Genomic DNA, 144,179 nt, shown 5'->3' with positions numbered 1-144,179 from the left:
TATAAGAAAAAAACAAAAATAAAAAATTGTTGCATGATGGTAATTGTATCCTAATGTGTGGGCCAGTTGGAAGAGATGAAAGATGATGGACTTCATCCACCGGATGCCCTGGCTTTCTTTTTAGTTTTCCAATTTTCTGTCCCTCATTCTTGTATATGCAAATCATAGATGACCTAGTGGTATGGCAGAAGAAGAGGGATAAAGGAGATGAGAGAAAAAAGAAAAAGGTGTAACTAAATCCCTTAAATAAAAACACTAATAATGGTTTAAGAGTCTTTTAAGGGGAGTATATATAATTTGTGAAGAAAATCCAGTTAATTTAGGTAAATAGCAAACTTTAGTTAAAACGGGTAAATAAATTTATATTATAGTATGTATTATGTATAGGAGAAAATCCCATGGAGAAGAATTGCTTAGGAGCCAACACCAGATGGCTATTTGGGATCCAGGTTGATAAATAAGTGTTACTTATACCAATAGGAGTATGCAAATTGTTGAATCTAGAATTTTTTTTCTTCTCGTCAACCTTGTGAGTTTCTAACTTTCTATATCTTTTCATATCCCTTCTTTTACTCTTTTATTGAATCTTCCATTCCATTGTAACTCAGCCTTGAGTTAGTGAATCTAATCTACCAGTTTATTACTGTTTAAAGTGATGAAAAGCTCTAAAAGCTACTATATAGAGAGAGATATTAGAACATTGTTATATTGTCTTTGGACCTTACTGAGGTGATAATGATTATTTTATCATGGATAATAATCCGAGTTATGAATTGATTAGCATCAAAGTTAAGGTTGGGATTTGGACATGTAGGTTTGCAGAATGGGGAAGACCAAGATTTTGTGTTTCTTGGTTGAAGCTTAGAAATAGGACCGTTCAAAAACGGAACTGATGCTTATTGGCTTATTGGTATCGGATTATCAGTGTAATGGATGGTGAACGGATTGAGATTTTATAATTAACGGCTTAACGGTTTGGGGGCAGATTACTCAATTTTCTTATCGGGTAAACCGTTAACCCGTTAAAAATTTTTATATTTATACTTTTTCCCATATGTATACAAACATGTTACTACATTGTTGCATAAGTAGTTGTACATAGAATGATAGAACTAACTGTAGCTAATGACAGTCGTCTCTAGCTTCTCATGAATTATGAGACATGAATTGAATTCCTCTCTCGGCCATTTACTTAAGTGGGGTTTGTTTCATTACTTCACTTACAATTAGAGTTTGAAGTTTGTCTATAAGTGGGGTTTTATAAGTGGGGTTTTCTAATTATTTTGTGGATACCAATGCTAATGGTATTGATTGTTCAAAAATTAACAGAGACAGTTTGAACTATGTATTTGGTCGTTTCGTATTGATTGTTCAAAATATTTCTATATGATTTAGCCGATAAACCGCATGATAACCACCCGATAATCGTTAATTTAATACCAATTCGCTTGTTATCTTATTGGATGGCTAACAGATTACTATATTTATAATTCATTAAGCGTAATTATCCGCCCGATAACTACCCCTACTTAGAAAGAGGTTTAAATGAATTTATAGAGTTAGAGCTCATGAGTGGTTTTTACCATTTTGTTATAATTTGATAGGTACTTGAAGTTAGCTCTTGGCAGGAAACAACCATTAGAGGTCAGTTTTAATGACCCAATCGGTCATTTTAACTTTTAGAAACCCGTTTCCTAAAATAAAACTTTTCGGATATGCTTTTATTAATTTATGACTCGCGGGGATGGTTGGTTCGGGATTTGGAAGTGTTTGGGTTAAAATCGAAACACTTGGTTCCTTAAGTTGGCTTTAAATGGCCAAATTTTTAAGAAAATGACCCCAGAATCGGGATTTGACGGCTTCAATAGGTTCATATGATGATTTTGGACTTGGGCGTATGTCCGAATCGGGCCTTGGATAATCCGGGAGTGTTTTGATGCTTAATAGTAAAAATCAACTATTTGAAGGTTTAAAATTCTTTAAAATTGGTTTGGAGTAGGTTTTTGAGTAATTGAAGTCCGTTTGGTATTCCGAGTTTGGGAATAGTTCCGTATAGTGATTTAAGACTTGCACATAAAATTTCGTGTCATTCCGAGTAGTGTAAGTATATTTCGACGCATTGGAAGTAAATTGAACAACTTGAAATTCTTAAGTTTGAATCAATTTGGTTTAAGGTATGATTCTTAGATTTGATATTGTTTTATGCGTTCCGAGAGTTCGAGCGAATCCGTTTTATGATTTTTAAACCTGTTGGTATGTTCGGGCGGGGCCCCGGGGGTCCCTAGTGTTAACCGGACGAGGCTCAGACCAATTTTGAAAAATTGAGCAAGGACTGAAGCTCCCAGATACTGTCATAATCGCACCTGCGCTTGGACAGCTGCAGGTGCGAGCCACCAATCGCAGGTGCAAACGAGAGAAACCTGCCCAGCCATCGCAGATGCGAAGCATTTGGCGCACCTGCGAACGCGCAGGTGCGATGGCCTTGTGCGCAGAAGCGGAATAATGCGCAGGTGCGAAGGGATGGGCGCACATGCGCTTGCGCAGAAGCGAGCAGCTCGTCCGTAGGTGCGGAGCCAGTCCAAGAGGAAAAATCTCGCACATGCGAGGCTTTTCCGCAGGTGCGAAAGCCGCATGTGCGAATACCTTCTGCAGGTGCGAAACATCTGCCTGGGCAGAACCTTAAAATGGACGAAACTCAGTCCATTTTTGTTCATTTTTCCTCCATGTTTGTACGATTTCAGAGCTCTTTGTGAGGAATTTTCAACTAACAACTTGGAGATAAGTTAATTCTACACTCTTTGAGTTAAATACATAGATTATGGGTAGATTATAACTAGTAAATCTTAGAAATCAAGGGTTTATGTGAAAACCCTAGATTTTTATAAAAATGAGATTTTAACCACAAAAATGGTTATGGAATTGGATAGAAATTATATATTTGAGTTCTTGAGATTATGAGTAATGTTTTCATCTAAAAAATTTCGAAATCCGGGCACGTGGGCCTGGGGTAAATTTTAGAAATTTTACCATTTTGGATAGGATAATTTAGTTAATAGATGAATTTCGAATTACTAAAAATATATTAATTATTTTGTATAATATTTGGATAGTTTCGGATTTTTCGGCGTCGAATCGAGAATTTTACGCGACGCAATAATCGAAAAGTGGACTTTGAGATAAGGTAAGTCTCTTGTCTAATCTTGTGAGGGGAAAATTACCCATAGGGATTAAATTAATTAATTGTTTCTAATTACGGAGTCTACGTACGCACGAGGTGACGAGAATCCGTGCGTAGCTACTACTAATGCTAAAGTCCGGATAGTTTAGGACTCAAAGCATGAATTATTGTATAAATTGTATTCTTTATTAATTAAATTATTTGATGTATACATTGTGAATTGTTATGAAAGGTAGTAAAAGATAAAATTTTCATATGCTTAAATTTTTGTTTAAATTAATTAATTGTTGAAATAAATTGTTTATCCTCTCGAATAAATCTTGTAATAAATACTCTCATTCCGGAGGTACATAAGAAAATTTTCTCCTTTTCTTGTGGATCGGGTCGAACGCCTCGGCTGGATAGATGCATCTATGGATCATGTCGCACGTCCCTCGGCAGTATACACGACACTCTGGATCGGGTCGTACGTCATCGGCAGAAATCGTGCTTAATAATAATAATAAATACACGATACTTTGATAGTTTGTTACGGCTTGTGAAGCTAATTGATAAATTAAAAATTATTGGACTTGAAGGAATTTAATTAATACATTGAAAATGTGTTGCATTTGGAAGAATTTAATTATTTCTGCTGATTTAGGAAAATTATTGTTAATTCTTTAAGACATGCTGAATTAAATAAATTCTATTTCATCCTATTTATTATTTTGGACCCTTAGTAAGTGTCAAAGTCGACTATCTCGTCTCTACCACTTTGAGATTAGGCTTGATACTTACTGGGTACACGTTGTTTACGTACTCATACTACACTTGCTGCACTTTTTGTGCAGGATCTGAGATAGGTACTTGTGGACGACCTATCATCGCACATCCTCATTATCCAGAGGCATAGTGGTGAGCTGCCTTTCTGACCCATTCTGCAACTACCAGTGACTCTCCCTGTATTTTTTATTCTGTCTATTTTCATTCAGACAGTATTTTGGAGTTCTGTATAATCTACTAGATGCTCATACACTTGTGACACCAGGTCTTGGCACACACATTGGTAGAATTTGATATTTTATTATTTTTCTTGGATTTAAAAGTTTAGTCAATATATATTAAATTTACTAGTTGGCTTGCCTAACTGTAGTGTTGGGCGTCTTCACGACCTTTACGTGAAATTGGGTCGTGACATTAGTGGTTGTGGATGTTAACATATACTATGCTTTGTGAGAGAGTAATTTTCATGGGTGGTCATCCAATTTTGTGTTTATTATGTAAAAGTTATTTTTTTATTTTTGTTACGTAAAAATCATTCAATTTTATGTTCATTAATCAAAAGTCACTTTTCTTTCTTTTGTTACACAAATATTATTTTACTTTGCTCTACTTATCAAAAAAAATCACATTGGCCAGATTTTATAATGGTTTTACTTGAAAAGTTTATTATGCCCTTTACATTATAAATTCTCTCATTTATGTACATATATATATATATATATATATATATATATATATATATATATATATATATATATATATATATATATATATAATTTATATTTTTACCTAGGTATTTTACTTATAATTAAAATAACTTTATATTATTTTATTTATTATTTTTATAATATATCCATACATTTAATTTTTCCATGGCACTCAATTTGTTTAATCATAATCAAACATGAACATATTTTAAATTAAAAATAATAAAAATATTTATTTATTAATATTTATTTGAAATAATAAAAATAAATTTATTTAACAAATGATAGTTTTTTTATAGTTAATAAGAATTTTAGAAAAATTTTCAAAGATATTTATGTTTAATATTAAGTTTTATAAAGTTTTATCTATTAATATTAGTTATTTGAAAGTATTAATTTGATGTGTCATTGTGCGAAAGGTAAATATTTTAATTATTGGATTAGGGTATGGCTTGACTAATAAATCAGTGAGCTTCGATTTTATAATATTCATTAAAAATCTTTCATTAAGCATGGTTAAGAACGTGGACTTGAGATTTGTTCACGGTAATGTTATCGACAAATTTAGTAATGCTACTTATATATCTTGAAAATTAATGTTAAGAAAAAAATAAATGTACGAATATATTATAAAAATAATAAATAAAATAATATTAAGTTATTTTAATTATAAGTAAAATACTTGGTTAAAAGTATATTATATAGCATATAATATGAAAGGTGTTGCATAAATGGAAGGTTTATAATGTCAAGGGCATAATAGACTTTTCAGGTGAAAGGTTTGTAAAATCTAGTCAAAGTGACTATTGTGATAACTAGAGCATAGTAAAATAATTTTTGCGTAACAAAAAAAAAAGTGACTTTTGGGTAATGAACACAAAATTGAATGACTTTTACGTAACAAAAGAAAGAAAAATAATTTTTAAATGAACACAAAGTTGAATGACCGCCAATAAAATTTACTCCTTTGTGAGGAGAAGCTATTTTATCTTCTGAAAATAACTTATCATTTTATTCAAAAGCACTTATTTTTATTTTAAAAACTTGGTCAAACACATCAACTATCTAAAATACGTAATTTTTTTATTAAAAAAATACTTTTAGCCTCCCAAAAGCTTAGCCAAACAAGCTAAGACACATCAAATAAAACGGAGAGAGTAAGAGTTGAGACTTTCAGTTCGAGTTCCGAGGTTTGAAATTGTTTACAGGCCAATAATTTCAGCCTTATTGCTCTGTCCGTCTAAAACTTCATCCCATTTTTTTTCAAATGATACTCACAATTAGCAATAGTGGCGGATCCAGAATTTTGCACAAACGGGTTCATTAAACATGACATCAATATAACAAGTTTGCTCAACTATACTTTTCCTTTTCTTATTCGTGACAACAAAAGAAAGTCATCAATTTAAAGTTGATGTTTTAGCTTTAGCAGTTGAGCCATACAAACATACCTAATAACTGTCAAAACTAAAGAGCAGAGTGTTGTTATGTAGACTCGAACTCTGAACCATCTAGAGCACTTGAACCCGCTTGACCACTACGCCACAAAGTTGTCAAGCGGATTCATTATTATTTAAATAATTATTTCTATTTCAAATGATAATTACGTGTATACGCAGTATATTTTCCAACGAAACGGGTTCATTTGAATCCTCTTTGATACACGTGGGTCCGCCCCCTGATTAGCAACTGGAGAGTAGAGAGGGAGAGAGGAACAAGTTACAGGGGGGAATTAAAACAAAAATGGAGGGATGGGGGAGAGAGGGGAGAAAAGGGGAAAAAGCCAAGCAGTTGAGTGAAAAGTATAGGTGCGTTGTGGAATCTGGTCTCTGTTACTCTTCTCAGTTTAGAGAAGATAACCCTTAGCATAGCCAAACTTACACCTAATGACATGACCAAAAATTGTTGAGATACAATGGAGTAGTCCAATCTTTTCTTGGGTCAAAAATTGCATTGGAAGATTTAAGTTGTAGACCTACTAATATCATGCTGAGTTTCGCAAAAACAATCATACTAGTAAACTGACTATTCACAAATGGAAGAAAGAAACTTTGAATTGGCAAGGAAAACTGCAGTAGGTTTCTTGTGGTTTCACGCCTACATAAAACATATTCCTTGTACGTTTAAAACTGTTTTGTAGCCAATATTTGCTGACCAGGTAAACTTTTTATTTAGTTTACCCGTAAAACGGTACAGTTAAATTTATACGTAATTTCAATTCGATCCTGAAATAATAAAATAATTGAAGAAATACAAAATATTTAGCCTTGAAGTGAAGATAAAATCGCAGAAACAGTAATTCCGGGAGTAGAGCTTCCCGGAACAACAGTGATGAAATCAAGGAACAAGAAAATAAAATTATATAAAGCTTTTAATCGATTATAGCATAAGTCTGCCAGAAAAGTCGTATCATTTACAATGATAACAAAGCTCACTATTTATAGTTGCACCTAGGGAACAAGGTCCTAGGATCATGCCCTTCTTTAATATCAATTATGAGGGCCATTGAAGAAGGTGTAACGGTAAGCATAAATGACAAATTTTCTGTAAAGGGCAGCGCACTAAATGATCTGGAATATTCTTTATTAAATGCTACCGGGCAGGGGGTATTTATTGCATCTTTACGAGTGTCATTCTTTCCGGTGACTAACGGGACAATTGCCTTCGATTCTAACTATCTCCCGCCTTAGGTTCCACGTGTCACTCTCTCAAACGGGTACATAGCATAGCATATTTTACCTTATACAGATAGTCCCCCTGCTTTCAGGTGACATAACTTTGTGTTACCGAAAAATTGGTAGAAACATTCTTTTTGGCCGGAATTACTATGATTCCTTCTGAAAAGCTTCTACCAGTTAATTAGACGCATGTCTCTCCAATTTAATGCCCCGAACACGCGTCATCCCACGATTCATCATAACTCTTGCCGATTATCGAGGTAATCATGGCCACGAATTTCGCCGCCTAACCCTTTACTCATACGCATCAACCTTCTTCATTCATACTCCATAACTCTCCAAACTCTCTAAAACTCTATTTATTCAACTTGTATCTTATTCTTTAACCTTTATTTAACTCTCTTCAAATGAAAAGGCTTTTCCATCTTCCATAACATATAATGGCTTCTTCAAAGAATACTAGTTCCTTAAAAACAAGAACAAAGCCGAGGACGCTGCTCATCCAACAGTGAACATCATCATCCCTAGAAGTCTTGTTACAACAAAAGACTTCGAAGAGAAATTTCCTTCAGTTAGCCCTCGTACGTGGGCCGTTAGCAGGTACCCTTCTTACATTCGTCCTTCTAGCATTCCTGCTATGAATGAATACTGTCATTGCCAGGATTTAGATATTATCGCTCCCAACCTGGCGGAGCGGGTAACCTTACCCAAGAAGGGTTTTACGTACTTCTATACGTATCCTTTCACTTTGGGGATATTTTCTCTGAGTCGAGAGCTTGACTCCGTCATTTAGGAGTTTTACCTCCGCTATCAAGTGTGTCTGGCACAGGTGAGTCCCTATGAGTAGAAGACGATTGCTTGCCTTCGGCGCATGTTCTAGGAAACGGGAGAGGAGATAACTTTAGCTCATGTGATAAACCTTTATTCCCCCAAGATCTTCCGTGGGGGGTGATCAACTTCAGCAAGCAAGGCCACCATGCGTTGCTGTCGATGATGATAATGACTGTGGATGGATGGAACAGTTTGTTTCAGTTACCACTAGTGACATCATCCCGGGCTCTACTTCTTCCTTCCCAGGATTGTGGAACCGTAATCGTGAGTATATAATCTGGTTTTTTCCTTGTTAAAGATCCTTTCCTCGTCTTTATTAACTTTTCTTCTTTCTCCTGCCTCAGAGGCTCGGTGGGTTCCTCCTAGGGTTGAGGGCCTAAACCAATGGGTTCAGAAGATTTTTGGCGTTACCACGCCCGAAACCCGCTCATGGAAAGAGGTGTCCCTGAAATACGAGTGTAAAGCCAAAAGTCATGGTAAGTTTAACTCATTATGTCCTTACCTTTTCTTATGAGAAAATTATCTGACTCCTTCCTTTTGTTGAATATTGGTCTACCCCAAGGCTCAGTTGTTGTCCCCGAGGAAGACATTTTGGTTGATCCTGCTGATGCGGCGAGACTACTGCAGTAAGTTTTTTCACAGACAGGCATTCCAGGCCTGCTTCCTGTGCAAGTTCTTCTTCTCGGAGTCCCCCGCTAGAGAACAAGCAACCAAAAAGAAGGCGTTCCTCTGCAGCCGGGGGAAAAAATTAAAGGGCGAAAAATGTTGCCCCCGGGTCATCTCTGGAAGTCGTAGTTATGAGCCCTCCGCCCGGGCTGGCCAAAGATACTGTGATGATTGACGACGATGGAGAAGCTAGTGAGAAAGGAGCTTCTCTACATAGAAGACGACGACCTTTCTCAACTCAACAGATCGCTCAATCTGTTGAGTTAGTTACACCAACCGAGGATGATGTCTCGGCGCTCTAGGGGTAGTATGAAATTGTGGAAAATGCCAACTCCCCCTTCCGGATCACAGTCGATGCGCTAGGTATTTTGGGACTGAGTACCGAGTCCCTATCTTCATTGGTTGACGAGCAACCGACAATCAACATTGCGTTTGTCGCAGCTTCTTCTCGCTATTCAACACTATCAGCTTTATCTCCATCTTCACCAACACCAGCAACTGCTACATCATCTCTACCTTCATCAACTCTTCCACCAGCAACTGCTAAATCATCTCCACCGGTCGCATCTGTTCGAGAAGAAGGCATCCTTCTCCCCCAGTCCCCGGTTCATGGGAATATGGGGAAAAACTATGCTCCCCCCCCCCCTGAAGATACACAAAGAAGGAGGAGCGTTACTCTCTCGGTCTCCACCAGATGCAATTTTCTATCCCGGTCGGTGGAGCATGCTAACTACCTGAAGCATTTGGCTTCAAAGAAAGAATGGGAAAAGATACAGGCTCTCGAGAGAGAGTTCTTGTTGAACAATGCTATGCACAACGACACAACGGTACATTATTTACTTCCTTTATTATTTATTCTGCTTTTGCCTGAAAATATCCTATGTTTGTCTTTCTTGCTTTGTAGTCCAACTTTCTTACTTTCGAGGGTCTCCAAAGGTTGATTCGGGAAAAGGAAGAACTTACCTCCGTACGGGATCAACTTTTGTCTGAGCAGGAGCAGACTACCGCCCGCCTTTCAGAATTGGAGGCCAAAGTTGTTGAGGCCGCTGAGGGTTAATTTGACTAAGCCAGGGCCAAATGGGTTGAAGTCCATACTTCGTTCTTGCTGCAACCGGCAGCGAGGCTGCCTTCGCTGAAAGATTGACCAACTTAGAGGCAGTCGTGAACTCCAAAACTGAAAAGCTTGTTGCTGCAGGGTTGAAACATGCCCAGATGGAGGAGAAGTATAGGAAAACTATCGAGCATAATAGGCTCTTTAGCTCAACTGTTTGTGACCTTGATGTTAGCCTTAGATCTATTAGATCCGCCTAGGAAAACCTTTATACCGAAGTAACCCAACTCAAAGAAGAACTTAAGCGCCGAGTGGCTTCCCTCGTTGGTGAGAAAACTTACGTTATGTACAGCATGAGGAGATAAACCTTTGGAATAGGCTAAAGTGAGTATCATTGACTTTGATGCCAAAATCGCTACAGCTCGTGAGCTTGAGTTAGCTGCTAAGGTGGTCTCCAAGCGGGTATCATTGACGTTATGTACAGCATAATACTTCTGATTCTTTTGGTTCTGAAACTTCGGGAACTGAAGAGGAAGCGGAAGGTGAAGATGTTGAAGGCCAAACTGATGAGGGCCAAAATATTGAGCCATCGATGGATAAACCCAATTCCCCTGGGGCGCGGACACTTCTCTTTCTCCAGGTTCCGGAGATAAAGCAGTTTAGCTTTTCTTTTCTTTTTCCAACTTTTGCATATGTGCTACTTTGGCACGTTATTATAAATAAAGATATCGTTTTTCTCAAGTATTGTTTGAGTCTTTGTTTCGTTTGAACATTTACGCAAGTTTCAATCTTTGCATTATCTTTTTCTTTTTGCTTAAAAGTTTTGCGCAATTTTTACTGTTTGCATCTTATTATGTAGAGCCTTGGGTGTATTTTCCCCGAAAGCATTTGGATTTGGACACAAATCCTTCCGAAATCAAGCTTTAATCATGAGGGTTTGTATAAGAGAGGGCCCTCGTATATTTAATGCTCTTGAAGAGGACGTCTCATGTTCATTACGGCACTAGCATTTGAAGTATTTGTTAAACTTTCAAATGATAAAATCAATTCATCTATCAGACAAGAAACAAGATGGAAAATAAAAGGACATTACTTTATTCTTTTCGTTTTCAAAAAGTGCATAAGCTTTTGTTATGCTAAAAAGAAATTGCCATTTCTTGTGGCTAGTTCGTACAACTTGTTTCTATAGGGCTGGCCGCGCAGTCCCCGGTCCTGATGACATAACTATGTTCTCGATGTTTGTGCTTCAATCGATGTGGCAGTCATTATTGTTGCATTCTCATATCATCCCCCCCCCTCCCCCAGTGTTCAAATGCGAAGAATGCTAATTGGAACAGGTAATCTTGCACATTCGAGGATCCCACTAATGAATTGCTAGACAATCATCTGCTCGGTAACAAACTTTGCTTTCCCTTAGGAATTTATGCTATCGAGCAAAAGACTATCTAACCAACTTCTAGTAGTTTACACTTGTGAACGGTTGGGTAACCTTTGCTTGATAGCAAACTTTACTATCCCTGTGGGAATTTTTCTATTGAGCCAAAGATTATCTAACCACCCCAGAGTGGTTTTTCGCTTGTGTGCCTTGCTATTAAAGGTCTTATTGTTGTCGTTGAAACTTTCTTCGTAGTATGATTTTCGTTGCTGACTCGTTAAAAACCTTGCCAGAAAAAACCCAATTAGGACAAAAACTGGATCAAGGGAAAAAGAGTGCAGCACATACTTTCAGTACATGCGATGTTTGTTAGCAACAATATCTCTTGAGGTGTGCCACATTCCAGTTGCTTGACAACTTTTCTCCATCCTGATTCTCCAACTCGTATGAACCTTTCCCGGTGACAGTTGAAACCCGGTAGGGGGCTTCCCAGGTTGGACCTAGCTTCCCTGCATTGTGTTCCCAGGTGTTTTGAGTTACTTTTCTTAGAACCAAGTCTCCCACTTTAAAATAACGGAGGTTGTCTCTTCGATTGTAATATCTTTCCATTCTCTCCTTATGGGCTACCATTCTTATGTGTGCCAAGTCCCTGCGTTCATCGAGTAACTCTAAGTTGACCAACATCACTTCGTTGTTCGTCTCTTCCCTTGCCTGGAAATATCTTAAGGTAGGCTCTCCTACTTTCACCGGAATTAAGTCTTCTGCTTCGTATACAAGGGAAAAAAGGGTTTCCCCCGTGCTCGATTTGGTCGTCGTTCGATATGCCTATAACACTCCAGGTAGTTCCTCAGGTCATTTACCTTTAGCCGCTTCCAACCCTTTCTTGATGTTTTGTATAATCACTTTGTGCGTTGATTCCGCTTGACTATTTGCGCTCGGATGATAGGGTGAAGATGTGATTATCTTTATTTTCAAATCTTCAAGGAACTTTATGATCTTTGCGCCAATTAGTTGTGGCACATTATCGCATGCTATCTCTTTCGTAATTCCGAACCTGCAGATTATGGTTTCCCACAAGAAATCCACCACTTCGTATTCACCGATCTTCTGATAAGGGCCTATTTCAACCCATTTAGAAAAATAGTTAGTCAAACTCAAAAGAAACCTTACCGGGGGCCTGCGGCAGCAGTTCGACGATGTTCATTCCCCACTTCATGAACGGCCACTGAGACAGAACTGAGTGTAGTGGTTCTACTGGTTGATGTACCAGCGGTGCATAGAGTTGGCACTTATCGCATCTTTGCACAAAAGCTTTGGCGTCTCGTTACATTCGGGGCCAGTAATAAAGAATCTATGCCCAAATGGTTTCCCCATATAGCTTCGTGGACTTCTCGCATAACATAATTAGCTTCGGATCCCCCAAACATTGGGCCAGCGGGCCTTGGAAAGTTTTCATGTATAGTTGGCCTCCTATGAAGCTATACTGTGTTCCTTGAGCGCGCCGTGCCCGAGATGCCTTGGAATCTTTGGGCAATTTCCCATGCTCGAGATAGTTGATGATCGCATTCCTCCAGTCCTAGACCAAATTAGTCGTGTTTACCTTATAGTAGCTATCCGCATCCAGGACCGAGTGTATAAGTTGCACTACCATCCCGGAATCTGATACCTTCATTTCCGTTGATGAACCGAGGTTAGCCAGTGCATCTGCTTCTGCATTTTCTTCCCTCGGGATATGAGTAATCGACCATTCCAAAAATCGAGCCAACAGAGCCTAGACCTTTACTACGTATTGTTGCATGCTCTCCTCATTGGTTTCAAAGATCCTATAGACCTTATTTACCACTAGCTGGGAATTGGACTTGATTTCTATGACCTCATAATCTAGTCCCTGGGCCAGTTAGAGTCCTAAAAACAAGGTCTCATACTCTGCTTCATTGTTAGTTAAAGGGACCATTCGGATGGCTTGCCTTAGGGTTTCTATCGAAGGCGTGATTAATACTATGGCAAGCTCGAACCCTTTTACGTTGGAAGTTTCATTCGTAAATAAGGTCCAAACTCCCAATGTCGATTCTGACACCATTACTGCCTCTTTGGTTGCTAGAGGCAGCAATCCCGGACTGAAATCGGTCACAAAGTCGGCCAAAACTAGTGATTTAATCACAGTCCTTGGTTTGTATTCTATATTGAATTCACTCATTTTGACAACCCATTTGGCCAATCTACCCGAGAGTTCGGGTTTGTGAAGTATGTTCTGGAGGGGAAAGGTGGTCACCACAGCTATCGGGTGACATTGGAAGTAAGGCCTCAGCTTCCGAGCGGCGACTACAAGAGCTAAGGCCAGTTTTTCCAAATGCGAGTAGCCGCTTTCTGCTCCCGTTAAAATTTTACTAACGTAATAAATGGGAGATTGCGTACCTTCATCCTCACGGGCTAAAACTGCACTTACCGCTACTTCCGAGACTACGAGGTAGACCAACAATGTTTCACTTCCTTCGATTTTGAAAGTAATGGAGGGCTTGACAAGTACCTTGATAAGTGGGGATTTTGACTACTTATTAACGCCTTTTAGCTCTAGTTTTAATCTAAAAGCATTGAATTATGTTCCAGAAACTAATAAAATTATGCAAAATTGCAGGAATGCTGGAAGTTGGTCTCCCGAGATGAAATTCAACTAAAAAAAGAGTAGTCCAAAGCACAAGGCAATACAGGCCGCGGAAACACAAATGTGCGATCCACAGAAGGAATTCTGCGGTAGTAGAATAAATTGCGGACCACAGAATTCCATCTGTGGCCAAAAATAAATAGGAAAAATCAAGCAGACATTTACGCAAAGTGCGGATCGCACATGAATTGATGCCCTATTAATTTGATCTTGGGCGGGGTATCAATTTGATCTTGGGGCAAGTATCAATTTGATTCCCTATTCGGTTTTCAAGACCTTGGGAATTGGGCAACCAAGACCCACATCTATGATATTGAAAATGGCCGATCTTACCATGAAGAGACCTTTGGGAGTGATTGAAGATGTCTTGGTTCGTGTTGATAAATTTATTCTGTCGGCGAATTTTGTCATTCTAGATTGTGAAGTTGATTTTGAGGTTCCGATTATTCTTAGAATACCTTTCCTTACTACAAGGAAGGCTCTTTGTGATGTTGAAGCCGGAGAACTCATTTTCTAGGTGGGTGATGAAAAAGTGGTATTCCATATGTGTAAATCCATGCGACAACCGAATAGTAACGAGGTGTGCTATTTTGTGGACTTGGTGACAGATATTACTGTTGATAATACAAGTGCCACAATCAATGTTGGTGATATGTTAGAAGCCGTCTTGCTCAACTTTGATGATGACGAGATGGAAGGCTTCATGGAATGTGTGAACTCTCTACTAGGAATGGGTCGTACAATTATGCACCCCGGAAACTATCTTTGGATATTGAAAATAGGACAACTCCTCTTACAAAGGCTTCCATTGAAGAGCCTCCTACCTTGGAGTTAAAGCCATTGCCTCCACATCTTCGGTATGAATATATTGGCCCTTGTTCTATTTTATCGGTTATTCTTTCCTTTTGTTTGACTAACGTGCAGGTAGATTCTACATTGGCGGTGCTACATAAGGGGAAGAAGGCTATTGGGTGGACATTGGTGGATATTCAGGGAATAAGCCCCGCATTTTGCATGCATAAGATCAACTTGGAGGAAGGCGCCAAACCATCTATTGAACATCAAAGGAGATTTAATGAGGCTATGCAAAAAGTTGTTAAAGAGGAGATTATCAAGTGGTTGGATGCTGGGGTTGTCTACCCTATTTACGATTGTTCATGGACTTCTCCAGTTCAATGTGTCCCGAAGAAGGGGGCATGAAGGTGGTCACCAATGACAAGAATGAGTTGATTCCTATAAGAACGATGACCGGTTGGAGAGTGTGTATGGACTATCGCAAGCTTAACAAAGTCACAAGGAAGGATCATTTCGCACTTTCTTTCTTAGATCAAATGCTTGATAGATTAGCCGGGCGTGCTTTCTCTTGCTTTCTTGATGGATATTCGGGCAACAACCAAACCATTATTGCTCCGGAGGACTAAGAGAAAATAAATTTTACATGTCCCTATGGTACTTTCTCCTTCAAGCGGATGCCATTTGGTTTGTGCAATGCACAGGCGACTTTTCAAAGGTGTATGATGGCTATCTTTACAGACATGGTGGAGGACTACCTTGAAGTTTTCATGAATGACTTCACAGTGGTTGGAGATTCTTTTTATGATTTTCTTGCAAATTTAGATGAAGTGTTAGCAAGATGTGAAGAAACGAATTTGGTGCTCAATTGGGATAAGTGTCATTTCATGGTCGAGGAAGGCATTGTCCTTGGCCACAAAATATCAAAGAATGGAATTGAAGTTGACAAGGAAAAGATTGAGGTGATTTCTAAACTTCTACCTCGAACTTCGGTGAAGGGTATGCGGAGTTTCTTAGGCTACATGGGGTTTTACCGGCGTTTCATCAAAGATTTCTCTAAGGTGGTAAACCCGTTGTGCAAGCTTCTTGACAAAGATGCTAAGTTTAAATTCAATGATGAGTGCATGATAGCCTTTGAATTGTTAAAGTTCAAGTTGACAATTACCCCATCATCACCGCTCCAAATTGGAGTGTCCCTTTTGAACTCATGTGTGATGCAAGTGATGTAGTGGTTGGGGCTGTTTTGGGGCAACATGCCAACAAGGTTTCTTATCTAGTCTACTATGCTAGTAAAACCATGAATGGTGCTCAAGTAAAATATACCATTACTGATAAAGAGCTCCTTGCCATTGTGTTTTCAATTGAGAAGTTTCGCCCGTACTTGATGGGTGCAAAAGTTATTATCCACACGGATCATGCAGCACTTCGTTATCTTATGAGCAAGAAAGATTCCAAAGCTCGATTGATGAGATGGGTGCTTTTGTAGCAAGAGTTTGATATTGACATCCAAGATAGAAAAGGGAGTAAAAATCAAGTGGCGGACCACTTGTCTCGTTTGGACGAGGAGGGGAGGCCGCATGATGGCCTTGAAATCAATCACTCCCTCCCCAATGAGAAACTCTTGGCTATTTCACTGAAAGAGGTGCCATGGTTCGCGAATCAAGCAAATTTCCTTGTGTGTGGAATCATCCCAGATGAATTCTCTTCAAACCAAAGGAAGAAGCTCAAATGGGATTGCCAAGATTATTATTGGGATGAACCATACCTTTTCCAAATTTGTACGGATGGGGTGATTAGAAGATGTGTACCGGAAGAAGAGCGAGGTGAAATTCTTGGGGCTTGTCATTCTTCGCCATATGGTGGTCATCATGGTGGAGCGAGAACGGCAACCAAAGTGATTATTTGTGATTTCTATTAGCCTACTCTTTACAATGATGCAAGTGACTTAGTAAAAAGATGCGATGAATATCAAAGGGCCGGTGGAATCTCAAAGAAAAATTAAATGCCCCTCACCACCATTTTAGAGATTGATATTTTCAATGTGTGGGGTAATGACTTCATGGGTCCTTTGGTGAGTTCTTGTGTAAACACCTATATCTTGGTCGCGGTAGATTATGTGTCTAAATGGGTAGAGGTTGTTGCTATACCCAACAATGAAGCGACAAGTGTGGTAGCGCTCTTGAAGAAGAATATATTCACAAGATTTGGTACTCCGCGGGCTATTATAAGCGATGGGGGGTCACATTTTTGAAACAAGGCTTTCGACACTTGACTTATCAAGTATGTTTTTACTCATAAAGTCACAACTCTCTATCATCCACAAGCTAGTGGTCAAGTGGAAGTCTCCAACCGGGAGATAAAGAGTATTTTGTCCAAAACAATGAATGCTAATCGGACGGATTGGTCCAAGAATCTTGATGATGCATTATGGGTTTATCGTACGGCTTAAAAACACCTATCGGAATGTCGCCATACCGGTTGGTATTCAGAAACGCTTGTCATCATTCGGTGGAACTTGAGTACAAGGCTATGTATGCTCTAAAGAAATTGAATCTTGATTGGAATGTAGCCGCTAACTTGAGGGTTGCACATTTGAATGAATTGGATGAATTCTAGTACCATGCCTACACAAGTTCGTCCTTGTACAAAGAAAAGATGAAATATCTTCATGACAAATACATTTGGAACAAAGAGTTCAAGATGGGAGATCTCGTATTGTTGTATAACTCAAGGTTGAGGATGTTTCCCGGAAAGCTAAAGTCTAAATGGAGTGGTCCCTTTGAAATTGTGGGTGTAACACCTTTTGGTGCATTGGACTTGAAGAACAAAACAATGAAGTATTCCGAGTCAATGGTCACCGGTTGAAGCACTATTTGGTAAAAGTTGGAGATAGCCACGTCGTGGCGGTCATTCATCTCAATTGATGGTATTTTATGTCGTGTCGTGACATCAAATCAGGAGCTTCTTGGAAGGCAACCCATATTTCTTTTCCTTTCGTCTGTTTTTATTTTGTAGTTAGGTTTATTTTTGTGCTAACTTAATTTGGAATGTGCTACAGGGCTGAGTGTGACTTACAGGAATGGTAGACAAAAATGAGGCTAAGTATTGAAAGAAGTGCGGGACGCAGTTGATTTGAGCGGACCGCAGAATTTGGAGTGTTGTAGAAAAAGAGCATTGCGGTCGCATAATAACCTTGCGGACCACACAATTGGAGGATTCAAAATTGCCAAATCTCTGAAGTTGGTTTGTTAGAAAAATGGTCAATCTGCAATCGCAACAGGATATCTGCGGCCGCAACAAGGAATCTGCGGCCGCACACAAAATTCTGCAGACCTCAGACAAGATACAATTTAAACTCACCAGGTAATAGAGTGCGGACCGCAACTAAAATTGTGCAGCCGCACTCGCTCCTCCTTCCCTTAGAAAATCACCGGTATAAATAGAGGGCTAGGGCAACTGTTACAATTTTTCCTCTCTGTGCACAAAAACTTGCATGATATTGAAATTTCTTGGTGAATTATCTGCCCGCATGCCCAACAATTGTGATCACTCATCCCTTGTACTCATTCACATCTGGTATGCTTAAATTTCTTGTTAGAATTTTCATTTTTTTTTAAGTTTAATTTGTAGCTTTTTAATTATTTTTAGGCCATTTATCAATAGAATTAAATTCTGCATTCATATGGGGGTAAATCTATAGTGGGTTAACTAGTACATGTTCTATGGGGATTGGGTCAACATATTTTCATGCCTTTATGATGTTACCATATCAAAAATTGCTCAAAAATTGCAAACACTAGATTGAAATACTGGACTGTTCATAGTGTTTTGAATTCTGCAGCCACATTTGAAATTGTGTGATCCGCAAAAGTTGATTATAGGGCAGCTTTAGTAAAGAATGGGTCTGCAGCCGCAAAACAATTATGAGGACCGCAGAATTTCCATTGCGGCCGCAGAACAGCCCTTTCACTGTCTTCAGAGAGTCTATATTTGTGATTCAAATATGCGGCTGCAGGTCAAATTGTGCGGACCGCAGAAATCATGTTGCGGTCGTACATCAGCCAATTTTCTGTCATCAGAGAGTTTGCATATTTTAGGTTTCTGAGATATGACCGCAAGTGAAATTGTGTGGACCGCACTTCACTTTTGCGACCGCAAAGCTAAATTGTGCGGCCCGTAAAGGCTTCATTTGCGGTCGTAGTAAAATTGTGCGGACCGCAGATCTTTACCATGCAAGCATAATGTGCTTGTGACCCTCACTATATTCTCTGGTGTATTCTTGCATATTTCCTATGTATGCCTTAACATCGAATTGAAACTAACAACCGCCTTTGCTTGATACAGATAATGGTTCGATCTAGAGGCAGAAGCGACACTTCCAAAGGGAGGGGTGAACCTTCTCGGGGATGATGCAAGAGAGTTTTACCTACTGCCAACAGCAGGAAATCAAAAAAAGACAACAACCGGTAGAGGGAAAGGTGCAGATCTCTCCGAGATGAGTTCATACGTCCCATCTAGGGACGTATCAGAGGGCAACTCAGCCTCTATTTAGGAACAACCGATAGCACCGTCCATGACGTCAGGGAGATTTCAACTTAGGGACAAGTCATCCTCATCCCACAGTACTTCTGAGGGATCGAAAAGTGCTATTCAGGCTTTTGAGCCTTCAGCAGCACCAGCCCCTATGGCACAGGATACACCCATTTAGGACATACTCGATGATGGTAGAGGGGGAGATACCCCAACTTCTGGGATTGAAAGAAGAAAGAGGTTTAGGAGGACCGATTCGTTAGCCTAGCACCTTTCACTAGTTTTCGCACATGGTGGTCGGCTATGTCGCTAACACTTGAGTGATAGTTCTTACTGACAGATTTAGAGAGGTACAACTCGGCCGTGCTGAGCCACTTTAAAGAATGCAAAGGGTGGATGTGGTTTACCCAGAGTGTGGTGGATGCTAAGGAATACCTTGTCCGGGAATTATATGCCAATGTTGCGCATATCAATAACGGGACAAAGGTGACAAAAGTGAGAAACCTCAAAGTGCGATTTGATCAGCACACACTGAACACATACTTGGGCTTTGATGATGTCGAGCCAAAAGAATACTTGGAAAATTGTGCACTTGGGGATGCAGTTCGTCCTTGGTTAGCAGATATTCTAGCTGCACCAGGACCACCACCACCATCGATCACCGCTGGGGTTCCTGTCCACCGGAGCAAACTGAGCTTCGAAGCAAAAGTGTGGCAATCATTTGTCTGCAGCACACCGGACCCGAGTCAAAATGAGACTCACTTGTCGATTCCTCAGTCAGTCTTAGTTGCCTCTATTATGGCTGGGTACCCTATGAAAGTGGGTGTCGTGATGTCGGCCAACATCTCAGTGATCGCCCGACAGGATGACTCTTTCTACCTATACCCTAACACCATTATAGAGTATCTTACAGATGCAGGGGTGGAACCAAGGGATTTTGATACAAAGGTGAGGCTGAAGAATCCTTTCTCTTGGTACTCACTTATGGATACGAACAACCCAAATAGAAACGGTCAGTCATCTTCCACCACAGGCCAGTCTGATGAGCCAGTTGTGGTAGTTGCGGAGGCAGTTGATGTTCCATCCTCTTCGGCCGAGCCTTCCTCTGGTGCCGCAGTTGTGCCTCCACCATCATCCACAACCCCTTCTCCAGCTCTTGCCACAGTTTCCACTTTGGCTTTGAAGCTGGTGCCCATGCCTACTGCTCCACTTTCTGCGATGCGAGTCTCCCAGACATTGGCGAGCCTCAACAACTGGATGCAGACAACAACTGCAAAGCTGTCTAACTTATCCAGTATTGTTGCAGCACAGTCTATTTTTCAGGCACCTCAGTTTCCCCTGACAGTTGAGCAAACATTGAAGAAGATCCTAGAAAACTAGAACACCATCATGGCTACCTTGGTACAGCACGGGTCAGTGATTGAATAGCTGGGAAAAGAAGTAAAGAAGATGAGAAAGTCCCAGGCCAGCAAGAAGTCAGCGGACAAGCTCCGGAGATAGGTTCCAAGCTTGTTGCAGCCGAAGATATCCCCTTTGACATGTTGATCGGCCCACACCCTTCAGACCCAGATCCTGCAGCACCATCAGCACCGGTGGAACTAGCTAGCCAGTCTGATGAGCCAGACTCTGCTGCCAACACTGCTGAGGTAGTGTGCGAGATGTTCCCCAATCTAGCCACTCCCAGAGCTAAGGATGATGAGATTCAGTTAGATGAGCTTGAGGACGGTGGCATTGTTGGGGACACAGAGATGTCCAGGAGCCATAGGGAGTTTTCTTCACTCTTTCCCCTCTTTTACTCTTATTTTGTTAAGCATTGGGGACAATACTTATCTTTATTCAGGGGAGGTGGAGTTTATGTTGATCATATTTGTTACATTCTAAGACATTTGGCGTGTAATAACTTAATATTATTTTCTTTTTCGTTCTTATTCAGTATATATTCTCTCTCTTTTCTAATTATGTGTATTCGGTAGTTTTTTATTTATTAGCTTCTTTATTTTTGTTCCTTTGTTAGTTCTTAGTTTGAGTTAGTATCTTCTTCTTATGTCCTAGTAGATAATAAGGCTTTTTTTCTTAAGGCCACTGTTCTTTCCAAAGGTAGTTGTTGTGTGAACCGGGTGACTCGTCCCAACAATGGATGGCGTGATAACATTCTTAAGGGAATGAGTCCGTTTTTTGTGCTTAGGTAATAATAGTAGTAGTAATGAATAAAAAGACATAATTAAGTCATGCTCAAAGAGCCAAACATGCTTCAATTGGTACCAACACACTTAACTACGTGCTTATAGTTAGAAACAAGGTTTTTGAAAGAAATAGCTCTAGTTAGCGACTTTGTGACTCTTGTGTTGACTTTGGAAATCATCGAGTGGTTTAATTAAACCATAGTGATTTTTAATCTTGAATGTGGTCGTTGTGGGCCCTTGACTCTATCAACTTTAACAATCTATTTGCATGAGGGGTGAGATGCTTTGTTGCTAGTCCAAGTACCCAGGTGAAAGGTCTAGAACTTGCCCCGAATGTATTTTAAGGCGAAATCTTAAGTTTTGCTTGGATTGAGAAGTGATTGTGGGCTTTCTTTGGCCCGTTTGAGTTTTATATTGCCTACCAATGTTGTTATCCCTAGCTAACCCCTTTAAACCTCGAGCCTTTCTCATTTAACAACCATGTTAAAAGCCTTTACCCGTTTTGTCGTGACCCTCTCTTGACACCCGAGCTTTTCTTAACACTCTTGTGAAACAAATGGATAAAAACATAAGTTTGGGGGAGATACGAGGAACTTGAAAAAGGTATCAAAGCACAAAAAGAGAAAAGAAATGATCAGAAGGAAAGGCAAGAAAAGAAAAATGCAAAAATAAAAGTGAATAAGTGGAAGAGTTGAAGGGATTCAAAGAGAGGTAACGATCCAAAACATGGAGAAATCAAAGAGGGAGAAAATGAATGTAATGATCAAGAAAGAGTGATGCTAAGACTCTCTAGTTCCCCAAGGAAATGAAAGTGCCTCAAAGAATTGGCAAAGTGTGAGCCGAGAAAATGAAAAATGGAGTGCTTAAGGAAAGGTGTAACCACTCACCCATACTGTATCCAACCCTAATCCAAAAGCCTTCATTACATCCCTAAAGAATTCCTACTTGATTTCAAGACGAGTGAGCTTACATTAGTGGCGATCTACATGAGGGGCAAGCCTATGGTACTTGAAGCCGTACTTGCGACATTCTCTTGAGAGAGATGAGTGAACCTTTCATAAATCTTTGGACTGAGTGCTCAAATTTTGAAGTAGCTAGGACAATGGAAAGTAGAGGAGTAAGAGTTTGGAGTCCACCATGACTTACATGATAGAGCAAGAGTCTTTGATGAGTAAAGTCAATTCTTGAAGCTCAAATGTCACATTATAACTGTATGTGCATGAATGTTAACTTGTCGCCTTGTTGATAACACATGAGTAGTGTGGGTAATTATTGGTCCCAACTAATGTGCGGATGGCTCACCTTTGACTCGCTGAAATAACCCTTAACTTTTGGAGGTGGGAACTAATTTATTTTCTTGAGTACAAGCAAAGACTTAAGTTTGGGGAGTTGATAAGTGGGGATTTTGACTGCTTATTAACGCCTTTTAGCTTTAGTTTTAGTCTAAAAGCACTGAATTGTGTTCCCGAAACTAATGAAATTATGCAAGATTACAAGAATGCTGAAAGTTGGTCTCCCGAGATGAAATCCGACTAAAAAGGGTATAGTCCAAAGCACAAGACAATACAGGTTGAGGAACTACAAATGTGCGATCCACAAAAGAAATTGCGAACCGCAGAATTTCATTTGTGGCCGCAAACAAAGAGGAAAAATCTAGCAAGCATTTATGCAAAGTGCGGACCGCACATGAATTGTGCGGCCGCAAAGCTAGGCTAAGAGTCGAAGATCAGAGAGTATACAAAAAGATCAAATCCAGGAGCCTCTATGAAGTGCGGAACGCACAAGAATTGTGCGGCCGCAGTCCTAAATCTACAGACCACAGAAGAGTGCCTTGCGACCGCAGTTCTAAATCTGCGGACCGCAGAAGAGTTATCTTGCGGTCGCAGTTCAGAAATGTGCGGCCGCAGAACACCAGCTCCCGCCAGATGAAGAAATCTGCGGACCGCACATGGAATTGCGCGGCCGCAGAACCTCCCAAGAGGCATTTTTGTCCGAGATTTTCAGCCTTGTATAAATAAACGAGTTTTACAAAATTAGGTCAAGTTTGAACCTATGAAGTTGCTATAGCCATTTTTATTTACTATTTTAGGAAGTTTTACTTTGTTTTGGTGTATTTATAATAGATTTAATCATTTTAAGCTTCCATTATGAGTTTAATTAGTTTTGTTTCCTTATTTTCTTCAAACCCCATTATGAGTAGCTAGACTTTTACTTGAGTTGTGGCCCAACCCTAGTGTGTAAACCTTATGGGTATCTAATTTAGTATTTTTTTATGATTGGGTGTTGATTATTTAGCTTAGTTCATGCTTCAATTTTAGAATTAATGGTTGCAAATATCGATCCATGCCTATTTGGCTTAGTCTCTACTTGAGAAAGAGAGACCTGGTATTGTATAACTTAGCTAACAAGGAATTGGGTCAATTGAAAGATTGATTAACCAAATTAAAGGGTTCAACCTAGAGATAGTAATAACCCGACTTGAGCTTTTATCAACTGTTTTGGGTGATACCCATTTGGTCTTGAGAAAGCCAAAGTGGGCAAAACCACTCTCTGATGGAGAGATATCAAGTGGGTAATTTAGAGTTGATAGCTATAATACACTCAAATCAACAGAACAAGCATTAAAGTCTTTATCCCATTAGGCAAACACATAGGTCATGGTCACATCCCTATGCTTTTTATCCATTTGGAAAAACCCTTAAAAATAATTATCTCTAGTTTTCTTTATTTTGCAATCATTAGAGTAACATTAGAAATAGAAAACAAATCTTTGTTGTGGAAGTTCAATCTAGATAATCCAATTGTGGAAATTGAAATATATACCCCTAACTCTCATCTTAGCTCCGTATGGATTCGACCCCGACTCTTAGTTGGGTTTCTGTTATTACATACGACCGCTTCATATATCTATTGAGGTGTGATATGGGCGTGATCATACCTTTTCAAATCTCTTAAAGCTTGCTGGCATTCCAACGTTCATTCAAAATTGTTCTTCTTTTTTAGTAGCGCGAAGAAATTTTGGCATATTTCTGATGACCGGGAAATGAACCTGCTCAAAGCGGCCAATCTCCCTGTGAGCCTTTGAACTTCTTTCACACTCAACAGCTGGTCCAGGATATCCTCGATGGATTTGATCTTATCGGGATTTATCTCAATCCCTCTTTGTGATACCAGGAACCCTAAGAATTTTCCAGAGCTGACCCCGAATGCGCACTTCTCGGGGTTAAACTTCATGTTATGCTTCCTTAGGATGTCAAACGTTTCTTGCAAATGTTTAAGATGATCACCTGCGCTTAAAGACTTAACGAGCATATCGTCTATATAAACTTCCATAGTTTTTCCTATCTATTTTTCAAACATCTTGTTTACGAGGCGCTGGTAAGTGGCTCCGGCGTTCTTCAACCCGAAGGGCATGATATTATAGCAATATGTGCCCAAATTTATTATGAACAAAGTCTTTTCCTGATCCTTCAGGTTCATTTTAATTTGGTTGTCCCCAGAGTAAGCATCAAGGAAACTGATTAACTCGTTCTCGATCATCGCATCAATCATCTAATCGATATTTGGCAGTGGAAACGTGTAACGACCCGACTTGTCATTTTAAGAAATTAAGCCCCGCCTGGTGGCATAAGGCCCTGAGCAGCTTTTTATTATGTGTATTGACTTACGTGCATGGTTGAATTCAGTTACCGAATGATTTGGAGTGATTTGGGACACTTTGTCCCCAAAACGGAAGCTTAAGTCTTAGGATTTTTACCGTAGTCGGAACTGTGTGAAGACGACACCGGAATAGAATTTTAATGATGTCAATAGCTCCGTATGGTAATTATGGACTTAGGAGCGTGCCCAGAAAATTATTTGGAGGTCCGTAGAGGAAATGGCGAAAGATCAATTTTTGGGAAGTTTGACCGAGGGTTGACTTTTTGATATCGGGACCGAAATCCGATTCTGAAAATTGCAATAGTTTCGTTATGTCAATTATGACTTGTGTGCAAAATTTAAATTCATTCCAGATTAATTTGATGCGTTTTGGCACAAGATATAGAATTTGAAATTTCAAAGTTCATTAGGATTGAATTGGGGTATGATTCGTGGCTTTGATGTTGTTTGATGTGATTTGAGGCCTCGAGCAGGTTCGTGTTATGTATTGGGACTGGTTGGTACGATTGGATGGGGTCCCAGGGGCCTCGGGTTTGATTCGGGGTGGTTCTGGACCCAGTTTGGGTGTTTTGATTTTGCTGGTTGCTAGTTCTGGTGTTGTTCTTCACGTTCGCGAAGAAAGATTTTGCTGTTAGGACTTTGTTCTTCTCGCGTTCGCGAAGAAAGAAATTTGTTTGTTCGTCGTCTCACTTTAGAGGCTCATATCTCACAATCTATAAAGAATTTGGAGATTATCCAAAAATGAAAGTTGTAGCCCTTTATGTCTAGTATTCAGAAAAATAACCCATTTGGCATTTGGAATAGTGTACAAAAAGTTGTGGTGGATACACTATAGGCTGTCCGGGAAGAGTTTGGAAATATTTATTGCACAGGGCTAACTTTGGAAGCTTATATCTCATAATCTATAAGAAATTGGGAGATGAGCAACACATAAAAGTTATAGTCCTTGGAGAATAGTTTCCAGAAACTCAAACCATTCATCATTTGGAGTTTTGTACAAAACGTTATGACCATTATACTATAGGCTGTCTGAGAAGAGTTTGAAAATGACTTTTAAAGAATTTGTTCATCGCGAACGCGAAAAACAAATCCCTGGGCAGCAGAATAAAGTCCAAATTTGTGTCATTCTTCCATTTTTGGACCAAGGAAGCTCGAGTAAGGCGATTTTTCGAGAGTTTTTCAAGGAAAATATTGAGGTAAGAATTGCTAACTTGATTTTGGTTAAATTACATGAATCTATTGTTGTTTTGATCACTAAATTAGTGAATTGGGTTGAAAATTTTAGAAAACCCTCTTGGTTTTAATTTAAGATTTAGAGGTCGATTTGTTATTGGAATTCGATAAAATTGGTATGGTTGAACTCGTATCGGAATGGGTGTTCGAATTTCATGAAAATTATGTCGGGTTCTGAGAGCCGTGTCCCCCGTTGACTTTTGTTGACTTTTTAGAATAAAATTTTAAGTCGATGTATTATTATTATCCGAAATTATTTTCGATGAATTTTAATGAAGTTATACAATTAATTTGGATAGATTTGAGTTATCCGAAGGTCAATTCAAGCAAGAAGGCTATTTTGGAATATCGACCTAACTTCAAAAAGGTAAGTATATTGCTTAACCTCGAGTGGGGTAATTACCCCTTAGGCATCGAGTCTTATGTGTCATTTGTGAAATGTGAAAAGCCATGTACGCGAGGTGACGAGTACGTACTCGGCTTATTTGTGTAAATTTTATTGAGTTAAAGTCCTAAGCATATTGTGTGGTAAATTGGGTAATTGTTGGTATATATTTAATCATCTAATTGTCGTTCCTAAATCCTTGTTGTTGTTGAATCTGTTGTTATATGACAATTTGATGTGATTGTTACTTGATTATTTATGTAATTCTGTGAATTTGTTAGTTTGATAATTATTGGAATTTAATTTCATTATGGTTTTTCCTCTGCAAATAATTAATTAAATGAGCTTAAGAAGAGGTGTTTATATAATTATTGAAAATTTGAATTTAATGAAGACTTTACTTTATGTTGAATAATTTCTATCTCTATTGATTATTTTTGGGTATTGTACACATTGTGTGGAGCTTTTGGCTATTTGTTGTGAAATTAATTTACTTGGTTGTAGCTTTGGAATTTGGTTGTGGCCATTGGGAAAATTGTGATATGAATTGATTTTGTTATGTTGCTGGGATAATTTCCCGTGTAAATTGTTGTGTTGTGTGAATTGTTATTTTGGGGAGATAAGGGTGGCATTTCACCATTGATAATATATGGTTATAAGGGTGGCATTTCACTGTTGTGTTTGTTGGAATATTGTCTGGGCGGAGCGATAAGAGTAGCTATAGGAGCGATAAGGGTGGCTATTGATATTGTCTGGGCGGAGCGATAAGGGTAGATATAGGAGTGATAAGGGTGGCAATAGGAGCGATAAGGGTGGCTATTGTCAGGGATGATATATGATGATGTAGGGTTGTTGTGTTGATAATTTTCATGTGATGTTGTGATTTTCTTGTGTTTACTTTTATACCTTGTGCAATTTGTCTTCTTGTAGGTAAATTGATAACAATCTGATTTATGTTGAAACTGAGAGCATGTGGCTATTGCCAGGCGGTTTATAAAATAAAATATGGGCACGAGGTGTCGTGAGTAAATAATGAGGATATTTGGCACGTGAATTGTCCGTGCAGTTGTGATATGAAATGAGGGCACGAGGTGCCGGGGAAATATGATGATTTAATTATGGGCACGAGGTGCCGTGGAAATATGAAAAAGGGCTGAGACCCGTATTTTTATGATTATGAAATGAGGTGTCACATGGTGACTTTTTAATTGAAAGAATTATATTCAAAATATTTATTTGGAAGGATATTTACTTAGAAAGTATTATATGAAAGAATTGTATTTGAAAGATATTTATTTGAGGAAATTATATTTGAAAAGATTTATTGAAAGAATTATATTTGAAAAATAATTATTTGAGAAAATTATATTTGAAAGAGAGTTATTTGGAAGAATTATATGTGAAAGACACTTATTTGAAGGACTTAATTTAATTGGGTGTAATTGTGTTTACTAATTATTGAGTGATATTAATGGTATTCTTGTTATCTGTTGTGCATATCACTAGTTGTTTTATCCTGCCCTTATTATTATTTGTTTCCTATTATTTTGTATATTATATTGCACAAGTTATTAGACTAGTGAGTGTCTTGACTGTACCTCGTCTCTACTCCATTGAGGTTAGTCTTGATACTTACTGGGTACCGACCGTGGTGTACTCATACTACACTTCTGCATATTTTTGTGTAGAGCCAGGTATTGGAGACATCGGACTTGAGAAGAGTTAAAGCGGGATTGTAAGGATTCAAGGTAGAGCTGCTTGGTCGTCGCAATCCCTTGGAGTCTTTTCATTTCATTGTACTGTTAATTTTAATCAAACAGTATTGTATATTTGGTCCTCTTGATTATTCCATGTATTCAGTTAGAGTTCGTGACTCAGTACTACCAGTCTTAGGAGGTTGTACATTCATATTTGTTCCGCTGTTAGTTTTGGTTACTTATTTAATTAAAAAACTATGGCTCCAAAAATATAATTGAAATCGGCTTACCTAGTCTTAGAGACTAGGTGCCATCACGACGCCTGTGGTGGGATTTTGGGTCGTGACAAGTTGGTATCAGAGCTTTAGGTTCATAGGTTCTACGAGTCACGAACGAGTTTAGTAGAGTCTTGCGGATCAGTACGGAGACGTCTGTACTTATCTTCAAGAGGCTACAGAACTGTTAGAAAATTTTTATTTCTTTCATTCCTGTCGCGCGGAATTTGTTGATTTTGGAATTTGAATCTTTGTATCTCCATTCTCTCATAGATGGTGAGGACACGTGCTACTAGGTTAGCTGAGCAGACATCCGCACATACTGCTAGGGCTGCAAGAGGCCGAGGCCGAGGTAGAGGCCGGGGCCGAGGTAGAGGCCGAGGTAGAGGTCGAGGAAGGGCACGTGCTGTGATTAGAGTACCTGTCAAAACAACAGTTGAGGAGCCACTTGTAGCTCCAATCGGGGGGACAAGTACCAGAAGCACCTGTTGTTACCCCCGGACTTCAGGAGACCTTAGCACAGTTCTTGAGTATGTTTGGTACATTAACTCAGGCGGGATTGATCTTTGTTGCACCAAATATTTCGCAGATTGGGGGAGTAGCTCAGACTCCTACCACAACTCCAGAGCAGCAGGTTCATGTTGGTCAGGTTCCAGGTGTTGTACCTGTACAACCTGTTATTCTGGTTCGGCCGGAGGTCAGGCCCGAGGCATCAAAAGAAGAACAAAAGAGACTTGAAAGGTTTAAGAAATATGATCCACCAACTTTCAATGGCACAGCTACAGAGGATGCCCAAGGATTTCTGGAAAATTGTCACTGTATTCTCCGTACCATGGGTAATGTGGAAGTGAGCGGAGTTGTCTTTACTACACTTCAACTATCAGGCGCAGCATATCGGTGGTGGCAAATCTAAGAAGAAGGTAGACCAGCCGATGCAACACCAACAACTTGGACTCAATTTTCAGAAATGTTCTTGAAAGAGTTTGTTCCCTAGACTCTCCGAGATGTGTGGCACACAGAGTTTGAACGGTTGCATCAGGACACTATGACACAGTTACAATATGCTATCAGGTTCAGTGAATTAGCCCATCATGCACCTATCTTGGTTCCTACAGTTAGAGAACGGGTCCGCAGATTCATTGAGGTGCTCGATTATGATATTAAAATATGCATGGCTCGAGAGTTGCAAACTGATACTCCATTTCAACAAGTAGTGGAGATTGCAAGGAATATTTAGGGTGTTTTAGGTGAGGAAAGGGAGTCTAAGAAGTCCAAAAGGTCTCGAAGATCTGAAGGGTTCAATGGATTTTACTCTTCAGCTAGGACCCGTTATAGCGGAGACTCGAGCAGTCGGCCAGCTCAGTCCGCACATCAGATTACTCGGAGTGCTCCAGTAAGTTCTTACGATGCACCACCAACACAAGATTCTTATAGTGGTTATTCCAGTTATCCGGCACAGAGTCAGTACAAGCAGTCGCGACCTCAGAGGGGTTGTTATGAGTGTGACGATACTAGGCACATCATGAGAGATTGTCCCAGACTTGGGAGGGGTAGATTTCATCAGAACACTCCAACTACAAGCTTTATTCCAGTTGATATTCCACATGCACAGTCAGCTAGAGGTAGAGGAAGGGCGGGTAGTGGACGCCTAAGAGGTGGAGACCCAACCCGTTGATATAATCTCTATGATTTGGTTGAGGCCAATACACCAGATGGTGTCGTTACAGGTATGATCCTGCTTTTGTTATAAAAGGATATTTTCCCTTAATTTTATTCGGTTCTGAATATTGAGGTGAGTCCTCCTATTATGCTCCCCTTATGGGTAAGTTTCGTAATTTTGTGACCCACTTATATGTTATCCATGTTGGGAGAATTGACGGCTATAAGTCCAAAAGTAATGTTTTTATTATTCATCACAGTGGGTTTAATGTGTTTCGAAATAATTGATTCCAATTTTTTTAATGAATTTTATGCCCTACCGGTATGACGGTTCATTATGTGTTGTGAAAACTGTTTATGAAATATATGGAAAAGAAGGAAGAAAGGAAATTAAAAATTTTCAGTTGGCACAATGTGCAAAATACTTGTGATTCGGAGTTGAGGACGAGATCCTCGCAATTTTTATATGATGTGAAATATTTAAACCGGGCTACAAGCCGCGGTGGAAGTTATATAAGGACGAGGTCCTTGCAGTGAAATAATTATGAGTTTAAAATTCTCCCTGTGTGAAATTTATTTTGTACAATAATATTAATAGGGAGTCATGCATGTTAGGCTTATTTGATAATTCTTGTATATTTTTTGTGCATATTTAGCCATTTTCGTGCTGTAAACATTGAGTTTTAGCCCATGAGATGAGTGCCCATGTGGCGTTAAATGTGACTCATTAATCCGAGTAAATAATCATAAGGTCTTCATGCCTCACATTCTGTTGTCAGTGATGTAAAAATTTGAAACGGGGTACTGGTTAATATGAGATTAATTGATGATGCTGGAATTAATTATGAACAGTTTTTAAGACCTGAGATGTGATGATGAGCATACATATGATGTACTTCATGTCCTGATATCATAATGATAATGCAATGCTTGTAATGCTGAGATCAGTGTTATTAATATATACCTTGTGGATGTGTTGTTAAGAGTCGTTTTGGTGTTACTCTGGCAAGTGGATAGGCCCATTTACAGGGGAGACTTTGCCGAAATTTTCTGAAAAATTTGGGAGTTAGAAAAAACAAATTGGGAGATTGATATGTGTGAAAGAAAAAATAAATTATGTTATGTGTTTGAGGACGAATGATCCTAAGCGGAGAAGAATGTAACACCCCAGAAAAATTTTGAAGTACTTCAACACCATCAAGAAAGTTGATGTGTGCGTAGGCACGAGTTGCTAAAGCCAGTTGAGACTAATACCGTGCGTTGATGAAAAATCGGACTTTCTAAAATGTCTGGAGTGTAAGAAATTGGTCTTAAGGTTCACAAATATGGATAAAAGAAATAATCTCAAATGAGATGGTATTGTCGGACTTACCTCCAATGCAGTAACGTGGGACCAACCGTGAGTATATATGTAAAAGTAAAAAATCATCAATTCGGTAACCTCGAAATAATTATTAGTACGTTCGAGGACGAACGTTTGTTTAAGAGGTGGAGAATGTAACGACCCGACTTGTCGTTTTAAGAATTTAAGCCTCGCCTGGCGGCATAAGGCCCTGAGCAGCTTCTTATTATGTGTATTGACTTGCGTGCGTGGTTGAATTCAGTTACTTGATGATTTGAAGTGATTTGGGACATTTGGTCCCCAACCCGGAAGCTTAAGTCTTAGGAATTTTACCGTAGTGGGAACTGTGTGAAGACGACTCCGGAATGGAATTTTGATGATGTCAATAGCTCCGTATGGTGATTATGAACTTAGGAGCATGTCCGGAAAATTATTTGGAGGTCCGTAGAGGAAATGGCGAAAGATGAATTTTTGGGAAGTTTGACCGGGGGGTTGACTTTTTGATATCGGGGCCGAAATATGATTCTGGAAATTGAAATAGCTTCGTTATGTCAATTATGACTTGTGTGCAAAATTTGAAGTCATTCCAGATTGATTTGATGTGTTTCGGCACAAGATATAGAATTTGAAATTTAAAAGTTCATTAGGCTTGAATTGGGGTATGATTCGTGGCTTTGATGTTGTTTGATGTGATTTGAGGCCTCGAGCAGGTTCGTGTTATGTATTGGGACTGGTTGGTATGATTGGACGGGGTCCCGGGGGCCTCGGGTTTGATTCGGGGTGGTTCCGGACCAAGTTTGGGTGTTTTGATGATGTTGGTTGCTGGTTCTGGTGTTGTTCTTCGAGTTCGCGAGTAGCCTCTCGCGTTCGCGAAGAAGGATTTTGCTGTTAGGACTTTGTTCTTCGAGTTCGCGAAGAGGTTCTCGCATTCGCGAAGAAGGAAATTTTGTCGTTCGTTGTCTGATTTGAGAGGCTCATATCTCGCAATCTATAAGGAATTTAGAGATGATCCAAAAAAAAAAGTTGAAGCTCTTTGTGTCTAATTTTTAGAAAGGTAACCAATTTGTCATTTGGAGTTGTGTACAAAAAGTTATGCTGGATACACTATAGGCTGTCCGGGAAGAGTTTGGAAATCTCTGTTGCACAGGGCTGACTTTGGAAGCTTATATCTCGTAATCTATAAGGAATTGGGAGATGAGCAACACATAAAAGTTATAGTCCTTGGAGTATAGTTTCCAGAAACTCAAACCATTCATCATTTGGAGTTTTGTACAAAACGTTATGACCATTATACTATAGGCTATCTGAGAAGAGTTTAATAATGACTTTTGAAGAATTTGTTCATCGCGAACGCGGGGGGAGTCTCGCGAACGCGAAGAACAAATCTCTGGGCAGCAGAATAAAGTCCAAATTTGTGTCATTCTTCTATTTTTGGACCAAGGAAGCTCGAGTGAGGCGATTTTTCGAGAGTTTTTCAAGGAAAATATTGGGGTAAGAATTCCTAACTTGATTTTGGTTAAATTACGTGAATCTATTGTTGTTTTGATCACTAAATTAGTGAATTGGGTTGAAAATTTTAGAAAACCCTCTTAGTTTAAATTTAAGATTTGGAGGTCGATTTGTTGTTGGAATTCGATAAAATTGGGATGGTTGAACTCGTATCGGAATGGGTATTCGGATTTCATGAAAATTATGTCGGGTTCTGAGAGTCGGGTCCCGCGTTGACTTTTGTTGACTTTTTAGAATAAAATTTTAAGTCGACGTATTATTATTATCCGAAATTATTTCCGATGAATTTTAATGAAGTTATACAATTAATTTGGATAGATTTGAGTTATCCGGAGGTCAATTCAAGCAAGAAGGCTATTTTGGAATATCGGCCTAACTTCAAAAAGGTAAGTGTCTTGCTTAACCTCGATTGGGGTAATTACCCCTTAGGCATCGAGTCTTATGTGCCATTTATGAAATGTCAAAAGCCATGTACGCGAGGTTACGAGTACGTACTCGGCTTATTTGTGTAAATTTTATTGAGTTAAAGTCCTAAGCATATTGTGTGGTAAATTGGGTAATTGTTGGTATATATTTAATCATCTAATTGTCGTTCCTAAATCCTTGTTGTTGTTGTTGAATCTGTTGTTATATGACAATTTGATGTGATTGTTATTTGATTATTTATGTAATTCTATGAATTTGTTAGTTTGATAATTATTGGAATTTAATTTCATTATGGTTTTTCCCTCTGCAAATAATTAATTAAATGAACTTAAGAAGAGGTGTTTATATAATTATTGAAAATTTGAATTTAATGAAGACTTTGCTTTATGTTGAATAATTTCTATCTCTATTGATTGTTTTTTGGTATTGTACACATTGTGTAGAGCTTTTGGCTATTTGTTGTGAAATTAATTTACTTGGTTGTAGCTTTGGAATTTGGTTGTGGCCAATGGGCAAATTGTGATATGAATTGATTTTGTTATGTTGCTGTGATAATTTCCCTTGTAAATTGTTGTGTTGTGTGAATTGTTATTTTGGGGAGATAAGGGTGGCATTTCACCGTTGATATTATGTGGTTATAAGGATGGCATTTCACTGTTGTGTTTGTTGGAATATTGTCTGGGCGGAGCGATAAGAGTGGCTATAGGAGCGATAAGGGTGGCAATATGAGCGATAAGGGTGGCTATTGATATTGTCTGGGCGGAGCGATAAGGGTGGATATAGGAGTGATAAGGGTGGCAATAGGAGCGATAAGGGTGGCTATTGTCAGGGACGATATGTGATGATGTAGGGTTGTTGTGTTGATAATTTTCATGTGATGTTGTGATTTTCTTGTGTTTACTTTTATACCTTATGCAATTTGTCTTGTTGTAGGTAAATTGATAACAATCTGATTTATGTTGAAACTGAGAGCATGTGGCTATTGCCAGGCGGTTTATAAAATAAAATGTGGGCACGAGGTGTCGTGAGTAAATAATGAGGATATTTGGCACGTGAATTGTCCGTGCAGTTGTGATATGAAATGAGGGCACGAGGTGCATGGGAAATATGATGATTTAATTATGGGCACGAGGTGTCGTGGAAATATGAAAAGGGGCTGAGACCCATATTTTTATGATTATGAAATGAAGTGTCACATGGTGACTTTTTAATTGAAAGAATTATATTCAAAATATTTATTTGGAAGGATATTTACTTAGAAAGTATTATTTGAAAGATATTTATTTGAGAAAAATATATTTGAAAAGATTTATTGAAAGAATTATATTTGAAAAATAATTATTTGAGAAAATTATATTTGAAAGAGAGTTATATGGAAGAATTATATGTGAAAGACACTTATTTGAAGGACTTAATTTAATTAGGTGTAATTGTGTTTATTAATTGTTGAGTGATATTAATGGTATTTTTGTTGTCTATTGTACATATCACTAGTTGTTTTATCCTGCCCTTATTATTATTTATTTTCTATTATTTTGTATATTATATTGCACAGGTTATTAGACTAGTAAGTGTCTTGACTGTACCTCGTCTCTACTTCATTGAGGTTAATCTTGATACTTATTGGATACCGACCGTGGTGTACTCATACTACACTTCTGCACATTTTTGTGCAGGGCCAGGTATTGGAGACATCGGACTTGAGAAGAGTTAAAGCGGGATCCTAAGAATTCAAGGTAGAGTTACTTGGTCGTCGCAGTCCCTTGGAGTCTTTTCATTTCATTGTACTGTTAATTTTAATCAAACAGTATTGTATATTCGGTTCTCGTGATCATTCCATGTATTTAGTTAGAGTTCCTGACTCATTACTACCAGTCTTGGCAGGTTGTACATTCATATTTGTTCTGATGTTTGTTTTGGTTACTTATTTAATTAAAAATAATGGCTCCAAAAATGTAATTGAAATCGGCTTACCTAGCCTTAGAGACTAGGTGCCATCACGACGCCTATGGTGGGATTTTGGGACGTGACAAAACGAGTCCTTCTGGCATGCCTTATTCATGTCCTTATAATCTACACACATGCAAAATAGATTGTTCTTCTTAGGAACTACTACTACATAGCTAGCCAGTCTAGATACTTTACCTCTCAGATCGAACCGATATCAAGTAGACGAGATTTATTGTTGGCCTCCGCAATAGGGCATTTTTTTGTCTTACCGGAGGGATGTTGGGATCTAAGCTTAGCTTGTATACGGCCACTTCCGTTGGAATACCTGTCATATCCGCATGCGACCACGCAAAATAATTGGCATTATATTTAAGAAATTCAATAAAGTTAGACCTGAGCTCGGGGTGCAGTCCTGTCCCCAAGTGGAATTTCCTTTCTAATAACTTTTCAAAAAATGCAACTTGCTCGAGTTCTTCTGTTGTCGATTTTGTTGCATCCGTCTCTTCTAGTACTTAGAAATATCTCGGCACCTAATAAGATTCTGACGCTTATTCCCCCTGGCTAACTTCATTCGATTTGGGAGCAGGCGTCGATTAATATAGTTGTTATGTTGTGTGCTCCTTCCCTTTGCAATTGGAGACCGAAATCGCATTTATCTCCCTTACCGTCGGTTGGTCGCCCCTTATCTGTTTGATTCTTTCGGGTGTTGGGAATTTTAGCAACTGATGATACGTTGACGGTACAGCTCTCATCTATTATATCCCATATCACCGTCCACCACTTCAAAAGGAGTCATCTTCATCACTCATTCGGTGTTTGTGGGCAGCAAGATCTCTCTTCGGGTTGTCATGCTCGCGAGGTTGAATCCGGCGAGGAGTTTTGTGGACGGAACAATGCTTGTGGTGAGTTTGGCTTGCTCTAATACCCTGCATTGTATGATATTGGTCGAACTCCTTGGATCCACTAGAACGTGTTTGATTTTAAAATCTAGTACATTTAAAGAAATTACCAGGGCATCGTTGTGCGGTAGCAACAATCCGTCTGCGTCCTCCTCCGTGAAAGTGATGTCTTCTTCAGCAACTTCCCGGAGTCTCTTTCTATGGGTTATTGATACCTTTGTCTTTTTTGCTGCAGAGAAGGTGACCCCGTTGATTTCATTCCCCCTGAAGATCATGTTGATCGTTTGACGCAGGGGATCTTCTCCTGCTTTCGAGGGTTCTGCGTTATCATGGTTGCGATCGTAGTTGTTCTTGGCCGGTCACTTAAGAATTCTCTGAGATGCCCATTCTTCAATAGTGTCGCCACCTCTTCTCACAGATTTTGGCAGTCCCCATTCCGATGGCCATTCATCCCGTAGTACTCACACCACAAGTTGGTATCCCTCTTGTTGGGATCGAATCTCATCGGCTTCGGGAATCGTGCTTCTTTGATGTTTCTCATAGCTGATACCAACTTCACTACACTGGCGTTGAAATTGTATTCTGATAGTCTAGGGTAGGAAGGATCGCACGTACCTGACGCTTCTCTGTCCTGCAATGATTTATTATTCCGACCGCGATTAGTTCTTCTGTCGGTAATGAACCTGTCTACCAACCGAAAGCCTATGCCGCATCCTTCGGCCCATTTGTAGGGCAAAAACTGGCCCCTCGAAGGACGTCTATCTATGTCGAAATCCTCTTTTGATTTTTTTTATTCTTCTCTCGTCCTTTTTCCGATGACGGAAAACCAACCTGATAATCTACGATCATTATATTTGGCTCGTACCGATTGTGGACATCCGCCTAAGTCATCGCTTGGAATTCAAGAAAGTTTTTCTTCAGTTTTCAGGAAGCATCTGAACTTCTCGGATTTAAACCCTTGGTGAATACTTCAGCCGCACATTCATCCAGAACAGCCAGGAGCAACATCCTCTCCTTTTGGAATCGAGTGACAAACTCCCGCAACAACTCGGATTCTCTTTATGCAATTCTGAATATATTGGCCTTTCGGGCCTGCACCTTCTTGGACCCGGCATGAGCCTTAATAAAGGAGTATGTGAGCATCTCAAAGGAATCTATGGAATGCTCGGGTAATATCGAATACCATGTCAAGGCTCCCCTCGTAAGAGTCTCTCCAAACCTTTTCAGCAAAACGTATTCAATCTCGTGGGGATCTAGATCATTCCCCTTCACCGCCGTTGTGTATGTGGTAATATGCTCCTGAGGGTCTGAAGTTCCATCATACTTCGGCACGTCGGGTATTTTAAATCACTTTGGGATTAATTCCGGTGCCACGCTTGGTTTGTACGACAACTGAGTATACTTCTTTGAGTTCAGTCCTTTCAACACCGGTGGTGCACCCAGGATTTGGTCCATGCGGGCGTTCACTTCCCTCATAAACCGTAAGAGATTGCTCTTGAAGGGATTGTTCTCGTTGTTGGGGCCGGATCCTCTACCCCCAGCCCCATTGGAGCCAACCTCGCCCATCGGGGTATTGTTGTCGACCCTCTGCGTTGCTTGATTTGCGGGAGCACTGGCAGGAACTGGGCCTCGTCTATTCGCATTATTGGAAGCCCCGAATAACTTCTGTTTCAACTCCGTCATAACCTTATCCTGTCGTGCGAGGTGGCCTAGAATAATCGTTTGTTGCTCTTGTAGGACCCTTACCGCATCAACAGCATGCTCCTCTTCAACATCGTCGGGAGTCACCTCCCGAACATGTCGTGGGTATCGCCTGTTGTGGGCCGGCGAGGCATCATTCCCCTCATTGTGGGTGTCACTAATGAATCCTCGTGATGAGGCTGGTCTCCTTGAGCCTCAAGATTGTATGTGTTGTTAATACCATTGTCTGCCATTTTTTTTTATAATTTTTGCTAAGACAAATAATCAAAACACGTTAGTAAATGAGGCAAGGTTCAACTTAATTACATGGTTGTCTAGGCCCCACGGTGGGTGCTAAACTGTTTACTCGTAAAATGGTACATTTGAATTTATATGTGATTTCTAGACAAGTGAATTAATTCGATCCTGAAATAATAAAATAATTGAAAAAATACGCAATACTTAGCCTTGAACAAACAACAACAACAACCCAGTATAATCCCACTAGTGGGGTCTGGGGAGGGTAGTGTGTACACAGACCTTACCCCTACCCTGGAGTAGAGAGGTTATTTCCGATAGACCCTCGGCTCCCTCCCTCCAAGAACTCCCCACCTTGATCTTGGGGTGACTCGAACTCACAACCTCTTGGTTAGAAGTGGAGGGTGCTCACCACTAGAATAACTCACTCTTGTCAATACTTAGCCTTGAAGTGAAGATAAAACTGCAGAAACAGTAATTCTAAGAGCAGAGCTTCCGGTAACAACAGTGATGAAATCATGGAACAAGAAAATAAAATTGTATAAAGCTTTTAATCGATTATAGCGTAAGTCTTCTAGAAAAGTCGTGTCCTTTACAATGACAACAAAGCTCACTTTTTATAGCTGCACCTAGAGAACAAGGTCCTGGGATCATGCCCTTCTTTAATATCAATTATGAGGGCCATTGAAGAAAGCGTAACGGTGAGCATAAATGGCAAATTCTCTGTAACGGGAAACGCACTAAATACTGTGGAATATTCTCTATTAAATACTACCTGGCGGAGGGTATTTATTGTATCTTTACGAGTGTCATTCTTTCCGATGACAAACGGGACAATTGCCTTCGATTTTAACTATCCCCGCCTTAGGTTCCACGTGTCACTCTCTCAAATGACCACGTAGCATAGCATATTTTTACCCTATACACCTTTGACCTCATGGCTCATGCAAATCACTTCGTACACTCTTCCTTGTGTTATCCAACACATTATGGTAAGCCATGCTTAATTATTATATTTTATTTGCATTTTTAGCTATGGGGAACATTACTCTTTGAAAACTAAAACAAACACAAAGTAATGGGAACATAAGAGTTGACAAACTAAGAGAATGTGGTGTTCTAGTGAGGCGGAGCCAGGATTTAAAGTTAATGAATTCGGAATTCTATTCGTTTTAAATTAATAATTTATACATATTCAATTAACTTTTAAGGACAAATACAGAGTTTGAACCAAAGCTACTGGGTTCGGCCGAATCCGCTTCCGAAGCTCTAGCTATGCCACTGGTGTTCGAGATAGAACAATATAAAGGATTTGAAAATGGCTATGTCATCCGCAAAATGGGCTTTCTTGTTTGGCAAAATACATAAGTAGCCACGTGAACTATACATCAAACACACTTTCTGAGGACCAATATCACCTTACACGCGCAACCTTTTAAAATTGTGTCTAGTACACACAACTTTTGCTAAGTGGCACATGCGTACTTATCAAATAAAAGTGAGCGCGTAAAACTTGTAAATATTTTGTTTGGATTATATTTTAGTGCCACGTGTCAAAGTAATAACATTTTTCTTGTTTTTCCTTTCTATCAAATGAAACTACTTGTCCAACTTCTTCCCCAAACTACCAAGACCCCTCCCCCAACCCACCATTTCCTCACCTGTCTTACCCAAATTCCCCTCCATATCGTCTCTCCCCTCTGTACCTTAAAAATATTCATTAAAACCCATGATAAAAAATTTAAATAAGGTGCTCTTTTATGAGAACGACAAAAATTAAACCCTTTGTTTCGTCTCTTGCCCTTCCAAACTTCTCTTACTTCTTTCTCTACCATTAAAACTCACCAAAACATCCAATCTTTACATGTATAAAATAGAATATTTTTTCGTATTTAATGAGAATGACTAAAATTATAAGAGAAGATTGGAGATTTTATTTACAATGGAGATCTTTAATTAAGGAAAACTAAAAATTGATTTTGATTTATTTTGTTTGGGCGTGGTATGAGATCTGAAAATAGAGAAAGGAGGAATTACAATTTCAATTTTCATCTCCTCCATTATCGGATCTGCAAATATTATTGCGCTCATGATGATGATAATGGCATTCTTAACTTCGTTTGTTTTCCTTGATTTTGCTCTTCTTTTCTGAGCTCCATGGCTGAGGAGGAAGTTGACGGGACAAGGGGGAAGGGGGTTGGGGGTGGGGGAAGAAGACATATATATATTTTATTTTTTTTATTTAATCAATTAAAGTTTATTTTAAATATATTAGTATTTATTACAGATGAATTATGACACGTGTCACATTTTGGTTGGCACGTGGATGCAATCTCCGAATAAAAATTTGGTCAAAAAAAAGTAGTGTATACTAGATACAATTTTGAAAGGTTGGGTGTGTAAGGTTATATTAGTTCTCAAAAAATATTTAACGGGAATTTGGTGTATAGTTCAAGTGGCTACTTATGTATTTTAACTTCTTGTTTTGATTTGATTCTCATATATATTCTTTACACTTGAAGATCCTTTTTTTATTATATATATAAAAAAGAAATCGCTTTGTGATTTTCTCTAATCATTGTTAATATTTATATGTATAACCCTCTAAAGCCCATTTCTGTAGGCTTGTAGGTAGTTGTGGGATGTCAAGTGACGGCCATACAATGTCAGCTTTTGTTGTAATTATTGCCTTTTTACTTTTGTTATAGCGATATAGTTTTATGGGCATTTTTGGCATCTCAATCATTTGAAGCCAACGCCTGAGTCTGGAACCAAAATGTAATTCTTTTGGACTCAAAGAATTAAAATGTGTGAAAAAAAATTTGGTGAGCATTTTATATATAATGTTCTTTTCAAGGGCGCTATACCTTAAAGGTCGTTTGCCCAGTTAAGTATAGCGCCATTTTAAAAAGTATTATATGTATAAATCCTTTTTGAAAGGCGTTATATGTATAAAGTCTTTTTGAAGGGAGAAAAAAATATAATTATGCAATATTTTATCAAAATTTACAAAAGTCTAGAAGTATGACTTAAATAACAAATGTGGCAGCCATATATATTTGCATTACACGGACAACTCTTTCCTACTTTTTCGCCCAGCCAATAACTTTCTTCCTAAAAACTAGCTCACATAATTTTTTCCCTAAATCTTTCTTCCTAAAATTTAGCTACCATAACTTTCTTCCTTTTCTATTATATCAGATAGAGTGTCTATCTATAATCAAAACACATAAAAATGACTATTTCCTTCTTAAATAGTTAAAAGGTGACAATTCAACATATTTAATGCATAGTTTGATATGATGTGTATTTTTTAATAACAAATATATAATGTTTAATAGTTATATAATAATGTATTCTAGACACTTCTGATGTGTTTAAGAAAATGATATGAAGATTTTATATATTGTATAATGCTAGTATAATAACGGTATTTTGTTGAATGTGTTATGTCCATCATTTGCAAATTATATATATGGTATACTTTTGGTATAATAATAATATATGGTATTATGCTAGTATAATAATGGAATTTGCTTTTAGATGTGTTTTATATAAGTTAATTTCTAATGTTATACCTGGGATAATAATTATATAATTATGGTATCATGATTCATGGTGAAGGCTACTTCATATATATTCCAAAATAAAAAAAACATAATTACCCTAAAATATATTTATACCGTAATTATACATGGTATGTTTTGGATACAAAAGAATTTAGACCATACATATACTTCATATATATATATGTGTGTGTGTGTAATAAATATTTTTATCAAAAATATACTTTCCATTAAGATAAATATACCATAAATATGCAAATTTTATCTTTATTTATAAAAAAAATATAACGATAAAGAACAACATTAACCATAAGTATGTCATCACTTGATATTCTTTGATTCAAATCACTAAAGCAGCCTGATCTAATTCCCCTTCCTCCAAATAAGAGAAAACATAAAGGATAAAAAAAAGTGAAAAAACAATACAATATAAAAGGAAAAGAAATGGAAATAGACGGGTTTTTTTGTTGCTTTGTGAAGAGGAACAAGATAATAAATGCAATCCCTAATTTTGTGGAAGATAGATAAATGAGTTCTCAGTTACGTAATAGGAGTATTAAAGAGAGATACTAGTATTTTGTTTGAATATGCTACATTTGTTATAAAATATGCTATTATTAAAATAATTGAAAGATAGTAATATTGATATAAATATTTTTTTATTAGTGACCTACAATGTTAAAATCTCAAAAATAATTGAATTGAATATATTATGTGAGCCCACCAATAATTCTTCTGGGCTTAACTGACTAGTTTAATTACTAGCATTTTTATGATATTTTTATTTCATGTATAATGTTATTTTTTCATCAATGTTAGTATTTATTTCTTTTTTATTTTTAAAATAAATATTTTTTCATTTTACATGGTACTTGATATATGACGTGCATTTATTATTTTTGTTATCATTAGTTATGTACATGCATGGCTTACGTTAAACAATATTTCATTATTAAGGGAATTTTTTCAAATGAACTAATAATATTAAACATAATACAAATACATTAGCTCAAATCATTTTTTATATACTAATTGACATTGCAATAATGATTCATATGTATAAGAAATACTAAAAATGTATTTACATACTTAATTATTTATGTGTCACCATTAATGATTAATTGAACAGTATTATCAAAATAAATAACTTTTCAAATTTATATTATTAAATTATTCACAATTTTCTCTCCAGCACTATTTTATATTAATAATAATACATAAAAATATAATTCTCACAATAAATAATTTATGCTACATGCTTTGTCTGACTTTGTAAGTATTTATTTATTGTCAGGCTCTACATCTATGCATAATTATACGTACTATTTCTTTTCTGTGATTAACTTATGCACAGTATTATGAACTATTGGTGCGGTGAACGTGGATTAGGTATTTGATGTTAATAGTAAAAAAATTTATAGATAGCGGAAAAAAAAAAAGAAACATAATATGATGTTGTAAATATTTATAAAGTTATATTTATCAGATGTTATTGTGAAAAAAATTGTCTCCAGTGATGTTAAGTAATATCAGTTATTATCACTTCATTTCAAATACCTAGTGTTATGTATGTGTATTTTATGTAAAAATTAATTCTTATTATTTATTATATCAAAAAATATAATATATTAATATACTATTAATTATATTATTTTAATGAATAGATATAAAATACTTTATTGCTATTCACGAAAATTTTATTTAATATGAAACTTTATTAAAATCTTTCATTAATTGCTATGCAATACGATTCAAAAAAATTAAACTATTTCTTATGTATGTATAATAATGTTTGCTTAATATAAATAAATACTATGGTAATTAGTAATAGTATGTTAAAATTTGCAATAGTATATCATTTATAACGTTAGACCTTTTTTCATCATTTCATCTTTAAATATGGCAAAAATCTTTTATGATCAATGAAATATGTTAACAAAATATATATGAAACAACAAAATGCAAAACAACTTAACGAATAAATATTTCAAGAGACTTGAGAATATTTATGAATGGGTTTTTACAAAATTCTTAAATCTTTAACCTCTTTAAATAAGGCAAAAACCAGATCGGTGGTATAATTATTTGAGGTATAGTGTCTTAAATAAGGAGGTTATACCCAGTTGAACTATTGTTATGTGAGTTAAGCCCAGAAGAATTATTGATGGGCCCACATATTACATATAGCGCCTTTCAAAAAGGCTTTATACATATAGCGCCTTTTAAAAGGGCGTTATACTTAATTGGGCAAACAGCCGTTAAGGTATAGCGTCCTTTAAAAGGGCGTTATATATAAAATGGTCACTGTATACGGTCGAAATAGATTTCGGCCTCCATACGTTTGATCGAGTTCGAATGGTAAACGATCGAAGTGAGAGCTCGAGACAAGTTCCGAGGATAGTACAAACAAGCCTCGAGCTCCAAGACCGATCGAGGAATCGGCTCGGTATCATTATCGAGCCCATGATCAAATCAAACCGCAAGGTAACATGAAGGTTGTCGGAGATGCACAGACCGATTGACACTCACCCCGAATGTCGAACTCGAACCAATACCGAGGGCTCGACCCAATACCGAGCTCGAGCCAGTATCTAGCTCGCAGACAAGAGCCGTTGCAACCACACTAGGGGAGAGAATCTTTGCAGGATTCGAGGAAGAGACAATTCATCGTGGGTTCTCCACTATATATTTTTATTATAAATAAAGTAAGATCCCTCTACTATAAAGGGGGAAATCCTTGTAAGCACAAAGGAGGTTCACACATTGTAAGAAAAGGCTACTTCTATTTATTGAAGAATAAATCTCTTTAACTTGTTTTACTCAACATACTCACTCTTCTTGTTCAATAATTTCTATCCCATTTTTATAGCCATGAATCTAAACATCTCCACTTCTATGTACGATTTATGTCAAGCTATATCACTGTGATGACCCAAAAATATCATCTTTAAATTTAATAATTAATTATATAATCTAAGCACTATTTACCATTACTCGACTTGTGTGTGCAGTCCGTAAAAAAAATCAGAAAGTTTTCTGGTGAAAAATGGATTAAAATGTGAATTAGATGCTTAAAACACAATTGAGTTAACTTTGGTCAATATTTTGAGCAAACGGACTCGGATCAGTGTTTTGACAGTTTCGATAGGTCCGTATCGTGAATTGGGACTTGGGCGTATGCCCGGAATCAAATTCCGAGGTCCCTAGCCTGAGATATGGAATTTTGACGAAAAATTTAAAGTTTAAGTTCAAATAGTGACCGGATGTCGAATTATGTGCAAATGACCCCTAGAATAGAATTTTGATGATTCCAACAGCTCCGTATGGTGATTTTGGACTTAGGAGCATGATCGAAATTTTATTTGGAAGTCCGTAGTGAAATTAGGCTACTCCAGAGCCACGTGCCCAAGTTGACCATGCCCTAGAGGTTATACCAGTGCAACCAGTTGTCCCAGTTCGGCCTGATATTAGGACAGTAGTTTCAGAGGGGGAGAAGCTCAGGCTCGAGAGGTATGAGAAGTACCACCCTCCCACTTTCAGCAGTTTAGCTTCAGAGGATGCTCATGGTTTTCTGGAGGAATGTCATCATATCCTTCGTACAATGGGTATTGTGGATTCCAGTGAGGTTTCTTTCACTGCATTCTAGTTTAGAGGAGCAGCCTACCAGTGGTGGCGGGCATATGAGTTGGATAGTCCCACTGAGGCATATTCACTCACTTGGACTCAATTTTCGGATATGTTCTTAAGGAAGTATGTTCCTCAGAGTCTTAGGGATTCATGGCGCGCAGAGTTTGAGCAGTTGCGCCATGGTTCTATGACTGTGTCAGAGTATGCGGTCCGATTCAGTGATTTGGCTAGGCATGCACCAGCCTTAGTTGCTACTGTTCGAGAGCGGGTTCGCAGATTTATTGAGGGTCTTCACCCTAGTATCAGATACAGTATGGCCCGAGAGCTAGAGATGGACATCACATACCAACATGTAGTGTCAATTGCTAGAAGATTGGAAGGTATGCGGACTCGGGAGAGGGAAGAGAGGGAAGCTAAGAGACCCCAAGGTTCTAGAACATATAATAATTCTCGTGCCCCAGTTGCAGCCCATCATAGTAGAGGTTATGTGAGCCATCCTATTAATTCAGCACTTCCAGTGGTATTCCGACTACTCCCAGACCACAGGTTCCATATTAAGCACCACCAGTGTCTTCTGTACCTCCTGTACGGGGTGCTTTCAGCGGATAGTCTAGTCGATCAGGCCCGAGCCAGTCTCAACAGCCACGTCCTCTGAGGGCTTGTTTTGAGTGTGGTGACACTCATCATATCATGAGGGATTGCCCCATAATTAGGAGGGGTGCACCTCCACGGATTTCTCAGGCCCCACCTATTCCACGGGGTCCTCAGGCTTCTCAAGCCATGATTACTGCACCAGTTGCCACTCCACCTGCACAGCCAGCTAGAGGTGGAGGTCGGGTAGGTAGAGGTCGCCCTAGAGGGGGAGGCCAGGCCAGATATTATGCCATTCCTGCTAGGACAGGTGTCGTTGCATCTGATTCTATTATCACAGGTAATATTTCGGTCTGTCATAGAGATGCATCAGTTTTATTTGATCCAGGCTCCACTTATTCTTATGTGTCATCTTATTTTGCCCCGTATTTGGGCGTATCACGTGATTACTTGAGTTCTTCTGTTTATGTATCTACACCCGTGGGTAAATCCATTATTATGGACCGTTTGTATCGATCGTGTTTAATTGTTATCAGTGGTTTTGAGACCAGAGCTTATTTATTATTGCTCAGTATGGTGGATTTCGATATTATTTTGGGCATGGGTTGGTTGTCGCCCTATCACTCTATTCTTGATTGTTACGCCAAGACGGTGACAATGGCTATGTCGGGTCTACCGCAGCTAGAGTGGAGAGGTACCTCGGATCATATTCCTAGCAAGGTTGTTTCATTTCTTAAAGCTCAACAAATGGTTGAGAAGGGGTGTGATGCGTATCTGGCCTATGTGAGAGATGTTAGTATTGATACTCCTACTGTAGAGTCAGTTCCTGCAGTAAGAGATTTTTCGGATGTATTTCCAGCAGATCTTCCGAGTATGCCACACGACAGGGATATTGATTTTGGTATTGATCTATTACCGGGTACTCAACCCATTTCTATTCCACCATACCGTATAGTCCCAGCAGAGTTGAAAGAATTAAAAGAACAGTTACAAGAATTACTTGATAAGGGTTTCATTCGGCCTAGTGTATCGCCGTGAGGTGCTCCTATCTTATTTGTAAAGAATAAGGATGGTTCTATACGGATGTGTATTGATTATCGCCAGTTGAATAAGGTTACAGTAAAGAACAGGTATCTATTGCCATGTATTGATGACTTATTTGATCAGCTTCAGGGTGCCAGGGTATTCTCAAAAATTGACTTGCGTTCAGGCTATCATCAGTTGAAGATTCGGGAGCCAGATATTCCGAAGACTGCTTTCAGGACTCAGTACGGTCATTACGAGTTCCTTGTGATGTCTTTTGGGCTGACCAATGCCCTAGCAACATTTATGCACTTAATGAATAGTGTATTTCAACCCTATCTTGATTCTTTCATCATTGTATTTATTGACGACCTTCTGGTGTATTCCCGGAGTCGGGAAGATCATGAAACACCTGAGAACTGTGCTTCAGATTTTGAGAGAAAGGAAGTTATATGCAAAATTTTCAAAGTGTCAATTCTGGCTTGATTCAGTGGGATTTTTGGGTCATATAGTTTCGTGCGAGGGGATCAAGGTAGATCCAAAGAAGATTGAAGCAGTGCAGAGTTGGTCCAGACCGTCCTCAGTTACGGAAATTCGGAGTTTCCTTGGTTTGGCTGGGTATTATCGCCGATTTGTAAGGGTTTCTCTTCTATTGCTGCATCTATGACCAAATTGACCCAGAAGGGTGCTCCGTTCAGGTGAACCGAGGAATGTGAGGAGAGCTTCCAAAAGCTCAAGACAGTTTTGACTACAGCCCCAGTATTGGTATTACCTATAGGTACAGGATCTTATACTGTGTATTGTGACGTCGCGTATTGGTCTCGGCGCAGTGTTGATGCAAGATGGTAGGGTGATTGCCTATGCGTCCAGACAGTTAAAGGTGCATGAGAAGAATTATCATGTACATGACCTGGAGTTAGCAGCTATTGTTCATGCCTTAAAAATTTGGCGGCATTATTTGTACGGTGTCTATTGTGAGATCTACACCGATCACCGGAGTCTACAACATCTATTTAAACAGAAGGATCTTAACTTGCGGTAGCATAAGTGGTTGGAGTTGCTTAAGGATTATGATATCATTATTCTCTATCATCCTGGGAAGGCCAATGTGGTGGCCGATGCCTTGAGTCGTAAGGCGGAGAGTTTGAGCAGCTTAGCATATTTACCGATAGCAGAGAGGCCTTTAGCCTTGGATGTTCAGGCCTTGGCCAACCAGTTTGTTAGATTGGATGTTTCCGAGCCGAGTCGAGTTTTGGATTATGTGGTTTCTCAGTCTTCTCTTTATGATCGTATCAGGGAACGCTAGTATGATGACCCCCATCTTCTTGTCCTTAAAGATACAGTTCAGCACGGTGATGCCAAGGAAGTAACTATTGGAGATGATGATGTATTACGGATGCGGGGAAGGCTATGTGTGTCTAATGTGGATGGCTTGCGTGAGTTGATTCTCTAGGAGGCTCACAGTTTGTAGTACTCCATCCATCCGAGTGCTACAAAGATGTATCAGGACTTGAGACAACACTATTGGTGGAGGCGGATGAAGAAAGACATAGTGGGGTATATATCTCGGTGTCTAAATTGTCAACAGGTAAAATATAAGCATCAGCGACCGGGTGGATTATTTCAGAAGTTAGAGATTCCAGAATGGAAATGGGAGCGGATCACTATGGATTTCGTTGTTGGGCTCCCACGGACTCAGCGGAAGTTTGATGCAGTTTGGGTGATTGTGGATAGGCTGACCAAATCAGATCATTTCATTCTTGTGATTACTACTTACTCTTCAGAGCAGCTGGCTCAGGTATATATTCGCGAGATTGTCAGTCTTCACGGTGTACCGGTATCTATCATCTCTGACCGAGGTACACAGTTTACCTCACGATTTTGGAGGGCAGTACAGCGTGAGTTGGGTACTCGGGTAGAGTTGAGTACAACATTTCACCCTCAGACGGACGGGCAGTCCGAACGTACTATTAAGATACTGGAGGATATGCTTCGGGCGTGTGTGATAGATTTTGGGGGTGCTTGGGATTAGTTCTTACCACTTGCGGAGTTTGCTTACAACAATAGTTACCAGTCAAGTATTCAGATGGATCCGTATGAGGCCTTGTATGATAGGCGGTGCCGGTCTCCAGTGGGTTGGTTCGAACCAGGCGAGGCTAGACTATTGGGTACAGACTTGGTTCAGGATATCCTATAAAAGGTTAAGATGATTCAGGATCGACTTCGTACAGCCCAATCTAGACAGAAGAGTTATGCGGATCAGAAAGTTCGCGATGTTGCATTCATGGTTGGTGAATTGCTCCGGGTTTCGTCTATGAAGGGTGTGATGAGGTTCGGAAAGAAGGGCAAGTTGATCCCTAGGTATATTGGGCCTTTTGAGATTCTTGATAAAGTTGGAGAGGTGGCTTATATACTTGCACTACCACCTAGTCTTTCTGCGGTTCATACGGTATTCCATGTTTCTATGCTTCGGAAATATCACGGCGATCCGTCTCATGTGTTAGACTTCAGTTCGGTTCAGTTGGACAAGGATCTATCTTATGTTGAGGAACCAGTGGCTATTTTAGATAGGCAGGTTAGAAAGCTGAGGTCAAAGAACATTGCTTCCGTGAAGGTTCAGTGGAGGGGTCTTCCGGTCGAGGAGGCGACTTGGGAGGCCGAGCATGATATACGCAACTATTATCCACACTTATTCACCAGCTCAGGTACTTTTTCTAACTCCATTCGAGGACGAACGATTGTTTTAGAGGTGGAGAATGTGATGACCCAAAATATCATCTTTAAATTTAATGATTAATTATGTAATCTAAGCACTAATTACCATTACTCGACTTGCGTGTGCAGTCCGTAAAAAATTTTCCGAAAAGTTTTTAGGTGAAAAATGGATTAAAATGTGAATTAGATGCTTAAAACACAATGGAGTTGAATTTGGTCAATATTTTGAGCAAACGGACTCGGATCAGTGTTTTGACAGTTCCGATTGGTCCGTATCGTGAATTGGGACTTGGGCGTATGCTCAGAATCAAATTCTGAGATACCTAGCCCGAGATATGGAATTTTGACGAAAAATCTAAAGTTTAAGTTCAAATAGTGACCGGATGTCGAATTATGTACAAATGACCCCGGAATAGAATTTTGATGATTTCAACTGTTCCGTATGGTGATTTTGGACTTAGGAGCGTGATCGAAATTTTATTTAATAGTCCGTAGTGGAATTAGACTTGAAATGCCGAAAGTTAAATTTTTGGGAAGTTTGACTGAGGGGTTGACTTTTTTATATCGGGGTCGAAATCCGATTCTGAAAATTTTCATAGCTCCATTATGTCATTTATGACTTGCGTGCAAAATTTGAGGTCAATCGGACTTAATTTGATAGGTTCCGGTGTTGTTTGTAGAAATTAAAAGTTTCAAAGTTCATTAGGCTTGAATCTATATGTGATTCGTGATTTTAGCGTTGTTTGATGTGATTTGAGGTTTCAAATAAGTTCGTATGATGTTTTAGGACTTGTTGGTGTATTAGGTTGAGGTCCCGAGGGCCTCGGGTGAGTTTTGGATGGTTAACGGATAAAAAATGGGACTTAAACAGCTGCTGCAAATTCTCTTCTGCTGTGCAATCGAGCCCCCAGAAATCGAGCCGAGGATCGAAGGCAGGCTCGAGATCCATGATCGAAGGCCAGTGATCGAAGGCCCAGGATCGAGGTTTATGACCAAGGCCAGTGATCGAAGGCCATAAGGATCGAAGCCATGATCGATAGCCAGGATAGACGGCTGTGATCGAGCCCGAGGGTCGAGAGCCATGATTGGACTCCCCATGATCGGACTCACATGATCAAGGTCCAGGATCGGATTCTCATGATCGAGGTCTAGGATCGGACTCCACGATCGAGGTCAGCCTAGACAGATCCGTAAGTTATAAAAACAGGGGGGGTTCGTCCCATTCGCCATTTTTAACAACTTGGAGCTTGAGTAGAGGCGATTTTTGATATATCTTCAAGGAAAAATATTGGGGTAAGTGTTCTTAACTCAATCTTGGTTAGATTACCCGAATCTATCACTGTTTTTAACATTTAATTGGTGATTTAAGTTGGAAAATTTTGAAAACTCTCTTGGATAGATTTGTGGATTTGAGGGTCGAATCGTTATTGGAATTTAGTCATTTTGGTATGGTTAGACTCGTGGTTGAATGGGCGTTCATATTTCGTAACTTTCGCCGGATTTCGAGACATGGGCCCCACGGGCTATTTTTGAGTTAATTTCGGATTTTTATTGAAAAACAAAATGTAGTATTTTCGTATAGAATTAATTCTATAATTTTTGTTGACTGTATTGAATTAATTATGACTAGATACGAGTCGATCGGGGTCGGAAAAAAGAGGAAAAAGCATAATACTTGATTAAATTGGAGCAAGTCGAGGTAAGTGACTTGTCTAACCTTGTGTGGGGGAAATTTTCCATAGAATTGATATTAATGTGATTATTGAAATGTGTTGAAAGTCGTGTACACGAGGTGACGAGTGTGTACACGGGCTAAATGTGAAAGATTATATTTTTAAATTATGTAGATCGTTATTGCACAGTTATTAAATTATTTTATCTTGTTATATTTTTCATCATTGATCTGTGATATATATTTTAGATTTGTTTACCTTTTTTCTGCTAATTGTTTTACCTGTTTAATTGAAACTTGGTTTCTTTTATACTGTGCATTATTTGAAGGTTGATTTTCTTTAAATTAAGTATTATTAATATGAAGTATTTGACATTTTTAAATTTGATATTGAAGCAACGTATTAAAATTTTAAAATATTATTTTCCTGAATTATTTATTCTTGAATATTTTCATAAGATTTTATTTTTTGGATTATTCTGGCATGAGCTGTGAGCTCTTTATTATTGAAAAATATTGTTGTTGATTTTTTTGTGGAAAATTAAAATATTGGGCACTTGAGGTGCAAATTATGATATATTGTGATATTGATACGCATGCGGTGGTATAAGGTCTGGGTGTTGAAATGCATGCGGTGAGATAAGGGTGGCTTGATACGCGTGGCTAGTAGGGGTGACTACTAGAAGTCATGCGGTGTGATAAGGGTGGCTAAAACGCGGGATGCTATTTCGGGGAAAAAAATGCTTTCTTTAAATAAATTGTGAAGGCTCCCGTGGTGGTATAAGAAAATGAGATATTGTGAAATTATTTAAAATTTGGGACTACGAGGCGGTACCTCGGTAGTGCCCTTGTTGATATTGATATATGGCCATAGTTGCTTTCGATTAATTGTTGTGATTTTCATAAAGTTGATGGAAATTCTGTTTTGATTCCACGAGATATTATTTGCAATTATTTGGTGTCATTAAATGTAACATACTATTTGATTCATTTTCAATGTCATTTTATTTTACTATATTGATAAACATTTTACCATGCCATTATTACATTCCAGTAGGGCCTCACCTGACCTCGTCACTACTCTACCGAGGTTAGGCTTGGCACTTACTGGGTACCGTTGCGGTGTACTCATACTACACTTCTGCACATCTTTTTGTGCAGATCCAGGTACAATTTACCAGCCTAGACGTCAGTGAGTTACCTGCGAACAGAGACTTCGAGGTTATCTTCCAGCGTCCGCAGACTCCGGAGTCCCCTTCTATCATTTTATGTTGCTTCCTTATATTTTATTTAGACCTTGACATATAGAGACATTGAGAATAAATTCTTAGAAGCTTGTGATTTATTTCTACCGGGTTTTAGGAGTTGAAATTGTTTGAATTGTAGTTTATTTACTTCAGATATTTATTATTATTCTGCATTGATAGGCTTACCTAGTCTTAGAGACTAGGTGCCATCCCGACCTCCTAAGGAGAAAATTTGGGGTCGTGACAATCACATATCCTTAGAACTACTTATAAATTCAACTATATCCGACTTTCCGGGTAAACAGTTTGGCACCCACCGTGGGGCTAAGGATAACAGTGGTTGTTTGATACAAATTCGCAATACGCACCAGTTTACAACTCCGAATCAGCAATGGCAAACCCTCGATTGATGGCTTTACCTATCGACCATGAAGCCGGCCTTCAGGATGAAACAAACGTCTTAATACCCAGGGCCGGAAGGCCACTTAACAATGTCACTGAAGCTCGAGTTGAAGTACCTGAAATCCAAGTCGACGTACCGCTAGATGTCAATTCACAAGTGGCTCTTGAGGCGAACCAACGTTCCGAACCGGAAAAACGCATTCAGGGCGGTACTCGATTCGTAGCTCGAGACGCCCATAACATTGAGGAGATCGGAGTCAGCTTACGGATGATCTTCGAGATGTTACAGGCCCAGCAAATAGCGATAGCTCAGTTGCAGAGCTAAACTCAGGTACAAAGCAGGCCGGAGCCCGATTCACTTCGAGAAATCACCTACAGAACGGAGCCGACCATAGTGAAGTCAAACGAGTAAGAATCGGAGACTACTCCCAAAATTACTAAATTGCTCGAGGAACTCACAAAACGAGTCGAAGCCAACGATAAAAAAGTAAAAACATATAATTCTAGGGTCGATCAAATCCTGGGAGCTCCACCAATGATAAAAGGGCTGGATTCGAAAAAATTCATTCAAAAGCCTAATCCCTCGAGTGCAGCCCCAAAACCAATCCCCAAAAAATTCCGTATGCCCGAAATTCCAAAATATAATGGTACGACCGATCCCAACGAACACGTCACCTCTTACACGTGTGCCATCAAGGGTAACGATTTGGAAGACGATAAGATCGAATCCGTGTTATTGAAAATATTTGGAGAGACCCTCTCGAAGGGAGTGATGATTTGGTATCATAATTTGCCACCAAATTACATCGATTCTTTTGCCATGTTAGCGGATTCGTTTGTAAAGGCACATGCTGGTGCCATAAAGGTTGCAACAAGTAAATCACACCTCTTCAAAGTAAAGCAAAGGGGTAATGAAATGCTGAGGGAGTTCGTGGCCAAATTTCAAATGGAATGCATGGAATTGCCACCGGTCACAGACGACTGGGTCATCCAAGCTTTCACCCAAGGTTTGAACGAGCAAAGTTCAATAGCATCACGTCGGCTGAAGCAAAATTTGATCGAGTATCCAGCAATAACTTGGGCGGATGTACACAACCGATATCAGTCAAAAAGCAGGGTCGAAGACGACCAGTTGGGAGCTCCTTCCGGATCCATGCATCAGAACAGGACAGCTATTAAAAACCAGAGGGATATCGACAGAGAGTAAAGGCCGAACAGAGACCAATATCAACCGTACGTCACAGATCGGATGAACAACGGTTCAACGCGCAATGCCATTCGGAACAATATAAGGAGTGATAGAGGACAAAATTCTCGGGGGCTTATGAACAAGAGTGGCTTTGATAAATATGTCGACCCTATAGAGGTACCTCGGCTATCGGAGTATAATTTTAGCGTCGACGCATCGGGCATTGTATTGGCGATCAGAAGAATCAAAGATACTAGGTGGCCCAGACCCATGCAAACCGACCCTTCCCAAAGGAACTCGAATTCGATGTGCAAGTATCATGGTACGCATGGCCACAGGACCAAGGATTGCAGATAATTAAGAGAAGAGGTAGCCCGTCTATTCAATGAGGGCCACCTTCGAGAGTTCCTCAGTGACCGAGCCAAGAATCATTTCAGAGAAAGGGACGCCAGCAAAAAAGATAAACAAGAGGAACCTCTGCATATCATTCATATGATCATCAGTGGGTTCGATACTCCACAGGGACCCGTGCTCATATACGGCAAGATACCGGCCACGGGGGAAAAACAAACTCGAGGCTATGTACCCGAGGGCACTTTATCATTCCGAATTGAAGAAGCCGAGGGCATCTCTCAACCTCACAACGACGCTCTGGTAATTTCTATCCTATTAAATAAAGTTCAAGTTAAGAGTGTCTTAGTGGATCCAGGTAGCTCTGCGAATATCATCCGATCTTGGGTAGTGGAGAAGCTCAGTTTACAGAATCAAGTCGTGCCCTCTCGGGTCTTGAACGACTTCAATATGGAAAGTGAAACGACTAAAGGGGAGATTACTCTACCAGTGAATGTAGTTGGAACCATCCAAAATACCAAATTCCACGTAATCGAAGGAGATATGAGGTACAATGCCCTACCTGGAAGGCCTTGGATCCACAATATGAAGGCAGTGCCTTCGACCCTCTACCAAGTAATGAAATTCCCTACGTCGGACGGCGTGAAAACAGTATACAGGGAGCAACATGCTGCGAAGGAAATGTTTGCGGTCGATGAGGTAATACCGATACCAACGCTATCGGCCTCGGAAAGATCGAGCACTAAAGATAGACGAGAAACCAAATAGCAATCAGAGCAACCAGTCTCGATCGAATCGATGGAACAGGAAATAGAGGATGACGAGTAAGAGTTTCTGACACCTCGAGCTTTCATCATCCCCGACGACTCCGACGCCACCAGATCTACAATCGAAGAACTGAAGCAGGTTATATTAATCGAATATCTGCCCGAGAGAAAGGTATACCCGGGAACGAGATTGACCCCCGAACTCAAGAAAAAACTTATTCAATTTCTTATCGATAACATAGATTGTTTTGCTTGGTCCCATTTAGACATGGCAGGGATACCACCATCGATAACAACGCACCAACTGAGCTTGGACCCTAGGTTCAAACCGGTGAAGCAAAAAAGAAAACCTCAGCCCGAGGTAAAACACGCATTTGTAAAGGATGAGGTAACTAAACTTCTCAAAATAGGGTCAATTCGGGAAGTAAAATATCCCGAGTGGTTAGCTAACGTAGTTGTAGTCCCTAAAAAGGGGAACAAACTTAGAATGTGCATAGATTATAAAGATCCAAACAAAGCATGCCCCAAAGATTCTTTTCCACTACCTAGCATCGATCGCATGATCGATGCCACAGCCGACCACGAGATACTTACTTTTCTCAATGCCTACTCCGGGTACAATCAAATTCCAATGAACCCGGAGGACCAGGAAAATACTTCATTTATCACCAAGTACGGAACCTATTGCTATAATGTAATGTCATTCGGGGTAAAAAAATGCAGGAGCTACTTACCAATGCCTAGTGAATAAAATATTCGAAGAACAAATAGGTAAGTGGATGGAAGTTTACATTGATGACATGCTGGTTAAGTCCCTGCACGCAGAGAAACATTTGACTCATTTGCAGGAAACTTTCAAGATCTTAAGGAAATACAACATGAAGCTCAACCCCGAGAAATGTGCTTCCGGGGTTGGGTCGAGCAAGTTCCTTGGTTTCATGGAATCGAATCGGGTAATCGAGATCAACTCCGACAAAATCAAGGCCATAGAAGACATCACTATCGTGGATAGTATGAAAGCAGTGCAAAGGCTAACCGGACGGATAGCTTCCTTAGGCCGATTCATTTCGAGGTCATCAGATCGAAGCCACAAATTCTTCTCTCTACTCAAAAGGAAGAACGATTTCGCCTGGACCCTGGAATGCCAACGGGCACTAGAATAATTGAAGCGGTACCCATTGCGCCCACCACTACTTCACACTCCGAGGGCAGATGAGAAGTTTTACTTATACTTGGCGGTATCGAAAATCGCGCTAAGTGGCATCCTAATTCGAGAAGAGCAAGGTACACAGTTTCCTGTTTATTATGTAAGTTGGACCTTAGGAGAAGCAGAGACTAGATACCCTCACTTAGAGAAATTAGCACTTGCACTAATAAGCACCTCTAGAAAGTTAAGACCATACTTTCAATGTCACCCCATATGCGTTTTAACCACTTACCCACTTCGTAATATTTTGCACAAGCCCGAATTATCGGGTCGATTGGCCAAATGGGCCGTCGAACTTAGTGGGTACGATATCGAATATCAACCACGTACGACCATCAAGTTCTAAATTTTAGCGGACTTCGTGGCTAATTTCATGCCAACTCTCGTACCCGAAGTTGAAAATGAAGTCTTGTTAAAATCGGGTACATCGTCGGAGGTTTGGACCCTCTACACAGATGGTGCTTCAAATGTGAAGGGATCCGGGATTGGCATCATACTGAAACCTCCCACATGCGGCATTATTAGGAAATCCATGATTGCAGGTCTCGAGCTAGCTAAAAGCCTGGGAGCAGAAGTCATTGAAGCCAAATGTGACTCTTTACTAGTGGTGAACCAAGTAAGAAAAACTTTCGAGGTTCGAGAAGATAGGATGCAAAGGTATTTGGACAAATTACAGGTAACTCTACACCGTTTCAAAGAATGGACCCTACAACATGTGCCTCGAGAACAAATCTGTGAGGCCGACGCACTCACAAATTTGGGGTCGTCGGTCGAGGAAGATAAGATCAACTCGGGGACTGTCATTCAACTCTCGAGATCTGTAATTGAGGAGGGGCATACCGAAATAAATTCCATGAGCTTAAACTGGGATTGGAGGAATAAGTATATTGAATACTTAAAGAACGGAAAACTCCCATCGAACAATAAAGAATCGAGGGTTCTACGAACCAAGGCTGCTCGTTTCACACTGGTTAAAGATGAAACATTATACAGAAGGACGTTCGCGGACCACTGACGGTATGTTTGGGACCAGGAGACACCAATTATGTTTTACGAGAGGAATACCAGCAGAAATAACATGCGACAATGGTAAATAATTTATTGGCAGTAAAGTGACAAAATTCCTTGAAGACCATAAAATAAAAAGAATACTGTCCACACCATATCATCCTAGCGGGAACGGACAGGCCGAATCAACGAACAAGATTATCATCCAAACATAAAGAAAGATTGAACGAAGCTAAAGGAAAGTGGAGAGAAATTTTTCCCGAAGTCCTTTGGGCATATTGGACAACATCTAAATCCAGTACAGGAGCGACCCCATTTTCCTTAGTGTATGGCTCCGAAGCTTTAATTCCGGTCGAAGTCGGGGAACCAAGCGCAAGGTTCTGACATACATCGGAAGAATCGAACTACGAGGCAATGAATACTAGCCTCGAATTATTAGATGAAAAATGAGAAGCGGCACTGATTCGAATGGCTGTACAAAAATAACGAATCGAAAGGTACTACAACAGAAGAACCAACCTCCGCCATTTCAAGACCGGGGACTTGGCCCTAAGGAAGGTCACCGTCAACACTCGATATCCTAATAAAGGGAAGCTCGGCCCAAATTGGGAAGGACCCTTTAAAGTTATCGATATAGTCGGAAAAGGGTCTTATAAACTTGGAGCAATGGATGGAAAACCATTACCAAACAATTGGAACATATCGCTTCTCAAATGATATTACTGTTAAGGTATGATTTTCTCTTCTCTATCATCTATATACGTATATTCGACACTAACTCATTGCAGGAATTCGACAAAAAACATCAAGACCTCTGGTTTCAAAGCATGCGTTGTACTCTTTTTCCCTTAAGTTCGGCTTTTATCCCAAATGGGTTTTTCCAGCAAGGTTTTTAACGAGACAACAACTATGTGCTACTCGAGGACAAATTAATAGTATCCGAGGCTCATGTCGAACATGGTCTCGATAGAGAAAAGTGTAAGGGCCAAATGGTCAAAATGAACCATGCCCACGTAGTTTTGTTCAAACTCTGGCACAAGATACAAACACATGTATAATGATTTATAAAGGAGAACTTCTTTTTTCAGATATCTCACACTTTGAAAAGATCTTCCTACTTCATGATTCAAACAGGCTTAAAGGGCTATCTTACTTCGAGTTCGAGCAATGACTCACTCGATCATAAAAGGCCTACGGGCTTAGTTATTCTGAGTTCGAGTTTGAAACAATCACTCACTCAATTATTAAAGCCTAAGGGCTATCTTACTTCGAGTTCGAGCAATCACTCACTCGATCATAAAAGGCCTACGGGCTTAGATATTCTGAGTTCGAGTTCGAAACAATCACTCACTCAATTATTAAAGCCTAAGGGCTATCTTACTTCGAGTTCGAGCAATCACTCACTCGATCATAAAAGGCCTACGGGCTTAGATATTCTGAGTTCGAGTTCGAAATAATCACTCACTCAATTATTAAAGCCTAAGGGCTATCTTACTTTGAGTTCGAGCAATCACTCACTCGATCATAAAAGGCCTACGGGCTTAGATATTCTGAGTTCGAGTTTGAAACAATCACTCACTCAATTATTAAAGCCTAAGGGCTATCTTACTTCGAGTTCGAGCAATTACTCACTCGATCATAAAAAGCCTACGGGTTATGATATTTTACTTCGAGTTTGAAACGTTAACTCAACTACTAATCCTGTGGGCTACTTTTATTTCGAGTTCGAGCAAACACTCACTCGGCCATAAAGGCTACGAAGGCCGAATTCGATAAAATCGCCTAAATCCTTATGAAAACATTCGCAAGACATGAATAAAATCTTCACAAGGCAAGAAAGCAGAATCAAGTCAGTAAAAGAAAAAGATATTAGTATAAATATACAAAGATTGTTTACGTGAATAAATGCAACATGGAAGCTAATGGCTAAGCTTCTGGGTTATCATCGAGAGCGGTCTCTTCTCCACCGGGCTGCCCCCCCCCCTCCAATTATCTGACCCGCTCTTGCTACCATCATCATCATCATCGTCGCCATCAGAAGCCAAGGCTTCAGCTTCGAGTTCTTTGGCCCTTTTTATCTCTTCAGCAAGATCGAAACCTCAAGCGTGTATCTCCTCGAGGGTCTCCCTCCGAGATCGACACTTAGTATGTTCGGCAACCCAATGTGCTCGAGTGTCGGCAGTATCCGCTGCCTCTCTTACCTCCATTTGAGCAGCCTCAGCATCGGCTCGATATACGACAATAGACTTGTCCGCCATGACTTTCGATGACTCAATCTCCACCTTGGCCTCAGCAAGCCTTGTCTCAAGCTCCTCGATCCTCTTGGCCTGAGTCGAACCTTTTTGCTTGACGCTTCGAAGCTGAACATCGGCCGATGATAATATGGCCAAGATTGTTTCTTTTTCTGCAGTCAGGTGGTCGATCGTCTCCTTCCACCGATCATATTCGGCCTTGATTTGATCGACTTCTTCCCGAAGCAACCCGATATTTTCAACCTTTTGTTGTAGCTGAGATAATGAAGGGTTAGCTTCCATAGTTGGGTCAAACCCATACTCTAATAGAACGAGACTCACCTGGTTATCTAGTTCGGCCTCCTTTTCACGAACCTTAGCCAAATCTGCTTGAAGGTCCCTTATAACCTCGTCATTTTGGCCGCAAAGAAGCCACAGAGCATCTCTCTCCCCCGAGACTTTCTAAAGCTCGACCTCACACTGGTTGAGGTCGGCTCGAAACTTGCTAATGGCCTACATAGAGAGAAAAAAAACACAAGTCAGGTTTAGAAAAGAACGAAGAAACCAAGCACAGTAAAATCATTACCCAAGAAATGAAACGTTGGGCCTCTTTTAGGAGAAGAGAAGCGTCACTAATATCGGAGGCATCACCGACTCCAGTAAAGCAATCCCGAAAAGGATCCCCTACACTAGAGCCTCTGCCCATATCGGGGGTTTTCAATTCTTGAGCTTCCTTTAACGCCTCCTCAGAAAAGGTCAGAAGAGAAGGCAAATGACCCACTATCATGGTCCTGAGAGAATCGCTCGGGACGCTCTGATCGAGACTCGGGGTATCGGAACCGCCCCCGACCAGTGCAACCGTCATCGACTCAGAAGGTCTGGCGACCTCGATAGCTTTCGCTGATCGGACCACCAAAGCCAAAACACCTTCTTCTTCTTCTTCTTCTTCTTCTTCTTCTTCTTCTTCTTCTTCTTCTTCTTCTTCGTTGGACCGAGTCCATCGGAAGAGCGATTGCCTTCCTCCTCACCCTTCGAGTTTTGGGCTTGAGGTCCTCTGACCGAGAGACAAATTTTTCGCTTTTTATCTTTCTCCGATTTTGGGACCGGGGACTTGGTTCCTTCCTCACCACTCGAAGGCCTCAAAACGGCATCCTTGGTTACGCCTGCATGAAAGGAAGTCAGTAACGAATGGAGCATAAAAAACATTTCGAAAAACATGAGAAGTGACCCTTACCGTGATTCTTGGCCTCCCATCTACCTTTCGCCAAATCACGCCAAGCGCGTTCGGCATAAGAGGAAGTCAAGCTTAACTTCCAAACCCAATCCTCGAGGTCGGGTACCGCTTGTGGCATCCAAGGGGCAGCTGTATATCGGAGGGAGATATCAGAGAGAATCAGAGTAAGATACGAAAAGCAACGCCTTATGAAAATCACTTACGGTCGAAATTCCATTCCTCGGGGAACGACATCTTCTCTTCCGGGATAAGGTCACGGGTCCTCACCCGAATATAGCAGCTCATCCAACCCCGATCTTTGTCTTCGTCGATGCTCGACATTAAAGCTTTCGATGCCCGACGATAGAGTCTGATTAGTCATCGAAAGATTTGAGGCCGATACAATCGTATGAGGTGATTTATGGTAAAATCCAGCCCCCTGGCCTTGTTGGAGAAGAAGCGAAGTAAGGTTACTATGCGCCATAGAGAAGGATGAATTTGACCGAGGGTGACCTAATATGTTTTGCAAAAATCAATGATCACTGGGTCGACGGGACCCAACGTGAAGGGGTAAGTATAAACACTTAAAAACCCTTCCACATGAGTGATGACGCTCTCTTCGGGAGAGGGAATTTGCAACACAACCCCGGGACCCCAGTTGTAGTCTTTCCTCACAGCCTCGAGATGACCCTCTATTATCGAGCACATGTACATCGACACATGCTCACATCGACTCGGAACCGATGAAGGATTTTCAACCTTAAAATCGATCTTCAGAGTACACGGGCCAGGAACATACTCATGGGGAGGCGGCTCCACCGGCGCCTTGTCGCCAGACGGTCGTGAAGAGGAATCTTTCTCCTTCTAAGGTACGATTTTTGAAGTTTTTGCCATTGATGTAAGAGAAATAAAAGCAAAGGAAGATGAAAGGTTGATGGTGCCAAACACTGATGAAGGTGGCTCTACAAGCGGCGAAATAGGGGCAGAAAGAGTAAGAAAATTTGGGAGATTGAAGATGTAAAAGTGGTAAATGATAAATGGAAGGGTTATTTATTGGTTTATACCGTGGCGGTTCAGTATCAGCGGTGACCGACCACAGTCTGGCGTGCATTAAATACTTTGAAAGACTAAATCAACGGGACAACTATCACATACGTCATGATCGAGTCCAGTGAAAACGTCAGCTTATAATCCGATCGAGCCGTTGAAAATCATATCGCTTCTCACCACATTCTTCCTGAGAAACGAGGGGACTATCTGTATACGGTCAAAATAGATTTCGGCCTCCGTACGTTTGATCGAGTTCGAATGGTAAGCGGTCGAAGTGAGAGCTCGAGACGAGTTCCGAGGATAGTACAAACAAGCCTCGTGCTCCAAGACCGATCGAGAAATCGGCTCGGTATCATTATCGAGCCCATGATCAAATCGAACTGCAAGGCAACGTGAAGGTTGTCGGAGATGTACAGACCGATTGACACTCACCTCGAATGTCGAACTCAAACCAAGGCCGAGGGCTCGACCCAATACCGAGCTCGAGCCAGTATCGAGCTCGCAGACAAAAGTCGTTGCAACCGTACTAGGGGAGAGAATCTTGGCAGGAATCGAGGAAGAGACAATTAATCGTGGGTTCTCCACTATATATTTTTATTATAAATAAAGTAAGATCTATCTACTATAAAGGGGGGAATCCTTGTAAGAACAAAGGAGCTTCACACATTGTAAGAAAATGCTACTTCTATTTATTGAAGAATACATCTCTTGAGCTTGTTTTACTCAGCATACTCACTCTTCTTGTTCAATAATTTATATCCCGTTTTTATAGCCAAGAATCTAAACATCTCCACTTCTACGTACGATTTATGTCAAGTTATATCACATATCCTTAGAACTACTTATAAATTCAACTATATCCGACTTTCCGGGTAAACAGTCACCAAGTTTTTTTCCCACACATTTTGGTTCTTTGAGTCCAAAAGAACCACATTTTGGTTCCAGACTCCCTTGTGAATCTCTGATGCTACAATATTTACAATAAAGATAGTATGAGAGCAGAAAAATTCAATTAAACGCATGATACACTATGTGTATAGGAATTCTATCATCATAATTACCAAAAGTTAATACTAATACAAGGTATCTATTGTACAGGTAAATCATTTCTGTGTGAGATTTCTCATAGTTCTTTCGCAACACCCTAGTCACTAACTAGTAATAACTAATACGACAATAACTATAAAAATTCAAGAAAGGAGTGGGCAGTGGTATAGCCATGTTTTACGCTGAGTGGATTCAAAATTAAAAATAAAAAAATTTAACACACAAAAAAATTAAGAGAATTCAATATCTATTATATATACATAAAATTTAATTTTAACCTTATATATATATATATATATATATATATATATATATATATATATATATATATATATATATATATATATATATATATATATAATAATGTTTCGGTAAAGGAAGTTTAGATGAATCCCTTAACTATCCGATGCTGAGGGAAAACTTAACGTGAAAACAAGATATGGTATCATTAACCTTACGCTACATTATCCGACGCTTCTCTGTATAGAAAAAAGAATTGATTATATTAAAGACTATGTGATTAGACCGGTCATTATGTATGAAGTTGAGCGTTGATATGTTAAGAACTCACATATCCAGAAGATGAAAGTAGCAAAAAGGAGGATGTTGAGGTGGATGTGCGAACACACTAGGATGGATAAGATTATGAATGAAGATATTCGGAAGAAGGTGGGTGTGGCTCCCATTGATGACAAGATGCGGGAAGCGAAACTCAGATGGTTCACACACGTACAAAGGAGAAGCCCAGATGCTCCGGTAAGGAGGTGTGAGCGGCTGGCTTTGGAGGGCACGAGAAGAGGTAGAGGACGGCCTAAGAAGTATTGGGGAGAGGTGATCAGGCAGGATATGATGAGGCTACAAATTTCCGAGGACATGACTCTTGATAGAAAGTTGTGGAGGTCGAGTATTAGGGTTGTAGGTTAGGAGGTAGTTGAGTCTCCCTTACTTCGTACCTTTGTGCGGCTAGTCTGGTAGGATTTTGTCGATGTCAGCTAGTGGCAATGTTGTGTCTTACTGCTCCTTTGTTTACCATAGTGCCGGGTCTATGTGTCTATCGCGTTTGCTTTGTATCTACTTTCTCATTTCCATGATGTTATTTTTCCTATGGTTTCTATTGGTGATACTAATATTGTCTCTTTTTGTCTTCTTGAGGCGAGAGTCTTTCGAAAACAACCTCTCTACTCCCTCATGGTAGGGGTAAGGTCTGCGTACACACTACCCTCCCCACATCTCACTAGTGAGATTTCACTGATCGTTATTGTTGTGGTACAAAATCATTTATTGCCCTTTGATATATTTTCAAAATAGGAAAAATTGTTCCAGCACCGATGATTTTCTCAACTGATAACACCTGTCTACTCATGGATCAATAATTGGAATAAATAATTAGTAATACTTATAACTTGCTTATCTAGAATGATGATTGATATTCAAGATCATAGTATCTTTGATTCGATTATGTGATCTAATATAATAATCTTGCGTACAGCGTGTCCCCAAAAGTGATACTGTAAGAATGGAGTGGTCAGACTTATGACAAAAAATGCGTGCTTAGTGTTTATATCAAATCGATTCAGTTTATTATATTTTCTAAAATTTGAGGTCATAACATATATTAATGGAACAAACCATGTTTATACTAACCAACAATGCAATTTTCATGGACACCTTTGTCAATTGTCATTTAACCATAGTTAATTGATATATCTTTTCACTTTAATTTATCAATCCGATTAAGACAAATTATTTACATATATTAACTAGTCATGATTAAATATTAGAGGTTCATATAAAACACTTGTCCTGTTTTTTTATAGAATCCATTGCAAACACTGAACATGAGTTAAAAGTTTTTGATAGTACAATATACAATAAACCCCCAGTGTATTGCCATAACTTTTGATAGTACAATATAATTAAAAAAAAATCATCTCCCAAAAAAACTTGTATTTTTATTCATAAAATCGGTAAGTTAAAGGAATCTCCAGCTTTAGACTTTAGCTACCAACCAACTAGGAATTTTTTTAAAAAAATTAACTTGGAAAGAAGCATGCATAATACCGGCAAAAATGGGCTCTACAACTCACTGAATGACACGTCACATTGTCGGTCCCACGAGTTACTTTCTCTCTCCTGCCCTTAGTTGCCATATTTTCTCCACTTCCCAGTTCCAACTTTCTGAAACTGACCGCCAACTCTTTTAATTCATTTTACGGAATTACCCCTACAGGTAACATTTTATCCAACCAAGTTCATTAGTACAGTTAGAAGTGTACATGGACCTGATTGGTTCGGTTTTTATTAAAATCAAACTAAACCAATTTTATCAGTTTGGATTGGTTCGATTTTGTCAAATTTTTCAGGTTTTTTGAGTTTTTTTTATCACATGAATAATATGTCAATCTTACTTTATTAAATTTTTTATAAGTAAATATATGTTTAATAAAAATTAAAAAAAATTAACGAACATATGATCTATTAAAATATTCTTTTGGGAGAATTTTCTTAGTAGCACATGATCTATTTTTTAGTTATCTGACAATAACTTTTCGTTGATGTACAATTTCAAGGTTAACCGGATTTAATAAGTAAATATAAAAATCAATATGATGCCTAAATAATGATATGTTCTATTTAATTTTTAATTATCGAAATATCACTTCAAATTCGAAAAAGATATAAGAATTTAATAGTTCTTGACATATGAATATGGAAGGACAAAAAGATTGACGCATTTCAATAACACTTGATAAGAAAGTGATCATACAATACATTATTTAAAGTTAATAAAAATGGAACACTTCATATTCTATTAAATATTACATCCCATAAGAGAATCCCAAATATTTCTAGATATTTTTTAAAGAAAATTCTATATAAAATCTTAAAAGTATATATAAAAATTATATATTTATATGTCGGTTTGGTTCGAATTTTTTTTACTCAATACCAAACCAAATTAAACCAAACCTAGTCGAATTTTTTAATCTTGACTTTTTGATTTGGTGCGATTTTCCGGTTCGGTTTATACAGCCCAGTACAATCAACCTTCACATGGGCATTTTGGGTAACCCAACTTCCCCTGACCGCATTCTCTGGGCAGCTCCCCTATCTGCTTTTCCTGTCTCCAATCCTATTGTACGGAAAGATAAGCTCGATAAATACATACAGTTTATTCAAAAATACTTTATAATTTTATTAACTTATTATAATTGCATAATAACATGATATGTGAATTTATATTTTATTAAATATAATAAAGCAACTACCTATGAATAAAATTATTTTTCAAGCCTCATTTTCTTCATTTTTCATATCAATCATTTTCTTATTTTCAAATTAATTGGATTGTGATTATATAAGACCATTATATAGTCTGACAAGGCAATTTGTCTATTACTAACTTGAAATGATTAAGTAAGATTATTAAAGTTACAAGGTTCTTTGAAATTTCCACATGTTCTGTACAAATATATAACTTTAATCAGAATAAAAAAATATTAAACCTTAACTTTTACAAGGTTGTACTTAATTTGTACTAGTAATTTTTCTTCTTATTAGGACTGACACCAATTTATGATTTTGCAAAACTTTTTATATACACAGACATTTATTTTCAGGATATTGTCAATTTATAGTAATTTTTGTTATCCAATTATACCCCACTAAGACATACATTCCTGTAACTAGACATATATTACCCCCCCCCCCCCCCCCGCGCCCGAAACCGTACTCTATATATTTCATTTATTATGTGTATTATTTTTTTCAATTAAGGAGCCAGGAACTGGTCAGCAGCATATTTGAGTCTATTTGTTAAGATTTCAATATCTTTGGGCAGCAGACATTTCTTAGGGGCACTTTTTTGAAGTGGGATTATCTGATACCAGCTTTGTTTGTACAGTGCTTGGGGCAGGTTCTCTGTTTTGCCTGTGATCTCAATCAAAATTAGCTCTTTTGGAGGCTTTCAATGTCATGTTTTCTTGATCTTTTGAACTGGGTCTGAGCTATTTCATCTGTATATTTATTGGAGGATTTGGCTCTGAAGAAAGTAGAGATATTTGGAATTCCTTTTTCATTCTCTAAAAGAACAAATTTTTTAGGTTGCGTGTGGGGTGGGGGCGGGGGGAGAAGGGGTTGATGATTTTTGAGTTTGATTTTGGTATTGTTAAGTATGGGGTTAGGTGGTGATGGTGTAAAGGGGGAGTCTTGGAATTTAGAGAAAACAAAGGGAAGGAAGAAAAAAGAAGGGGAAGTAGAGGAGAGTGGCTGTTGGATAAAGTTGAGGTTTATTGGTAGCTGTATTTCTTCAAGATCTAAAGTTGATAGCTCCATCAGTGGCATCGGCACTCACTGTGGTAATCCTTCACTCTCTTTTTGTAGAAATTGCATGCTTTGTTATGTTTTGAAGTTTTAATTGCATTATTCCTTGGTTTTCTTTGAAGATTGATCCTACCTTATAAAGAATTTTGTCACTGAGGCCATTCCTTATGGTTGTTATTAGCTTCAGAATGTTTGCTGCTTTCATTTGAAGTATTAATCTTTCCACTTCTTAAGTAGTGAAATGCATTCAATTTTGCCAAATGGTGTGCAAACTATTTGAAAATTTGAGGTGGAAAGATGGCTTCCACATGTTTCTTCTAGCCGTTGAAGTCGATCATATTTACTCAGAAGAGCTAATAATGAAGGCAGTTTAAAGAATTTCAGGATGGCTAACTGGATTCAGGAAGTTCCTAGAGGCATTACTAGAACAAACCTAGGAACTTCCGAAGTATCTCTTTTGGAAAGCCCCACTTACTGTTAGGGTAACAATGTTTGTGTTTCCGGAAATTGAAGTTGCTGTTGTGCAGCATTCTCTTGTCATTAATGTTGTTCTTGGGTTTTTCTTTTGTTTAATGTTCGCCCGTGTCACAATATTCTTGAATTAAAACTTCACCTCTGTTATGTCAAAATTGCCAGGTAAACTTAATTTGAATCAACAATCAATGGCAAGAGATGAAACAATGCTAGGTTTTCTGTTATATATCATCCTCTCTCAGCTTCTGATATGATTTTCTAGTGATGAATTTGTAATAAACTGCTAGGTAATAATTCTTCAGTGAACAAAACAACTTCCAACAGGTTGTGGGATCCGTTAGCACCTAGTTCATGTCAGTTTTTAAGTTGTCTTTCATTTTCCTCTGAGCCTTGTGAATACCGAACGCTCAACATTTTGTGATTTCAAATTAGTAATTCACAAGTGTGATTTGATAGAATTAATATCTTGTCTAGTTCTAGGGCTTTGGTTTCGTGGTAAGAGCATAGAGTGATGTGTGGATTAGGCGGACATCACGAGTTCGAACCATGCGGAAGACCTAAAAGCCTGGTACTTTTATATGGAGGAGTTAGAGAAGCGAGCCCATTATCCACCAACTTTTGGACCGCATGCTAGCTGGTCGTCAAAGATTTCTCGCTTATCCGAAAACAATGAGATTTCTCGCTTATCCGAAAACAATTACTCCTAACATCTTAGCTATTTTCTTGTGTTTGCTAAAGGAAAGATTGTAAATTAGACTACTAATGTCATCTAGTTATAGATTAGCACAATGGATCAAATCTTTAATTATCTACTAATGACACAAGCATAAACCAGCTGAATATTCGGGAAAAAAAAAAATCAATTTGTCAATGGAATCATAGTTCTCTTGGCATAATGGGAACAGATCAATAAACCATTAGAAACTTTATAGACTTAAGTATAATTCTGTATGCACATGTATCATGTGCATTTGTTGCACCTTTACTCACTTCAGTAAGTATATAGGTTGACTGCTTGATACTTTTTTAATCACTTTATTCTATCCTGATAGGAAAATTTTGGGGATTTTCAAGATTAATCTAAATAATGTATTTATTTAATGGTAATTGGTACTCATGGTGCTAACATTTTCTATCATTATTTGCAGAAAGTAAATCCGCAAATGATACAAGCATAGACCAGGCTGTTGCTCCAATTATTTCATCCACGACCACAAGTATTGCAGAAAGTAATGCTTCCACCTCCAAGCTCGAAGAGGAACTTAAAGTTTTTTCGCGGCTTCGGAAGTTCACATTCAATGATTTGAAGTTGGCCACAAGAAATTTCAGACCAGAATCCCTTCTTGGTGAAGGTGGTTTTGGCTGTGTCTTCAAGGGGTGGATTGAAGAGAATGGGACAGCACCTGTTAAACCAGGGACAGGGCTTACAGTTGCTGTGAAAACTCTAAATCATGATGGGCTTCAGGGTCACAAAGAATGGCTGGTTTGTTGCTCTCTGATTTTATCTAAAAGCTTATGATGTATTTCTTGTTTATTTTTTGTTTTTATTTATTTTCATCTTGGTTTATGTTAATGTATTTTCTTATTTGACAGGCTGAAGTAAATTTTCTTGGTGACCTCATTCATCCCAATCTAGTTAAACTGATTGGTTATTGTATTGAAGATGATCAAAGGCTGTTAGTTTATGAATTTATGCCTCGAGGAAGCTTGGAGAACCATCTTTTCAGAAGTATGTAATTGACCCTTTTCTAATATACTTTACATTGTTGTATTCTCTGAATTTTGGTTATATTTAAAGATTGGTGCCAGATCTGCTTTTGCAAAATTAATCCACAAAAAAGAGAAGGAAGAAAGAAAAAGAGATGATGTTTTGTATATATTACTGGAGAAGATTTTGTTGCACATAAGTAAATTCTTGCGTACGTGAAAACATTAAGTAAATATTCACGTGCATATTGCTGATCTCCTCAGCAAGCTTTAGTTGCTTTAGTCACGTGCCAAATCACTACTCACAGTTTATAACTTGAGTTCTCTTGTTGCTTTTTAACCATCTGTGAAGATGAGTTCTATGGTAAAATATCTAGTTAAGGTCCATGCTTGAAACGAAAAAAAAGATGAAGGGGAAGGGGTCGCCCAAAGCTGTGGCGTGTCTCGGTAGGAAAGAGATCACCGGAGTATAGCACAAGATCGCCTTTTCTTGCTGCCATGGGGTCGACCTGTGAACAAGGTAAACCCAATGGGAACAAAAAAACGGGGGCTCGGGACCACCTTCCTTCGCTTCAGAGTCTTAGGCGCAGCTCTTCTAGTCAGAGAAGAGTCCAGTACAAAGTAAACCTCTTCCGTAGAAGCAGGTAGTAACCTAACCTTTAAGAATTTGTTCAAGGGGGGACCCTCTGATCTATCGATGGAAAGATATCCATGTGTGGCGCATAAGGAATCCAAGTTTCCTTGTGTTTTTCTTGATGCTTGCTTGAAAGGGGGAAAAAGGAGGAAATGGAAGATCAGAGAGAGAAAGGGGAAAGGAGGAAATGGAAGATCAGAGAGAGAAAGGGGAAAGGAGTTCTTGGACAGGATAGTGGTTAATCTTGGGTTTATAAGCATCAGCTTAAATATTTTGGCTTTTGCTTTACCCTATTTTTTGGGTGCTTTGGATAAATTCTTCTGGCCATTATATAATTCCTAAAGAGCTAGAATCGAGAGGTTTCTAGTTCATCAATAACGACTTGCTTGTCTCAGCTTAGCTTGAAATACCAACCTGTAGATCGGACTTAAGTGTTATGAACAACCTACAAGTTCTCACTTGATTCCTGCTAGTTTGGAGATTGTAATTCCTTAGCTCAACCTCGAGTCTAACCTGCTAGTTGTCTGTGACCCTCAATGCCTGCTGCACATAAAAATCCATTTCCAGTGAAATAAAAAACAGTTACTAAAGAAATTAAACAATTGCGACATTAGCCACAAGATAAGAATGATTAATGTGTCCATTGAAATCAGCAAGACCTGTTTCTATTGCTAGAAACTGTGCAGTATATATATCTATGTTATCCTTTCACCCCGAAGTGAAATCTATGTTATTCCTGTTGATCAATTAATTTGTCTCTTCCATTTCTAGAAAACCTCGTCGCCACTGATTCCTCATGATGCAGATGAATCAAGGTAAAGACTAGTGTGGAAGTGAGGATTTAGGTTAGGAAAATGCGATGATGGTGGTGAAAAAAGCATGGTGAGATAAGAGTATAGAGTGAGTTCTTATGTGTAGGTGTGTGTGTGTGTGTGTGAGAGAGAGAGAGAGAGGGGGTTCATTCTACTCCGGAAGAATGACAGTTAATCATCCCTTTAGGAAATGCACTATCATTTTATAAAGCATGATAAAAAGTAATAGCACCGAGCATCTTGATCTTTAGGCTTCACCTATATTTGAACACTAGGAAAACTGAATTGAGACTGCATGGGTCAAACCTTGTTAGTTCCCCCCTAATGTGAGGCATTTGAGATTGGCACTTCTTAAGGAATATTATAGGATTACTTCAGACAAAATCTATCAATTGCTTATATGATTGATTCCTTTGCACTTTTGCTAGAATTCCTTGATCCTCGTTTGGCAGTTGTAGTTTGTGTACCTTCTGCTGAGAAATGTAATGCATGAGCATTTTTTATATGTGATCAATGGTTCAGCCACTAGCAACCGTAGTTAATTTGGCAGGGAAGAAGAAAGTCAAATAGTTAATTTGGTAGGGAAGAAGAAAGTCAAATTTAGAGGAGGGTTTGGTGATTCTTGGGGAAGACAAGTGATGTTACTCCAACAGCTAGCCTTAATTGGTCTTGTATACATTATATATTTCCAGGTTTTTGCATTTAGCATATTTCTGGAGTAACCAAAATATGATGGCTTTTATCTTGTGATTTTTCAGTATTGCTATCTGAATCTGGTGAAGTGGATGTTGGTACTTACGAAGTTCTAGAATATATGCTTATGTTCTTATCTGTGTTTTCTGCTGTAAATGTTAATGTCCTTGCATTATTTTATGCAACTTTGTAATATCAGGGTCCCTGCCTCTTCCGTGGTCCATCCGGATGAAGATAGCTCTGGGTGCTGCAAAAGGTCTTGCTTTTCTTCATGAGGAAGCAGAAAGACCAGTGATATACCGTGATTTCAAAACATCCAACATTCTGCTAGATGCGGTGTGTTCAAACACATTGGCAAATTGATCTCTCCCATTTTTATCATTTTTCTAATAACACGGTTCTCTCAGGATTACAATGCCAAACTTTCTGATTTTGGACTTGCCAAAGATGGTCCAGAGGGCGACAAGACCCATGTTTCTACTCGTGTCATGGGAACATATGGGTATGCAGCTCCTGAGTATGTGATGACAGGTAAAGCTACAATCTTGGTCGATCTCTTTCTTCCTACAATACTTACCTATATGTCAGTTGGATGGCCTGCTCAGCTTTATCAAATTTCTTTGTGTCACTTCAAGTCCCACCTAGTTGGATGCTAGTTCGCTTACAAATCCTTCAAACCGTTTTAATCTAGTATTTCCTACTATTAATGTCTCTGTACAACTCCATGACCTGAACCACAGTTGAAAAGGTTCTTGAATGTTCTTCCCATCTTCTGACTGAAACTTCCATTAATTAGATGATCTTTCCCTCTTACTGATTGAAACGCGTGCCACTCTTTTGTGTCAGGACATTTGACATCAAAGAGTGATGTCTACAGTTTTGGTGTAGTTCTGCTTGAAATGATGACAGGTAGGAGATCAATGGACAAGAACCGGCCACATGGGGAGCATAACCTTGTTGAGTGGGCGCGGCCACATTTGGGTGAAAGAAGAAGGTTCTATAAATTAATAGATCCTAGACTTGAAGGTCATTTTTCTATAAAAGGTGCACAGAAAGCTGCACAGTTAGCTGCTCGATGCCTTTGCCGGGATTCCAAAGCTAGACCTATGATGAGTGAAGTGGTTGAAGCCTTGAAGCCTTTGCCGAACCTCAAGGACATGGCCAGCTCCTCGTACTATTTTCAGACCATGCAAGCTGACCGAGTTGGATCAAGCCCAAATACAAGAAATGGCCTTAAAACGCAGGGATCGTTCTCAAGGTATGGACAGCAGCAACCAAGAAGTCTTTCAATTCCAAATGGTTCTCATGCTTCTCCACACCATCATCAACTTCCTCAGAATTCACCAAAGCCAAATGGCAAAGCATAGAATTGGATTAGAAGAAATCTGTTTCTATCATTCTTTCCTATCGCCCTCCGTAGATTTTGTTGGCCCACATTTATCCTTGGATGACTGGCAAGGAAATCGGAGTACACATTTTACATGATGTAGTGATCTTTGAGAGTGCTAAACTCTCCTCCTTGGAAAGAAACTAGCATAAGCACCATTGAGTAAATATATTTCTGTGTCGGATGTCACACACTCTCCCAATTATCTCTCAGACCCAGTCATAGGGGGGATTTGTAATTGTCACTGATTCAATTCCTCAGAAAAAGGGTAAATTTTTTGTTACTTGCAGGTTCATATTGTCGAGTGTAGCACGTAGAAAACGGTCAGCTTTGTCAACCAAAAAAAAGTATATCAATTGTTGAACTGCAGTCTTCATGTCATAGCAGATACTATACTTTTGTTTGTTCTGCTTGTTACTTTACCGTTCTGGTTTGACAGTTGAGCTACATTCTTTGTTGAAGGCAATTTTTATAGTGAGACCAACCTTTTCTTATAAGCGTAAAATTGCAAAACATAATGCACAACTATCCAATTTATTAGATGAATAATGTTGGCGGGAGGTAACAAGTACCCTAATTAAGGTGCGCAAAAGTTGATCCGGACACCACGGTTATACAATAAGATGTGCGTGCAATTTTTGACTCATCAAATATAATCAACCAAGGAATTCATGCTTTTTCCAAAAGCTGGTCATGTTTGAATTACTCCGGAATCCAGTGATTAGAAGAAAGAATTCCTCAAGAAGTGGAGATAAAGTCAGTACTAAATTATGATCCAAAACTAGGGTTGTGCATAATTTGGTAAATACCGAATTATCATACCGAAATCGAAAATTTTGGTATTTGATATTTGGTATTCGATATTTTGGTTTTTGATATGGTATTTGGTTTAAGTTTTTAAAAAAATTGGTATTAGGTATGGTATTTTAAAATAAAATACCGAAATACCGATACCGTACCGAAATATATATTATATTAGACAAAACACATATTATCAATTATAACATAAATATAAAAAATCTAAAATTTTACTTTTATTTATTCTCTAAGTTTATCAATTAGCTCTAAACAAGTAACAAGACATTTCTAATGATCAAATTTATTCTTTTATGTACAGTTTTCTCTCTATGAGTCGATATTTGCTGGTTTTGGACAAAACTTTTATCAACAAATATTTTCAGTTTTGTATTTTTGAGTACTTTAATTAAGAATATTAGAGTATATGGCTCTATGCACTAGTTAGTATTCAAATCGAATAAATCGAAGTTACCGAACCGAATAAACCGAAACCGAAAGAAGAAAAATCGAACCATACCGAATTTAATTAGGTACGATATTGGTATAGGATTTTAAGAAATCTAATACCGAAAATATCGAATACCGAAAATACCGAATCAAAATATCTAAATATTGCAAATATCGAATACCGAAAATACCGAATCAAAATATCTAAATATTGCACCGTACCGACAGACTAACACTCTTATCCAAAACCTAGCAAAGGATATTTGGAGTTGCTTTTGGGAGAAAAGATATTACCGTGTAATTTGTTTATACCGATGAATGCAAAACACTTGTCTTCATATATTCATTGATCACTTTAATGCATAATATCAAAGTGGAGCATTTTCTACAATGGGAAAGAATTTTTCCCCTTAATTTCACATAGGTGACTAATTAGACTGTAACATGTACTCCCACTAATTAGAAACACAAACACGTCAAAATTACATGGACTCACTTTTAATTTAAAAAACGTCCATCTTACTGGTTTCTTCCACCACCTAATGACTACTTTGGTGCATTTTCGTAATTGCACTGAAGAATGATAACAAAATGGCCAACTTATTGCTGAAAATGACTTTTTCTGTATGTTCATTTAGTGAGGTCTTATCCAAAAGTATTGGCTTAGAAAAGATATCAACTATCACATTTACCATTTTAGACATAGATCAACTTCTTTTCATATAAATGTTGATTTGAAAACCAAGTAGACAGATTGGTATACTAATAATAATTATTTTTTTTTGTTTAATCTTTTTTTGAAGACCCTTTGTGAATCTTGAGTCAAGATCTTGTCAATCTGAATAAACCAAGATTCAGATGTTAATTTTATCTTAAACTTTGAAATCAAGAATATCCTTTCTAAATAATATTTATTTCTTGTGATCATAGAAGTTATGGGGCAAGCTTTGGGTTGTATTCAAGTGGATCAATCCACAGTTGCTATAAAGGAAAATTTTGGGAAGTATGAAGATGTTATTGGTCCTGGTTGTCACTTGATGCCATGGTGTTTTGGAAGCCAATTAGCTGGTTATCTTTCTCTCAGAGTACAGCAACTTGACATTCGTTGTGAATCCAAGACTAAGGTTTGTTCTATATATTTGTCTTCTTTTTTTATCCTCTTGGTCAAAGGCTAGTTGTTACTTAAGAATGATATCCTTATTTCTCTGGAAAGGAAGTTTCAATTTCCAGTTGAAATGGTTAGGGTACCATAGTCTCCAGGAAGTGTATTTATCTTTGCTTGCTTGCTAATAATTTCAGGATAATGTTTTTGTGATTCTGGTTGCTTCAATCCAGTATAGAGCCTTGGCAGATAAGGCAGCAGATGCCTTCTATAAGCTAAGCAACACAAAAGAGCAGATTAAAGCATATGTCTTTGATGGTGAGATGCAAACATTATGCCTGTCCATTATCATAACTTTATTATGCTTAAAAAAAATGCAAAAGCAAATCTCCTCAATTACTGCTTCTGCTGTTTGTGCGTGAGTGTGAGTGTTGTGTTGAGCGTCTTTAAACTTACATACTTTTGTAACATGACCTGTTTGCTTGTAATTTCTACATATTGCATCAGGTCTCCACCAACAAAATTTTCTAGGTGTATTTTTTTTTTGTTGTACCTGCAAAAAAGATAATTGATCTTTTCGTTTTTGTTTTGTGCAAATAACAGCACCCTCAATAACTATTTTTTTCCGTAAATTTCACACTTTATTATTGTTGCAGTACTTTAGGTCATCTATATCCAAAATTTTCAGGATTGCTTCTTCCAATTTTTTTGCATAACCATGTTTCGGACAAATGGACTATCCTACTATTCTAGTATGTTCTATCTGCTAGCTCCCCTATCACGGGTACCGAACAATTCTATCCAAGAAATTACCTAACTTCTTTTTGTCTTTGCTGGGACTCGGACTGTGATCATTTATATAGTGAATGACATAGTTAGATATTGCCTTACCTCCAGTCCATATTGTAGAGATAATGATGAGATGTTTACTTATTCATACCTTATATTGTCTTCATGTTTCGTTCTGTTTGTCAGTTATTAGGGCAACTGTGCCAACATTGGAACTGGATAAAATATTTGAACAGAAAACCGAGATAGCCAAAACAGTGGCGAAGCAACTCGCAAAGGTATTTCTTTATATTGATACTGCAATTCTTATGCAAACAAATAGAAGTCAAGAAACTAAATTCAGTCTCTATCTCATTTTCCTTGGGGAATTACATAGGCAATGTCTCTTTATGGATATGAGATAGTTCAGACTCTTATTGTAGATGTTGAACCAGATGATCAAGTGAAAAGTTCAATGAATGAGATTAATGCAGGTATGGTTATCTTTAAATTTCACTAGATTACTTTTTTATCCCTTAAATAAAAGTAAATTTTTCTCTAGCTGTTAGCTTGTCCAAGATCAAGTGGTCTGAAAATTTTAGCCTTTGCTCTTCTAATGTGAATTGGTAAACTAGCTTCAAGATTGAGAGAAGCTGCATACGAGAAGGCAGAAGGAGAGAAGATTCTGCAGATAAAGCAAGCAGAAGCGGAAGCAGAATCGAAGTATTTAGCAGGGCTCGGCATTGCTCGTCAACGTCAAGCTATCGTAGAAGGACTCAAAGAAAGTGTACTCGGGTTCTCTAATAGTGTTCCTGGGGCATCATCCAAGGATATCATGGATATGATTTTGATTACCCAATACTTTGACACAATGAAGGAGATAGGTGCCTCCTCTAATTCATCTATTGTCTTCATTCCTCATGACCCAGAGGATGTGACTTTCACAGCAGAGGTAAATAAATGAACAGTTTGCTTCAAGGAAAAACATCTAGTCTACGATGCAGATATGATGATTTTGAGAGAAAGAGGGCACTTCTCCATGTATTGTGTTAGAAAAGGAAAGGTGCAAGAACTAATTGTGTGCACATACTCTAGCTACACATAGCAGGCTATTTTCTTAAACACTTGTACACGGTATTTGATGTGATGCTCTGTAGTAGTAATTTCAAGGAAGGTACGGAAAATAGGTGTACTTGAGAAACAAATGGGTTTTTACTAACATTTTCTTTAAATGAGCGCCTTGGGGTAACAGATAAAATCGCTATCATGTGACCAGGAAAGCAGTCTGTTACAAAAATGCAGGGTAAGGCTATCTACAATAGACTCTGGCCCTTCCCGGACCTTGCACGTAACGGAAGCTTAGTGTACCGGGCTGCCTTTCTTTTTTCTTTTAAGTGTATAGAGAGGAGCTGGGGACACTGGCAGAATATACAAACTACACTATATAGCTTCGGTGTTCAGTGAGCTCTTTTACGCAATTGTAGCCAAAGTGAGCATCGTAGATGTAAACTTTAGCGGATAGTAGCTAACAACATTTTCCACCAAGACTAACAAAGCTAACAGGCATCCACGATAGATGCAGTGTGCTTCACAAGATCTCCTTTAATAGCAACCAAATATGTCAGTGATCCCGCCCAGTAGATGCTCAAGCAACTAGCACCAATCAAAAGGTCTTCCAGTCAAACTTTCTTTCCTGATAAGGACTAAGAAAAGAAGAAAGGACGGTTGAAAGCTCTCTTTGGAGAGCCTCTGTGCCATCACTGACATTCAACATCATAAGGGGAAAATGTTCGTACCATTAAATAATGAACAAATAAAGATTAATCAATTGCATGAATGATGAAGCCAGGTGAAGGCAAAAACTGGTCCCTCAATGAACATTTGGGATGGATATAAGCAAAAATTCATGAGTTTGCATTACCAGTTGAAGGTTTATTCTTACTGGTGCAGAAGGATAATGTGCTGAAACAAGTCTATCTAATTTATTACTCTGGACCATACAAAACAACACTGCTTCACTCACTTCTCTGTAAGGTAGTAACAGACTCATGGCTTGAGGGCTACAGCCAACCCAATCTTGGCGCTCTTTTCAATTGCCCTGGTATCCACTTCACCAGATATTGTGAAAAGGGATTTTGGTCGCCACTCGTGTTGGATGAGAGCACATGCCTTACCGTAGCTGTTAACCCGAGCCTTCACCGTGGTCAATGGGTCCAACAAATGCTGTGTCCCGATGGTCAGCGTGTTCTCATTGCTTGAGAAGCTGTGAGTCAACTCTGCTCCAACAGCTGTATTTGTCACCGGCTTCACAGTGTGGTAGTAGGAAGCACTAAGGGTATCACCCTTGTCATTCCTGTATAAAATTATTGCTTAGTCAAAAAAAGATCTAAGATTAGAAAACAACAAAGACTGATGATAGAACATGTAGGTCCCCAAGTCAAAATTTCCTCAAAATCCGAGAGACATTTAATGCAATTATACAGCCCTCATTTCATTTCAAAATAGTATCTCATCAATAGAAGGGACATTGTCGGGCTGAAATAATTCAAATCCCAAAAGAGTTTCTTGGAGAAAGACAGAAAACCAAGACGTTACAAGGAAATCATTTGACAAAAAGAAAGAGAAAGAATGGCTAAAAGACAGACTTTGCTCAATTTAGAATCTAACAAATACATATGTACAAGGAGGCAGACAAATACTTACAGTGCTAAGGAAGCAATCAGATCAGAAGTGGAAAAACTCAGACCAGCATTGCATTTTGTGAAATTGCCTGAGGCAGTGTTAAATGATAGATCAGTGCCCAAAGCAACAGTATTGTTGCCAGCAACGCCGGAGAAGTTGACAAGAGGACTTGCTGTAAGTCCAATGCCAGTACTGATCCCAGCATACTCATGCAAGTATTGGAGCTCTACCTGTAACATAATTCTTTTGCTTAGGAATCACGCAATTCTAAACTACCAACCAACTGCAGAGAAATATTGTTAAAAGCAAAGGTACCTTTCCAGATTTCTGATCTGGTAATACGAAGCTGACGATTGTCTTGAGTCCTGGTGCAGGTTCATCAACAGTGATGGTAGTGTAGACCTGTATCATTCAATCCAAATTAATTAGCAGAGTGTCGGGCTGTGCTCCAACTCAGTTTGGACAAAAGAAACTTGAACTTGTCAATTTCTCAATCAATAAGTCTCAAAATCAAAACCAAAAAAAGAAGACAGAGAACTTTTTGGGAGAGTGTAGAGGGAAGAACAAGTTAGATAACTCAAAAACATATTACTCCTCCCCCCAATTGACTGTCCTTCGACTTTGGTTGTGAAACTCATTTGTTATTGACTACCAGAAAACTCATTTATTTTGATTATCATACTTGACCATTCAGTCTTCTGTTACTAAAAGTTTGCATTTGGAGGTATTTGCATCTCCCATCATTCAATCCCCTACCAATATCATAATGCCTACTTTGAACTACAACTCTATAAGATATATAATCACTCTAAAGATTGACAAATTCACTTTTAAAATTTACTCAAATCACTTTTAAGTTCCTTCCTGCATATGGCGGGTGATTTGGAAGGAAAGGAATCAACGATGTTTGGGAGCAAATGTGAAAGTATACATACATTGAAATAGAGATATATATCTTTTTTTGGCTTTTCAGTGTAGACTAGAAGATGTTAGTACAGCAGATAGGATGTTAGATTTCCTCAGCTTCCAACAGTTATGTAAAAGAACTGATTTGCATGTATGTTGGCACAAACTTTGTGCTTCGGTTTACAAAAGTCTTACCATGCTCAGAAAATAAATTCTCTTATAAATCAGAAGAAAATCCACATCTTTTAAAGGAAACCTCACAAATCAGAGAGAGAGAGAGAGAGGAGGAGGGGGGGGGGGGGGGTTAGATCAAGGCACTTGGCACATAACCATAACCAACACCAGTGAAAATGTTACTTGAACCTTCGATCACTCGGATTCGTCGTTCACCTTCTCAAACCGACGAAGCTCTGTTCGAGAGGAAGCACTGGCTCTTATCGAAATTGACCTTTTGGCCATTACAACATTACAATCAGTTTCTTACTTCTTTCCAGAAAGATTTAACGTCTGAGATGCTGTTAAGTGGCTAAAAGATAGTCTGCAGGAGAGATCCAACAGCAAAATGGAGGAGAACACGCAAACAGGCAAACAAACACATTCTTTCAATACACAAGGAGAAAGGTATCGACTCCATGGACATGCATTGAATCAGACAGCAAGAAGGAAACAAAATACACAGTAACCAAATTAATACTTCAGAGGAATCCTTCATTTTTACTTTTGGTTTTCTAGATTTCTTGGGTTATATTTTTAAGGGAAGGTTTGATCAAGTGATCAAGTCAGAACAAATCGTGACCAGATCAATATGGCTCACACAGCCAGACATGTTGCCACCTAACATTTCCAAAGCATATAAATTCAAAAATAGTATCTCCAGTTAAAAATACTAGAAGTTATTCAACATAGGCAGTCCAATATTAGATGCCAGTAATCAAGCTGAAAATCAGAAGGAAAAAGGCAATAAAAGGTAATGAAAGTATTTACAAACTCACATTGGAATTGGTGTCCACTTTTACATCAGTGGTAACATTTTTGTTCTTCAGCTGAGTGTTAACGTCGGCTAAGAATAATTCACCTTTCTTCAGACCAGATGAGGTAATAGCCTGAAATTTGAGAGAGAGAATTTAGTGACATACTCTTAACTGGTCACAAAACAATTTCAATAACAAGAGACCATTGTTAAACAATGTGAGCCATCCACTACATACATCCACTGTTAGGCAACATCGAGGAAATCCTTCCCAAGAATTACACACTCTGCTGGAAGTTAGAATAAAATAATAGGTGATTTTTCTCATCTGCCTACTAGCATGTTTGGACAAGCTTCTCAAGAGACCAAAAGTGCTTTTTTCTCTAAAGCACTTTTTCTTCACAACTTGAGGTGTTTGGCCAAGCTTTTTTTTGGGGGGGGGGGGGTTTTTGGGAGAAAAAAAATAGCTTCTTCCCAAAAGTAGAAGCAGTTTTGACTTTTCTTCTTACCAAAAATACCCTTAACAAAATATAGTATATACCAAAATAATCGTTAAACCTAATATTGAGGATATTAATGTATAAATATTTCTTATTATTTTTAGGATAGCTTTCTAATATATAGTGACTTTAGGGGTGAATGATTTTTAACTTATATTAAAAGAATTAAGTACTTTTAAATTTTATTTTCATATTTTACTTAAACAAAATGAAAAGATTTAATTATTGCCTGTAATAACAAATTTTTAAGATTATTTATTTACTTATAATATTAACTACGGAAAAGGTCCAAATATGCCCTTATACTATACGAAATTGATCACATTTTCCCTTCGTTAATACTTTAGCTCAAATATGCCCTTACCGTCACATAATTGGTCCATACATGCCCTTAGAGTTACACAGTTGGCCCATATATGCCCTTTTCGAAACGGAATCCACCCAAATTAATTAACTATTTCGTTAATTGTATTACAAATACTCTTTCCTTTTTATTAGTACTTTTTTTCTTTATCTTTCTCGTTTCTTTCTTCTTTTTTATTTTCTTCTCTTTTTTCTTTTCCTTTTTCTTTCTCTCTTATCCGATTTCCTCCATTTCTGATGTCTTCTCCATTTTCATCACCAATTTCACTTGACAAAACTCATAAATTCCAATTACTAAGAAAATTCTCCCATAAGAATATTTTTATAGATCATATGTTTTTTAATTTTTTTAATTTTTACTGAACATATATTTAGTTCTAAAAAATTTAACAAAGTAAGATTGAAATAATATTTATGTAACAAAAAATCCGAAAATCCAACAAAATCGAACAATCCAAATCGATATAATTAGTTTGGTTTGATTTTGATAAAAATCGAACCAACCCGTTCCATGTACACCCCTAATTTACATAGTTAATAAAAAAATAGAAAATGTCCAGCTGAAAAAAGACTAACAACTCAAATTTATAACACTACAACTTGAACTCCAGGCTTTTAATCATTAAATTATCTTTCTGGAAACAATTTAAATATTTTGGTCTTTCGAGTATTGTTAAAGGTTGAGATTTTTTTATATTATTTTAAAGTTTAAACCATAATTTTTGGAATAATTTAATTTCATTTATTTATAGGGCCAGTGAAATTGGAACTTGATTACCTTATGGGAGAATTTTCTTAGTAATTGGAATTCATGAGTTTTGTCAAGTGAAATTGGTGACGAAAATGGAGAAGACATCAGTAATGGAGAAAACGGATAAGGGAGAAAGAAAAAAGAAAAAAAAAGAGAAGAAAAGAAAAAAGAAGAAAGAAAAGAGAAAGGTAAAGAAAAAAAGGTACTAATACAAAGGAAATAGTGTTTGTAATACACTTTAATACGATTAACGAAAGAGCTAATTAGTTTGGATGTATTCCTTTTCGAAAAGGGCATATATGGGCCAACTGTGTAACTGGGCATATATGGACCAACTATGTGACGGTAAGGGCATATTTGAGCTAAAGTATTAACGAAGGGCAAATGTGCTCAATTTTCTATAGTACAAGGGCATATTTGAACCTTTGCCCTATTAACTATTAAGTAAATCTATTCATGTACTTATTCGTAATTTGATACTTAAAAACACTTTCTGAAAAGTTTGGCCAAACACAAATTATTGTTCAAAAGTGCTTTTCAGAGTCATTAGTCAAACACAAACTGCTTCTCTCCAAAAGTATTTTTTTCAAAAGTACTTTTTTCTCCAGCTTGGCCAAACAGGCTATACGCCTTGGTGCGCGAAGCTACCTAATACAAGCGCTGATAGGAGGTAGCAGGCCGGTTGAATAGTCAAGGTACACAAGTTGGCCCGGCCACCACCGTCATAAAATAAGTTAATAACCCATCCCATAATACAGGAAAAGTGTAAATTAAATAACATCCCATTCCTCATCCCCTAAAAGTAATTAGTTTCATTTCGCTATATTGAAAAGAGCGGCATAAGACCAAAATTGTTACTCCCCTGAGGGCATATATGGACCAACTATGTGACGGTAAGGGCATATTTGAGCTAAAGTATTAACGAAGGGCAAATGTGCTCAATTTCCTATAGTACAAGGGCATATTTGGACCTTTGCCCTATTAACTATTAAATAAATCTATCCATGTACTTATTCGTAATTTGATACTTAAAAGCACTTTCTGAAAAGCTTGGCCAAACACAAATTATTGTTCAAAAGTGCTTTTCAGAGTCATTAGTCAAACACAAATTACTTCTCTCCAAAAGTATTTTTTTCAAAAGCACTTTTTTCAAAAATACTTTTGAAAAAAACACTTCTCAAAATAAGTTGGTTTCTCCAGCTTGGCCAAACAGGCTATACGCCTTGGTGCGCGAAGCTACCTAATACAAGCGCTGATAGGAGGTAGCAGGCCGGTTGAATAGTCGAGGTGCACAAGTTGGTCCGGCCACCACCGTCATAAAATAAGTTAATAACCCGCCCAATAATACAGGAAAAGTGTAAATTAAATAACATCCCATTCCTCATCCCCTAAAGTAATTATTTCATTTCGCTATATTGATAAGAGCGGCATAAGACCAAAATTGTTACTCCCCCACCCCCCACCCCCCTTATATTCTTCTAATTTCCTGTATACTTGTAAAATTTATCACGACTACATATTTCACACCAAAATGCAAGCACGAATGAAAAATAAGCAAAAACATTGAATGATAAACCCACAGCACTAAGCCCGAATAATACACTATAAATAAAAAATATACAAATGGAGAAAAAAACTGACCACTCCGGTTGAGCTATAGGTAGTGACGGTGAACTTATGGTCACTGACATAGTCCCTGTACAGAAGATCTAAACGACAACAACAGCCAAAACATAAATATACGAAATAATGAAAATGATTATATCAAAAAACATTTTCCCCAGTATGAAACAATGAAATGAAAACCAAACAAGAGGAAAGAGAAATACCTCTAGCTTTTTTGCCGATATCGGAGTAAAGTCCAGGACCCTTCACCATCTTCTGTGACTGTTTCTGCAAAAGAGAAAGAGAAGGTTCTAGAGAGAGAATCGGTGTTTATCAAAAGACTTGGTTTGGTTGTGGTAGGAAAATTATAATAATACGAATAACCCTAGCTTATTTCGGTGCTTCTTTTTAGACCGTCGGATCTCATGTTGAACGTGAAGGAAGAAATTGTGGACCGTTAATCGGATCTAACATGAGGGCAACACTGAACTTTCCTTGGAAAAATAAAAAATGTGTCTTATCTTTCATTTTCTGTTTGAGGAATTTAATTTCTCAGTCCAACCTGGGCCATAGCCCTTCAACTCCGCCTAGAGTAGGTTGGCCAATTTTGAATATTAGTAATAAATATTAAAGTGTAATTCAATCTAGTATTTGTTAATTGTTTAAATTCTTGTTAGATGGATTAAGTTTTGAGTTGTGACTCCTTATAGTCGTGTAAATCTTGAACGAACTAGATTATGATATGTTTATTGTTATAGCAACCAGCAAAAAGCATGAAATCCAGATCACAAAAATGAAGATAATCACACACAAATACACACGCATGTTTTCATCGTTTTTCTTTTTATATTTCTTTTCCCTTAGAGTAAGAGAGAACCCATGAATTGAAAATAGGAAGGTCACAATTTCACTAATCTAATAGGCCTTTCAGTGGGTACTTGGTACTGGTAGTAATAATAATCGAGATGGTTTTCTGTGAATATTAAAACCTTACAATTAAATGTAAAAATGTAAGTATGACTTATTATTTTTGTATCCAGTAAACTTTAGCTATAATTTCGATTCACACTTCTTTCTTTCTAAAAGTATTATTATATTATGAGAATATGCCCTTATTCTCTTATTGGCCTTTGGAGGAGAATATGCTGTCGCCAATTATATTCCTTGAAGATGCTTCACATTGTCTGTTTTTTTATTGAATTTTTACCGAGCTATACTATTTTAGAAACTTATTTAGCATAACTAAAGAGGTTTTAGTTTAATTACAATTTGATATACAATTTACCAATAATATATATTTTAGGAATAATTTAATATCCCTAAATTATAGGGCTTTAATTAGCTTTCCAACGTACCCACCCCAATCCCCACATCTTTCAAATAATACACAGATAGCGTATCCCACCTCCCATCCCCACGTAAGCAATCGCCCAAAATTTCTTTTGCATAATTTATTTCAAGTTTCACATTCTCTGCTTCTACAAAAGCATTGAGATTTTGGTTGAAAATTGTCTAATTTGGCTTTTATTTAATCTGTTTGCTTGTTAACGGAAGTTTCTTTCTAACAATTATAGAGTTAGAACGTAATTGATATTGCGAATTTCATTGACAACCATTAAAAAGTTTCGAAACTTTGAATTTGAAAATCAAATTTTGAAAAATTATTATTTGTTTGGATTGAGTGTTGTTGCAAATGATTGGGAATATCTTTTGGAATTTATATCTCAATTTTTAGAGAATTTGGTGAAGATTCGAGGTGGTTTAGGTTGGAATTTCAGATTGAAACTCGGAAAGAAAGAAAAAAAGACATAAAAAATTGTATGTATGTGTGTGTTTGTATTTCGGGTGTATAAACGGCATACAAAATATATACAACTAACATAATTGTATATAAATTGTAGTTTTTTTATCAGATTCTATAAGAAAAAATTATATTTAAGTTGTAGATAAATTGTAGATATATTGTAGATTTTCACCGAATTTGTATATATTTTGTAAAAAAATTTAGTTACTTTCCGTAAATAAGAAAACTTAGACAAAATCGGGTAAATAAGTTTAAAATCTGGTATATATACGAAAAAGTCCCTTTTTCATTATTCCTATTATCTAGCTATTTTGTGATTATTTAGATTTTAAAACAATTCCTAACTTGATTCATACAACCTCCGAAATTAGAACTCATTACCCCGTCCTGGCAATGTGATTATTAAGCATTAAAAGATTATTAGGTAGTAGTATTTTCTTTTAGAGTTTGCAAAAATTGAATGTACAAACTTGAGTCCGTATGGACATAAGAATTTTTTTTTTTTTTCAAAATATTTTTTGAAAATAATATTTGGTTATCAAAATCTTACAATTTTTCCAATTTCACTTGAAAATGCATTTTCAAATTTGAAAATTTGGTGAGAACCAGTTTTTCAATTGAAAATGGGAAGGTTGCTAGTGTTTAGTTGCAAAATATATTAAAAAAAGACATCCAAATATGTTGCAAAAATTATAACCAAACACAACTTAATCTTCAATTCAAATTTTAGTGAAATTCCAAATTTGAAATTGTTTTTTTGGAATTCATGTCCAAACGCCTACTTAGACTGTTCTATGTAAATTCTCAGACAAACGTCAGTTTTTTTCTTTTTTTAAATGTATATATGATACCAATTATATCATTGCGTAATATTGCCTTTTGAAAACATTGAGGAAAATTTAAACATAGAGGTACATCTGCATTGACACAGTAAATTGTAAAAACTTCTCCCAAAAGTACTTACGTTTGTTATGATTGTCGACATTATATTTTGACAGTCAAATGCAGCTGTATTCACCCAGAATATTTTTCTCTAACTATGTACATGTGTGTATATGTATACAATATAGAGTCCAATTTTTCTGCACTAACAGTATATAATATTTACACAACCAGATAACTTATAAGGTAATTACAGATAATCTCTTAATAAATATTTAAATGGTAACATATGGCTGAAAGTCCATTAAAAAACATGATATCTTTCTAAATTAAAAAATAATTCAACTTTAACTTTTTATTTACACTTAAAAAAAATTTATAACCACATAAATATTATGGCAACAAGTAGGAGCATACATAGGTCGTAAGTTCGAATATTTTAATAACCAAACCAAACCAATGGTATCGGATTTTTAAATCTATAAACCAAATCAAACCAATAAAGTCGGATATTTGAATCTTGGTTTTTCCCTGGTTTTTCTGTTTTTTTCTGGTTTTCGATTTTTTTCGGGTAAAGTCTTCATAGCACAAAATTATAACTTGTGCTCCAAATATTTCTTTATCCTAGTAGGATACAACTATATAATGTATTTTTCAAGAAAACAACACAACAATATGAGATGATTCATATACTAAAATATTCAATAACAAAGATAATAAAATCGCATAAAATAAATATTGCTAATTAATAAGTCACAATAAAAATAAACATAATCTAAAAGTACTATATAAGTCATGCTAAAATAAGTACATCTAATAAGTACTATTAATTACATGATTAGGCACTAAAGAAAAAGATAAACTAAGTTATGCATTTTCATTATAAACCAATACAAAACTAAAAATAGATATCCAATACTATTGTCATTTATAGTGTTGAATTGAATTTATCTTGTTAGCATTAGTATTTGTTTGAACTTTAAAAGATAAAAAATAAAAGATTATTTAAGTCCAAGCTTGAAATAATACATTAAAAGATAAAAATGTATAAAAGTTTAAGAAATTATATTATATTATAATAAATATTTATATGTATAAAATATTTTTAAAAATTGTGTAAATGTAATGTCGGGTTGATTTGGTTTCGGTTTGACTTTTTTTAGTTAAAACCAAACCAAACCACATCGGATTTTTTTCCGGTTTGATTCGGATTATCGGTTTGGTACGATTTATCAATTTTCTTTGTACACCCCTAATGACAAGTATAAGACTACAAGTTTCAAAGCGGAAGTAAGATATTCATCAAGGAGATTCAAAAATAAAAAATTGAACACACAAAAAAATTAAGTGGATTCAACATCTAATAATGCATAAAAAAAACCTTATATACATAGTATAATTTTCGGCAAAGGGGGTTTGGCTGAACCACCTTCCGCCTACCTAGCTACGCCCCTGGTTACAACCAGGGATAACCTAACATCATCCGAGGCATAAAGCAAAGCCTTAATAAGAGGCCTTAATATATATATATATAATGAACATCGTTTTTTTAAAAATTACACAAGTGAGGATGTGGAATTAAAAAAAATGAGAACTTAGTTTTATGAAGTACAAAAAATTAAATGAATTTAACGTTGATTGCATCACAACTGAAATGGGAGAACCCAGAAAATATACTTCTTCCGTCCCAACTTAAGTGGCTCCTTTTTTTTAGTAAGTCCCTTTCTATATTTGGTAACAATTCAACTTTAGATTTTTCTTTTTATCATTAATGAGATGATTTCTAGCCCATAAATTTTTATGATTTATTTAAGATTGCAAGTTTAAAAAGCCTTCTTTTATTTCATAAACTCCATATCCAGTCAAACACTTTCATATAAATTGGGACGGAGAGAGTATAATTTATGTAAGAAAAATAAATAATAAGTTAGATTATTAGATATAGTTACGTGACCAACTAATGAATAGAGAAATATAATTAAGTAAAAAATAAAATAAGATTGACAGAAAACTATTTTAGTTATATTAATTTGAGGAAGAAATCGAGTTATCAAAAATGAATATGACAATAAAGAAATAAATTTATCAATAATAAGAGATAATTATATAAATAATATACTAATATAGAGAGAGAAATAGTAATTTTTGGGCCCTTAAATTTTTGGGGCCTAAAGCAAGTGATTCACTTGCTTTAGGGTCAAGCCGCCCCTGGTTACAACCACACAAATATTATGACATGCTTAACACTACATGTTTCGAAAGTCCTCTTTATTTTTTTAAACTTCATGTCCAATCAAATAGGTTCACATAAATTAAAATAAAAGGAGTAATAAGTTTGAACCTAATGGACCGAAAGAGTGACGACTGTGGTAGTTGTCCGCACTCACCGGCTTAAACGTACTAAATTGAGAAATTTTCAGAAACCACTATGTTTTAGTGATTATTAGCTTGCTATAGCTACCATTTACTAAATTACTTCCTATAGCTATTTTTTCAATTGTTATAGACTGCATTCGATGTATTTTTGCTACTGTATTCATGAATACAGTAGCAAAACTCGGCGGAAAACAGGGGAGTCCAGCTAAGTAGAGAATATATTTGACTGTATTCGTGAATACAGTAACGAAATTTGCACAAAAAAAAAGGTCTTCAGCTGTTTAAAAACGGTAAGTGAATCAATTAACGCGATAGACTCCTAATATAACCCAACAAACTCAATTATAACACACAAAATTTATAATTCCAGTTATAGAAAAGATTCTCAACCGAAAAATACTCCAAAAAAAGAGCAATCTTCAGAGATTCAATCCATCATTTCTTTTTTTAGTGGTATCTTTACTAAAATATTTTTTAGTGGTATCTTTACAAATAGATTTATATATTGAAATTATATAATTACATTGAATACAGTTAAATACATAAAAATACATTGAATACATGAAGTATAGCAGGTCATCTATAGTGCAAAAATATATGAATACATAATGCAGATACATTTGAATACATATATACATCTATATATATATATATATATATATATATATATATAGAGAGAGAGAGAGAGAGAGAGAGAGAGAGAGAGAGACATCTGAATACATAAATTATATTAATTAAAAAAACATATGAATACATTCATGGAATACAGCGAGACAGTGAATACAATGAAATACATGGAATATAGCGAGGTACATTGAAATACAATTGAAAAAAATACAGTGAATACAATGAAATACATGGAATACAGCGAGATACATTAAAATACAATGAAAAAAAAGATAACAGACTCTTCAAGTTCCTCAGCCCCAAACTCCGTCCCCAACCCACCGATATCCAGGCTGCCGTCATGTGGGGCGTCGCAGCCGGTACCGGCACCCTCTCAGTCGTCGAGGTAGTGAATCTCTCATTTATGCTTTGAAAATTTTGAGATCTGCACTTTTGGGGTCTTTATCATCCTTGGAAGGATCAATGGCTTCCCTTATAGCAAATCCTGCATTTGGACTTCCCGAGGGAATAAATGGCTTCGGTGGTATAAATTATGCTAACGTTGCATCGCCAATGGGGCTTGATCTCGACAATGGTCCGTCAAGTCCTCCGCCAGTAATTTCCACAAGCTTGGCTAAAAAATTGAGAAAGATAATGGAGATGAATCAGTGGAGAATCGTTGATAGAGAGAATGGGGAAGAGAATAGCGATGTGACAGAGAGAAATTGGAGGGAGAGAGATCCTTGAGAGAGAAGTTTACTTCCTATACGGTAATTTTGTGAGAGAAAAAAAAGAAAGAAGGAGAGAGAAAAATAATACACAGCATATTTAATGGCTTAAAGATAGGAAGTTGCCATAAATAGATATTTTGCTATAAAAATTAAAAGGTAGCTATACGAGATAATTTTTTAAAAAAGTATTTATTTATAATAAATAAGGTATCAACCTTTGCTATATGACGTAAAATTTCCTACTAAATTTACTTATGATATAAAAAGGTAGAGTGGATTTTGTATCTAATTTTACTTGACTTCTTTTAACAAACATTCAAAAGTTAGTTAGTTACCTAAGCCAACCTTAAATCCGTCTTTGGATACCCGTTATTCCCGCCATATGTTTGTTCCCAAGGTCCATTGTGTCTGTTATACCTCTATGTACTTCCTTCATCTTCTCTATTTTTTGGGAATTAACCTACGATATATATAAAGAAACTTTCCCTTTATAGATGGCTTCCTTCTAAGCAGCATTCCAAAAGCGAGTCACTGGACACAAACATTTCTCCAGTGATTCGCAAGTAATACCTAAAAAAACAACACAAAAAAGATTACCTACTACAAGAGAAAAAGAGATATTGATATGCTATATAGCTACATTAAAAAGGATAAAAAAGCTATGGCCTCTATTAGTGGGAATTCAGTTTTGTTAATATTGCTTATATCGTTAGCTTCATTAGTCCCTAATTTGCATGCCCGAATTGCTGAATTTGATGCATATTTGGAAAACAAAGCTAAGGAAGCGCTCAATTCTTCTCTTGCTGCATACAATGAACATCCTGAGCAAGTCACTAATACATTCAATAGAGAAGTTGGAGAGTAAGTAGTTTCTTGATACTTTTTATTTATTTATTTTTCTACATGAAGACCTAGCGAAAAATAGGATACAATGAAAGAAAAAGATTTATGACGTAGCACTTTTACTTAATTAGGTCCAGTATTTACTAGAAGTTTTTAGGCTTGTTGGAGAAATTTATATGGTAGTAGAAAATATAGAGAACCTCTAGTACTAGAGAAACTGATTTTTATAATATTTCACCGAGACGAGCTTAAACGTAGGGACATGAATTAATAATGATGATTTATATAGCCAACCCTAATTAACTTGTTTAGTATTGTGGCATAGCTATTGTTGTTTCTTTGATTTTACTTAAACATGTTTTAAGAATAATGACTTGAAAACTACTTGATGTATTATGCAGCACATTGCTAAATATTACAAGCTTAAGGAGGCATCTTAAAGAAAAAAGTAGTTGCATGGCAACCAATCCAATCGACAGATGCTGGAGGTGTGACGAAAACTGGGCGAAAAACAGGAAAAAACTAGCAGATTGCGCTCGGGGATTTGGCCACAAAACAACAGGTGGTAAAGCAGGAAGGTACTATGTTGTAACTGATGACTCGGATGATGACGTGAAGGATCCAAAGCCGGGGACCCTTCGTCACGCTGTGATCCAAGAGGAGCCATTGTGGATTATCTTTGAGAAATCAATGATAATTAGGTTGAAGCAAGAACTGATGATTACGAGTGACAAGACGATCGATGGCAGGGGAGTTTCCCTTCACATTGCCTATGGTGCTGGTTTCACTATCCAATTTGTGCATAATGTTATAATCCACAACATTAGGATTCATCATATCATATCTACCTCAGGTGGAATGATAAGGGATTCTGGTAAGCATATTGGAATTAGGACAGTGAGTGATGGTGATGGTATTTCTATTTTTGGTTCAAACCATATTTGGATTGACCATTGCACTTTGTCCCAATGTACTGATGGCCTCATTGATGCCATCATGGCTTCCACTGCAATCACCATTTCTAACTGCAAATTCAATCATCACAACGACGTAAGTTACTCTTACTACCCTGAAAAATCATTTAGTAGTTGTTAATTTGATTACTCAATAGTCATTGACAATGGTAATTCAGGTGATGCTTTTGGGGGCAACTGATGCCTTCCCTCAAGATTCAATAATGCAAGTCACTGTTGCATTCAATCGGTTCGGAAAGGGATTGATTCAAAGGATGCCAAGGTGCAGGTGGGGATTCTTCCATGTTGTCAACAATGACTACTCTCATTGGCAAATGTATGCAATTGGTGGCAGCGCTAATCCAACCATTATCAGCCAGGGTAACCGTTTCAAGGCCGCTAACAACCCTAACACTAAGCAGGTAAACGTCACAATTCATATCACACTTTTGGAAAATTCATACATATGGTTATATTAGGTAGATTCACAAGTATCTATTGGCTTATATTATGTGGTTTGCTGACATAAATGATGCTAAATGAAGGTGACTAAGAGGGATTACGCGCCAGAATCGGTGTGGAAGAACTGGCAATGGGTATCAGAGGGTGATTTGTTTTTAAATGGAGCTTATTTCGTGGAGTCAGGGCCACAAAACAAGAAAAAATCTGCATTGACTAAACCTCATAGGATCAAGTTCAAGCCTGGTTCATATGCAGGCCGACTCACTCGCTATGCTGGTGTACTGATCAAATGCAAAGCCGGCACACCTTGTTAATCAATAGCCTTTAATTTTTTATGTACACAATATTGTGAATCTGTAAATTCACTTCTGAGGGTTGGAAGGAGCCAGGTAGATTGGTGCTTTTGACAGCAGAAGAAGGGAAATAGGAGAAAAAAGAAATAGCTCCAATAACTAGTTTTTGTCCTTTTGTTTTTTCTATATTTTTTTTTATTTTTGGTTTTGATTTAGTTTCTTTCCCTGGCTGGATTGCCTTAGAGAGATGAGAGCAGTCAGGAGGGGAAGAAAAGGAAAGTGTAGGTGTTGTGAAAGAATGAACCAATTCTTGTGTAACTTTGATTTATAGTAATCTAAGTTGTCTGTTTGTAGTGACATTTTATTGTAGTCAAACGTGTTGTTTTACATAGTAATAACAATAGATGCTAATTGGTGTCATTTTGTATGTAAAAACATGATTCCTAAAGACAAATATCTTCTTCATAAACTGTTAAGCAAATATTCTCCATCATCCTCTTTTCACCTCACCTACTCCTTTCAATTTATCAGGAATAGATCTATGAAAAAAACAAAGTAGCTAGCTTATTGACCATCCTTAATTGTATTTAGTTAGTCTCTGATTCCTGGTAATAAAGTCCTAGATTCAAAAGAGAATTGGGAGATTCATGTAGTCAAACTATCAGGAAAGGATATATGAAATGAATACTTGTACTATGTGATACTATTATACATCCATTATCTAGGTTCTTATCCAACAAATCATGCATGATGTTCGCACTGTTTCCTATAAAGACTAGCAAATTTCTACACTCTACTTTTTCTATGAATACTAGAAAAAGTATACACTATACACACACAGCCATAAAGCAGATTGATCGAATAATCCAATAGTAGTAGTATATTTGATCAAACAGAAAAACAAACGATCAGCTTTAATGAGATATTATCCGATCAATCAAATGCCATGGAGATCAGATCGCTTTTAATTTATGGGCTATTCTAAATATTATTTTATTTATATGGTCATACATCTCGAAAGATCATTTATATTTTTTTTCAGGCATTTTCTTCTATTCAATTTGTAATCGGTCATAGGAAATTATTTCTTCCAATTAATATTTACATAATAATCCTTAGTATATACTTAATTCTTTGGGCAACAGGTTCTATCATGTCCAGTATGACCATCATGTAGTGGTGTTTACTCAAAAATCGGATAGAGTTAGAATTTATACGTAGTTCTAAAGGTATGTGGAATAACTTGACACAAATCTTAAGAGTAAATAGAAATATCGAGTGTTGACCGTAGAAAATAAAAAATAAGCAAAGTTGGAAAGAAGATGATTTATGGATTAAGCAAGATGAATTAATTTATGAAGCTAAAAGAGGATAACTCTTCAATATAGGAGTGTATGATATCTCAGTTACAATATATGCAAAAATCTTGCTTTTACAGAAATATAGCCATCCCTTTTATTGTGGGGGGATCCTACTTTAGATATAATTAAAAATATATAATAGGGAATCCATGATAAGTCAGTTTTTCCCTAATTCCCGCCGAGATTCTCTCCCTTAGTGTGTCTGCAACGGCTCTTGTCTATGAGCTCGATCTTGATCGGACTCGGTATTGGTCGATATTGGTCAGTTTCCAATTTTAGAGCTCGATGCGGGTTTGAGGTCGATGCTGACTCGGGGTCCGGTAATGACTTGGGCTCGATATTGGTCGGTTTCCAATTTTAGAGCTCGATGCGGGTTTGAGGTCGATGTTGACTCGGGTTCGGTAATGACTTGGGCTCGGTATTGGTTGACCTCTGACCCTTAAGCTCGATTCCATCACATGTTCGATTCGGACCCGAGCTCGATAATGACTTCGAGCTCGGTATTTGACCTGTACCTGAAATTTGAAGCTCGTTTGTGCCATCTTTGGATCCATCTCGATATTATAAAGACTTTCATCGGTCCATTATGATTCCATCTCGATCAGTCGTACGAAGGCCGAAATCAGTTTCGACCGTATACAGATAGTCCCCTCGTTTCTCGAGAAGGATGTGGCTAGAAACGATATGATTTTCCAACGGCTCGATTGGATATGCACTGATATTTGCATCGAGCACGACCATGATGTACGTGATAGCTGTCCCGTCGGTTCAGTTTTTCAAGGCATTTAATGCGTGTCAGACGGTGGTCGGCCACTGCTGATGTTGAACCAACGTTGCTTAATCTATAAATACCCATTTCTTTACCATTTACCACTTTTGCGTCTCCAATCTCCAAATTTTATAAAGTTCTTTCTTGTATCTTCTGAGTTTATCTGTAAATCTGTGATTTTTCACTACAAAATCTCTCTTCAAAAACACCAAATCTTTGTTACCTCCTTCTATTTTCGGTCTTTAAATCCAAAAATGGCGAAAACTTCAAAAACCATTCCTTAGAAAGAAAAAGCTTCTTCTTTACAGCCTGCCGCCGACAAAACACCGGTGGAGCCACGGCCTGAGGAGTGTGTTCCTGGGGCGTGTGTTCTTACCTCTGATTTTAAGGTCGACAAAGGCTCGTCGGTTCCCGGCCGATGTGAGCCAGTATCGAGGTATATATGTTCGATAACCGAGGAGCACCTCGAACATCTAAAGAAAGATTGCAATTGGGAGAACAAAGAAATAGTAATCCCGTCTTCTGAAGAAGATATCACCACTTACGTGAAAGGATTTTTAAGTGTGTATACTTACCCTTTCACGTTAGGTCCCCTCGACCTTATTATTATTGATTTCTGCTGTCAATACCAAATAACCCTAGGCCAGATCCATCCTTATTTTTGGCGGATCGTTATTTTGATCTGTTACTTCGTGAACAAAATCTAGGGGATGCCTTTCACCCTCGACCATCTCAGTTGATTGTACTGCCCTCGCCTCTTTCGAGGCGGGTTAATAAAACTTCAGCGCCGGGCTACCAAGGTTCTGTTCTCGAGCATAGACGAGGACAAGGATCGAGGATGGATGGGCAGGTTCGTTCGAGTGAAGACTTCGGACCTGATTCCGACTGAAAAGATGCCATTTCCCGAGGAGTGGAACATAAAGCATAAGTATAATTATGATGTTATCTCCTACTATTTTGCCCCTTTATTTCTTTTCTCATCGATATCTCCTTTTTTTTGATGCAGTAGTTCCTTGGATACCCAGTGCAGTTCCCGACCTCAAGAACTAGGTACGGGATCTAGCTTCGACTTCCACATATGCCAAGCGCTCATGTCGTGATTTGTCAAAGGGCCTATGGGAGGCCAAAATCATGGTAAGCCTCTTTCTCGTATCTTTGGTAGTTCGAACGAGATGATTTCCATATACTTAAATCAATTTCCCTGCATGTAGATGTGGGCAAAGATGCAGTTTTAAGGCCCCCGCCCGGCGAGGAAGAGGCTTCGATCTCTATTCCAAAACTGGTGAAGTATAATAAAATAAAAAGGGCCTCTGCTTCCAAAGATCCAAAATCGAAGACGAGAATGACTCGTAAGCCGAGGAAGAATACCATCCCTCTAACCAAAGAATCAGTTAAGCATCTAAGGGATGAAGACAAGGAAGAAGAAGAAGAAGAAGAAGAAGAAGAAGAAGAAGAAGAGGAAAACTATAGGTCCGTGCTGGTGGCCCGAATGAAGAAAAGCTTCGATGCCCCAAAGGCAGCTGTATCGATGGTGATTTATAATGCTCCGCCTCGAACTGAGGAGATATCGGAGGAAGGTTCGGGCAGAGTCCCCGAACCGTTAGAGATCGAGGATGCTTCCCACCGAAGTCAACAAACGGTGGGTATATCAGAAGAGGCCGGTCCTGAAGCTCTCCGAACTGAGGAGAACGCCCCAAGCGAGTCGCTTGGGGCAATAGTAATCGGAGACTCGCCCAATCTTTCAGCCTTTTCCGAAGGGGGGATTCGGGAAGCCCAAGCTTTGGGGGGCCTCGAGATAAATCGATCTCATGAAGGGGAGGACCCTTTCTGTGATTTGCTTACTGGTGTCGAGGATGTTGTTGGCCCTAGTGATGTGTCAGGCCTTTTCTGTGAAGTGCAACAAGCTCTAAATCGGGTAAGTTCTAACTCCATTCGTTGATACCACCTTTATGTTTTCTATTCTTTTCTAACTTCTTTTCTTCTTTCTTCATAGGCCGCAGCGGTTCATCGAGAAGCGTGTTCTCAGTCTCGAGCTGAGCTGCGTCGGTATGAGGTCGACCTTCAATGGGTCACGTAGGAGAGGAACGCCCTTAGACACCTCTTCGAACAAAGGGAAGAAGAAATCAAGGACCTCCGAGCCAAATTGGCAAAGGCTCAACAAGACCAGACCGGCCTGACTGAGCAGGTAATGGTAATCTTAAAAACCCATGGGCTCGATTCTAGAACGGTGGATAATATTTTGATCTCACAGCTGCAACAGAAGCTTGAGGTTATTGGGAAGCTTCGTGAAGAGGTCGATATGATAACGGCGGAGGCCTTGGGATGGAAAGATGGTATTGACCGTCTTTTCGCTGAAAAAGAAACTGCTCAAGCCCAATTATCATCGGCCGAAAACCAACTTCAAAGCATGAAGGAAAAAAAATCGGTTCAAGAAAGAAGAATAGAGGAGCCCGAGGCTTGGTTGGCCTCCGAACTTGCCAAGGCCAAATCTGACGCCGAAAAGGCAAAGGCCGATGCGGATGCATTTATGGCCGTCTATCAGGCCGATGCTGAAGCTGCTCAGGTACAAGCAAGAGAGGTAGCCGAGATCGCCAACACTCGAGCACATTGGGTTGTTGAACTTGCTAAGTGCCGATCTCGGAGGGAGACCCTCGAGGAGATCCATGCTCGAGGTTTCGATCTCACCGAAGAGATAAAAAGGGCTAAATTGCTCGAAGTTGATGTTGAAACCTTGGCTTCCGATGATGATGATGGTGATGATGATGATGATGGCGATGATGGGAGCAAGAGTGGGTTCGAGAGCAGAGCAGAGCCCAATGGAGAAGAGACCGCCCCCGTAGATAACAAAGAAACTTAGCCCTTAGTTTTCATTTTGGTTTTTTTTGTGTAGGGTCATGTTCGGACATTGTAAACATTCTTGTATATATATAAAGTTCTTTTCTTTTCCCAACTTTCCTCTGTTTTATTCTCTGCCTCGTGAAGATTTTGTTTCATTCATGCCTTATGAAGATTTTCATAAGGTTTTAGGCAATCTGATCGTATTTGGAGCTTGTAGCCTTTATATCCGAGTGAGTGCTTGCTCGAACTTGAAATAAGGTAGCTCGTAGGCTTAGTAGTTGAGTGAGTGATTTCTTAAACTCGAAGTAATATAGCCTGTAGGCTTATTAGTCGAGTGAGTGATTCGAACTTGAAGTAATGTAGCCTGTAGGCTTATTAGTCGAGTGAGTGATTCGAACTTGAAGTAATGTAGCCCGTAGGATTAATGGTCGAGTGAGTATTTGCTCGAACTCGAAATAAGAGTAGCCCATAGGCTTAGTAGTCAAGTGATTGATTCGAACTCGAAGTAATGTAGCCCGTAGGCTTAGTAGTTGAGTGAGTGATTGCTCGAACTCGAAGTAATATAGTCCGTAGGCTTATTAGTCGAGTGAGTGATTCGAACTCGAAGTAATGTAGCTCGTGGGCTTAATGGTCGAGTGAGTATTTTCTTGAACTCGAAATAAGAGTAGCATGTAGGCTTAGTAGTCGAGTGAGTGCTTGCTCGAACTCGAAGTGACGTTGACCGTAGGCTTATTAGTCGAGTGATTGATTCGAACTCGAAATAAGAGTAGCATGTAGGCTTAGTAGTCGAGTGAGTGCTTGCTCGAACTCGAAGTGACGTAGCCCATAGGCTTATTAGTTGAGTGATTGATTTGAACTCGAAGTAATGTAGCCCGTAGGCTTAATGGTACTTGATCTCATTAATTTTTCGGTTGGCAGTTCCCGATTTATGGGGTAATGGTCGGCCCTTAAGCCTGCTTGCAAAATAGATCACAAAATAGAGGATGTATTCTGAGATATCGGTAAGAAATTCTCTTTATATCATTATTCATGTGTTCATATTCTGTACTAGGGATCGAGCAAACTACATGAGCATGGTTCGTTTTGACCATTTGGCTCTTACAATATTTCCTATCGAAACCTTGTTGTTATTTAGTAACTTTATTGCATCGAACTTGATATATTTGAGGGTAATGCCCCCCTAATATTCGAGGTTGATTGTAAGGAAGCCTCGGATACTGTTGAATTTTTCTAAGTTAGCACGATCAATGGTTGCCTCATTAAAAACCTTACCGAAAAACCCATTTGGGATAAAACCAGCCTAAGGGAAAACGCGTGCTTTTAGACCTAAAGCTTCGTGTTGAATAATCCATCCTTGTTCCTGATCGAACTCATGCAAGGGTTAGTTTCGAAATATAAACGAACATTGGAGGGTAGTACCTTAGCAGTAGTATCGTTTTAGATGCGACACATTCTAATTGCTTGGTAGTTGTTTGCCGTTTATAAAACCGAGCTTGTAAGATCCTTTACCGACGTTTTCGAGTACCTGATACGGTCCTTCCCAGTTTGGACTCAGTTTTCCTTTATTTGGATTTCGGGTGCTGAGGGTGACTTTCCTTAGCACTAAGTCTCCGATTTTAAAATGGCGAATATTGGTTTTTCGATTATAGTATCTTTTGACCCGCTGCTTTTGGGTGGCCAATTGGACGAGAGCATCTTCTCGTTTTTTATCCAATAATTCAAGGCTAGTGTTCATAGCCTCGTGATTTGACTCTTCCGTTGTATATCGAAACCTGGCACTGGGTTCTCCGACTTCGACTTGAATCAAGGCTTCGGAACCATATACTAAGGAGAACGGGGTTGCCCCCGTACTGGATTTTGATGTTGTTCGATATGCCCAAAGAACTTCGGGTAGAATTTCTCTCCATTTTCCCTTGGCGTCGTTCAACCTTTTCTTTAGGTTTTGAATGATAGTCTTGTTCGTCGATTCGGCCTTCCGTTACCACTAGGGTGATATGGTGTTGATAATATCCTTTTTATTTTGTGGTCTTCGAGGAATTTCGTCACTTTGCTGTCGATAAATTGTTTCCCATTGTCGCACACTATTTCGGCGGGTATCCCAAATCGACATACGATATGATCCCAGATGAAGTCTATAACCTCTCTCTCTTACTTTCTCGAACGCCTGTGCTTCAACCCATTTAGAGAAATAATCAGTCATAAATAAAATAAACTTAGCTTTACCTGGGGCCGATGGCAGAGGGCCGACAATATCCATTCCCCATTTCATGAATGGCCATGGGGATAAGACTGAGTGAAGTTGCTCCCCGGGCTGATAGATCATCGGTGCAAACCTTTGACATTTATCACATTTTCGAACAAACGCCTTTGCATCTTTGTCCATATCAATCCAATAATATCCTGCTCTGATTATTTTTCGGACTAATGAATCGGCACCGGAATGATTTCCATAAGTACCCTCATGAATCTCACGTAAGATGTAATCGATGTCTTCTGGTCCTAAGCATACTACCAATGGTCCATCGAATATCCTTCGGTATAATGTCCCATCTGCAGTCATTGTGAATCGAGCAGCTTTGGTTCGTAGGGCCCTCGAATTTTTAGGGTCCGGTGGGAGCTTTCCGTTCTTCAAGTATTCAACATATTTATTCCTTCAATCCCAGGTTAAGCTTGTGGAGTTTATCTAGGCATGACCTTCCTCGATCACGGATCTCGAGAGTTAAACGACAGTCCCCGAGCCGATCTAATCTTCCTCGACCGATAACCCCAAATTTGCAAGTGCATCGGCCTCATTGTTTTGTTCTCGAGGTACATGCTGTAAAGTCCATTCTTCGAAACGGTGCAAAGTTACCTGCAGTTTGTCTAAATACCTTTGCATTCTACCCTCTCAAATTTTGAAGGTTTTGTTTACTTGATTTACCACCAGTAAAGAGTCACACTTGGCTTCAATGACTTCTACTCCTAAGCTTTTAGATAGCTCGAGACCTGCAATCATGGCCTCATACTCGGCATCGTTGTTAGTCAACCTAGTAGTTTTGATAGATTGCCTAATAGTGCTACCTGTGGGCGGCTTCAAAACGATGCCTAGCCTGGACACCTTCACGTTCGAAGCCCCGTCTGTGAAAAGGGTCCATACCCCCGATGATGTACCCGATTCCAACAGGAGTTCCTTTTCAACTTCGGGTACGAGGGTTGGCGTGAAATCGGCTACAAAGTCTGCTAAAATTTGAGACTTGATGGCCGTCTGGGGTTGATATTCGATATCGTACCCACTGAGTTCGACATCCCATTTGGCCAATCAGCCTGATAGTTCGGGCTTGTGAAAAATATTACGAAGTGGGTAAGTGGTTAGTACGCATATGGGGTGACATTGAAAGTATTGTCTTTACATTCTAGAGGCGCTTATTAGTGCAAGTGCCAATTTCTCTAAGTGTGGATATCTAGTTTTCGCTTCCCCTAAGGTTCGACTTACATAATAAACGGAAAATTGCGTACCTTGCTCTTCTCGAACTAGGACGCCACTTACCGCTATTTCTGATACCGCCAAGTACAAGTAAATCTTCTCATCTACCTTTAGAGTGTGAGGCAACTGTGTGCTAGATAGGTATCGCTTCAATTCCTCTAATACCCGTTGGCATTCCGGGGTCCAGGCGAAATCGCTCTTTTTTTTAGTAGAGAGAAAAATCGGTGGCTTCGATTTGATGACTTCGAAATGAATCGGCCTAAGGCAGTTATCCTTCCGGTTAGCCTCTGTACGACTTTTACATTGTCTATGATGGTGATGTCTTCGATGGCCTTGATTTTATCAGGGTTGATCTCGATTCCTCGATTTGATACCATGAAGCCAAGGAACTTGCCCGAACCGACCCCGGAAGCACATTTCTCGGGGTTGAGCTTCATGTTGTATTTCTTTCAAATCTCGAACGTTTCATGCAAATGAGCCAAATGGTCCTCTGCGCGCAGGTACTTAACTAGCATGTCATCAATATAAACTTCCATTGATTTACCTATTTGTTCCTCGAACATTTTATTTGCTAGGCGTTGGTAAGTAGCTCCTGTATTTTTTAGCCCGAAAGGCATTACATTATAACAATATGTTCCATATTTTGTGATAAATGAAGTTTTCTCTCGGTCCTCCGGGTTCATTTGGATTTGATTATACCCGGAATAGGCATCGAGAAAAGTAAGGATCTCGTGGCCGGCTATGGCATCGATCATACGATCAATGTTAGGCAGCGAAAAAGAATATTTGGGGCACGCCTTGTTTAGATCCTTATAATCTACACACATCCTAAGTTTGTTCCCTTTTTAGGGACTACAACTACATTGGCTAACCATTCGGGGTATTTCACCTCCCGAATGGACCCTATTTTAAGAAGTTTAGTTACCTCATCCTTTATGAATGCGTGCTTTACCTCGGACTGGGGTCTTCTCTTTTGCTTCACCGATTTGAACCTAGGGTCCAGGCTTAGCCGATGCGTCGTTATATCCGGTGAAATCCTTGTTATATCTAAATGGGACCAAGCAAAACAATATATGTTATCGATAAGAAATTTAATAAGCCTTTTCCTGATTTCGGGGTTTAATTCCGTTCCCAGGTATACCTTTCGTATGGGCAAATGCTCGATTAGTATGACTTGCTCCAGTTCTTCAATCGTTGATTGGGTAGCGTCGGAATCATCAGGGACCATGAAGGATCGAGGGATCCTTTGATCATCATCTTCGTCAATCTTCTGATTTTCTAGTTGGGTTGAAGCTGACGTTTGTGATTGCAATTTGGCATCCCGTTCCCCTTTTGAGTCCGACCCCTTTATTGATGAAGGTGAGGATATCGAAAATGCTTCTTCGACGGCAAACATTTCTCTCGCGTCCGGTTGTTCTTCGTACACCGTTTTGACTCCCTCCGATGTTGGGAATTTGAGAACCCGGTGGAGGGTCGAAGGTACAACTCTCATATTGTGGATCCATGGCCTTCCAAAAAGGGCGTTGTACCTCATGTCGCCTTCGATTACGTGGAAGTTTGTTTCCTGGATGGTCCCGGCCACGTTTATCGGCAGAATTATCTCGCCTTTGGTAGTTTCACATGCCATATTGAATTCTTTTAGAACCAGGGTCGCGGGTATGACCTGGTCCTGTAGACCGAGCTTCTCTACAACCTTCGATCTAATAATGTTGGCCGAGCTACCTGGATCAATTAACACACGCTTAACTTTAGTTTTATTCATAAGTACGGATATTACCGGTGCATCATTATGAGATTTCATGACTCCTTCTGCATCTTCATCATTAAAGGACAAGGCTCCTATGGGTGCGTAATCCTGTGTTCGAGGTCGCTTTTCTCTCATAACCGTTGTCTTAGTGTGTTTAAGCACCGGCCCCTAAGGGGTATCGACGCCACCGATGATCATGTGGATGATGTGCTGTGGTTCTTCCTGTTCGTTTTGTTTATCGAAATCCCTGTTTTTGAAATGGTTTTTGGCCATATCGCTTAAAAATTCTCGAAGGTGCCCTTTATTGAATAACCAGGCTACCTCCTCTCTTAGTTGCCTGCAATCTTCCGTTCTGTGGCCATGAGTCCCATGATATTCGCACATTTGATTGGGGTTCCTCTGGGCAGGATCTGTCTGCATGGGTCGAGGCCATTTAGTGTCTTTGATACGTCCGATAGCCGACACGATGACAGATGCATCGATGCTGAAGTTATACTCTGATAACCGTGGTGCTTCCTTAGGTCCGGTAGGCCTATCGAATCCATTTATGTTCATCAGCCCTGAGACCCTTGACCTCGATCACTCCTTTTACTTTCTTGTCCAGGGTTACGTCTCGATTCATTGATCCTGTGGTTTCCACTATATGGTCGGTATCGGTCCCTGATCGGACCTTGTTCTCGATTGATGTCCCTTCTAGCAGCGGGCTCAGAACCCAACTGATCATCTTCGACTCTAATTTTTGACTGGTACCAATTAGGTACGTCAGCCCAAGTAATAGCTGGGTACTCGATCAGGTTATGCTTCAACCATCGTGAAGCCGTCGAACTTCGTTCGTTCAAACCTTGAGTGAAAGCTTGAACATCCCAATCATCTGTGATTGGTGGCAGATGCATTCGTTCTATTTGAAAACGAGATACGAACTCCTTTAGCATCTCGTTATCCTTTTGTCTTACCTTGAACAGGTCCGACTTCCTCGTCTCGACCTTTATGGCCCCGGCGTGCGCTTTTACGAAAGAATCTGCAAGCATAGAAAAAGACGCGATATAATTAGATGGTAAATTATGATACCATATCATTGCTCCCTTTAATAGGGTTTCACCAAATTTCTTCAATAATACGGATTCGATTGCATCGTCCTCTAGGTCGTTTCCTTTAATGGCACATGTGTAAGAGGTGATGTGTTCGTTGGGGTCGGTAGTTCCGTTATACTTAGGAATCTCGGGCATGCAAAATTTCTTTGGGATCAGTTTAGGAGCCACGCTTGGGGGAAAGAATTTTGTACGAATTGTTTAGAATCTAAGCCCTTCAATATCGGTGGTGCCCCCAGGATATGATCAACCCAAGAGTTATATGTTTCCACCTTTTTGTCGTTTGCCTCGATTCTCCTTTCTCCTAACTCTATTCGTTTGGTCAGTTCTTTGAACATCTTAGTAATTTCAGGATTAGTCCCCTATTCTTGCTCATTTGACCTTACTACAGCTGGCTCCGTTATGTGGGTGATTTCTCGGGGTAGACTGGGCTCCGGTCTACTCGGTACCTGGGTTTGACTCTGCAACTGAGCTATCGCTACCTGTTGAGCTTGCAACATTTCGAAAATCATACACAAGTTGATTCCGTTTTCCTCAACGTTATGGGTGTCTCGAGGTGCAGATCGAGTACCACCGTGAATGTTATTTTCAGGCTCAGAACGTTGGTTTTTCTCAATAGCCACATGCGAGTTAACATCTAATGGTACTTCAACTCGGGCCCCAACGACATCGACAAGCGGCCTTTCGGCCCTGGTTGTCAAGTTGTTATTTTCTCCTTGAAGGCCAGCTTCGTTGTCGATAGGTAAGGACATTAATTGAGAGTTCGTTGTTGCTGATTCGAAATCAAAGACACTTTCAACAACAAGTGTAAGAGGGTGTGTTTAGCAGATTCGTACTAAATAACCACTGTTATCCTTAGCCCCACAGTGGACGCCAAACTGTTTACTCGAAAAACGGATAGAGTTGAATTTGTACATAATTCTAAGGGTATGTGGTATAAATTGACATAAATCTTAAGAGTAAATAGAAATATCGAGTGTTGACTGTAGAGAATGAAAAATAAGCAAAGTTGGAAAGAAGATGATTTATGAATTAAGCAAGATGAATCAATCTATGAAACTAAAAATGATAACTCTTCAATATAGGAGTGCATGATATCTCAGTTACAATGTATGCAAAAACTCTGCTTTTACAAAAATATAGCCATCCCTTTTATAGTGGGGGATCCTACTTTAGATATAATTAAAAATACATAGTGGGGAACCCATGATAAATCAGTTTTTCCCTAATTCCCGCCGATATTCTCTCCCTTAGTGCGGTTGCAACGACTCTTGTCTATGAGCTCGATCTTGACCGGACTCCGTATTGGTCGATATTGGTCGGTTTTCAATTTTAGAGCTGGATGCGGGTTTGAGGTCGATGCTGACTCGGGGTCTGGTAATGACTTGGGCTCGATATTGGTCAGTTTTCAATTTTAGAGCTCGATGCGGGTTTGAGGTCGATGCTGACTCGGGGTTCGGTAATGACTTGGGCTCGGTATTGGTTGGCCTCTGACCCTTAAGCTCGATTCCATCACATCTCATCATAGTTCGATTCGGACCCGAGCTCGATAATGACTTCGAACTCGGTATTTGACCTGTACCTGAAATTTAAAGCTCGTTTGTGCTATCTTTGGATCCATCTCGATATTATGAAGACTTTCATCGGTCCATTATGATTCCATCTCGATCAGTCATACGAAGGTCAAAATCAATTTCGACTGTATACAAGTGGGATGAATGAATCTCTCTACCCTTAATAAGAGGTTTCATATCAGAGTAAATAAGAGGCAAGGAACAACGATCGCTTACATTTAAATGCGGCGAAAATCGCTGAAATTAGTTTGCTCCAAGCCAAAGTTTGATTCTCTTGGAAAAATAATTAGAAGTCACCAACAAAATCTTTTTCTGTTTTTTCAGTGTGCATTGACGAGCAATTGAAAAAAAGAATCCTCACTCAAAGCCGAGGAATGTTGGTTTTGCGGTTTTGGAGATGAGTCGAGTTAGCTTACATGGAACAATCAGCATGAAAATTTTAAAAATTCTTAGTAGAGAATGTCTTTTTTAAATGTGTCATATATGCTGCGTCAATCTCAATTAATCGTACCGGTGAATTCTGGATACTAGAATGACTAAGTCAAAAAAACTATGTCGCTCTCCTAAATTATTTTTTTATCGTAATTATCCACCTATACTTAGCTATTCCATAGCCTTCATCCCCTTTCGTTTGGCACTTTTAAAGTTAGTATAAAAATCATTCTTTATGAATCACGTTTATCAAAAGTGAGAAATTTTAATTTTTGTCAAATAATTAATAGATTTTGGCTATTAAAGTTAACAAGATCGTGAAAAACAGCACAAGAACTAAAGTAACAGAAGGTACAAAAATTATAAATGTGAGTCCCCATTAAATCTTTATTTAAGGAGTTAAACAAGGGACCATTATAATCTTCTCGACAAAACAGCAATATGGAGTTTTTCTTCTTCCCGATATCAACCTCCAAAATTCTACAACAGTCAGTCACCAACTTGTCTCTTCTTTCGCTTCTAACTATTTACACCATTATTATTCCTTTACAATCCAATAAGTAGCACTGTTCCGCCTTTACCCGCTTCAATTTCAAAGCCTCGTCCAAAAACCTGTCTTTGACATGCCCAATTTCTGCTCACTTTGAACAGCAGAGATTTTCCTTCTCCAGGTAAATTTTCCTGCAATTTGAAAGTCAGATTCTATAACAATGGGTCTGCTTAATTGGCATATTTGGTTATTCTCATACCAGCTTTAAATCGATTATTTCAAGCTCCAACTACAGCTTCGATTTGAATGCCTTTCGGAGTAAATGGGTTTTTGTTTAATTGGGTTTCCTGCTGGCTTTAACATTGCTGCCTCTAATTTCTTTTTAATTATTGCTTCATTTTTATTAGTTGAGAATATGTTTTAGATTTAGCACTTTGTCAAGTAAGTATAGCCTTTTAGAGTTTCCTACGTTTAGAAAATGTGCATCACTTAATACTTTTTATTTTTCGAGGATTTGTCTAGTTAACCTAACTTGTTTGCTACTGAATCATAGTAATTGTTTTTGTTTTTTTATTACCTGTAAAAGACAAATTATTATTCCCTTAAAAGATGAGTTATTTACCAGTATTAGAACAAAATGGGACTATTTTATTCCAATACCCAATTGTAAAGGCATCAAGGCCATCTAAGAAAAGTTCTTTTAATACCGCTATATATTTTAATTAACCTACTGACTGTTATTATTTTATTCCAGCCTCATGGATGATGTACCATTATTATTATTCTTGTTGTTATAATAAAAAATAAGAAATCTACCATTATTTATTACTCCATTACCGTTATTTGTCTTGACATTGCTTGATTTTTTTCCATAAAAGAAGCCTAAATAAAACATTTCGTCAATTTAATTGTTACAATTTACAAGTTTGATTAAAAAAATGCTCCATCTCCTGATCAGCAAAGTAAGATTAATCCTACGGAGTTGTGGGGGCATAATAAGAAATTTACTACTATTCAAAATCTGTAGTTTCCAGAAAGAATTGTCCAATGCAGCTAGATCTAATTTGGTAAAGTCATTCAAAATTTTAAAAAGTAAATATATAAAGAAGTCAAGAAATTCAATACATAGTATATATATATAAATTGTTATAAATATAACTCAAAATAACAATATCGAACAAGGAAAAACAAGCTAAGATATATAGAGAGAAAGAGAGGAAGAGAGATTCTTATTTCTTCTTCAATTGTGTGTTTTTCCTATCTATTACAAGGCCTTTATATAGGCATGAAAAGTGAATAAAAATATGTCATTGAATATGTCATTAAGCATAGAAATATGTCATTGAATATGTCATTAAGCATTTGAGAAGATCATGGAGGAAGAGTAGACATCCAACTTATTGATTTCTCTTATAACACTCCCCCTTGGATGTCCATAGATAATGTGCCTCGCTAAAATCTTATTAGGAAAAAATCCTATTGAAAAAAAAATCATAGTGAAGGAAAAAGAGTACACATGTTTAGAAATATGCCTTTTGGTTGCCTCGTTAAAAACCTTGCAAGGAAAACTCAGTGGGACAAAACCTTGTAAGGGAAAAAGAGTACAACGCGTATTAACTCCCCCTGATGAGAGCATCAATTCACATCCTTGAGCTTTCGCATCCCAATCTTGTACACTAGTTTCTTGAAGGTTGACATCGGTAGAGATTTGGTGAACAAATCAGCCATATTATCACTTGAACGGATCTGTTGCACATTGATATCACCATTCTTTTGAAGATCATGTGTGAAAAATAACTTTGGTGAAATGTGCTTTGTCCTATCCCCTTTTATGAATGCTCCTTTCAATTGGGCTATGCATGCTGCATTGTCTTCATACAAAATTGTGGGTAATTTATCACACTTCAAACCACACTTGTCTCGAATAAGGTGTATTATAGACCTCAACCATACACATTCTCGACTTGCTTCATGAATAGCAATTATCTCAGCATGATTAGATGAAGTAGCCACTATTGATTGCTTAGTCGATCGCCAAGATATGGCAGTGCCTCCATATGTAAACACATAGCCTGTTTGAGATCGAGCCTTGTGTGGGTCAGATAAATACCCAGCATCGGCATAACCAACAAGATCGGGACTGCAATCATTGCCATAAAATAACCCCATATCGATAGTCCCTTTTAGATACCGCAATATGTGTTTGATTCCATTCCAATGTCTCATTGTAGGAGCAGAGCTATATCTTGCTAAGACATTAACTGAAAAAGTTATGTCAGGCCTTGTAGTGTTAGCAAGATACATAAGTGCACCAATTGCACTAAGATATGGTACTTCAGGACCAAGAAGTTCTTCATTCTTTTCTTGAGGTCGGAACGGGTCCTTATTCACATCAAGTGATCTAACAATCATCGGAGTACTTAATGGATGTGCTTCATCCATGTAAAACCGTTTCAATACCTTTTCTATGTAGGCAGATTGATGAACAAAAGTCCCGTTTGCCAAATGTTCAATTTGCAAACCAAGACATAATTTTGTTTTTCCGAGATCTTTCATCTCAAATTCCTTCTTTAAATAATCAATTGCCTTTTGGAGTTCTGTAGGAGTTCCAATAAGGTTTATGTCATCAACATATACAGCAAGTACAACAAACTCTGATGTTGTTTTCTTTATAAAAACACATGGACAAATGGTATCATTTATATAACCTTCCTTTAATAAATACTCATTAAGGCGGTTATACCACATTCTACCTGATTGCTTTAGACCATACAAAGATCTTTGCAGTTTGATTGAAAACATTTCCCGAGACTTCGAATTATGTGCATCAGGCATTTTAAATCCCTGGGGAATTTTCATGTATATCTCATTATCAAGTGAGCCGTAAAGGTAGGCTGTAACCACATCCATTAAATGCATGTCAAGCTTTTCATGGACAGCAAAACTAATGAGATAACGGAACGTTATAGCATCCATAATAGGAGAATATGTCTCTTCATAATCGATACCAGGCCTTTGTGAAAATCCTTGTGCAACAAGGCGTGCCTTATATCTTTGTACCTCATTTTTCTCATTCCTTTTACGTACAAAAACCCATTTATAGCCAACAGGCTTAACACCATTTGGTGTTTGGACTACAGACCCAAAAACTTCACGTTTTGCAAGTGAAGTTAATTCTGCCTGGATAGCATCTTCCCATTTTGGCCAATCATTTCTCTGGCTACATTCATCAACAGATTTTGGTTCAAGATCCTTATCTTGTTGCATTATTTCAATAGCGACATTATAAGCAAAAACGTTATCGATAACAATATTATTTCGGTTCCATCTTTTTCCCGTTAAGACATAACTTATTGAGATCTCTTCATTCTTATCATTTTCAGGTACCTGAACCTCCCTTGAGGTTTTATCATTTGTTATGTCTTTGTGCTCTTCTTGAGTCACTACCTCCGTATTATGATCACTTTGATCATTTGCTCCTTTTCTTTTTCGAGGATTTTTATCCTTAGAACCGATAGGTCTACCACGTTTCAAGCGTGGTTTAAAATTATTTGCTTTAATTAATTGTCCTACCGGGATATCCACTCGAATTGGAGCATTAGCAGCTGGAATATGTGACTTAGTCACCCTTGGTAGGTCAGTGAATGCATCTGGCAGTTGATTTGCAATATTTTGCAAATGAATTATCTTTTGAACCTCTTGTTCACATTGATTTGTTCAAGGATCTAAATGAGATATTGATAATACATTCCAATCTATCTCGTTTCTCAGCTGCTTATTTTCTCCCCCTAATATTGGGTATACTGATTCATCAAAATGACAATTAGAAAATCTTGCTGTAAATAAATCTCCAGTCACAGGCTCCAGATATTTTATAATAGAAGGAGATTCATACCCAACATATACTCCCAACCTTCTTTGGGGCAGTGTTTTTAAGAGCGAGAAGCGCAAAAAAGCGACAAGGGCTCGCCTCGCTTCAAAAGCGAAGCGCAAAGCGAAGCGCACGCTTTATTAAAGTGAAGCGCAATTCTTAAAAAATATAATGTAAACCTTGCAAAGACACAATATAAAATTATAAATAATCAAAAAGTTCAAATTGTCAAAATCAAAGCTACTAAATTACTAGAATCAACCTCTTATTCTTCTACTCTTCTTGTTCTTCTTCAAGATTGTCAAAATCTTGAATTCCTCTATTATCTTCATATTGCTCGTCATCTTCCTCCTCCCCCTCCTCTTCCTCTTCATGATCACTTTCATCTTCATCAATTAGGGATAGGGATCGACTTGTGGTAGCCACACTTTTTCCCTTCCTAATCGAGCTTGAACTTGAAGTATTCCCCCTTAAACCATAAGGATTCTCCCCAACTCCACTAGCAACCGCAACATCACCCCAAGTGAAATTAGAATCGCCTTCAAATACTTCTTCATCTTCACAATTTTCGGGGACTCCGGTTAGCCACTCATTAGCCTCATCAATATTGTCCAAAAGAATTGGATCAATTAGATTGCGGTGGTTGTAGCGACGCCTCAATGCTCTATTGTATTTTATGAACACTAGATTATGGAGGCGCTTCAAGGTTAGTCGATTCCTCTTCTTTGTATGAATCTGCAAACAAGATGTGTCAACTAATTAGTAGGAGTTGGGACAATTGAGATATAATTTACTTTATCTCAAAACACGAAATAATTCTTTTTATTTCTCACGTGTTCAAAAACGCTCCAGTTCCTTTCACATCCGGATGAGCTACAAGTTAAACTTAGAACTCTGATGACGAAAGTCTGTAAATTCGGAGTCTCTACACCATATTGGTCCCACCACTCAACTATAGAAGTGAAAAAAAAATTCAAGAGTTAATAAGTATAAAAAATACATTAAAGTTAGAGCTATAAAATATAGAAGCACTTGGTCACCTGGCGATTTCGTCTTTCTTTGTTTAATAGCAAGTCGGAGCTTAAAAAGTCCCTCAGCTGCCTTGTAAATAGCAAGCTGATCTACTATCTTTTCTTGCATGTCTTCATCTGGGGTCAACTTGATAACAACCTCATGGAATCCTGTCCACACTTCTCTAGCCAATGAATTATTCTCATGCTGATCATAAAAGAGTGACGGGTTCAGAATAAGTCCAGCTGCATGCAAAGGTCTATGAAGTTGCTCACTCCATCTTGCATCAATGATCTGAAAGACCTTTGCATATTTCTGCTCATGAGTGAATGATGCTTGAATAGCCTCCTTGGCCCTATCCATAGCTTCATAGAGGTAGCCCATTGGTGGTTTTTGCTCCCCATCCACCAAACGGAGTACTTTAACCAAAGGGCCACCAATTTTAAGAGCATGAAGGACATTATTCCAAAAAGAATAAGAAAGAATAATGCGTGCAACATCTTTCCCTGCACTTTCCTTTGCAAATTTACTCTTGCTCCATTCCTCTGAAGTGAACAACTTTCTCAAATTGGATTTTTGCAAGTGGATACTATGTAAAGTCAAGAAAGCAGTGGCGAACCTTGTCTTGCCCGGTTTCACCAAATTTTTTTGTCCGGTGAATCTTCTCATCATATTCAATAACAAGGGCCGCTGAGAAATATAAGAATGTACCCTAACGCCCTGGCCAAAAACTGTAGAGAAGGGTTTTTCCTTGAAAATGTCCCCGAAGATTAAGTTGATACAATGAGCCGCACATGGAGTCCAATAGACATTCTTGTACGCTCCTTCCACCATGCCACCCGCTTTCACATTTTCACTCGCATTATCAGTGACCACTTGAACAACTTTGCTTGGGCCAATCTTTTCAATGGTGTTCTGAAATAAGGTGAACATTTTGATGTGGTCAGTGGATGAGTCGCTAGCATCAATGGACTCAAGAAACAAACTTCCCTTGGGAGAATTCACCAACACGTTAATAATCATTTTCCCAGTTCTTGCCGTCCACTTATCCATCATAATGGAGCAGCCATACTTGTTCCACGCAACTTTATGTTCCTCCACAATTTTATTAGTCTCCTCCACTTCCTTATTTAGATAAGGACCTCTGATTTCATGATAAGTGGGAGGCTTCATTCCAGGTCCGTATTGACCAACGGCCTCAATAAAGTCTCCAAAAGTGTCAGTATAGTTGACACAATTGAAGGGGAGCCCAGCATCATAGACCCATCGTGCAAAAGCTCTAACTGCACGATCCCTCAAAATGTCCTTAGCAATTTTTTGTACATCTTTTCCACCGCTCTTTCCTTCCGGCTTCTTTGGGAAATAGCAATCTATAGGACCTTTAGTCCTACTCGTACCCGTCGATCCATGGCTTGAAGAGATTGCATCTCTTCCCCGTTTTGTTGGAAGTGACAATTCTTCAATATCATCATCACCATCATCATCAAGATTGGTCACCAATGGTTGATGACTCATTTGATTTTTTTGCTCCTTCTTCTTCTCAACAAAATTCTTTATTTCATCCCTCACCTCCGGTGGACATTTCGGACAACTTGTGACGTTTCTATCGCCACCAATAAGATGGAATTTAAAGCGATAAATTCCACCCGTTGTAATCTTGTTACAAAACTTGCATACAATATTTGTATTCTTCTCATTAACTCTATCGCCATATCGCCAAGCCGGGTCTTTATCTTTCGATCTTTGAGACATTTTGAAATCCCTATTAAGATATAAGAAAATACATAATCAAATAAACTGAAAATACGTATAATATATATAATAATTAATTTTATAAACCGAAATACACATTAAAAAAATCAAATAAACTAAAATATAACATACATAATTTTCTAAAATGAAATACATATAAAATTAATCAAATAAACTGAAAACATAACATATATATAATAATTAATTTTATATACTGAAAAATACATTAAGAAAATCAAATAAACTGAAAAATATAACATATATAAATAATAATTAATTTTATATACTGAAATATACATTAAAAAAATCAAATAAACTAAAATATAACATATATATATATATATAATAATTAATTTTCTATATAATAATTAATTTTCTAAAGTGAAATACATATAAAATTAATCAAATAAACTGAAAAATATAACATATATAAATAATAATTAACTTTATATACTGAAATATACATTAAAAAATCAAATAAACTAAAATATAACATATATATAATAATTAATTTTCTAAAATGAAATACATATAAAATTAATCAAATAAACTGAAAAATATAACATATATAAATAATAATTAATTTTATATGCTGAAATATACATTAAAAAAATCAAATAAACTGAAAAATATAACATATACTAAAATACATATTAAAAGTAATAAATAAGAAGAATAAAAGGGGGAAAAAACAAAATGGGTTAGAGATAAAGGGAAGAAGAAGTCGCTGAAGTCTGAACAGTGCAAACTGGAGTACTGGACTGTCAGAGTCTCAGAGATAAACGAAAAAGAAGAAGGAAGAAAGAAGGAAAAAGAAAGAAAAAAAACAGATTCTGACGGGACCAAGAAGAAGAAAGAAAGAAGAAAGAAAAAAAAGAGAAGAAGAAAGGAGAAGAAGAAAATTACCTGGACTGGTCAGAAATGTTGATGAAGAACCCTAGGCTTTGGTCGACCTTGATCGTAGAAGAGAGAAGAAGAAATGACCAATTTTTCAATTTAGGGTCTGTTTTGTATAAAAAAAACAGACCCAAAGTTTTTTTCTTTTAAAAAAGGGCCCTCTTTTTAAAAAAGGGCCATCTTTTTAAAAAAACAGACTCAGTGTCGCTTTTTTAACAGAAGCGATCGCTTCGTCGCTTTGCTCGCTTCGTCGCTTCGTCGCTTCCTCCGTTGAAGCGTGCGCTTCCCTAGGTCGAGTCGCCTCAGGCAGCTAGAAGCGACACTGAGTCGCGTCGCGTCGCTTCGCGCTTAAAGCGACAAAGCGATCGCTTTTCTAAACACTGCTTTGGGGACCCATCTTTGTGCGTTGTGGTGGAGCAATTGGAACATATATCGCACAACCAAAGATTCTAAGATGAGAAATATTTGGCTCCTGACCAAAAGCCAATTGCAATGGGGAGACTTTATGATAACTTGTGGGTCTTATCCGCACAAGTGCTGCTGCATGTAAAATAGCATGACCCCATATTGAAATGGGAAGTTTTGTTCTCATAAGCATTGGTCTAGCAATTAATTGGAGGCGTTTGATCAATGATTCCGCTAGATCATTTTGTGTATGAACATGAGCAGCCGGATGCTCAATTGTTATCCCAGTTGATATACAATAATCATTAAAGGCTTGGGATGTAAACTCACCAGCATTATCAAGACGAATTGTCTTAATTGCATAATCTGGAAATTGTGCTCTTAGCTTTATTATTTGAGCCAACAATTTCGCAAGTGCCATATTGCGAGTTGATAGTAAGCACACATGTGACCATCTTGTAGATGCATCTACCAAAACCATATAATATCTGAATGGTCCACATGGAGGGTGAATGGGCCCACATATATCACCCTGTATACGTTCCAGAAATGTAGGGGATTCCATCCTAACTTTAATAGCTGATGGTCTAATAATTAATTTGCCTTGAGAACATGCAGCACAAGAGAATTCTTTAAATTGAAGAATCTTATGGTTCTTCATTGAATGTCCATGTGAATTCTCAATTATTTTACGCATCATAGTAGAACCAGGATGACTCAACCGGTCATGCCAAATAATAAAATTATCTTGATTAGTAAACTTTTCATTTACTATGGCATGCGTTTCAATCTTGCTAATACTTGTGTAGTATAAGCCGGAGGAAAGAGCAGGTAACATTTCAAGCACATATTTCTTACCAGACATTATTGTAGTAATATAAAGATATTCAATCTTTTCCTCATTTGTAGTCTCAATATGGTAGCCATTTTGGCGAATATCTTTGAAACTTAATAAGTTTCTTTGAGATTTACTACAATATAGTGCTTCATCAATAGCCAAATTTGTTCCTCATGGTAGTAATAAATTAGCTCTTCCAGAACCTTCAATTAATTTTGTACTACCGGATATTGTATTAACATTGGCTTCTTTCATTACCAAATAAGAGAAATATCTCTTATCTCTTAAAATAGTGTGTGTTGTAGCACTATCCAGAAGACATATATCATCTTTATTAATCTTGAGTCCAACTGAAGACCGAAAAATTTTCATATTCTTCATAAAAAAAATCAAAAAGTATATTATAAGAAATACGAAAGACAAACAAAATATATATTAAGAAATACATTAGGAATGTAGAAACTAGCAACACATGATATATTAGGAAAATACACTTAAGAAAAATAAACTAGTTGCAAACATAACAAAATGACAACTTTTATTATAGCTTCATTCCCCGTAAGATGATTAGTTCTTCAGTCAATATCCTCAAAGAAGTCTCCAGCTTCTAAATGAGTAATATTTGCTAGGCCTCCAAAATCATCATCTTTATATGCAAGATGTGCCTCAGAATCATATTTGTTTGAGGGACCTGCTTCATCATCATTATTTTGAAAGGTCAAGTGTGCCTCCACATTATTTTCTTTCTTTCTAAGGGAGGCTTGATAAAGTTTGACAAAATAATCTGGCGTACGACAAATGCGTGCCCAATGACCTTTCATACCACATCGGTGACACATACTAATTTTACCTTTTGAAGGATTAATTTGAGAACCCTTATTGTTCTCCTGTTTACTTCCACCATAATGACGATAATTATTTCGTCCCCTGCCACGTCCACGTCTACGACTATGTCCACGACCACGGTAATTATTTTGTTTTCTTTCAGACTTATCATATGCTGCTACAGCATTCACTTCCGGGAATGGTGCTGACCCAGTAGGACGGGCTTCATGATTTTTCATTAATAGAGTATTATTCTACTCTGCCACAAGTAGGCATGTGATTAACTCAGAATATTTCTTAAAACCCTTTTCACGGTATTGCTGTTGTAGCACCACATTTGAAGCGTGAAAAGTAGAAAATGTTTTTTCTAATAAGTCCTCATCTGTGATAGTGTCTCCACATAATTTTAATAGAGAACTTACTTTAAAAATAGCCGAATTATACTCACTTACGGTTTTAAAGTCTTGCAACCTTAAATGTATCCATTCATACCGAGCTTTCGGTAATACCGTAAGTTTTAGGTGGTCATATCGATCCTTCAAATTAATCCATAACTCAAGTGGATCTTTTACAGTTAAATATTCAGTTTTTAACCCTTCATGTAGATGATGACGAAGGAAAATCATGGCCTTCGCTTTATCCTGATTTGATGCTTTATTTTCTTGTATAATAGTATTTCCAAGACCTTTAGCGTCAAGGTGAATTTCAGCATCAAGGACCCATGATAAATAATTCTTCCCGGTAATGTCTAGTGCCACAAATTCAAGCTTTGACAAGTTTGACATATTGAAACTGAAGGAGAATCGAACACAACTAGGATGTGATTGTAAAAATGAAGGTGACAATCGTGCTGATAACGTGTTATAAATATAACTCAAAATAACAATATCGAACAAGGAAAAACAAGCTAAGATATATAGAGAGAAAGAGAGGAAGAGAGATTCTTATTTCTTCTTCAATTGTGTGTTTTTCCTATCTATTACAAGGCCTTTATATAGGCATGAAAAGTGAATAAAAATATGTCATTGAATATGTCATTAAGCATAAAAATATGTCATTGAATATGTCATTAAGCATTTGAGAAGATCATTGAGGAAGAGTAAACATCCAACTTATTGATTTCTCTTATAACATAAATAACTTTTACATATCTAAATAGGCAAATGTGTGTCAACAGAGACCTTTGGAACTATGTGGCTCCACCACTGACTATACCAAGGCTTTGTTGACTATTACATATTTACATGATTGAATTATAGCTGGCATGAACTATTTTATGTCAGTGTGATTGAAACATTCTTTGCAGTATTACATGCCTAAGGTTGATGTATTTTTAGTCCACATGGCCTGCTGTATTATCACTTTTGATAATTAGGTCAACATATTAAATTGATATTCAGTGCAAAGGTTAGCGTGTATTGATGTACTTATTGTCTTTCAACTTTATCATTCACTCTTTCCATTTGAAAATGGTTCCATCGTTCTATATCTTCACTATCTTATATTCCTTCTTCTACTTCAAATCAAGTGCTGAGCTCATAACTTCTCTTCCTGGACAGCCTCCAAATATTTTCTTCAAACAATACTCTGGTTATATTGTTACAAATGCTCAACACGGCAGAGCTCTATTTTATTACTTTGTCGAAGCAGATTCAGAAAATGCAGCATCACTTCCCCTTACTGTGTGGCTCAATGGAGGTACATTTCTCTGTTGACCTTGGTTTTTCATTTGAAGAGTTGAACTAAAAAGTTATTAATTTGATCGAATCCAAAACCTTAGGCCCTGGTTGTTCATATGTGGGTTATGGTGCTTTTATGGAGCATGGTCCTTTTCGGCCAGGGATTGATGGGAGTCTTATAAAAAACAAATATTCCTGGAATTTGGGTAATGTTTCTTGTTTCCTGAATGATCATATTGAAAAGTTTGTACACCCGAGAATCTGATAACAATGACTGATTTTGATTGCTAAACATGAAACAGAATCGAACATGCTATACGTGGACTCCCCGTAGGATTTTCATACTCAAATACAAGCTCAGACAACATCAATTGGGATGATACTGCAACTGGTACACCAGTTTTCCTGAAATAGCCAATAGTATTGATAAGTCAATGCTACAGGATATCTTTGGTTTTACTCTTTGTAATCTTTACAGCTAAGGAGAATCTCCAATTCATCCTCAACTGGTTCAAGAAGTTCCCCCAATATAGAAACTCGGATGTGTACTTAACTGGGGAGAGTTATGCAGGTTCACATATGAACTGGCCTAATCTATATGGTCTTTTGGTTGTATATACTCATAGCTTTTTAACACTAAGATTTGGTAACTAATAAGTATGTTTTTGGTTCTTAGGTCACTATATACCACAGTTTACATTATTGCTGCTTGACTACAACAGAAAGCCCAATGTTAAACCAATCAACCTTAAATCAATTGCAGTAATGTTTACATTACCCTTGAACCACCAAAGCACGTTTTCATATCTCCACTCTCTGTTGATAATTATTTCACTTTCAAATCTTCACTTAGTCCAATGACTTTGCACCTTGGGAATCCACTGCTAGATATTGAAATAAGCGTGAAGTCCGCCGGATATCTATGGTCACATGGTGTCATTTCTGATGAACTGCTTGATATGCAAAGAACAGTCTGTAATGAAACAAGGTATGTGCTGGAGTATATACGTAATGAGACATCTAACGAATGCTCGAAAGTGTGGGAACTCAGAACGGAGGAAATGGGAAATGATACAGTTAAGGATGATATTCTCTTGCCAACATGTGTATCCTCTAATGCAGCAGGACAATTACTGGCCCTTGGAAACCTTGCCACAATGCATGAAAAGGTATGAAATCAAATTCCATGAGAACTGTGATTAGGACATAATTCAACTATTTGCAATTGGAGCTAACTTGTTGCAGCTATTTTTTTTTGACACCTCGATAAGAAAGTAGGAAAAGTTGCTGATCCATGCCTTACTGAGTGGATTGATCTGTACCTTAACAAGCCAGAAGTTCAGAAGGCGCTACATGCCAATACCACTTACCTTCCGTATGCCTGGGAGATCTGTTCAGGGTAGGTTCTCTCCGTCCCGTCACTATCTCTTGCACTAAATTCTGTTTATCGCTTTATCTAAAATCATAAACTATTAAACAGAGAATACTTATATTTATTTATTTTATGTTTATAACACCCTTTACTTTCTCTTCTGCTTGTTGCCTGTGCATTTATAAAACAAGTCTGTTAAAATCTCTGAAAATGCAGGCCCCTTCAGTATAGGCTAGACGATGTTGCAATAAACATTATACCTCTACTGCCAGATATTCTAAAGGAGCATATTCCAATTCTGCTTTTCAGGTTAGGTGATTACTGAATATGAAGTTCCTACACTCAAATTTCCTCCTAACTTCACAATTGTAACAACTACGTAATCTTAACCTTTTGGTTTTTGCTAAAAGTTACTAATCTAAAGTAAGATTGTGCGTGTTTTGCATTTTCCAGTGGAGACCAAGACTCAAAACTCCCTCTGACCCAAACTAGGAAAATTGCTAAACTGCTTGCTCGAGATTTAAAGCTAGTTGCTTTTGACAAATATGGTCCTTGGTATGATGGCTTGCAGGTATGTTCCTCCATTCCCAAAGTACAATGTAGCCTTAGATAAAATATGTGACAGCATTTTTGCTTTTAGTTTGGATTACATACGCAAAAAAAACTTTAAAATGTATAGTTATAATAGATGAACTCCTAGAATCCGCTAACTCTAAATCTTGGATCCATCTCTATACTGGAGGGATCAGATGATGGAAACATGTCTGTATATATATAATTTGTTGCTTTATTACAGATTGGAGGATGGAGTAAATCATTTGGAGGGCTAAGGGAAGGCAAAAACGTTACATATCTAACATTCGCTACAGTTAGGGGCGCAGCTCATGAAGTACCCTTTACTTCTCCTTCACAACACTTTTTAGAGCATTTCTGAGAGGACATCCTCCACCACGTACGAGCAGCACCATTGCAGCCTCAGCTGCGTAATCCTATCGATCTGATGAACCTCTATTCCACTTTTCTCTAGACTGCAAGAACCTATTCTCAAGCTTTATTTTGTTATCTTTGTCTTACTTTTTTTTTTCTGTGTGGATTTTAAATAAGTCTACTTATTGTATATAACTTGGCTGGCCCTAGATTTTACCTAGAGCCCAATGATTGATTTATACAGTCTTCAAAAATTATGTTGGATCATCGCTTCTGATTTGTTTCACAATTTTGAAGAAAAGTTTCTGCCAAAAAAAGAAAACAATTTTTTATCAAGAACTGTTTTTTAATCAAACATCAACCTAAAAGTTTTTCAATTTTTGAAAAACTGAAAGATTATTCAAAAATAGTTTTTTTCCCGCAAAACAGAAAAAGACTTCTTGGTGTTTGGTTGTAAAGCAGCTTTTGGAAAACAAATGAAATTTCTTTTCCAAGACTTCATTTTCAAACTGAGAGCAAATACCACAGTACATCTACAAGATTTTTGATAATTGAATGGTAATCTACTAGTATAGTTGTAACCTTGTATCTTATAGGTGCAATGTTGATTCCCCTTCTTCTTACTCTACCCAAACGCTAGGGTAGGGATGACAAGCGGTGTGGTGCGGATTTTGCAAAATTTCAACCCAACCTGCCCTATCCCGGCCCGCATCCACACCCGCGTTCACCCGTCCCGCTCCCACACCCGCCCCGCATAACCGTTTTTTTCTTCATTTTGTTAGTTTTAAATTTTATTTAATCTTTTACCTAGATTTTTTTTTTTTACACTTTTATATATCGTGCTTTTATTAATTCTAAAGATTACAGAAGACTTCAGTTATGGAAAGAAGAAGATAAGATACTTATGAGAATTAAATTCAGATGCAATAAAGTTACTTAACAAAAGTCTTTAATATCATAATACCTCTTATTACGATTTTTATGTGACTAAAATAAGTGTTCTCTTTTTATTTTTGCTTTTTACAATACTTTATATTATATTATATTATATTTTCTTTGAGGCCAAAGTGCAAAAATCAAGATCTGTCATCTATGGGGCCATATGCAATAATTGACCAATTAAACACATTGTACATTTTGAATAGCTCTACAGCTCAGTTGCCATATATCTATATTATGTAATTCCAGATTTGGTTATTGAACTGTTCAATTTGAACATTGGGTTGTTTTTCTCATCTAAGAATATTCTGTTCAAATTGTATCACGAAGATTTGTGACTATAATGATTATTGATTAATTTGCTTTTATGTATATGCAAGAATGAAAGGGCAAAAAAGTGAAAATAAGATATATTACTATAATTTACTAAGAGAAAGATATATCAAAATTTCGTGTATACTATATTTACTAAGAGTAAGTAAGATCAAATCATGATCTTAACATATCAAAATCTCGTGTTTCGATTTATCATAGAAAATTTCGTGTTTCGATTTATCATAGAAAATTTAGTGAAAAATAATGTAAAACGACAAGTACAATAGATATATTAACTCGTTTAAATATAATGTATAGCTGCTCGAAATACTTATCGTTTAAACAATCATGTGTTAGATATATTACTTTAATCAATAAAATAGATTTGTAATTAATTAATAATTATGTGTTAGATATTACATTATCAGAACTTGTCATAAAAGAATAAGAACTTGACGTGCAAGCATTGGGTCAAAGTTCAAACAATATAAAACTTTATTTTGCTTCAATATATTAAGTGGAATCAATTTCATCTTTAGAAAGTCAGAAAATTGAGCTTCCTTCTTTGATGAAGTTTTTAAACCCGCACCGCACCCGCATAGATTTAATTTTTTTTAATCCATACCGCACCCACATATGTTTAAAACCGCACTGCACCGCCCCGCCATCCATACACACAGGGGCGTATTTAGGATTTTAACCAAGGGATTCAATATTTGAAGAAATAAACAGTAAAATATTCTGACGAAGGTGTTCATAGAAAATTTGAAGGATGATTGTCATGTAGCAATATTCAAGCAGATAAAACTAATTTACTGGTGTTTACCCGAAAAATGGATAGAGTTGAATTTATTCGTAGTTCTAAGGATACATGGTATAACTTGGTACAAATTGGAAAAGTAAGTAGAGACATCTCGAATATTGATTGTAAAAGGGAATTAAAACAAACCGAAATTGAGTAAAAAATAATTTATGAACAAACAAGATGAATCAATGTACAAAGTCCCAAAAAGGATAATCTTTTCTATATGTGTGTAAATCTCTATAATCTTTGAAATGTGAGAGTGTATTGATGTCTCAATGCCTTTTACGGAAATGATAGTCACTGTTCATATAGTGGAGGGATCCTACTTTGGATATCATTCAAAATATATAGTGGAGATCCCATGATAGATTAGTTAATTAGTTTCTCCTTAATTCCCGTCGAGATTCTCTTCCCCAGTGCGGCTACGACGACTCTTTGTCTCTTAGCTCGATCTTGGTCGGTCTTGGATCTCAAGTTCGATGTTGACTCGAGCTCCATATTGATCGATCTTTGGCTCTTGAGCTCGATAACATCGCTTTACATCATAGCTCGATATTGACTCTAGCTTGATATCGCCTCGAGCTCGGTATTGGTCGGTCTCTTTCCGGGTCTCGACCTCTACCTGGGCTCGATATCGACTTTGGCTGTTCCCGACCTTGGTTGGTTTCTAGAGTTAGAACTCAGCAACTCGACTTCACATCATACCTCAATATTATAATGACGAATCTCGTTCCACCATGCCCCAAACTCGATCAGCCACACAAGGGCAAACTCAGTTTTGATCGTACACAGATAGTTTTCTCGTTTCTCGGAAAGAATGTGACGAGAAACGATATAATTTTTCAACCTCTGACTAGATACACACTGACGTCTGCATTGAGCCCGATTGTGACGTGTGTGACAAATGCCCCGTCAGTTCAGTTACCAAGACATTAAATGTGCGTCAGTCGATGGTCGACCACTGTCAATTTTGAGCCGTCATTGTGTAACCTATAAATTTCCCTCTTCCTTTATCATTTTAAACTTTTAATTTCAACTCTTCTCATTCTAACTTTCACGGTTCTTCGTCTTCCCCAGAATTATCTATTTCCGGGTTCTGAAATTGTCTTTGCTTGTTCTTCACCAAACACCAAAATATTTCAACTTCCCGCCCTCTTTGTTCCTTGAAAATTTAGATGGACAAGATATCTAAAATCGTTCCTCAGAAAGAGGATGCTTTCTCATCTCGGCCGGCTGGTGAAAAACCGGTGGTGGAGCCACGCCTTGAAGAAATTGTTCCTGGGGGATGTGTTATTGATTCCGATTTTAAAGTTGAAAAACCTTTGTCGGTTGCCGGTCGGTGCGAGCCGATATCGAGATATATATGCTCGATACCGGTAAGTTTCCTTGATGCGATGAAGAAAGATTGTAATTGGGTAAACAAAGAGGTCGTGATACCGACACCGGAGGAATCGATCACTATCCACGTGGAAGGGTATCTGAGTGTTTACACTTACCCTTTCACGATGGGTTCCCTTGATCTAGTCATCATCAATTTTTGCAAGAAATACCAGGTGACCCTCGACCAAGTTCATCCTTCTTTCTGGAGGATTGTGATCTTGATTCGTTTTTTTGTAAGCAAAATCGATGGGCTTCCCTTCACCCTCGACCATCTTATAAGATTGTATAGTCCTCTACTTTACCGAGGAGGGCTGATAAAGCTTCAATTTTGTGCCACCAAGGTGTTCACGTCGAGCGTAGATGAAGATAAGGATCGGGGCTGGATGGGCCAGTTTGTTCGAGTGAAGACCTCAGACCTAATCCCGGTTGAGAGTATGCCATTTCCCGAGAAATGAAATATAAACCGTGAGTGTAATGTCGTTCTTAGTTTATTTTGTTTTTACTTCTTCATCTTTTCTTATTAGTGTTTTTCTTCACACAGCCGTTGCTTGGATGCTGAGTGTGGTTCCTCATCTCGAGAACTGGGTTAAAAACTTGGTCTCGACATCAACATTTGCCGAGCGCTCATGGCGCGATTTGTCGAAGGGTAAATAGGAAGCTCGTACTCATGGTAAGCTTCCATCTTGGTCTACTGATTCGTTTTTCATTCGTGATGAGATGTTTATTCGAAGCATGAGTTTATTTATCTTTTTTACTTTATAAGTCTCTGAAAAGATGCGGTCATGAGAAAGGTTTACCGCCTGTTTCGAAGCCGTTGAAGGAAAGTAAGAGAAAAAGGACCTCAAATTCCGAGGGTCAGAAACCTAAGAAGAGGACAGTCTGTAATCCCAAGGGAACCACAATCCAATTGACTATGGAATCAGTCCTTCGTCTAAGGGACGACGAAGAAGAAGAAAGTGATTTCGGGCTGTTGGCTCGTGCCCGGGCTAGCACCGATACTCAGATTATTTCGGTATCGGTGAGAGTTGATACTGCTCTGACTAGGCTTGATGAGGTCAAGGAGGGGACTTCGACCCGAGTTCCCGAGCCTTTGGAGACCGAGGATCTTTTACCTCGAGATAAAGAGATCGTCGAAGAGGCGGCGAATGCCGGTGCGCAAACTGAGCTTGGGGCTCCCGAAGGTAGAGGCGGCGCTTCTAAAGATCTACTCGGGGCGATAGAGATCAGAGATTCCCCCTCTTTCTCCCAATCGATGATACGTGACGCTTAAGTTGTAGGAACTTGTCACGGGGAAAGAGCTCATGGAGGGGAGGATCCTTTCCATGGTTATTTTGTCGGTGTAGAAGACATCACCGGTCCGAGTGACTCGGAGGCTCTGAAAAAGAGCTCGAGAGAGGTGGGAGTGCCTTGCCTTTTTAACGAAGCCCAACAAACCCTGAACCGGGTAAGTTCATATTTTCTTTGTTAATTTCACACTTGTGTTTTCTTTTCCTTGCATAATCCCTTCTTATTTTCGTAGTCTTCTACGGTTCATCATGAGGCATTTTTTCAATCCCGAGGGGAGCTGAGCCGGTACAAGGCCGAAGTTCGAAGGCTTACCGAGGAGAGAGATGCCTTAAAGCTTCTCGGTGGGTAGAGAGAAGGAGAGGTAAAAAGACTTCAGGCCGAGCTGGAAGTATCTCGGAAAGAACAAACTGAGCTGGCCGAGCAGGTACAAAGAATCTTTGGTTTTAGTGATATTAACTCGGAATTGATGGCTAATAACTCGGTCCCGCAGGTTGAGCAAAAGTTTGAAGTGATTAGGAAGCTTCGTGCTGAGGTGGATGTAGTGAAATCAGAGGCCGAGGAGTGGAAGAAGAACATGGACCGCCTCGCCTCAGAGAAAGAGACTTCCCGAACACAACTGGCTTCGGCTGAGGTCCAACTCCGAAGCTTAAAAGAGAAAACCTTGGTGCAAGCTAAGAATATCGAGGAGTTCCAGTCTCGGTTGGGCTCAGTGACTTCTGATCGAGAGAGACTAGCCTCAGAACTGGCAACGGCCAAATCAGAGGCCAAAATAACCACGGCTAATGCTGATGCAATGGTGGCTGTTTATCGGTCTACTGCTGAAGCCGCTCAGGTTCGTGAAAAAGAGGTTGTCAAGGCTGCTCAAGCTCAACCAAATTAGGTTGCCGAGCATGCTAAATGCCAATCTCGGAGGGAGACTCTAGAGGAGATCCACGCTCGTGGATTTGATCTTACAACCGAGATCGAGAATGCAAAAGAGCTCGAAGTCGAAGCCAGAGTGTTGGCCTTTCCCGATGATGATGATATCGGAAGTATGCGCGGTTCTAAGAGCGAAGGAGGCCTCGAGGGTGAAGATGCTGCTCCTGTAGAGGACTAAGTCCTTTTAGTATTTTTCTTCTTTCTTTTAAGACCGTTTTGGTCTTTTGTAGAAAAACTTGATCGGGCCATGGTGGCCTTGTAAATGATTTCTGGTATATAAAACTTTCTTTCTTTTATGGCCTCTGAATATTTTGCCTTTCTTTTTAATTTATACAAAGGCCAAAAAGTTCCTTAGCACGGGATAATTAATTGAAGGTCCGAGTGGATGTTCGAACTCGACTTTTTATTGTAGGTAGTCCCCGAGTGAATGTTCAAACTCGAACTGAGATAGCTTTTAGACTTTGAAGAATAGAGTTCAAGTGAAATGATTTGCTCGAATTCGAGCTAGAGTAGCCTTTAGGCTTTTCAGTCGAGTGAGTGTTTGCTAGAACTCGAAATGAAAACAGCCCTTAGGCTTTATAGTCGAGTGAGTTTTTTCTCGAACTTGAATTAAGAATGGCCCTTAAGATTAATAGTCGAGTGAACGTTTGCTTGAACTCGAACTAAGAGTAGCCTTTAGGCCTTATGATCGAGTGAGCGTTTGATCGAACTCAAAATGAAAACAGCCCTTAGTCTTAATGGTCGAGTGAGAATTTGCTAGAACTCGAAGTTATGTAGCCCTTAGGCTTTATGGTCGAGTGAGTGTTTGCTAGAACTCGAATTAAGAGTAGCTCTTAGGCTTTATGGTCGACAGGTCGAGTGAGCATTTGCTCGAACTAGAAATAAAAACAACCCTTAGGCTTTATCGTCGAGTGAGTCTTTGCTCGAACTCGAATTAAGAGTAGCACTTGGGCTTTATAGTCGAGTGAGCGTTTGCTCGAACTCGAAATAATGTAGCCCTTAGACGTTATGGTTGAGTGGGTGTTTGCTCGAACTCTAAATAATGTAGCCCTTGGGATTTATGGTCGAGTGAGTGTTTTCTCGAACTCGAATTAATGTAGACCTTAGGCTTTATGGCCGAGTGAATGTTTGCTCGAACTCGAAATAATATAGCCCTTAGGCTTTATGGTTGAGTGAGTGTTTGCTCGAACTCAAGTTAAAAGTAGCCCTTGGGCTTTATGGTCGAGTGAGTATTTGCTCGAACTCGAATTAATATAGGCTATATGGAGCTTGATCTCGTTGATTTTTCAGTTGGCAGTCCCTGATTTATGGGGTAATTTTTCAAACTCCGGTTATGGTCGGCCCTTAAGCCTGTCTGAACATGAAGTAAAAAGATCTTTCTGAGATATGAGATATCGGTAAAGAAGAAATTTCTCTTTATATGTCATTATACATGTGTTCATGTTTTGTGCCAGGGCTCGAGAAAACTACGCGGGCATAGTTCGTTTGACCATTTGGCCCTTACACTTTTTCCTATAGAGACCTTCTTTGACATGAAGTAACTTTCTTGCATCGAACTTGACTTATTCGAGGGCAATGCACCCCAGTATTCGAGGTTGATTGTAAAGAGGCATCAGATACTGTTGAATTGTTCTAAGTTAGCATGATCAATGGTTGCTTGAATAAAAACCTTGCCGAAAAACTCATTTGGGACATAACCGGTCTAAGGGAAAAAGAGTGCAACGCGTGCTTTCAGGCCTAAAGGCTTTGAGTTGAATAATCCATCCCTATTTCCGGTCGAACACCTGCAAGGGTTAGTTTCAAAATATAAATGAACATGGGAGGGTCGTACCTTAGCAGTAGTATCGTTTTAGGTGCGACACGTTCCAATTTCTTGGTAGTTGTTTGCCGTTTATCACACAGAGCTTGTATGATCCTTTTTCGGAGATTTCGAGAACCTGATACGGTCTTTCCCAGTTCGGACCCAGTTTCCCTTTATTCAGATTTCGGGTGTTGAAGGTGACTTTCCTTAGCACCAAGTCCCCGATTTTTAAATGTCGAAGATTGGTTCTTTGATTATACTACCTTTCGATCCACTATTTTTGGGCGGCCAATCGGACGAGAGCGGCATCTCGTTTTTCGTTCAATAATTCTAGGCTCGTGTTCATGGTCTCGTTATTTGACTCATTTGTTGCATATCGAAACCTGATGCCAGGTTCTCCAACCTCAACCGGGATAAGAGATTCGGCGCCATAAACCAACGAGAATGGTGTTGCTCCGGTACTAGATTTTGATGTTGTGTGGTATGCCCACAGGACTTCGGGTGGTATTTCTCTCCATTTTCCTTTAGCGTCGGTTAATGTTTTATTAAGATTTTGGATGATGGTTTTGTTGGTCGATTCAGCCTGTCCGTTCCCGCTGGGATGATAAAGTGTTTATAGGATCCTTTTGATTTTGTGGTCATCGAGAAATTTAGTTACTTTGTTGCCGGCGAATTGTTTTCCATTATCACATACAATCTAGGATGGCATCCCAAAGAGACATATGATGTGGTCCCAAACGAAGTCTATCACTTCCTTTTCTCTGCCTTTCTCGAACGCCTGTTCTTCTACCCATTTAGAGAAATAATCAGTCATAAATAAAATAAACTGAGCCTTACCTGGGGCTGATGGGAGGGGGCCAACGATGTACATCCCCCATTTCATGAAAGACCATGGAGATAGGACCGAGTGGAGAAGTTCCCCGGGTTGATGAATCATGGGTATGCGCCTTTGGCACTTGTCGCATTTTCGAACGAACTCCCCCGCATCCTTGTCCATGTCGATCCAATAATATCCTGCTCTGATTATTTTGTGGACCAATGAATCAGCACCAGAATGATTGCCACAAGTGTCCTCGTGAATCTCACGTAGGACGTAGTCGGTATCTCCCGGTCCCAAATATATTGCCAGTGGTCCATCGAACGTCCTCCTAAATAACGTTCCGTGTTTGGACAAGGTGAACCGTGCTGCTTTTGTGCGCAGAGCCCTAGATTCTTTTGGATCTGATGGAAGCTTCTCGTTCTTGAAGTACTCTATATATTTGTTTCTCCAATCCCAAGTCAAACTTGTGGAGTTTATTTCGGTGTGACCTTTTTCGATCACCAATCTTATGAGTTGTACGACAGTCCCTGAGTTGATCTAGTTCATCATCTTCGACCGACGAACCTAAGTTTTCAAGAGCGTCGGCCTCGATGTTCTGTTCTCGGGGTACATGTTGCAAAGTCCATTCCTTAAATCGATGTAGAGTCACATGTAGTTTATCCAAGTACCTCTGCATTCGATCTTATCGGACTTCAAAAGTCCCATTAGCTTGGTTTACCACTAGAAGGGAATCACACATAGCCTCTACGACCTTAGCTCCCAAGCTTCTAGCTAGTTCGAGACCTGCAATCACGATTTCATACTCGGCTTCATTGTTAGTCAATTTTATAGTTCTGATAGACTGTCTAACTACATTACGTGTGGGTGATTTTAGTACGATGCACAGTCCGGACCCCTTCGCATTTGAGGCACCATCCATAAAGAGGGTCCAGACTCCCGAAGAGGTACCCGATTTTATCAGTAGTTCCTTTTCAATCTCGGGTACGAAGGCCGGCATAAATTCAACCACGAAGTCCACTAAGATTTGAGATTTGATAGCGGTTCGGGGTCGATACTCGATGTCGTACCCGCCGTGTGCAAAATATTTCGAAGAGGATAAGTTGTTACAATATGTATCAGATGGCACTGGAAATATGATTTTAGTTTCCTAGAGGCACTTATTAAAGCAAGCGCTAATTTTTCTAAGTGTCGATATCTAGTTTCAGCCTCGCCTAAAGTTCAACTGATATAATAAATAGGGAATTGCATACCTCGTTCTTCTCGAATCAGGATTCCACTTACTGCTATCTTTGAGATGGCTAAATATAGATAAAGTTATCCGTCTATCTTCGAGGTATGAAGCAACGACGGGGTCGATAAATACCATTTTAGTTCCTCCAAAGTCTGCCAACATTCTGGAGTCCATGCAAAATTGCTTTTCTTCTTAAGTAGAGAGAAAAATCGGTGGTTCCTATCTGAGGATCTCGAAATGAATCGTCCCAGGGAGGCTATCCGTCCCGTTAGCCTATATACGGCCTTTACATTATCTACCACTGTGATGTTATCGATAGCTTTGATTTTATCGGGGTTAATCTCGATTCCTCGATTGGACACCATGAAACCAAGAAATTTTCCAGAGCCAACCTAGCATGCACATTTTTCGGGGTTGAGCTTCATATTGTACTCCCTTAGTATGTCGAAAGTTTCCTGCAAATGCTTTAAATAGTCCTCTGCTCGCAGGGATTTAACTAACATGTCATCAATATAAACTTCCATTGATTTTCCTATTTGCTTTTCGAACATTCGGTTTACTAGGCGTTGATAAGTTGCACCAGCACTTTTTAGACCGAATGGCATCATATTATAACAGTAGGTACCGTACTTAGTGATAAATGAGGTCTTTTCCTGATCCTCCAGGTTCATCTGTATTTGGTTGTACCCGTAATAGGCATCGAGAAAACTGAGAGTCTCGTGGCCGGCCGTGGCATCGATCATACGATCGATATTAGGCAAAGGAAAAGAATCCTTAGGGCATGCTTTATTTAGGTCTTTATAATCTATACACACTCTAAGTTTGTTCCCCTTTTTAGGGACTACCACCACATTTGCTAGCCATTCAGGGTATTTTACTTCCCGAATGGATCCTATTTTAAGAAGTTTGGTTACCTCGTCTTTGATGAAGGCATATTTGACCTCGGATCGAGGCTTTCTTTTTTGTTTTACCGGATGGAATTTTGGGTCCAAGCTTAGTCTATGAGTGGTGATTCCCGGTGGGATCCCTGTCATGTCAAGATGGGACCAAGTGAAACAGTTCATGTTAGCTATAACAAATTGAATAAGTTTTTTCATGATCTCGGGATCTAACCCCGTGCCTAGGTATACCTTTCGTTCGGGTAGATGTTTGATTAGTGTAATTTTCTCCAGTTCTTCGACCGTTGATTGGGTAGCATCAGAATCATCGGGGACCACGAAGGATCGAGGGACCCCATGTTCATCATCTTCGTCAGTCTTCTGATTCTCTAGTTGGGTCGAGGCTGGTATTTCTGATTGCTATTTGGTATCCCGTTCCCCCTTCAAATCCGATCCTTTTGTCGACGATAATGAATATATCATAATTACTTCATCGACGACAAATATTTCTTTTGCGGCCGGTTTCTCTCCGTAGACCATTTTGACTCCCTCTGATGTTGGGAATTTCAGAACCTGGTGGAGGGTCGAGGGTAAAACTCTCATATTGTGGATCCACGGTCTTCCAAAAAGTGCGTTATACCTCATGTCGCCTTTGATTACGTAAAACTTCATTTCTTGGATGGTTCCGTCCACGTTTATTGGCAGAATTATCTCGCCTTTAGTAGTTTCATATGCCATATTGAATCCGTTTAGAACCAGGGTTGTGGGCACGACCTGGTCCTGTAAACCGAGCTGCTCTACGACCTTCGATCTAATAATGTTGGCCAAACTACCTGGATCAATTAAGACACGCTTAACTTGAATTTTATTCATAAGTACAGATATTACCAGTGCATCGTTGTGGGGTTGCATGACTCCTTCTGCGTCTTCATCATTAAAGGACAAGGTTCCTATGGGTGCATAATCCTGAGTCTGAGATCGCTTCTCTTTTACAATCGATATCTTAGTGCGTTTAAGCACTGTCCCCTAGGGGATATTGATCCCACCGATGATCATGTGGATGATGTGTTATGGTTCTTCTTGTTCGTTTTGTCTACAGAAATCCCTGTTTTTGAAATAATTTTTGGCCCGGTCACTTAAAAATTCTCTAAGGTGCCCCTTATTGAATAACCGGGCTACCTCCTCTCTCAGTTACGTGCAATCGTCCGTTCTATGGTCATGAGTGCCATGATATTCACACATTTGATTGGGATTCCTCTGGGTTGGATCGGTCTACAGAGGTCGAGACCATTTAGTATCTTTGATGCATCCGATAGCCAACACGATGGAGGATGCATCGATGTTGAAGTTATATTCTGATAACCGTGGTGCATCCTTAGGTCCGGTATGCCTGTCGAACCCATTCCTATTCATCAGCCCCCGAGACCCCTGGCCTCGATCACTTCTTTTATCACCTTGTACGGGGTTACGTCTTGGTCCGTTACCCCTATAATCTCCATTATACGGCCGGTATCGGTCCCTGATCGGCCTTGGTTCTTGGTTGATGTCCCTTTTAATAACGGACCCAGAACCCAACTGGTCGTCTTCGACTCTAATTTTCGATTGATACCGATTGTGTACATCGGCCTAGGTAACAGCTGGGTACTCGATCAGGTTCTGCTTCAACGTCGTGAATCCATCGAGCTTCGTTCGTTTAGACCTTGAGTGAAATCTTGAACTTCCCAATCGTCTGTAACTTGTGGTAGATCCATTCGTTCCATTAGGAAACGAGATACGAATTCTCTTAGCATCTCAATATCTTTTTGTCTTACCTTGAAAAGGTCCGACTTCTTGGTCTCGACTTTTATGGCTCCAGAATGTTCTTTTACAAAAGAATCTGCAAGTATAGCAAAAGAATCGATAGAGTTAGCCGGTAAATTATGATACCATATCATTGCTCCCTTTGAAAGGGTTTCACCAATTTTTTTCAATAATACAGATTCGATCTCGTCGTCTTCTAGATCGTTCCCTTTAATGGCACATGTGTAAGAGGTGACGTGTTCGTTGGGGTAGGTCGTTCCATTATATTTAGGAATTTCAGGCACGCGAAACTTCTTGGGGATCGGTTTTGGAGAGGCGCTCGGGGGAAACGCTTTTGTACGAATTTTTTGGAATCCAAGCTTTTCAATATTGGTGGTGCCCCCGAGATCTGATCAACCCTGGAGTTATACGTTTCCATTTTTTTGTCGTTTGCTTCAATCCTCCTTTCTCCTGACTCTATTCGTTTCGTTAGTTCCTCGAGTATCTTAATAATTTCGGGATTGGTCCCCGATTCTTGCTCATTTGACCTTATTACAACTGGCCCCGTTATGTGGGTGACTTCTCGGGGTGGACTAGGCTCTGGCCTGCTCAGTGCCTGGGTTTGGCTCTACAACTGAGCTATCGCTACCTGTTGAGCTTGCAACATTTCAAAAATCATATGCAAGCTGATTCCGTTTTCCTCAAAGTTTTGGGTATTTCGAGCTGCAGATCGAGTTCCACCATGAATGCTATTTTAAGGGTCGGAACGTTGGTTTGCCTCGATGGCCACATATGAATTAACGTCTATTGGCACTTCGACCCGAACTCCAACGGCATCGACGAGTGGCCTTTCATCCCGGGCGTCAAGTTGTTGTTCTCATCTTGAAGGCCAGCTTCGTTGTCGATAGGTAGGGCCATTAATTGAGAATTTATCGTTTTCAGCCTGAAATAAAAATACTTCCAAGGACAAGCGTAAAATAGTGTGTTTCACAGAGATTCATACCAAATAACTACTATTATCCTTAGCCCCACAGTGGACGCCAAATTGTTTACCCGAAAAACGGATAGAGTTGAATTTTTACGTAATTCTAAGGATGCGTGGTATAACTTGGTACAAATTGAAAAAGTAAGTAGAGATATGTCGAATATTGATTGTAAAAGGGAATTAAAACACACATAAATTGAGTAGAGAATGATTTATGAACAAGCAAGATGAATCAATGTACAAAGCCCCAAAAAGAATAATCTTTTCTATATATGTGTAAATCTCCATAATCTTTTTTGTGAGAGTGTATTGATGTCTCAATGCCCTTTACGGAAATGATAGCCACTCTTTATATAGTGGAGGGATCCTACTTTGGATATCATTTAAAATATATAGTGGGGATCCCATGATAGATTAGTTAATTAGTTTTTCCTTAATTCCGCCGAGATTCTCTCCCCCAGTGCGGCTACAACGACTCTTTGTCTCTTAGCTCGATCTTGGATCTCGAGTTCGATGTTGACTCGAGCTCCATATTGATCGGTCTTTGGTTCTTGAGCTCGATAACATCGCTTCACATCATAGCTCGATATTGACTCTAGCTTGATATCGCCTTGAGCTCGGTATTGGTTGGTCTCTGGGTCTCCGGGTCTCGACCTCTACCTGGGCTCGATATCGACTTTGGTTATTCCCGACCTTGGTTGGTTTCTAGGGCTAGAACTCAGCAGCCCGACTTCACATCATAGCTCGATATTATAATGCCGAACCTCGGTCCACCATACCCCAAACTCTATCAGCCACACGAGGGCAAACTCGGTTTTGACTGTACACAATTGGTCCATATGCAAATATTCCAATTTTTACCTTGGTTCATGTCTATGGTTCAGAAAGAATTCTCTGTTGCACTCTTGACTCTACCAGTGGCCCTTCTCAGTGCCCAAATCACAATAGGAAAAAGAAAAGTATCTGCTTATCCTTCAAGTCTTTTAAACAGAGATTTGCACTTCAAAATGAGGCTGGGAATGCTGAGTTGTTCAATTGCTATATCTTGAGTTCCAGAGTATGCTAAACACTTCTCTTAATGAATCACGTGTTCTGGTAAATGTAGGGTGCAAAAACAAGTGGAGATATGTCCAAACGTAGGTTCAAACCAAGGGATTCAATGTCACATAACGTCTTTGTTCAGCCCATTTTAACCCGTCTAAATGTCACATAACACGTCTTTTGTTCAAACCTCACATATAACGCCAATTCGAAATCACCACCAATATCTTTGCATCGTTGTTGTCTAATCCTCCTCGGTCTGTATTAGAGGTCCTTTAAATAGGACTTAAAGTTGTTAACCACGGCACATTAAATGCAGCATTCCGACCTTTCAATTTATGGCCGTTGTTGTGGGGGAAAGGTTGCAAGATGCTAAGTAAGAACTTTAAACAAATAATATTTCATCTTCCTATCTTCAAAACAAGATTAATCCTAGTGATTTGTGTTGTGACAGGAAATATAAAATACTCCAGTGCTTTTTGAAATCTGTAGTTTACAGCAAGATTAGTCCAATGCAGCCAGATAAGTCAACCTTATTTTTGGCATTTGGGAGTGTGCTCTAACCTTTAAACGAAGCTGGATCTAGAATTAGGTTATTTTTTCGATTTTTCCTAAGCTTTGGTGGATTGAATTTATATTACGTGAGAGATGTAGGTACTTGGTTGAATAGTTGAACCGCCCACAAACAGACTTATACACCACCATTATTTTAAAGGCTGATGTATTATTCAAATCCTCATGGACTACTCCCATGTCAATTAATAATTAGATATCTAAATTAATATAATGGATATCAATTTGCAGGGGTACAATTATTTTGTTTCGACTTTTTGACCTACTCATTCACAATTTTCATCTGAAATGGTTCCTTGGGTTTGTATCTTGACTATCTTCTCTTCTTTTTTCTGCTTCAAATCAAGTGCTGAGCTCATAACTTCTCTTCCTGGACAACCTCCAAATATTTTCTTCAAACAATACTCTGGTTATATTGTTACCAATGCTCAACATGGCAGAGCCCTATTTTATTACTTTGTTGATGCAGATTCAGAAAATGCAGCATCACTTCCCCTTACTGTGTGGCTCAATGGAGGTATATTTTTCTAATAACCTTGATTTATACTTTAAGAACTGAAATGGAAGAAAAAAAAAGAGTTATTAATTTGAATGTATTCAAAATATTAGGCCCTGGTTATTCATCTGTGGGTTTTGGTGCTTTTATGGAGCATGGTCCATTTCAGCCAAGGATTGATGGAAGCCTAATAAAAAACAAGTATTCTTGGAATTTGGGTAATGTGATTTTTTATTTCCTGAATAATCATATTAAAAAGATTTTATACCCGAAAATCGGATAATAAGAGACTGGTTTTGATTGCTATGAAACAGTATCGAACATGTTATACGTGGAGTCCCCGATTGGAGTAGGATTTTCATACTTAAATACAAGCTCAGACTACACCAATTGGGATGATACGACTGTTGAAGTTTTTCTTTTTAAGATGAAATAGTCTTAAAATGAGGGTGAATGGGAAATGGAGTGAAAATAAAATTTTTGAGTAAAATTTTAAGTTTTCGCCTCTTGACAATGAGACATTGTCCCATATTGAAAGAGGAAGAGATTTTTGGTGGGTATATATATAATTGCTCTTCTTGTAGCTCTTAAAGAGTTAAGAAGAAAGCAAGCCTCGCGCCGTCGTCGTCGTCGCGGCTTCGGCTTCGGCTTTGGTATTTGGTCAAATGATCAATTGATTGATACGATTGTTCTTCTTCAACACTGGCTGCTATATATATGTGCAGCAGCTATTGAAGAAAGACACACAACACACAAGACACAAACTGAAATCGCTCAACAGATTTGGCTATACATTGCACTCCTTCCTCTCAGCATTTCCATACGATTTTCTGAGTTTCTACTCCTTTGTTCTGCATTGTTTTAACTTCAAACAAAGCAACTGTAAGTGTGATTTGCTACCGAACTTTGTGTTCGCTGAAACACTGGGGTTTGAAGTACCGCTACACCAGTGTGTGGTTCGTTCTATCCTGGGAGAAAATAATCCATTACCTTGGGTACTAGGAGGGGATTAAATTCCTTAAGGAAACACTGTGAATTCAGTGGGCTCGAATTAATTACTGTTTCATTACGTTAACTTATATTTTGCAGAATTATTATTTACAAATACAGCAATATTGGCGGGACTAACAATCTTAAGGAATTTAACATTTATTTCTGTATTTGTGTTATTCTTATTATTCTGCAAACTAAAACCTTTGTGGTTTTGTGTACTCCCGTTTTGGAGAGTAAAGCCTTTGTGGCGATTTGTTGGAGATTAAAATCTACGTGATTTTTACTCCTGTTTGAAAACGTGTATTAAACGTTTGTTTGTGTCATTTGTTTTAACCGAAAAAATGACGACTGAAAGCGAAAACCAAGCTGTTCCGTTGGTGACTGCCAACGCATCGACAAGCCGAACACCGGCGTTGGCACCGGCAGAAAAACCCAATAAATTTTCCGGGATTGATTTCAAGCGCTGGCAGCAGAAGATGTTCTTCTACTTAACTACGTTATGTCTACAGAAGTTCATCAAGGAAGATGTTCCTGATCTGCCAGATAAAACTCCAGAGAATGAACGCTTTCTCGTGATTGAAGCGTGGAAGCATTCTGATTTTTTATGCAAGAATTATATTCTTAGCGGACTGGATGATAATCTGTATAATGTATACAGTAGCGTGGAGACATCAAAAGAATTGTGGAATGCGCTTGAAAAGAAATATAAAACTGAAGATGCCGGGATGAAGAAATTCGTTGCCGCAAAATTTTTGGACTACAAAATGGTAGATAGCAAGTCTGTTATTACCCAAGCCCAGGAATTGCAAGTGATTATTCATGATCTACTTGCTGAAGGTCTTGTCATCAACGAAGCATTCCAAGTAGCAGCAATGATTAAGAAGTTGCCTCCGTTGTGGAAGGACTTCAAAAATTATTTGAAACACAAACGAAAGGAAATGTCCCTTGAAGATCTCATTGTTAGGTTGAGAATCAAAGAGGACAATAAAGCTGCTGAAAGGAGAGGCCGTAGAAATTCAACAATAATGGGAGCAAATATTGTTGAAGATAACAAAAAGAGGAAGAGGGCTTCTGGTCCGAAATACAACCCAAGCAAGAAGCGGTTCAGTGAAAACTGCTACAACTGTGGGAAAACCGGACACAAATCTACGGAGTGTCATGCTCCGAAGAAAGACAAGAAAAGGGGTCAAGCAAACATGGTAGTAAACCATGATGATGTTTATAACTTGTGTGCCATGCTTTCTGAATGTAACGTGGTGGGAAATCCTAAACTGTGGTGGTTTGATTTAGGAGCCACTCGCCATGTTTGTGCAGTTAAAGAAGCTTTTGCTACTTATGCTCCTGCTGGACCCAGAGAGACAGTTTATATGGAAAATGCTTCAACAGCAAAAGTTGAAGGATATGGGAAGATATTTCTGAAAATGTCTTCTGGCAAGGTCATGACTTTGAACAATGTCCTTCATGTTCCCGAAATGAGAAAGAATTTAGTCTCTACTGGACTTCTTGTTAAGCACGGTTTTAAGTGCGTTTTTGTGTCCAACAAGGTTGTCATTAGTAAGAATGAAATATTTGTAGGAAAAGGTTACCTCACTGAGGGCCTTTTCAATCTGAATGTAATGGTTGTGGAAAACAATAATAATATTTCAGCTTCCTCTTACTTACTTGAGTCAAATGATTTATGGCATGTACGTTTGGGTCATGTCAATTATAAAACCTTGCGGAAAATGATTAACTTGGAAGTACTGCCCAAGTTTGAATGCGGAAAATTAAAATGTCAAACATGTGTGGAATCTAAGTATATTAAACATCCTTATAAGTCAGTTGAAAGGAATTCAAATCCTTTAGACTTAATTCACACAGATATTTGTGACATGAAGTCAATACCATCTCGCGGTGGAAAGAAGTATTTCATAACTTTTATTGACGATGGTACTCGATATTGCTATGTTTACTTACTGAATAGTAAAGATGAAGCAATAGACGCATTCAGGCAATACAAAAATGAAGTTGAAACGCAACTTAACAAGAAAGTAAAAATGATAAGAAGTGATAGGGGTGGTGAATATGAATCTCCTTTTGAAGAAATATGTTTAGAATATGGAATTATTCATCAAACAATAGCCCCTTACACGCCCCAATCTAATGGGATTGCGGAAAGAAAGAATCGCACATTAAAGGAGATGATGAATGCGTTGTTGATAAGTTCTGGTTTGCCACAGAACTTGTGGGGGAAGCCATTCTTACGGCTAATCGAATATTAAATCGAGTGCCCCATAGCAAAACACAATCCATTCCTTATGAACAATGGAAAGGAAGGAAGCCCAACTTGAATTATTTTAAAGTATGGGGGTGTTTGGCAAAAGTGCAAGTTCCTAAACTCAAAAGGGTAAAGATAGGACCGAAAACCGTTGATTGTGTTTTCATAGGATATGCGACAAATAGTAAAGCATATCGATTTCTAGTTCATAAATCAGAAAATCCCGACATTCATAATAATACGGTTATAGAATCAGATAATGCTGAGTTTTTTAAAAATATATATCCGTATAAAAAGAAATATGAGTCGTTTGGTGAAGGATCTAAACGACCTCGGGAAGAAACAAAAGAAAGTACATGTAATCAGGAGGATCCAAGACGTAGTAAACGTCAAAGAACTTCTACTTCATTTGGACCAGATTTTGTGACTTTCTTATTGGAGAATGAGCCTCAAACATTTAAAGAAGCTATGATTTCTTCGGAATCATTGTTTTGGAAAGAGGCAGTCAATAGTGAAATAGAATCCATATTGAACAACCATACATGGGAATTGGTTGATCTTCCTCCTGGAAATAAACCTTTGGGTTCTAAATGGATTTTTAAGAGAAAAATCAAAGATGATGGCACTATTGATAAATTCAAGGCAAGACTCGTAGTCAAAGGGTATAGACAACGAGAAGGTCTAGACTACTTTGATACATACTCTCCAGTTACAAGAATTACGTCCATACGGATGTTAGTAGCATTAGCTGCAGTGTATGGTCTTGAAATTCATCAAATGGATGTTAAGACGGCCTTCTTAAATGGAGAGTTAGAGGAAGAAATTTACATGGAACAACCTGAAGGGTTTGTGGTTTCAGGTAAAGAAAAGAAGGTATGTAGACTTGTTAAGTCTCTTTATGGACTAAAACAAGCACCCAAACAATGGCATGCGAAATTTGACCAAACAATGTTGTCAAATGATTTTAAGATAAATGAATGTGATAAATGTGTGTACATTAAAAATGTTCCAAATCACATAGTCATTGTTTGCCTATATGTGGATGATATGCTGATAATGAGTAATGACATTGCCAACATAAATGCTACTAAGCGTATGCTCAATAGCAAGTTTGATATGAAAGACTTGGGAGTTGCTGATTTAATTCTGGGAATTAAGATCCATAAGACTCCTCAAGGTCTGGCATTGTCACAATCTCATTATATTAAGACAGTACTTGAAAAATTCAAGCACTTGGGCTTTAAAGTTGCAAAGACTCCAATTGACGTGAATCTTGCATTAGCAAAGAATAAAGGCCAAAGCATATCACAATTGGATTATGCTCGTGTATTGGGATGCTTAATGTATATCATAAATTGTACACGACCAGATATAGCTTGTGCTATAAGTAAACTGAGTCGATATACGAGCAATCCAGGCCAATCTCATTGGATGGCAATGAAACGAGTTTTGGGATATTTAGAACATACCCAGAACTTTGAATTGCACTACAGTAAATTCCCTGCGGTGATTGAGGGATACTGTGATGCAAATTGGATCACCGATTCAACTGATTCTAAGTCCATGAGTGGATATGTATTCACTATTGGTGGAGGAGCGGTATCTTGGAAGTCGTCCAAACAAACATGTATTGCCCGCTCTACAATGGAGGCTGAATTCATAGCCTTAGATAAAGCCGGTGAAGAAGCTGAATGGCTCCGAAATTTCTTGGAAGACATTCCATTTTGGCCCAAACCGTTGGCACCAATATGCATACATTGTGATAGTCAAGCGGCAATTGGAAGGGCTGGGAGCATCATGTATAACGGTAAATCTCGTCATATACGACGAAGACATAAAACCGTTAGGCAATTACTCTCTAGAGGAATTATCACGATTGACTATGTAAAGTCAAGTGATAATATGTCGGATCCACTTACAAAAGGCCTAACTAGAGAGGTAGTTGAGAAATCATCAAGGGGAATGGGGCTATGGCCGAGAACAAGTCATTGTGGCGGTAACTCTACCTAGAAGACTGGAGATCCCAAGATCTAGGTTCAAGGAGATCAAACAAAGTCATTAATGACGGTTCAACATTGTCAAATAAAATTTTAGTCCGTTCTCGTGATGAGACAATGTTCAGTACCAAGGATAAAACATTAAGGCTTTTTAATGATTTCTAAATTTGATACGGGGTATATCAAATAGTGTATCTATAGGATGACACGTTTAGAAATTACCTATATAAGTGTGAAGTGTTAGCCGCTTCAAGGAGAACTTTGTAAGGCCAGTTCTCTACGCACTTATGAAACCAGGCAGTGTTCCTGGCTGAAACGAACACAACAATGAGAACCAAAGACGGTTAAGGGTTGATTGTATGACTTATGGTTGTCTAGGTATACACCAAAGATCGACGGTTCAAAGATATCAAATCTACCGATTGACCGAGTATATCCGACATAAGTTTACTACGGAAAGTTCAAAGGGAAACCTACTTATCCAGATGCGATTAATTCTTACTTGTAAATCACACAGTTTTTCCATGCATACTTCCGTGATATAGCCATTCCCCATTCATGTGGGGGATTATTGAGGTTTTTGTTTTTAAGATGAAATAGTCTTAAAATGAGGGTGAATGGGAAATGGAGGAAAAATAAAATTTTTGAGTAAAATTTTAAGTTTCTCCCTCTTGACAGTGAGACATTGTCCCATATTGGAAGAGGAAGAGATTTTTGGTGGGTATATATATAATTGCTCTTCTTGTAGCTCTTAAAGAGTTAAGAAGAAAGCAAGCCTCGCACCGTCGTCGTCGTCGCTCGCTCGGCTCGGCTTCGGCTACGGCTACGGCTTCGGCTTCGGCTTCGGCTTCGGATTTGGATTTGGATTAGGATTTGGATTTGGTCAAATGATCGATTGATTGATTAATTTTTTGGACCAAATTTATTTGTTAATAGTAAATATTAACGTAAGATTATCCGCATTCGTAATCCGTGTATTGACCACAAGGCAGCCGCCTAATGCTCTTCCCACCATGATTGTGCTTGCTCCACAAACAAGCTAATGCTTGCTCCACCATGGAGGGTGGACGATTGTTCTTCTTCAACACTGGCTGCTATATATATGTGCAGCAGCTGTTGAAGAAAGACACACAACACACAAGACACAAACTGAAATCGCTCAACAGATTTGGCTATACATTGCACTCCTTCCTCTCAGCATTTCCATACGATTTTCTGAGTTTCTACTCCTTTGTTCTGCATTGTTTTAACTTCAAACAAAGCAACTGTAAGTGTGATTTGCTACCGAACTTTGTGTTCGCTGAAACACTGGGGTTTGAAGTACCGCTACACCAGTGTGTGATTCGTTCTATCCTGGGAGGAAATAATCCATTACCTTGGGTACTAGGAGGGGATTAAATTCCTTAAGGAAACACTGTGAATTCAGTGGGCTCGAATTAATTACTGTTTCATTACGTTAACTTATATTTTGCAGAATTATTATTTATAAATACAGCAATATTGGCGGGAATAACAACGACAACTGGTATACCAATTTACTTGAAATAGCCAATAATATTAGTTACTCAATGCCAGAAAACTATTAATTCTACTCTTTTTTATCTTTTACAGCTAAGGAGAATCTCCAATTCATTCTCAACTGGTTCAAGAAATTCCCCCAATATAGAAACTCGGACGTGTACTTAGCTGGGGAGAGTTATGCAGGTTAATATATCTGAACTTAACTTGCCTATGTCTATTTTGCTTTTTCGTTGCAAAGATTTGTCAACTAATATGTTTTTTTGTTTTTAGGTCACTATATACCACAGCTTACAGTATTGCTGCTTGATTACAATAGAAAGCCCAATGTTAAACCAATCAAGCTTAAATCAATTGCAGTAATGTTTACATTAACCTTAAACTACTTGTTGATAATTGTGGCACATTCAAATCTTCACTTAATAAAATGAATTTTGCAGCTGGGGAATCCACTACTAGATCTTGAAATAAGCGTGAAGTCTTCTGAATATATATGGTCACACGTTGCCATTTCTGATGAACTGCTTACAATGAGAAGAAAAATCTATAACGAAACGAGGTTCTTGTTGGAATCAATACATAATAATGTATCTAAGGAGTGCACGAAAGTTTGGGAACTCACAGACGAGGAGATGGGAAGTGATATAGATATGGGAGATCTGCTCGCGCCAACATGTGTATCTTCTGGTACAGCAAGACAATTGGGAGCCCTTGCCACAATACATGGAAAGGTAGGAAATGGAATTGTTTTTAGGACATAATTCAACTTTTTGCAATTGCAGCTAACCTTTTGCAGCTATTCTTTTGACAGTTTGTTAAGCATGAAGTAGGAATAGTTGCAGATCCATGCCTTACTGATAGGATAAATTTGTACCTAAACAAGCCAGAAGTTCAAAAGGCGCTACATGCCAACACCACTTACCTGCCATATGCCTGGGATTTTTGTTTGGGGCTAGTTCTCTTCTTCCCTTTACTTTCTATTGCGCTATAGTGTGTGTATCGTCTTATCTAAAAGCTTGAACTGTTAGGCAGGGAATGCTTTGCTTGTTTATTTTATGTGCATTTATAAGACAAGTATGCTAAAATCTCTGAAAATGCAGGCACCTTCACTATCGGAGAGAAGATTTAGCTGTAAACACTATACCTCTACTGTCAAATATTCTAAAAGAGAATATCCAAGTTCTGCTTTTCAGGTAGTTCATCACTAGTATACTCAACTAGGCAGTCCTGGTGTTTTCAATTTGTTAAAGCTCCTCCTCTGTAGTAAGATTGGGCATGTCTTTGTTTTTAACAGTGGAGATCAAGATTCAAAAATCCCACTGACCCAAACTAGGAAAATTGCTAAACTGCTTGCTCGAGATTTAAAGCTAGTTGCTTTAGACAAATATGGTCCTTGGTATGATGGATTGCAGGTATGTCCCCTCTACTATTTAGCCTTTGGTAGAAGGTGTGTCCACATCCACAGTTTTCAATTTGGATAACATAGCAAAAAATAAACACATTTTAGAAACGTATATTTATAACAATAGCAAACTTTTCGCTAGCATTATATGTAATCGTATGAATTCCTATATTCATGAAGGACGTGTAAGTAGCTAAGCAAAGAGAGGAAAGAAGGAATTACATAATCAATGTGTTCCTTCTTAAACTCACCAGTC

The 144,179-nt window shown here is 38.3% G+C and overlaps 7 protein-coding genes across 7 annotated transcripts in view; 5 read left to right on the top strand and 2 right to left on the bottom strand.

Moving 5' to 3' along the window:
* The first annotated feature begins 67,067 nt into the window (after positions 1–67,067).
* LOC107818418 (serine/threonine-protein kinase PBL34) lies at positions 67,068–73,744 on the top strand. The gene is made up of 6 exons (XM_016644423.2): positions 67,068–67,655; positions 69,243–69,577; positions 69,688–69,823; positions 72,140–72,276; positions 72,348–72,471; positions 72,787–73,744. Exons 1-6 carry the CDS (start codon positions 67,472–67,474, stop codon positions 73,305–73,307), a joined length of 1,437 nt encoding a protein of 478 aa, XP_016499909.1. The 5' UTR covers positions 67,068–67,471; the 3' UTR covers positions 73,308–73,744.
* Positions 73,745–75,319: 1,575 nt separating this feature from the next.
* LOC107818420 (hypersensitive-induced response protein 1) lies at positions 75,320–77,674 on the top strand. The gene is made up of 5 exons (XM_016644425.2): positions 75,320–75,696; positions 75,872–75,992; positions 76,650–76,741; positions 76,840–76,936; positions 77,078–77,674. Exons 1-5 carry the CDS (start codon positions 75,508–75,510, stop codon positions 77,404–77,406), a joined length of 828 nt encoding a protein of 275 aa, XP_016499911.1. The 5' UTR covers positions 75,320–75,507; the 3' UTR covers positions 77,407–77,674.
* Positions 77,675–78,292: 618 nt separating this feature from the next.
* On the bottom strand, positions 78,293–84,601 carry LOC107818419 (mitochondrial outer membrane protein porin of 36 kDa). The gene is made up of 6 exons (XM_016644424.2): positions 84,444–84,601; positions 84,256–84,323; positions 81,023–81,133; positions 79,440–79,526; positions 79,146–79,354; positions 78,293–78,795 (listed from the first exon to the last, which is right to left on the bottom strand). Exons 1-6 carry the CDS (start codon positions 84,490–84,492, stop codon positions 78,489–78,491), a joined length of 831 nt encoding a protein of 276 aa, XP_016499910.1. The 5' UTR covers positions 84,493–84,601; the 3' UTR covers positions 78,293–78,488.
* Positions 84,602–91,104: 6,503 nt separating this feature from the next.
* Positions 91,105–93,526, top strand: LOC107823631 (pectate lyase-like). Its single transcript, XM_016650320.2, has 4 exons — positions 91,105–91,479; positions 91,863–92,511; positions 92,594–92,836; positions 92,960–93,526. The coding sequence occupies exons 1-4, from the start codon at positions 91,244–91,246 to the stop codon at positions 93,188–93,190; spliced, it is 1,359 nt and encodes a 452-aa protein (XP_016505806.1). The 5' UTR covers positions 91,105–91,243; the 3' UTR covers positions 93,191–93,526.
* A 17,450-nt stretch (positions 93,527–110,976) lies between these two features.
* Positions 110,977–114,821, bottom strand: LOC107817956 (uncharacterized). Its single transcript, XM_075221812.1, has 4 exons — positions 114,472–114,821; positions 111,843–113,575; positions 111,636–111,754; positions 110,977–111,537 (listed from the first exon to the last, which is right to left on the bottom strand). The coding sequence occupies exons 2-4, from the start codon at positions 113,563–113,565 to the stop codon at positions 111,076–111,078; spliced, it is 2,304 nt and encodes a 767-aa protein (XP_075077913.1). The 5' UTR covers positions 113,566–113,575; positions 114,472–114,821; the 3' UTR covers positions 110,977–111,075.
* Positions 114,822–116,124: 1,303 nt separating this feature from the next.
* On the top strand, positions 116,125–120,763 carry LOC107827917 (serine carboxypeptidase-like 45). Its single transcript, XM_075221813.1, is given in 13 exon segments — positions 116,125–118,228; positions 118,311–118,415; positions 118,512–118,538; positions 118,541–118,600; positions 118,688–118,780; positions 118,886–118,976; positions 119,063–119,378; positions 119,481–119,608; positions 119,798–119,890; positions 120,035–120,152; positions 120,378–120,489; positions 120,492–120,555; positions 120,557–120,763. Coding segments are annotated over 13 exon segments (1,536 nt in total). The 5' UTR covers positions 116,125–117,951; the 3' UTR covers positions 120,609–120,763.
* A 14,785-nt stretch (positions 120,764–135,548) lies between these two features.
* LOC107769286 (serine carboxypeptidase-like 46) overlaps positions 135,549–144,179 on the top strand; it is a 10,125-nt gene continuing 1,494 nt past the window's right edge. The window contains exons 1-10 of the mRNA XM_075222350.1: positions 135,549–135,777; positions 135,870–135,974; positions 136,071–136,162; positions 139,888–139,891; positions 142,615–142,707; positions 142,795–142,880; positions 142,962–143,252; positions 143,342–143,472; positions 143,622–143,714; positions 143,816–143,933. Coding sequence (XP_075078451.1) covers positions 135,549–135,777; positions 135,870–135,974; positions 136,071–136,162; positions 139,888–139,891; positions 142,615–142,707; positions 142,795–142,880; positions 142,962–143,252; positions 143,342–143,472; positions 143,622–143,714; positions 143,816–143,933 — 1,242 coding nt within the window. The remainder of the gene's footprint in view (positions 135,778–135,869; positions 135,975–136,070; positions 136,163–139,887; positions 139,892–142,614; positions 142,708–142,794; positions 142,881–142,961; positions 143,253–143,341; positions 143,473–143,621; positions 143,715–143,815; positions 143,934–144,179) is intronic.

The sequence above is a fragment of the Nicotiana tabacum genome, chromosome 9 (assembly GCF_000715075.1).
Source record: "Nicotiana tabacum cultivar K326 chromosome 9, ASM71507v2, whole genome shotgun sequence".
NCBI classification, from domain to species: Eukaryota; Viridiplantae; Streptophyta; class Magnoliopsida; order Solanales; family Solanaceae; genus Nicotiana; species Nicotiana tabacum.
This window is presented reverse-complemented; position numbering and strand designations above follow the sequence as displayed.

What these genes read in the sequence shown, in the direction of transcription:
- LOC107823631 (XM_016650320.2), top strand. Translation starts at nt 91,244, where the DNA reads ATGCTATATAGCTACATTAAAAAGGATAAAAAAGCTATGGCCTCTATT. An exon ending in TTCAATAGAGAAGTTGGAGA is followed by an intron (nt 91,480 to 91,862) that starts GTAAGTAGTTTC and finishes TGTATTATGCAG; the next exon opens with CACATTGCTAAATATTACAA. An exon ending in AATTCAATCATCACAACGAC is followed by an intron (nt 92,512 to 92,593) that starts GTAAGTTACTCT and finishes ATGGTAATTCAG; the next exon opens with GTGATGCTTTTGGGGGCAAC.
- LOC107818418 (XM_016644423.2), top strand. Translation starts at nt 67,472, where the DNA reads ATGGGGTTAGGTGGTGATGGTGTAAAGGGGGAGTCTTGGAATTTAGAG. An exon ending in AGGGTCACAAAGAATGGCTG is followed by an intron (nt 69,578 to 69,687) that starts GTTTGTTGCTCT and finishes CTTATTTGACAG; the next exon opens with GCTGAAGTAAATTTTCTTGG. An exon ending in TCCTGAGTATGTGATGACAG is followed by an intron (nt 72,472 to 72,786) that starts GTAAAGCTACAA and finishes CTTTTGTGTCAG; the next exon opens with GACATTTGACATCAAAGAGT.
- LOC107818420 (XM_016644425.2), top strand. Translation starts at nt 75,508, where the DNA reads ATGGGGCAAGCTTTGGGTTGTATTCAAGTGGATCAATCCACAGTTGCT. An exon ending in GTTGTGAATCCAAGACTAAG is followed by an intron (nt 75,697 to 75,871) that starts GTTTGTTCTATA and finishes TAATAATTTCAG; the next exon opens with GATAATGTTTTTGTGATTCT. An exon ending in TGGCGAAGCAACTCGCAAAG is followed by an intron (nt 76,742 to 76,839) that starts GTATTTCTTTAT and finishes GGAATTACATAG; the next exon opens with GCAATGTCTCTTTATGGATA.
- LOC107818419 (XM_016644424.2), bottom strand. Translation starts at nt 84,492, where the DNA reads ATGGTGAAGGGTCCTGGACTTTACTCCGATATCGGCAAAAAAGCTAGA. An exon ending in TATCGGCAAAAAAGCTAGAG is followed by an intron (nt 84,324 to 84,443) that starts GTATTTCTCTTT and finishes GTTGTCGTTTAG; the next exon opens with ATCTTCTGTACAGGGACTAT. An exon ending in AAGTGGACACCAATTCCAAT is followed by an intron (nt 79,527 to 81,022) that starts GTGAGTTTGTAA and finishes TGAATGATACAG; the next exon opens with GTCTACACTACCATCACTGT.
- LOC107817956 (XM_075221812.1), bottom strand. Translation starts at nt 113,565, where the DNA reads ATGTCTCAAAGATCGAAAGATAAAGACCCGGCTTGGCGATATGGCGAT. An exon ending in AAGAAAGACGAAATCGCCAG is followed by an intron (nt 111,755 to 111,842) that starts GTGACCAAGTGC and finishes TCACTTCTATAG; the next exon opens with TTGAGTGGTGGGACCAATAT. An exon ending in ACTGGAGCGTTTTTGAACAC is followed by an intron (nt 111,538 to 111,635) that starts GTGAGAAATAAA and finishes TCTTGTTTGCAG; the next exon opens with ATTCATACAAAGAAGAGGAA.